This window comes from Daucus carota, chromosome 5 (assembly GCF_001625215.2).
Source record: "Daucus carota subsp. sativus chromosome 5, DH1 v3.0, whole genome shotgun sequence".
Classification (NCBI taxonomy): Eukaryota; Viridiplantae; Streptophyta; class Magnoliopsida; order Apiales; family Apiaceae; genus Daucus; species Daucus carota.
The window spans coordinates 29,129,529-29,241,535 of record NC_030385.2 but is presented as its reverse complement, the minus strand read 5'-3'; the positions used below and the strand labels follow the sequence as shown (position 1 = coordinate 29,241,535).

Genomic DNA, 112,007 nt, shown 5'->3' with positions numbered 1-112,007 from the left:
ATTAACCCGTTGTTTACGGCGTTTGCACCCAGATCCATGTAAAGTATAATTTTATAATAGAATTTTAATTATTTAATTTTGAATAAAAATTTAAACGTCGAATTTTTATTCATGAAAAATTTAGAAAAAATATTATGAAATTATATTTTATAAGAAACTCAAAATGTGTGTCAAAAATTAACATAAAGAACCCGAGGGAGTAAATGATTTAGTTTTTTATTGATTTATATAAACTCTAATAACAATTTTTATATTTATTTATATTTTTATTATAATAATATACTTAAATTAGTCGGGAGGAATATTAAGCTAAATTTTGCTTTGTAATGAAATTTTGCGTGCCTGTGCGAGTGTGGCAGCTCTATACCGGGTACTGTTGAGTGAGTGTTATTCAAGTTCCGCATTTTAAAAATAAAAAAAATTGTCTTATTTTTCAAAAAAAAAAATTGTCATCAGAAACAAATTCGTGTGGATATGATTCCGTCTATTACAATGAATAAATGAGAAATTTAGATATCCCTATCTCATAAATATCTAAGACATTTTCATATTATGTTCTTGAGTTTCGTTATCGTATGATTGTATTAATAATCGGATCCTTCCGCCGACACTTATCCTAGTTTTTTTTAATTAAAAGTACAGGAGATTAATGTATTTTTAGCGGAAAAATCACTTATTATAGATTTCTTTTTATTAAACGGTATTATTTCATTTATGATACTAACCATTACCCTTGTACTAATAGCGAAACAAGTGAATGAAACTAATAACATTTCGCTTAATTTATTTTTGTAGTTTAAAATCTATATTTGTTAGATGTAATTTGGGAAAAAAATAAATTACTAACGTATTCGCTTTAATTAGCGAAATTATAAATACAGCCGAGGTGAATATCATTAAAATATTGTTTTTCAAATGTGATGTTAATGGCAAAGTAAGTATAGTTGTTCTTTCTAGATATTGGTTTGTGGTTCTTGTGTGATGTTTGGCCGCGCAACACCCTTTAACTCCGCATTAGTATGATATTGTCCGCTCTGGGCCGTGGCCAAGCCCGCACGGATTTGTTTTCGGGCTCCTCCCAAAAAGCCTCATACTAATGGAGTTATTTGGCTGCTTATAATCAAGATAAATCTTCTTTATCTTTCCGATGTGGGACTTGGGTTGACACCCACTCAACAATCTCCCCTCAATCCAAGAACCACCAATCTTGTGACCCTTATACCGCCGCTACTCATCGGTTCCTCATCTTGCGGGACACGCCGTCCGACCACCTTAGTCGGAAAGACTTTCGACACAAGTCGTCCAAGATCTCCAATCATAGTTCCGGAGAGCCTCCCCACATCACATCACAATTGCAGCCCGCAACCCCAGGATCAACTTCTTAACCTCGCTCTGATACCACTTGTTGGGCCGCGCAACACCCGTTAACTCCGCATTAGTATGATATTGTCCGCTCTGGGCCGTGACCAAGCCCGCAAGGATTTGCTTTCGGACTCCTCCCAAAAGGCCTCATGCTAATAGAGTTTTTTGGCTGCTTATATTCAAGATAAATCTTTTTTATCTTTCCGATGTGGGACTTGGGTTGACACCCACTCAACTGTGATGTTGATGAAGTAATTTTGAATTAAGTTGATATTGGACTTGATCATGTTTTCTATTATCAAATTTAGAAAATTTTATTTTGCGTAGGTTTCTAGAAAAATTTCATTTTCATTTACAAAATGCTTAATTTCTGTGGAAACTAACAAATTAAAGAATGGCAACAATACTTCATAGCCGAATTATTCGCAGTACTATCATAACTAATAAATATTAGTCATAACTATATAGTTCGTTATGATATCACTCAAGAATAATGTATAAATCTATTTAAATAATATTTTTACAACTTGAACACATATTTAGTGGTATTTATAAGTTATAATTAATTCAAGTAACCAATTTAAAATTTTTTTGAGTTGGGTGACCAACTTGATATATCGAATCCACTTTAATGACTTACTCCACCCACAGAAAAAATATACTAGCATTTCCTCTGCATCGAAGCCTAATTAAACGTGGGGTTAAATAGCTAATTCATCACTAAATTGGCTAGAAACTTGCAACTGAGTCATGTTGTTGAAAAAACTTTCAAACGCATCACCAAGTAATTAAAAACTTTCAAAATCATCATTCTCCGTCAGTTCCGTTAAGTAATTAACGGAAAGCTCAAAAACATTTTTTTGAAAAAATGAAAAAAATCTGAAAAACACTTAAAAAATTCAGAAAAATCTGGAGAAAAAACAAAAAATTCATAATAAATTCAGAAAATCCTGAAAAAAATTCTTAAGTTCAAAAGTATTCTAAAAAAATTCAAAAATCTTAAAAGAATTTGAATTTTTTTGAAAAGAATCAGGATAAAAAAAAGGTTTAGAAAAATTGAAAAGAATAAAAAAAAGGTTTGAAACTTTTGGTTTCCATTTTTTTAATTTTTTGATTTTCTTTTATTTTATTCACATTTTTCAAAAAAATAAATCAAATTTTGTTGAAAATTTTCAGAATTTTTCATGATTTTTTTCCCAATTTTTTTGGTTTTTTTTAATTTTTTTTTTGAACTTTCCGTTAATTACTTAACGGAACTGACGGAGAATGATGATTTTGAAAGTTTTTAATTACTTGGTGATTAAATTAAAAAAATTCTTTTAAGATTTTTGAATTTTTTTAGAATACTTCTGAACTTTAGAATTTTTTTCAGAATTTTTTGAATTTATTATGAATTTTTTGTTTTTTCTCCAGATTTTTCTGAATTTTTTGAGTGTTTTTCAGATTTTTTTTCATTTTTTCAAAAAAATGTTTTTGAACTTTCTGTTAATTACTTAACGGAACTGACGGAGAATGATACTTTTGAAAGTTTTTAATTACTTGATGATGCGTTTGAAAGTTTTTTTAATAACATGACTCAGTTGCAAGTTTCTAGTTAGGTTAGTGATCAATTAGCTATTTAACCCATTAAACATGCAGCGAATTTGATACGGATATATGAAGTCAACTGTGGATTAAAGAATTGTACTTGCAGACCAAAGACTCTTCTCTTGGTAGCGATAACAAGTTTGGTATTTTAAGACTTTTTCAATCACATCCACGGTGGTTAGCTGCACCTACACCAAGCATATCCTCCACAATGCCCATTTTCCATTAGAACCAGGACAAAGCCTAAATACCAAACACTTCAACTAATCAGACCATGAAAATGACAAGTAAAGAAAAGCAATAATACAGCTTTTTAACGTCTTAGTTTTTTAAATGATTTTTAAAAAATAATATAATTTATGAATCCTAGCAATCGGATATTTAAAGATATATTAAGAGGGGTGTATTGGATTGAGATTTTAAAACATTTTTTTGCATTCATGAAATCCGAGGGTATTCGATTGGGATTGTTTGAAATCCATTAAAATCTTGAGGTATTCATTTGGCATTTTAAATTATGCTACAAAATCTGGTGGTATTCAATTGGGATTTTAAATTATGCTTTAAAATCCGATGGTATTCGATTGGGATTGTTTAAAATCCATTAAAATCTGATGGTATTCAAATGCTGATGGATTTTTTTTCATTTCATAAAATGATGGATTTTGTGGCATTCTTCAGTGTATTTTATGTTTTTTGAAATCCCACCAAAATCAATGGGATTTTGAAGCATTGTACCTAAATCCTATCAACTCTGCGACATTTTATCAAGAATCCGCACAAAATCAAAATCCCATACAATTCATTAAAATCCATATGACTAAAAACAATCCATTAAAATCCCAATCGAATACACCCCCGTAAGTTTCGTGACAACTTCAACCTTGTTCTCTAGTTAAAATTTTATTATTATTTAAAAGAAAAACTAAATACAGAGCTGAAAAGTGTGAACAGAATTAATTCAAGGAAAGTAAATAGAGTTGGCGGAGGCGGCGGAGTTATGTTGAGCTCAGGAATTGCTTAGATACTTGCTCAAATTTCTATAACTATTTGTTGTATAGTATAAAATCACGTGTGATAGGTAGATAAGTAATGTTAATCGTAATATAACTCTTCAGAGGCCAAACGGTTATATTCAATTTCTAATCCATACTTGTTTATTTTTAATTCTGGTTCCGCCACTAAATAGATTATCTATATATTCTAAAGAGAGGAGTCAAATAGACTCTTAAATTTTCAAAGTTATGATGAATCATTTTGAACACTAATTTTTCACATCTTTTCTAAATTAAGAATTAAAGCCTGGTTTAAAAAATGATATCCTAGACTATTTATTATTCCTTTAATTGATTTTTCTCGTCTATATTAATTTTCAGGATACAAACTTCTAAAAATAAATTATTGAGCATACTGGACAAGTAAAAGTGGATAATTGTGAGGACTTCTCAAACTCTGGTGTGTTTTCTATCTATCTTTAAAAAGGAGGTGCCTGATAGATTTTCGCTTGTACTCCCTCCGTTTCAAATTACATGTCCACTTTCAAAAAATCACATAGTTTAAGAAAAGTGGATTTTGAGAAAAAAGAAGTGTAATAAGTCATTAATTGAACCTAACATGTGGTATATGAGTGATCTTGGAAATATAAATTTGAAATAGGTGGAAGAGAGTTGATTTTGGAAATATAAATGTACATTCAAAGTTGAAGTGGACAAGTATTTTGAAACAAATTTTTTTTCCTAAAGTGGACATGTATTTTGAAACGGAGGGAGTATAAATTTAAATAAAGTTAAAGCTAGTAAACTTTTTTCGCACTTTTATCTTTATACAATACGGCCTTCGGTAACTAGATTGTGTACCATATAAGCGTGCAAAGTACGTTGCACAAATTTCAACGACGTTGCCTCCGTCAGCCGTAAATGCCTAGATTCAATGCAGCGTATTATGGAATCATACAAGTTTTCATGCAAATTCTTTAGCTAAATCATAAGACTGTTTGACTCGTCTTAAAAAAACCGACTCATTGTTTAAAATAAAAAAATTGGATTAAAAATAAAAATTTGGTTGAGACTTACAACAATACTAGCATAAAAGCCCGTGCGAGGCACGGGCTTCTAGTTTCTGTTGTGTTTTAAATAATATCTATGTGTCATCATATTATTTCGAGCATAATTATTACGTTTTATTTTTTGACAAAATATGTAAATATGAAATGTAATGTTTGCAACAAAATAGTATTAATAGTAATAAGTATTATATTTTTTTAAAAAAAATATGAATCAAAAACTATATTTGGCCTGATTTTTCTATATTCAAATTCGTTAAGATAACGAAACCACTACCATATTATCAACATGTTCAAAATTATATTTGAAATTAATACTGAAACTTTTAGATTTTAAATATACTAGTATATCGCCCGTGCTTCGCACACGGGTAATTACGTTGTTTTCATATTCTTTTAATTGATAACTTGTATGTACACATTCAATAATCGATTTTTTATTGCATATTGATAACTTGTCTGTACACATTCAATACTCGATTTTTCATATTGTTACGTGTCCTTTTCCTAGCAATTTTGTTTTTATATAATCATATTCAATTTGTTTATTAAATTCTTAAATTTTATTAATTATTTGTTTTTGTGTTTTTTTTTAAAATTTTATAATGTATCCTTGTTCCATCTAAATTAGTTATGTATCGAAACATTGTATCTTCGATCGTATAAATAAATCTAATAAAGATTTATTTTTAAAATAATAGTTATTTTTCTTATAGATGGTTGTTAAGTATATGGTCTTATATTGTATTGATATTGTTACATAATTATCGTTTTATTACACTATAATAAAATTTTGATATACATAAAATAAAAGATATTTAGGAATAATATAATTTTTCTAATATAAAAGAAAAGATGTTTGTGGTGAAATGTGTTCTGTGATTATGTTTATAATAATAATTATGACATCAATTCTAGATCAATCAACTGCTGTTTCAAAAAAAGAAAAATGATAACCAATCAAGTGATATTCTCTGAGAGCAACAACATTCATCCTGTTTACCTAATTAGCTATGCAGATCTTACTTTCATCAGAAAGCAGCTTGGCAAAGCATCAGAATTAGCACATTCTCCGACCACAGGCTCAAATGCTCTCGTATCAATATTCACCTACAAACTTCTCCAGCAGCTTACTTCCCATGTCAGCGAGTGCCTCCATACTTGTTGTGGTTGCTACATCAACTGATGTTGTATTCCCTGTATGATTATCATCCTGAATACACAGATAATTTTTCTCAGCTCCAAAGCTTGAAACAGTGATGAAACTTGAATGTCGACCATGTCAGTGCTTGAAGCACTATAAACATCGATCAAAGGGGTAGCACCCTTATCAAAAATCCAATTGATCGGACTCCATTCAGCAACCATGGTGGCATTGTACTCCGCCTCAAACTTAGCTGTACCAGTGCCAAGTGTCACAATTTGGTTGAAAATATGGGTTATAGCCACCTGAGTCAGCAGCAAAGAAATTTTTTATTAGCGTTAGTTTGATATATTTTAGAACTATAATCAAGTTGCACTAAAGTACAGTAATATTACGAGCAGCAACCCCCCCCCCCCCAATCAATGAGATTGAAGCTGCGTGTCTTCCCATCTTCATGTTTAGTCTCAAAGTACTGTGCTGGTAAAAAGGTCGGAGCTGCAGAAGTGGCCACACAAACATCTGCTAGTAATGCATTCTTTGATGTTTCTATTTTCGCCTGCATCAGAAGTTAAAATTTAAACAGTGCACAATTTATTTATTGTAAGCCAAGCATATATCAGAATTCAAAAATGGCTGGTATCATAAGAAATCTGCATACGTCACTTGTAGAAAACACCATAGGTTGAATCAGTTTAATGTCAAAAGTCGGAATGATCACATCTGCAAGAGTCTGGTTCATGGTCTTGGTGTCTAATTAATCCTTTATTATCGATCTTAGGTACTTTCCATCATACTTTGGCCCGGTAGCGGAGGCACTATAAGGTACAACATAAAATAAGTTCCTTCAGTACATTAATAAAGCTTGAGGATCAGCTCGTTTACTTATGTTTTCCCTCTGATGATACATAGATATAATGCAATTTTTTTAGTAATGAGAAGCAATGTGTTAAATATGTACCTGTCCTGCAAGAATATTTTGGGTCCATGTTCAAAAAGTAGAACCTTTAGAATCATTGTTAGTCCTTGGGTAACATTTGCACTCACCTCAACAGCCAATTGCTAAATTGATGGATGATTCTAAATGCTATTACATAATTACAGTATAAAAAAAGGTTTTTATATTATATTTATCCATTTGTACTGCTAATTCCTAATCTTTTCTTTGGTTAGCACTTAGCATCTTTGCCAGGACAGTAGAATAAACAGAACTAATCTGTTAGGATATTAACTAAAGTTCCTAATTTTCTACTCCACAAACTTTGTTCTCATTTTGTCCATTTTCTAAACACTCTTTAGCCATTTATACCGATTACCTCTTATTCACTACCTCTCATTCGATCTCCTAGCAAAAATCAGCATATTCATAATAAAGACATAGTAATTTCACCTGCCAGCCAGGCTCCCCGGGGTCATCAACAACAGAGGATAAATTGTGTGAGGAACGTCTTCGTTGTCCTGACAACATATAATGAGTAATGACAGTCTTTGGCTAACTCATAACCTGTAAAGTTAGCTGCAACTAATTTTTTTCAAAATCCAGTGAGCTGTCTATAAAATCTATAAAATTCAAGAACAAACAAAACCTATTAAATCAAACTATACCTGCAAAAGACATTCAATATGTATAAAATACAATTTAATATTAAAAACCTTTAAAATCAAATTACATACTTTTTTGCCCAAAATAACACAGAAATATTATGTTTATGTGTGCGAAGTACTATCCATGCTGTGACGTTGAATTAGATGTATTGTCCTTGAAGTTGATTTATGCATACCTGGACCACAAAGAATTTAACAAATTTCATATTGCAGTCATCAGACATGTCAGTCATGTCTTTAAACCAATCTTAACAACTGTCTTGTTCTCGTGATGCCTGCATAATTTCCCATTGTACATTTTATGTTAGCATGATAACGGCGATCATGAGGGAATGCACATCATTTAGGAAAGAATCAATTTCAAACCAAGTGTACAGAGGTAGAACACTGACCACTCGGAGTTGCAAACACAGGATTTTCACCACGTGCTGTGCTATGACTGCTCTTACATGTATTTTTCATTTCTGCGTATTTGGTGCAAAGACGGAGCACAACCAACAATGTCTCAGTATGTACAGATTTTATAATTAATCACTTATGTATACAGCGTTGTCACTGTCATAGGTAACCATGCCAAGAGAAGTACTTCATACCATTTGGTTTTCCAACAGAATGTGGTATGCTACCTATGCCGCGTTGCTGGCTATCAACTTTCATCTTGCCTGAAACTTTGTAAACAGGTCACATAAGAACAACAAATAAGGTATGAATAACATTAGATAAGACCTGAGTAATTAGTATATTGACCACATGTTTTCCCATGAGAAGGGCGTGATCCTCTGACATAGTTTTGTCAGTTTTCTGCCGCGAGAACGCTTTCTACCATAAATTGTAAAAGCAAGATTAATTAGAAAGGAAATTTAACCACAGTCACTCAATAAGGACATGTAACAGAACATATACCCGCTGTGCTTGCAACAGAACACTGGGAGGAAGCCTTGAGACTGCCTGTCTCGACCTTACCTGAATAGATGTTTCAAAGTCACGATTTTCGATTGTTCAAAATAAAATATGATAACGCTAGTACGCTACTCTGGACACAGGGGCTGTCTTCCTGACTGAACAGGGGTTGGACCATGATATAACCAAAACTAAACATCTCAGACTAAACCAGTGGCGGAACCAGGATTAATTTCGACCCCAGGCTAAATTATTATTAAAATTTCAGAAAAAAAATTAAAAGTAAATATGCATACTGCCTTTTTTTGGGGAAGGAATGGATGACAACTGAATTCTATGATTTTTCATATTTTGATAGTGTTGTATGATAACTCCATCACCTATGTCTTTAAATATGGCCTTCTCAATATAAACCACCATGTTAAGTGGACTATTTTTTTTATATAATCATTTTTAAATTTGTCCCCGGGCTAAAAAATTAAAAATAAATAAATTATACTTATTATTTTTTAATGCGTTCCTAGAAGTATCATTTATACTAAAATAAGCCCATGAAAGCCAATTTATGAACATGTAACCAGACTACTGCCAAATTATGAATGTGCACATTATTATGTCCTCTAATGAAGATCAAAGCTAAAAAAATTAGAGCAAAAAAGGGACTTGCTACTGACCTTCATCAGTGAGCTATGCAAATCCTGCATATCTTGAACACATGATGGTTATATTAGTACCCAACTTATCAATTGTTGATAATTAAAAGAGAAAATCGAAAAGAAAAAGTAACTAAAATTCGGAATTAAGCAAGACATGTATAAAAAAAATCAATTTTTCTAATTCTGAAAAAGAAACAGAGGATATGCAATAAATAATATCAAAAATCATTATATGATGGAAGAGCTTAAGAACTCAATCAGAAAAACAGATCGAATAATTTTATGATGTAAATTTCACATACAAATCATAAGGAGGCTGCGAGATATGGTGATAGCATCCGTATTTATTTTGTTGTTCACTGCAAGAATTGAGATTATATCCATTCCAAGACCTGTAAAATCATTTTGATAAACCAGAGATTAAAATCTAGAATCTCGACATAAATGATAAGAAAATACAAAATCTAGAATTGAATTGAATTCTCAGAACACTTGACACTAACAAAATTGAGCACATTAGATCCTTGATGCAAAATATGGACATTTTGTGACTAAGATTCATACCATTCCAAACCATGTATTAGGACGCGGACTGAATGGAGCTGAATGCACTATTGGAGATCAATCTATGCATAGAGACACTATGTATAATGTACAGAATATTCTTTCCGCAACCAACTCAAGAAAACTAAAGAATGACACTTGTGAACTACTATAAAAATCATGCTACAGGGTGTATACGATAGCAAGTAAATCATAGTTATAAGCATTTTGTGTTGAAGAGGGGCGAGACGGGGACATAGAGGAGCTTGTTTGGACATATCTAACATTACAATTAGCCATAACTAACTAATTTACGTAATTCTAAATTAAAATGGCAAAGATAATTAATCTAAGGCTGATTGATTCATAATGTAAAAAAAACACTTACAAACTACTAACCAGATAAATCTTCTGTGATGCATTGCCCGAAACTTCACTAATAGCCAATGAGGAATCCTGGAATCCTGTATATGATTTTACAATCTTAAATCCGGTTTGGTACTTGAATTAACGATTATGATAGTATACATGTCATGACTCCGCACTTGGAATCTGAAAAAAATAAAATCAAAGATATACCAAGAGCCTAAATATCTAAATTAAAATGGTAAAGATAAATAATCTAAAGCTGATTGATTCATAATGTAAAACTTATAAACTACTAACCTGATAAATCTTCTATGGTGCATTGCTCGAAACTTCACTAATAGCCAAAGCAGAATCCTTGAATCTTGTATATGATTTTACAATCTGAATCCAGTTTGGTAATTGAACTAAGGATTATGATAGTACACATGTCATAACGCCGCATTTGGAATCTGAAAAAAAAAATCAAAAATATATCATGAGCCTAAATATGTATTGAGATAAATTATTAGGGCAAAGGCATAGGTCTAAATTTAAGAATAAGATCACGATTCACGACTGATTTACAGTGTCAAGAATTGAAAACGCAGTACTATCGATTACTAAAAATACAGGTTATGCAAATACTAAACTAAGATCTCAATACATATTTCATATATTCATATATACACACCCACAGAAAAAAGTTGTAATCCCGGTCCATACATAATTCTACCAAAAACCAACAAAGCACGTACCTTCGTTTTTACCTATAAGAAGCGTGTAAAGAAAGCGCCGACACCGGAAAAACCTCTTTTATGATCTATTTTAGATTGTACTGAGTCGATCAATCAAATACACAATGTGTAATTGTCGATTATGAAAGGACAACTACTAACATGCTTGATCCATATCGCTGAAATAACAGAAAAGAACTGGATAAACTAATATTCAAAATCACGCAGAAGTGGTACTGACCGGTGATAGTTTCATCCTCTGCAACATTCTCTATTATCGGCAACACATGAGGATCAGTGTTAATGGGTAGAAATTATGATGCGATGGAAAAGAGGTACTGACCGGTGTATTTGGGAGGCGTACATCATGAAACATCAGAGAGAAGTAGCAAACTGACCATTATCCATCGCTGAAGAGAAATAAATTCAGAGGCCAGCAATGCACGTACTGGGAAATTTTGATCAAAATTCGAAGGAGAAGAAAGCAACATCACTGCTGTACTGAAATTTGAAATTGAAGGAGGAAAGGAGATGAATTACCAAAAAGGTACCTTACTCAAAATCGTGAATCCATGATACTAACCTGCAAAGAAAAGGAATCAAATTAGATCCACTGTGATAGCATAACCAGAGTAAAACAATTGAATAGGATGTAATAAAACCCATTGAAGAACATGTAGCATAACCAGAGTAAAACAATTGAATAGGATGTAATAAAACCCATGGAAGAACACGAACCCGATAGTAGCACCTCCTGAGACCCTCTTTAAAATTTGAATTGAAGAAGAAGAAACGCTATAGATGGAAAAGAGTTAATGCACGCCAGAATCGTGGGTGGTTTGCTATCAAATTCAAACTATCTCCGGGTATAACCCATTTAAGCCTGGGTTATACATGAAACAACGTACTCCCTCCATCCCAAATTAGATGCCCCGTTGACTTTGGGCACACAATTTAAGGTTCATTGACCGCATAGATACGTGACTTATTTTTAAAATTTTATTTTTGCAAATAAAAATTAAAATATAAAATTTTCATTTATAAAAGAAAAAACAAAAAAATAAATTTCGAAAGTTACGTGCCCAAAGTCAATGGGGACATCTAATTTGGGACGGAGGTAGTATAAAACAAATGAAACTGGGTGCGGGTAAGATCCGGATCCAATGGATCTACCTGGTCTATTAAGAAAAAGACAGCTTTGTCCCTAAATTGTATTCTGCTGTTAAAAAGGAAAAGGGTATATCTTGTCTTTTGTCAAATCCTTTATATTCAGGAATTAGGATTATATAGATTATACCTCATTAAAAGTATCTGTAATTTATTGTTAAAAATTATTAAATAATTTTATCAAATATAACCATGATTTTGATGAAAACTTGTTCGTGATATTTGAATTATGATATCCTATATCATGATTAGATGAAGACGTGTGGTCCGCGTTATTTTACATTTAAATCTTCTTTTTTGAATGTACGTGTGTGTAATAGTTAAGTGATACATGATGGAGCAGATCATTAACACATTGTTTTTAGCATATGTTGCACACACTTTGTATAAATAAAAATTGAAGCATATGTTGTAGGTAAAAAAACCCGTACCTTATTTTATTATAAAAGCATCAATTGAATTGCTAACCTTATAATTGTACTCAGAAAAATTCTGCCGCCTTTGATGTGGTTTACCCTTTTAATTTTCATATCAATTATATAGTATTTCAATGTATTAGATTTTTATTGTTAATGTATAATATTAGATGATTATTACCTTGATACAATATGCTATAATGTTCTCTCGTTTTAAAATTTTAATCTTTTATCATTAGTTTTCTAAGCTTGTTGATTAACACTTCTAATGATTTTTCATGTAATTGTTATAAACCAGATCTCAAAATGATTTTCAGGAATTTCAGATAGCAAAAAGAGAGAATAGATATGAGTTAGGCCCCATGAAACTCATAAAAGCATGAAATATTTAGTTTAATTGGTCGTGTGATTACTTTCTTAGCTTTGTGCAAACACACATTTTTAAATATATATTTTTATGCTCGTATTTCCTAGGGATGAGCAATGTAGCATATCATGTTCAATTGTTAAAGATCAAATCAGGTGTTCGATATTCTAGATTATGGAAAAACTATTATTGATCTAGTCTCGTTTAGTCAGATATTATTTTTCACCATATCGCGTAGAATTATCCGGTTCAGAATTAATTATATTTTTCAGTTTAATTTGTGAATGATAATTAATTTAATTGTAGTCTGAATCATTTTATTTAATCGGTATGTTATATATTGATTGATGACATATTAAAATTATAGTTTTAAGACCTTAATATATATAACTTATTTCTCTGTGTTATTTTATTTTAACCAAGTAAAATTTATAACTCAATTCTTTTTAGTAGGTCACATAAACATTTTTTTTATTATTTGGTTGACTTTTGATTAACAATATAGAGTTTAATTTGTGAATGATAATTAATTTAATTGTAGTCTGAATCATTTTATTTAATCGGTATGTTATATATTGATTGATGACATATTAAAATTATAGTTTTAAGACCTTAATATATATAACTTATTTCTTTGTGTTATTTTATTTTAACCAAATAAAATTTATAACTCAATTCTTTTTAGTAGGTCACATAAACGTTTTTTTATTATTATTTGGTTGACTTTTGATTAACAATATAAAATTTCCCTAAATTCACCTTTATATCACAAGTTATAATATTTCAAATTCACATATCATAAAAAATTACATCATTTAGATATATTTTCTAACACCAAATTTGATGTCTTTGTCACTATTCTTATATCTATAATTTTTTTTAAAAAGATTTATTTACAGAACTCTAAATTCATAAATAAGAATGTTCTTTCAGTTACCTTATTTCATGTTCTCCAAAATATTGTAATCTCTTTATAAATCACTTTTATAATTAAAAAAAATTTAATATGACATAGTCCATGTTGAAAGTCTATCAATTTTTTCTTTCAAAGATGTTCACCAAAATCTTAATTTTTGTGATTATTCCTCACATTCATGACCGAAAGCTTCTATACTATTGTTAGGAATCAATAATTTTTGATGATAACATAAACATTTTTGTAACATGTCTTACTTAGAATCTTTATCAAATTTCAGTTGTAATTGTTACATTTCTTGTCTTTGGGAATTATCAACGGATGGGTAGAATAGGATGGCTAATTGTAAATATCCAATGCCATGTAATTTTATCTAAGTGAAGGATATTCAACTGATGAGATGTAACTGTTCAACTGATAAAGACTGGATGATGTTTCAACTGATGAAAATCAAGCATTCAACTGAAGACAAAGTGTTCAACGGATAATGCTGAGGAATTCAACTGATGAGACTGGAACAGCATTCAACTGATGGAGTTTGTAATTCATTCAACTGATGAGCCAGGCATTCAACTGATAAAGTCAATAGCAGTTGAAAGCAACCAGAACCTTCAACTGATGAAGCAAAGAGCAGTTGAAAGTGACTAGAGCTTAAGTCTGACAAATCACATGGATCGAATTACACTAAAATAGACATGGAAGCCTAATTAGGAAAATAAAGAAGAAGCAGAAACATACTTATCTCATGCAGTGCAATCTGGATCAAATTCAGATGATGGTCAAAGATGAAGACATCTCAGAAAGCATGCATAAGACAAAGTTGTGCAGCATTGTTTTTAGATTAGAGTGCATTTTGTAATCTAGCTAAAAGCTTTGTAAAACTTGGAGTATATAACCAAGTTAGTAGCATCAGTTGAACTTGTTCAAATTACTTGAGAGAAAAATCTGAGAGTTAGAACTTGTTTTGAGTGATGAACCAGCAGCTGTGCGAATTGTAAAACAATCCACAGATTCTTCTATATAAAATCTCACGGGTGGATCATTCAATCCACCCGTATTTTTAATACTTGGTGTTTTTCTGTTTATTGTGTTCTTAGTGTATTGTTCTTGAATCTTTTAAATTTGTAAAAGATTGTATTCAACCCCCCCCCCCTTCTACAATCTTTCTCATAGTTGGTGTAAAATAACAATTGGTATCAGAGCGAGGTTCCCAACAAACAGGGAAAAAGATCAACACTGCTAGAGAAAGATGGGAAAGAAGGATGATGGAGTGAAGATTCCTGTTCTTGACAAAGACAACTATTTTCACTGGAAAGTGAGAATGCATCTGCATCTGTTGTCCATTGATGAAAGCTATATGAACTGTATTGAAAAAGGACCTCATGTCCCCATGAAGGTCTGCACAAGTATGGGAGCTGATGGTGAAGACATGGTAGGTAAGATGATTCCAAAACCTATCCATGAATATTCTCAAGAAGATACTGAAGAAGTGCACAAGGACAAGAAAACCATGAATCTTCTGTTCAATGGTTTGGATCAAGAAATGATTGATAGTGTTATTAGCTGCACAAGTGCCAAAGAAGTTTGGGACACCATCAGGACCATCTGTGAAGGGAATGAGCAAGTGAGAGAGAACAAGATGCAGCTTCTGATTCAACAATATGAGTCATTCCATTTCAAGGCTGGTGAAAGTTTGAGTGATACATTTAACAGATTTCAAAAACTGTTAAATGGTCTAAAGCTCTTTGGAAGAGTATATCAAGTTAAGGATTCAAACTTGAAATTCTTAAGAGCTCTTCCTAAAGAATGGAAGCCCATGACAGTCTCTCTCAGAAATACACAAGAGTTTAAAGACTATACTCTAGAGAGACTGTATGGAACCTTAAAAACTTATGAGCTTGAAATGGAGCAAGATGAAGAAATTGAGAAAAGCCAAAAGAAAGGGCATTCATCTGTGGCTCTAGTTGCATCTCTGGAGGATACTGTCAAGGACAAGGGAAAGTCTCAAGTTGAAGAAACTGAGAAGTTGGTCAAAGAGGAGAGCTCAGAGTCAAGCAAAGGAAGAAGAAAGGAGAAAGAAGTAGCTGATTCTGGTGAAGAAAGTGATGGAATTGATGAACATCTAGCCTTCCTGTCAAGAAGATTCTCCAAACTGAAATTCAAAAAGAATTTTAATTCTGCAAAATCTTTTAAAGGCAATCCCAAGTCTGATAGAAGCATGGTAGACAGATCAAAATTCAAGTGCTTCAACTGTGGGAATGCAGGTCACTTTGCAAATGAGTGCAGAAAGCCTAAAGTTGAGAAAAAGCCAAGTGAAAACATTGACTACAAAAAGAAATATTATGAACTTCTCAAACAAAAGGAAAGAGCATTCATCACAAAGGATGATTGGGCAGCTGGAGATGATTCTGATGAAGAGGAGGAATTTGTCAATCTAGCTCTAATGGCCAACTCCACAGATCAAGAAGAAAACACTGGAAGCAGTAGTCAGGTATTCACTACAAACTTAGTTGAGTTAACTAAAGATGAATGCAATGCTACTATTAATGAAATGTCTACAGAATTATATCATTTGCATGTTTCTTTAAAATCTCTTACTAAGGAAAATAGTAGAATTAAGGAAGCTAACACCTTTCTAAGTGATAGAAACAGTGCCTTAGAAGCTCAATTTATTGAGTTTGAGAAGCTGAAAATTGAGTGTCAGACAGCCAAGGATGATCTCTTGGTTGTTCTGAAAAGAGAAGAGATCATAAGAAAGCAGCTTGATAAGGAACAAGAGATTATTGCCAAATGGAAATCTGGTAGGGATGTTTCCACCAATATCATCAACATGCAAGGTAGAGAGACCTTTGTAGAGAATGAGTGGAAGAGGAATAAGAAAGTGCTTGAGATATCTGGGAACAGTTCAGGTGATGAGAATACTGATGATGATCATCAGTTGAAGAACAAAGTCTCAACTGATGAGAGTCATCAGTTGAACAAAAACTCATCAGTTGACAAGAGTGTTCTCAAGAAGCTTAACAAGAAATATGGTCCTGTTAAAAAGAATTTTGTTAAAGGTGAGAATAGTTCTTCTGAGACCAGTGATAGTGTTAATAACACTCTTCATTCCAGTAACAAGAACAAGAAGAAGTTGGATACTAGTGAGCATAAATCTGAGGAGACTAAAAAGAAGAAAGGAAATAGAAATGGCAAAATAGGAGTTAACAAGCACACCAATTACACTCCCAATGCTAGTGCTCTTAGGAAAACCTGCAGTAAGTGTGGTAGTGTAAATCATTTATCTGCTAATTGTAAAACTGTGGTTGCTCCTAATTTATCCTTGCCTATTCCTATGACATCTGTTCCTCACATGAATTTATCTGCTATGAATATGATGCCTGGTTTATTGCCTCACAATCCTTATTCTCAGCCTAACATGCCATATATGTTCAATCCTTATTTCAATGCCTTTAGCATGCCTCAATTTCATTCAAACTTGCATGGAATGAACAATTTATGCATGTCTCAAAGGCCTGTGTTTGAAAACAGAGTTGATGTTCCAATTTCTCAACCAAAACCAAAGATTGAACCAATTCAATCCAAGGAAAAGGTTGAGAAAGTGGAAAAGGCTGCTAAGACTAACAAATCTGGACCCAAAGCAATTTGGGTACCAAAATCAACTTGATCTGTTTGTAAAATGTGTGCAGGGAAACCACAAGAAGAATTTGTGGTACTTGGATAGTGGATGCTCCAGGCACATGACTGGTGATTCCTCCCTGCTCACAAAGTTTGTGGAGAAAGCTGGCCCTAGCATTACCTTTGGAGATGACAGCAAAGGATATACTATGGGATATGGCTTGATTGCAAAAGAGAATGTCATCATTGATGAAGTTGCATTGGTGTCTGGTCTTAAGCACAACTTGCTTAGCATCAGTCAGCTCTGTGACAAAGGTTACAAAGTCAATTTCACTCCTGCAGCCTGTGTTGTCACCAAAGGAGATGACAACAATGTGGTTCTGATTGGACAAAGAAAAGGAAATGTGTATGTAGCTGACTTCAATTCTGTCAAGTCTGAATCTATCACTTGCCTTCTCAGCAAAGCAAGCTCAGATGACAGTTGGCTATGGCATAAGAGATTGTCTCATCTAAATTTCAAAACCTTGAATGAGTTAGTAAAGAAGGACTTGGTAAGAGGTCTACCAAAGCTGGAATTCTCAAAAGATGGACTTTGTGGAGCCTGTCAGCTAGGAAAGCAAAAGAGAAGCTCTTTCAAAAGCAAGACTCTTTCATCAATTGTGAAGCCCCTTCAGCTCTTGCATATGGATTTATTTGGACCAGTCAACATAATGTCCATTTCAAAGAAGAAATATTGCTTAGTGATTGTTGATGATTTTTCAAAATTTACTTGGACTTTCTTCCTACATTCTAAGGATGAAGCTGGGAAAATCATCATCAATCATATCAAGGCATTAAACAACAATCCAGATGTCAAAGTTGGAAGGATAAGAAGTGACAATGGAACAGAATTCAAGAACTCTGTGATGAAAGAATTTTGTGAAGAAGAGGGAATTATTCATGAGTTCTCTGCACCAAGAACTCCACAACAAAATGGTGTTGTTGAAAGGAAGAATAGAACTCTTATTGAGGCTGCAAGAACCATGATTAATGAAGCTCAACTTCCAACCTATTTTTGGGCTGAAGCTGTGAACACTGCTTGTTTCACTCAAAACATCTCACTAATTACCAAACCTCATAATCTAACTCCCTTTCAACTCTTCAAAGGAAAGAAGCCAACAATTAGCTTTCTTCATGTATTTGGATGCAAGTGTTATGTTCTAAGAAATCAAGGTGAAAATCTTGGAAAATTTGAGGCCAAGGCAGATGAAGCTATTTTTGTTGGATACTCTGATGGAAAATCATTTAGAGTATATAATCTGAGAACCAACATTGTTATGGAATCAATCCATGTAGTTTTTGATGATAAAAAGATTCAAGGATTCTCAGATGAAGGATTTCATGATAATCTCAGATTTGAGAATGAAGGTGAAGGTGATCTGTATGACAGTGATGATGATGATGACATTATTCAAAATGTTGGAATTAATCCTGGAATTAATATTCCAACTGATGACTCTCTGGTGCAAGAAACAACTGCTATTGGAAACTCAACTGAAGCATCAGTTGAAACTACATTGGAAGGATCAGTTGAAACATCTCAAGGATCATCAGTTGAAAGAATGTCTCAAAGTTTCAATCAGTCTAGAAATAATGAGATGTCAAATTTAGGGGGAGCTTTCCAACATGGAAACCTGAACTTCAATAATGAAGCCACATCATCAAGACAATCACTTCCACCACAAAGAAAGTGGACAAGGGATCATCCTTTTGAGCTAATTATTGGAGATGCAAATGCATCTGTACAAACAAGAAGAGCAACTCAAGATGAGTGTTTGTATAGTGCATTCCTTTCACAGGATGAACCTAAAGTCATAGAAGATGCTCTCAAAGATGCTGATTGGGTTCTTGCTATGCAAGAAGAATTAAATCAATTTGAGAGAAACAATGTATGGAAGCTGGTACCCAAACCTAAAAACAGAACAATTGTAGGAACAAGGTGGGTATTCAGAAACAAGGTGGATGAGAATGGAGTTGTCACCAGAAACAAGGCAAGGCTTGTTGCTAAAGGATACTCTCAATCTGAAGGAATTGATTTTGATGAGACCTTTGCACCAGTTGCAAGACTGGAAGCAATAAGAATCTTCCTGGCCTATGCTGCTCATGCAAACTTTAAAGTTTATCAAATGGATGTCAAGAGTGCTTTTCTAAATGGTGAACTGGAAGAGGAGGTATATGTCAGTCAGCCGCCTGGTTTTGAAGATCCAGAATTTCCAGAGTATGTTTACTTTTTATTAAAAGCTCTCTATGGACTAAAGCAAGCACCTAGGGCATGGTATGACACTCTGTCTCAATTCTTGTTAGATAATCATTTTTCCAGAGGAACTGTGGATAAAACACTATTTTACAGAAATGTAAATGGTGCCTTTATTCTGGTTCAAATTTATGTAGATGATATAATCTTTGGTTCTACAGATGAGAAACTTTGCAAGAAGTTTGCTAATCTAATGAAAAGTCAGTATGAGATGAGCATGATGGGAGAGCTCACCTACTTTCTTGGTTTACAAGTTAAACAAGTAAAGGAAGGTATATTCATAAATCAAACTAAGTACATTTATGATCTACTTAAAAAGTTTGATTTATTGGATTGCAAATAAGCTAAGACTCCCATGCCAACAGCCACTAAATTAGAATTAAGTCCTAATGAGAAATCTGTGGACATCTCTAATTATAGAGGCATGGTTGGTTCTCTTTTATATTTGACAGCTAGTAGACCAGATATTATGTTTTCTACATGTCTCTGTGCTAGATTTCAATCTGATCCTAAAGAATCACATCTTATTGCTATAAAAAGAATATTCAGATATCTTAAGGGAACACCAAATCTTGGTATTTGGTACCCTAAAGACTCTGGATTTGATCTAATTGGATATTCAGATGCTGATTTTGCAGGATGCAAAATTGATAGAAAAAGTACAACAGGCACCTGTCAATTTCTTGGTGACAGATTGATTTCTTGGTTTAGCAAAAAGCAAAATTCTGTATCAACCTCTACAGCTGAGGCTGAGTACATTGCAGCTGGAAGCTGTTGTGCACAATTATTGTGGATGAGAAATCAATTACTTGATTATGGATTAAATCTCTCAAAAATCCCAATATTTTGTGACAACACCAGTGCTATTGCTATAACTGAAAATCCAGTACAACACTCAAGAACCAAGCACATTGACATCAAATACCACTTCATAAGAGAACATGTGATGGCTGGTACTGTTGAAATGCATTTTGTTCCAAGTGAAGAACAGATTGCAGATATTTTCACAAAGCCTCTTGATGAATCCACATTCACAAGGTTGGTAAGTAAATTAGGTATGTTAAATTTCTCCTAATTTAGAGTGAATTTTTCTGTAATTTGGCAGCCAGAATTTGATTAATTTTGATTTATCAAAATTGAATTAATTATAATTCTGGATGAAGTCTATAATATTTCAACTGATGAACTAGTGAAATTGTTTCAACTGATGCTTGAAACAATATCCTCTTGCGTTGTTTTTCATTCAACTGATGACACCAGTTGAAGACGCCTTCAACTGATCTTCATCAGTTGAATAGGAAGTTTAAAGAGGCGCTTAATTCATCCGTTGAAAGTATTATCAGATCTGAGCCGTTGAAATTTCTTTTGTCTCTCACCTACTTTATACACACGATCGTGTGTGTAATTTTTGTAGAGATAAATAAGAGTAATTTCTTCTCAACGGTAATTTCTCAGCCAATCACAGCAATTTTCTGAGAAAGTATTTAAGTGTTTTAATTTATTTTCATTTCTTTTCATCTCACTCTTTCGAATTCTTCAAGTTCTCTTCTCTCTCTGTGCAAAAGCAAACTCTAATTTTTCCTCAAGCTTTCTCTGTAACTACAATGGCACCAATGAAGAAGTATACTGCACCAAGTGGGTTTATTTATGAGAAGAACAACTTCGCGTCATTTGTGGATATCAAGGCTGTGGAGGAGAAGGAGTATCACAGGATGATGGAGTTCATCAAGTCAAGCCAGCTCTCTTATGCTATGCTTGAAGCTCCTACCATCTACCATGAAATAGTGGAGGAGATGTGGACCTCTGCAGAGTTTAATAGTGAGCATGAAACTCTAACTTTCTCTGTCAATAATGAAATTCATTCTGTCAATGCTGATGTTATGAAAGCATGCTTTAAGATTCCTGAAGATACTGTTTTATCTTTGCCTAGTGATAATCAGTTGGTTAATTTACTTTATGCCATGAATTATGTTTTGCCAACTGATGCCTTAGGTAAAATAAAAAGAAGGGGTCTTAGGAGAGAATGGAGTTATTTATGTGATGCTTTTATTAAGGCATTTTCTGGTAAGATTAGTAATTTCAATGCTCTCACTTCCCAGATTTTACAAATGCTTTACATGTACCTGACTAATGAATATTTCAACTTTGGTGGTTTGATGATCCAAGAAATTGGGGAGAAACTAGGTGATAAAATTGGTAGACCTAGGAATATTTATTATGTCAGATTTCTCATGATGCTAGCTAATCATCTCAACAAAAAGCTAGTTATTACTAACAAGGAAGCCAAGCTTCCCAGTTTTGTGCAGGAAAAGAGAGTCTTTAAAGACCTCTTTAGGATGAATTTATATCCCTCCTTGGAGGTGGTGTACCTGCCAACAATGGAGGCTGGAAAGCACAAAGAGGTACATGGCTTTCCTACTACTCTTTCTCAACCCTCACCTTCTTTGCTTTCTGCCATCAGGGCTGTTGAAGAGGCCCATCAACAGTCCACACAAGTGGCAAAACCTTCTAAAAACAAGTCTTCTAAACCAACCTCAGATGCCTCCCAAAAGACATCTGTTGTAAAATCCAAGAAACACAAACCTGAGGGGAGTGTGATTGGAGGTTGTGAGGGGGAGGGAAAGGGTGAACATAAAAGAAGCCCTAAGAATAAGGATGGAGAGATGTGTGTTAACCAGCCAAGCCACTCTGCAGTCTCCCAAAAGACTGTAGATGTTAGTATGGAATTAAACTCATCCCTAGCAGCATCCTCCCAAAAGGATGTTGCTATTGAAAATAGTCCTCAACCAGGGACACAGTTAAAAAGGGGGAGGGACACCACTTCTTCACCAGTAAAAGCTTATGGGAGAAAGAAGCTAAGAAGTGAAAAACTGAAGCACTCTGCACACACACAGGCATCCATTCTGGATTTTATGCTTTTAACTTCTCAAAGTCAGATTGATGTGACTCCAATAAATGTGGAGTCACAGCCCCCTTCTTCATCTCAACCAATCACCCATATTTATGATCTTACCATCTCTACAACTCAAACACAATCTCCAACCTCTTCTGTGGATGTGGAATTAATTCACACCACACTTGTAAATTCTCCATCTTTGGATTTCATGGAGAAGCCCCCATCTGAGATTGATCATCATCATTTTGATGATTTGTTGGATCTTTCTCTTCCATTTCCTTCTTCTGTGACAATGTGTTCTGTGGATTTTCCTTTAAAATCAATCACCACAGACTCAACTGTCACAGCCTCTAAACCTATTTCTTCATTTTCTTCAACTGATCTCCCTCATCAGTTGACAAGTGTTTGTCCTTCAACTGATCTGCTTAACAGCTCTCATCAGTTGAATGCCTCTTCTACTCATGTTTCAACTGATGTCTCTCATCAGTTGACAACTGCTGCTACTTCAATTAATTTACCTCTTTCTACAGCAGTTGATCACATGGTAGCACAAACACTTCTAGGATTGAGTGGAGTGAGCTATGGAGTGGAGAGGCAGCCTAGTGAGCTGGCAAAAGGAGAGGGTGTGGAGAGTCTGGCATTTTCTTCTAGCCAGGAAAAAGGAGAGGATAAGAGTGACCCTTTAGTAAGGGTAAGTGAGGGAGAGGTGAGTGGTGTGGTGAGCCAAGGGGAGCCCTTGATGCAAGAACAGAGAGAAATTGAGAGAAATGCAGGTGTCAATGAAGGGTTTAGTGAACAAGAGTTTCAAGCTGAATACAGATCCATATTGGATGGTGTTTCACTAGACCCTGAGACTTTTACTCATGGGATGTCCTCCATTCAAGACTTTGCCAGATTGGACAATCAAGCAGCTGAGAGGCACCTCAATCTGATTCACACTACATCTTCAATGCTTAGAGCAAAGGAGGCATTTACAGCTCTGCCTGCCAATGCTGGAGATGATTTTCATTATGATGATAGTGATGAAGACCTCAATGATGCTCTTGAGGAATCCCTTGTTGAACAACCTACAACTTCTCTACCTGCATGGCTCTCCATGCAGTCTGCCAATGCAACTGTTGTTAGCATGGAGCTGGAAAGGCAAGCCTCCACCATTCTTCAATCACAACCTGGAAGCTCATCCTCTTCTCCAGTCATCTCTGCCACCATTGCCAGTCAAGCACTAGACAATCTCAAGCTTCACAAGTTTCAATCTCTCCATTTTCAGCATGAGATAGAGCATCTCAATTCTCTTATTGCCTCTGTTAAGACTGATCTGACCAAGCAAATTGATGAAAAGCTTCCAGCTCAGGTCAAATCAGCTCTTTCTGCATCTGAGCAAAAACAACTACAATTGGAGAAGCAAGTGGAAGCTCTGGAAGGAAATGTCTACACCTTAAACTCTAGAATGGATGAGATGTTGCAGCATCAAAGAATTCAGACTGGACTGCTTCAACATCTTCTTCTTGCCTCTGGTGTTTCACTTCCCAGTTCATCCCCTACACTTGCTGCTAACAAAAAGGGGGAGAAAGAATTACCAACTCCTGCAGAATTGATCAGTCAAATTCCTCCCCCTTTCCACACTGAAAGGGAAAAGCAGAAGATTGCAAGGATGAAAGAATTGGACTCCATTGCAAAGAGAGTGGCTTAACTGGGCAAGAAATCATCTACATCTTCTACAGCCACCACAGCTCAAATCTCTTTTCCAACCACAACCACAATTCTCAGGGTAATTACACCTGAGATTGTTATTCCCTCCAAGACAGAAAAGGGTGAGCCATCATTTCTGAATGAGTTCAAGCCAATTCTGTTTCCAAACAATTGTGGTTACTCCAGGCCTGGAAAAGACTCAAGCTCAATCTACTTTCCACTAGCCAGGCCTGACAAAAATGAATACAAGCTTTTGGGCCAAGAAATCAAAAGTTATAAAGATTGTGCAGATGTGGCCTTAAAGGCTCATTTTGCCATCATCTACAGAGAAGGCCAGAAGCTGTTTATTGGAACTGGCCATCCTCATTACTCATTTGCAAAAGCTGAAGAGGTGGCCAGAGAATGTGAAAAAGAGGAGTTTGAATCCCAACTCTCTTTGAACCAAATAGAGGTGGATGAAAGGTATGCTATTGAGCTGGAAGAGGAGTTGGCAGCTGAGCTTTTAAATGAGAAAGGATTGCCTCTTGAATCTTCTCCAAAGAAAAAGAGAGTCAAATCTAAAACTAAGATGCCTGAGGCAGCCAAGAGAAGAGAAGAAGTGCCAGAAAAGCCTATCTCAAAGCCTTCTTCTCCAATCAAGGATACCACAGTAGTACATCCAGATGTCAACTTCCATGATGAGCCAATAATGCCAAAGGAGGAGCCAATTGACTTGGAAGATATTCCAATTCCAGCTTTTCTTGTCCAAGAATCTTCCAAGCCAAAGAAGAAAGTCAAGTCTGTGGCTAAGAGGATAGCTAACCCTCCTAAACCTCCAAAAGAACCTGAGAACCCTGATGACTATCTCATCATTGCTAACATTGAAGAAATTTCTGAGTTGGATCTGGAGCTGGATGATCTTCAAGAAGTAAGAGGAATAGAAGCAACTTCAAAGTTACCTGAAAGATTGGTATTCTCTTACAAAAACAAGGGTGATGTCATCTGGCCTCTTCACAGAGTTCTGAATTCTGAGGGATTCAGTTCTCTAACAAAAATATATGGATCTATGAAGAGGACTGGAGGATTTACACCACCTGCAAAGAAAATGGTACTAAAGAGAATCCTTGAGATCAGGAAGGAATGGAACTCAGATGCTAGTCTACAAAGAAGGCTGAAAATTCCCTACACTGGAAAGAAAATTCATCATGAACCTACTCCAGTCATGGAATTTAGGGATAATCAAGGTGTTAGGAGATTTTTCAGACCTAAAGATCAACTCAAGGTTGCTAGCTTGAATACTCTGAAGACTCTCCAATCCAAGCTCAACAGACAAGACAGTGATGAAGAATGGTTCTACAGGATCTTTCAGAAACAGATCAATATTCTTGAAGAAAAACTTAAGTCCAGAAGAAGAAGATCTTCTAGGAACAAGTAACTGCTCAGTCTAGAGGAGCATAATCATCTGTAATCTTTTCTAACTCTAGTATTTAAATTCTGCATTTTATTTTATTAATGTTTTGTTATCATCAAGTGTAGAATTTATGTCTGCATCTTCTCCAGTCATAAATTGGGGGAGATTGTTAGGAATCAATAATTTTTGATGATAACATAAACATTTTTGTAACATGTCTTACTTAGAATCTTTATCAAATTTCAGTTGTAATTGTTACATTTCTTGTCTTTGGGAATTATCAACGGATGGGTAGAATAGGATGGCTAATTGTAAATATCCAATGCCATGTAATTTTATCTAAGTGAAGGATATTCAACTGATGAGATGTAACTGTTCAACTGATAAAGACTGGATGATGTTTCAACTGATGAAAATCAAGCATTCAACTGAAGACAAAGTGTTCAACGGATAATGCTGAGGAATTCAACTGATGAGACTGAAACAGCATTCAACTGATGGAGTTTGTAATTCATTCAACTGATGAGCCAGGCATTCAACTGATAAAGTCAATAGCAGTTGAAAGCAACCAGAACCTTCAACTGATGAAGCAAAGAGCAGTTGAAAGTGACTAGAGCTTAAGTCTGACAAATCACATGGATCGAATTACATTAAAATAGACATGGAAGCCTAATTAGGAAAATAAAGAAGAAGCAGAAACATACTTATCTCATGCAGTGCAATCTGGATCAAATTCAGATGATGGTCAAAGATGAAGACATCTCAGAAAGCATGCATAAGACAAAGTTGTGCAGCATTGTTTTTAGATTAGAGTGCATTTTGTAATCTAGCTAAAAGCTTTGTAAAACTTGGAGTATATAACCAAGTTAGTAGCATCAGTTGAACTTGTTCAAATTACTTGAGAGAAAAATCTGAGAGTTAGAACTTGTTTTGAGTGATGAACCAGCAGCTGTGCGAATTGTAAAACAATCCACAGATTCTTCTATATAAAATCTCACGGGTGGATCATTCAATCCACCCGTATTTTTAATACTTGGTGTTTTTCTGTTTATTGTGTTCTTAGTGTATTGTTCTTGAATCTTTTAAATTTGTAAAAGATTGTATTCAACCCCCCCCTTCTACAATCTTTCTCATAGTTGGTGTAAAATAACAACTATTGTATTACTACTCATTTAGACTATTAAGTTAGATTCAAATTTGTTCATTTTTATTCAAATATGAATTTTATATATATATATATATATATATATATATATATATATAAATACAATTGTCTTAATGTATGTGTTTAATGCATTTTAGTAAAAGACTAAATGTTTGTGCAACTCAACTGGTTTGAGTGGTGTACTTGTATCCGAGAGGTCTTGGGTTCTAGTCTCAAGAATAACACTTTCTTAATATATATGTGGAAGAGTTAGGTTCGGAGTTAGGCTCGGTTCAGAGTTAGGTAATTTATTTGCTCAGGACAGGTTAAAAAAAAAGAGAAAAGATCCCAGATAACCTGTAAAGTTTTTTATGGAAATTTATCATATAATACACATCTTTTTTAATAGTTTAATCTCTAAAATTAGTTTATAAATACATGCAAACTGTTTAAGTAAGTACTTGTCGATTATTTTGAGTATTTATTACTGATAAGATTATCGAGTCAAATTAAAATTCACTTTTTAGAACATTAGTTAGCATTTAATGACTTGCCACTCGGGCGCCAGAGTTTCATTTGAACACCATCACTCTGATGATAATATTTGAATCACACGATATACGTAGTATTTTTTTTGTACTCCCACTTTTTCAATACACCAAGTAACAAATCTATGATTTGTTTTAAAATTTCGTTATTACAAATTAAGATAAAATTTCAACTTAATAAATATGGTTGTACCATTACATATATGAAAACATATAAGTACGTACATACATATTATATGTACATAAATACATACATACATGTAATTAAAAATAAGATTCGTAAACAAAATCACTCTACAAAATGTATAAGAGCTAATTAATTACTATATTAGAACTAACATTAAGTTAAACCATAAATAATTTAAGATAATCGCACATGTAAAAAATTTATATATTTTTTTAATAAAATGGGAATTAAGATATCTTAATTTATCAATTATGATTGTAGAGAGTTTACATGAGAATTTAATCATATATCTAAACTCCAACTCACATAAATTTTTATTGTGTAAAGTAAATAGCTACATTAATATTTATTATTTCAATTCGTTTATAATGAGTGGTCATAAATAAAGGACAACTGTAATTAAAATGGATATTTATTATGTAAATGTGTTAATTACTGACACTTAATGTTTTAATACAATAAATGACCCACCACTTGGTAATCTTGTAATTACATGTAACACAAGGGTATAATGGAGATTTCACCACCATTTTATTGGCTCATTTTGCCCTTGGTTGCCATTTAATATATAGAAGTAGATTTGGATAGACTTGTAAAATTTTCAAGTTTGTGGATAACTTAACTTACGAGTTTGTATTGTTTCGTAATTTTGTAATATAATAATTTGTTTTTTTAAAATAATAAATTATAAATATATAAGACCTTTTATTATTAATACAAGAAATATTTTATAAATATATAATTTTAAATTATGCATTAATAGAAAAATTTAATAACTAAATAATGTTATAATAAATTTGAGATTTATTATGCATCTCTGAGTTATGAAATTAGCTTCTTTTTGAGATTCTCTCTCGTATATGGTCACATGCGTTCATTTATTTCAGATTGAAAAGAAGCCGAGTCTTAGAAAAAAAAAGTTAGGTCGGCTTTTTTCACAATAATTAAATACTTTAAACAATTTGTCAAACGGGTATAAAAAAAGTGGAAGTGGGCTTATGCCACTTTTAAGCCCAGAAGTACTACACCCAAACACGCACATACTTCTTCCGTCTCCCTCAATTGTTTACATTGAGGGACGGAGACTCAACACATATTCAAATACTCTCATAAAATATAGTTTGATAAATTATTTTGTACCTTTTTCTTTTGAATAAAAATTTATTATCTAAACTTTTATAAAAAAAGAAAAATTTCAAAATAAATTATCGAACTATGTTTTATATGCGCCTTAAAATGCGTGTCGAGTAATGAAAAAAATGTAAAAAAATGAGAGGGACAGAGAAAGTACTTAATATTTTTGGGATTTTTATTATTTTTTATAATAAATTGGTGGTCCCGAGTATCTCCAAGATGATTAAGTAAATTGCTTGGCTATGTTAAAATAAATTAATGATTCTTAAAAATTTGTTGAGATTAAGATGTTAGGGTCTAGCACAGTTATCATGAAAATGGTCAACGTAGCAAGACTCTTTAAAATTATGTCGATGATGTTGAAAATTAAATGCAGTGTTCGTCCTCAGATGTCCTTCGTGTTGTGTTCTTTAAAGTTATGTCGATGATGTTGAAAATTAAATGCCAGTGTTCGTCCTCAGATGTCCTTCGTGTTGTGTTCTTTTGTTATGTATTTTTTGTTGAAAATATATCCCATTATTTACTATCCTATCTTTTTTTTTTACTCCAAAAAAGCGCTTAATTCATTGACAAATTAAATAAGATACAGTTCATAACTTCCCTGGGAACATCCCTCCCAATCAAAGACCGATCCGGAAAAGAATATAATGCCTTAGTTAAGCTATGCGCCACCATATTAGCTGATCGTTTAACAAAGAACAAAACAACATTGTTCAGATTAAGGAGCATCTCCCTGCACTCCTCGACAATACGTCTCACTGGAGAAACCATAGGCACACGGCTCCAAATTGACTGGATTATACCCAGACAATCAGATTCAACTTCTATGCTCTGGCCATGCTGCATCATGCACCAACTTAGAGCTTCTTTTATTGCTAAACCCTCCGCGAATTCTGGCGTCGTCCTTCCCCAATAACGCCAAGTCTGAGCATGAACAACCTCCTCATCAGAGTTTTTAGCAACCAACCCAATACCGTATGCATCATTTTCCGAGAACGTAGCTGCATCAACTGATACTTTGATTGTATTCACCTCTGGCTTGGCCCAGCTAGTAGCTCCATCGGTTGTCCCACATCGGTTGTGGGAAAGGCAGAAAACTAGAATATAAGCAGCCAGAACAACTCCAATTAGAACGAGGCCTTTTGGGAGGTGCCCAAAAACAAAGTCGTGCGGGCTAGGCCCAAATCGAACAATATCGTACTATTGTGGAGTTAGGCTCACTTAGCTAACCCAACAAGTGGTATCAGAGCCAGGTTGGAACGGTCCATGACAATCTAAAGATGGGCTCTAGAATGGGCCTTGGAAAAGGCAGATGGGCTACGCAGATTGGGCTTTAGGATAAGGCAGGTGGGCCTTCCAGTTTGGGCCTAAGGGGAGCCAGATGGCCAGACGGACTTCCAGTATGGGTTTAAGGGGGAGCCCGATCGCACACCAAGAGGCGGAATTCGACAGGTATCGAGCCCGATGTGTGTGATAAGTGGATTTTATATCCACTTGGAAGCCTTCGTTTTGACTTAAATGGATGATCTGGCCTCAAGTTTTTGATATTTTTGATATGTTTGAGTGTGATGTTGTGTAGGTTTCTGTGGAGGAGAACGAAGAGGAGATTCATAGCTTTGAAAAAAACGGTGAAGCAATGCGTGAGTCAAAAGTTAGGGACAAAGAAGTGGGCTGCTGAATTGGGGTACCCGCCCCAAATCTGGCGCACCTGCCCCACTGGCGCACCTGCCCCAAATCTGGCGCACCCGCACCAAACCGTCAGCGAATTTAGGCCCGTTTTGCCCGTTTCTGATCCGTTTGAAGGCCCGATCGCTGGGGAAGTTAAAGGAAGGCTTGGGGGGACTAAAAACATAACCTAGAAACATTCTAAGGAGCACGTGATGGCTACGGAGAAGATCAAGATCGAATTTCATAGCTTTTTACTTTTGTAATTCTTCGAAGTAGGCGTAACTTTGGATGCTCGTTTCGGATTTGTTTCTTAACTCTTATTCTAGTACTTTGAGTTTGTTTTTCCTATTCCGTACCATGTTTACTCTTATTCCCATGATGATGAGAAGTTCGATTATGAACTAATCATTATCGTGGGATTCTAGCGGATTTATATATGGATTTCAGTAGTTGATTTGCCTTAATTATTTATGTGATGAATGTTTGATTTCTTCGTATTGGTTGTGCTTATTCTTCTTAGATGCGTAGCTAACATCTAAGTTGTGGGTTAATCTTTATTGAAGCGACAGTGGATATATTGATTTAGAACTTGCCATGCGAACATAGGATTATGTATTCGATATACATGATTAGTGGTGTGATTTTAACCATCTTGCATCGCCCTATGTAATCTTGATAGATAACTTGTTCTTCAACCATTATGTTTTCAAATTCTATAGACATATAGGGTCTAAGCATAATTGGTGTCTGTTTACCTTCTATCTTAATTGTGGATGTGTAGCAGTATAGTGCACGTATAACGACAGTTAGCGTGTATCAGTATCGTGTTATCTGATTAGTTATCAACCATCACATATCGATAAGGCATAATTCGAATGAAGTATATGATGAAGTTAGAATCCCATGTTTTATTCTCATAAGTAATTCGATTTTAATTCTCCTAGCTATAATTCGATTAAATTAGTTAATTTAGATAAAACCAACCAAATTGTTATTTGTCCGAGCATTGAATAATAATCATACATTGGTGCATAAGTGCATATTTATGAATACACCAATCTCTGCGGGAACGAACTGAATTTGATTCTTTACTACTTGTGACCACGTACGCTTGCGTGATTTTGTGCGAACAAGTTTTTGGCGCCGCTGCCGGGGACTCGGTGTTTACTTTAGTTTATGTGCTTGTCATTAGTGTTCGTTAAACTTCAGTGACTTGGATTCTTTTCTCACTTTAGTTCGTTGTGTGTGTTTCAGGTACTTGAGTGACGTGTATGCGAACACGTTCTCAGGCTCGTAAGGAAGCATTGGTTAAGGAAAAAACGATAGTGAACACTACAATGGGTGATCGACCACCAGCGAATGATACTAAGGCTCTTAAGGCTTTCTCTGAGCCTAAAATCAATGATATTCAGTCGAGCATTGTCAGGCCAGCGATCGAGGCCAACACTTTTGAGATCAAACCGAGCACTATTCAGATGGTACAAAACTCAGTGCAGTTTGGGGGTTCTCCGACAGAGGATCCTAATATGCATATTCGGGATTTCATTGAGATCTGCGACACTTTCAAGTTCAATGGGGTTACTGATGAGGCCATCAAATTGAGGCTATTCCCATTTTCTCTGAGGGATAAAGCTAAAGGATGGTTGCATTCTCTTCCTGCAGGATCTATTACGACATGGGAGGATCTGGCTCAGAAATTTCTCACTAAGTTCTTCCCTATGGCTAAAACAGCTGCAATCAGGAATGCTATCACTCAATTCTCTCAGCTGTCTGGTGAAACTTTATGTGAAGCTTGGGAACGCTACAAGGAGATGCTTCGAAAGTGCCCACATCATGGGATGCCTGATTGGATGGTTATTAATTGCTTTTATAATGGGTTGGGTCCTCAATCGAGGCCAATGCTCGATGCTTCATCAGGTGGAGCTCTATGGGCTAAGAGCTATGATGAGGCTTATGAGTTGATCGAGATGATGGCTGCGAATGAATATCAGAATCCTACTCAGCGTCTTAATCAGGGCAAAACGGGCCTAAATTCGCTGACGGTTTGGTGCGGGTGCGCCAGATTTGGGGCAGGTGCGCCAGATTTGGGGCGGGTGCCCCAATTCAGCAGCCCACTTCTTTGTCCCTAACTTTTGACTCGCGCATCCGATTGCTTCGCCGTTTTTTTCCAATGAAAGCTATGAATCTCCTCTTCGTTCTCCTCCACGAAAACCTACACAACATCACACTCAAACATATCAAAAACATCAAAAGCTTGAGGCCAGATCATCCATTTAAGTCAAAACGAAGGCTTCCAAGTGGATATAAAATCCACTTATCACACCCCCAAACTTAAACCGATGCTTGTCCTCAAGCATAGACACACACACAAATACTAATAATGGATTGCATGATTGCAACTAAATGCCTACATCTAAGCGAATCATGAAGTGTAATCCTTGTTAACATAGCATCCTCAGAACACGCAACATTCTCGGCATTCATCTCTTTCACATATTAGTCATGTTCTCTTCCACTACAAGTGTGAGTGCATCGTGTGTGCTAGCATGCTCTCTAGTGAAACAAAACAAAGACTATCAAACTTCAACAGAGTCCTCACTACGAGCCGTTAATCAGAATCAGGTTTAAACACTTCTTTACTAAAGAGTAAACTACAATTTTGGGTCACTAAAGAATTCCTACGCCTCTCCTATTTTTTTTCTATTTCCCACTTCTTTGTCCCTAACTTTTGACTCGCGCATCCGATTGCTTCGCCGTTTTTTTTCAATGAAAGCTATGAATATCCTCTTCATCTTCCTCCAAAGAAACCTACACAACATCACACTAAAACATATCAAAAACATCAAAAGCGTGAGGCCAGATCATCCATTTAAGTCAAAACGAAGGCTTCCAAGTGGATATAAAATCCACTTATCACACCCCCAAACTTAAACCGATGCTTGTCCTCAAGCATAGACACACACACAAATACTAATAATGCAATGCATGAATGCAACTAAATGCCTACATCTAAGCGAATCATGAAGTGTAATCAACGAGGAAGCAAGCAAGGATTCAGCCGAAAAGTCTAGCCCGAAAACTGATACTGGGGTCAAGCAAGTATATCCTCCTCCACCTTTTCCGAAGAGAATTCAAAAGCATAAGCTCGACAAACAATTCGCAAAATTTCTAGAGGTCTTCAAGAAATTACAAATCAACATACCTTTTGCGGAGGCTCTAGAACAAATGCCGAGTTATGCTAAATTCATGAAAGGTATTCTATATCGAAAACTCAAACTTGAGGAATTGGAAACTATGGCTTTGACCAAGGAGTGTAGTGCTGTTTTGCAACAGAAATTGCCCCCGAAGCTGAAAGATCCGGGAAGCTTCACAATCCCGTGTACTATTGGGCAACTGTCATTCGACAAGTGTTTATGTGATTTGGGAGCTAGCATCAATCTGATGCCCTTGTCTATTTTCTTGCAACTTGGTCTTCCGGAGCTGAAACCTACTAATATGTCTTTACAACTGGCTGATCGTTCGATTACATACCCAAGGGGGATAGTTGAAGATGTGTTGGTAAAGGTAGATAAGCTAATCTTCCCGGCTGATTTTGTCATTCTCGACTTTGAGGAAGATAAGAAGATTCCCATCATCTTGGGGAGACCATTCCTTGCAACAGGGCGGACTTTGATTGATGTTTAAAAGGGTGAACTCACAATGAGAGTTCAAGATCAGATGGTCACTTTCAACGTGTTCAATGCCATAAAACTTCCATCAGATGAGGAGGAATGCTTTAAAGTGGATGTGCTCGAAGCTGCAGCTCATTCGGAAATTGACAACTTGCTGAAAACTGACATCTTGGAAAGGGTTCTATCAGGTGACTCAGAATTCGATGGTGAGGAAGAAGAAGAACACCTTCAATACTTGAATGCTTCTCCTTGGAGAAGAAGGCTGGAACCTCCAATTGAATCTCTCGGGTTATCGGAATTGAAGGATTCTCATGAACGACTGAAGCCCTCGATTGTTGAAGTTCCTAAACTTGAGCTTAAGCAACTTTCCGAATACCTAAGGTATGCCTTTCTTGGTGAATTTTCTACATTACCTGTAATTATTGCATCTAACCTTTCAGGTATCGAGGAAGAAAAGCTTTTGAGAATTCTTAGGGAGTTCAAATCAGCCATTGGATGGACTATTGCAGATATCAAGGGAATCAGCCCTTCTTATTGTCAACATAAAATTCTGATCGAGGAGGGTAGTAAACCCACTGTTGAGCATCAAAGAAGACTCAATCCAATAATGAAAGAAGTAGTGAAGAAGGAGATTCTTAAGTGGCTTGATGCCGGCATTATTTATCCAATCTCGGATAGTTCTTGGGTGAGCCCTGTTCAATGTGTGCCTAAGAAAGGAGGCATGACCGTGGTAGCTAATGAAAAGAATGAGCTCATTCCAACTCGTACAGTCACAGGTTGGAGAATATGCATGGATTATCGGAAGCTCAATAAAGCCACCAGAAAAGATCACTTTCCATTGCCTTTCATTGATCAGATGCTTGATAGGTTGGCCGGTCATGAGTACTATTGTCTTCTTGATGGGTATTCAGGGTACAATCAGATTTGTATCGCACCAGAGGATCAGGAGAAGACCACTTTCACTTGCCCTTTTGGCACATTTGCTTTCCGTCGTCTTTCTTTTTGACTTTGTGGTGCACCAGCAACTTTTCAGAGATGCATGATGGCTATTTTCTCCGAGATGATTGGTACCAATGTTGAGGTGTTCATGGATGACTTCTCTGTGTTCGGTACTTCTTATGATGAATGCTTGAGCAACTTGACGATGGTGCTAAAAAGATGTGTGGAAACTAATCTCGTTCTTAATTGGGAAAAATGTCACTTCATGGTTCAAGAAGGCATAATTCTTGGGCATAAAGTTTCGAACAAGGGGCTCGAGGTAGACAAAGCTAAGGTGGAGACAATTGAAAATCTTCCTCCACCAATCTCAGTAAAAGGGATTCGGAGTTTTCTTGGTCACGCGGGGTTCTATCGACGGTTCATCAAGGACTTCTCTAAAATCACCAAACCCTTGTGCAACTTGTTAGAGAAGGATGTGCCTTTCAAATTTGATGGAGAGTGCTTGGCTGCGTTCGAAACTCTCAAGAAGAAATTAACTACAGCACCTGTTATTACTGCACCTGATTGGAATGAGCCTTTTGAGATGATGCGTGACGCTAGTGACTATGCGGTGGGAGCTGTGCTTGGGCAGAGAAAGAATAACATCTTTCATGTGATTTACTATGCTAGCAAGACTCTCAATGGTGCTCAGCTGAATTACACTACTACAGAGAAGGAGCTGCTGGCTATTGTTTATGGATTCGAGAAATTCAGGTCTTATTTGCTTGGGACAAAGGTGTTGGTTTACACCGATCATGCTGCCATTCGGTATCTAGTATCAAAGAAAGACTCGAAGCTTCGATTGATTCGATGGGTTCTCTTACTTCAGGAATTCGAGTTAGAGATCAAGGATAGAAAGGGTACTGAAAATCAGGTGGCTGATCATCTCTCTCGGTTGGAAGATCAAGCACGAGCATCCAAAGACACCACTTTGATCAATGAGTCTTTTCCTGATGAACAATTATTTGGGGTCCAAGAGGAAGAACCATGGTTTGCGGACATAGTGAATTATCTGGTGAGTAATGTCATTCCTCCGGATTTGTCTTATGCTCAAAAGAAAAAGTTCCTTCATGAGGCGAAGCGGTATCGTTGGGATGAGCCATTCTTGTTTCGTCAAGGTTCCGATCAAATTATCAGAAGGTGTATTCCATACAGTGAGATTGAAGGAATCTTGCAAGCTTACCATGACTCTACTTATGGAGGACACTATGGAGGACAGAAGACAGCTGCTCGTATTCTGCAGGCGGGTTTCTTTTGGCCTACGCTCTTTAAGGACACTCATCAGTTTGTGTTGAAGTGTGATCGTTGTCAAAGGGTTGGTAGTATCTCTAGAAGGGACGAAATGCCCCTCAATGTACTCCTTGAGGTTGAAATCTTTGATGTGTGGGGTATTGACTTCATGGGACCCTTTATCTCGTCTTGCAGTAATCTTTACATTCTTCTCGCTGTGGATTACGTGTCTAAATGGGTTGAAGTTAAAGCTTTACCAACCAACACCGCGGCGGTAGTCATCAGTTTTCTTCAGAAGAACATATTCACTCGTTTTGGCACTCCTCGAGTTATAATCAGTGATGAGGGATCACATTTTTGCAATCGCAAGTTCACAGCACTTATGGAACGGTTTGGTATCAATCATAGAGTTGCTACGGCCTATCATCCTCAAACGAACGGGCAGGCTGAGGTATCTAATCGTGAAATCAAGCGAATATTAGAGAAAGTTGTGAGTCCTTCGAGGAAAGATTGGGCGTTGAAGCTTGATGAGGCCGTTTGGGCCTATAGAACGGCTTATAAGACTCCATTGGGGATGTCACCTTTTCAGTTGGTCTATGGAAAAGCATGTCATTTGCCCGCGGAGTTAGAGCACAAAGCATATTGGGCCTTGAAAAAATTGAACTTTGATATGACAGCTGCTGGTGAGAAAAGAATGCTTCAAATTAATGAACTCGATGAGTTTAGGCTACAGGCGTATGAGAACAATAAACTCTACAAGGAAAAAGTAAAGAGATGGCATGATAGGAAGTTGGTGCAAAAGGATTTCTTCATTGGCCAACAAGGGTTACTTTTTAATTCTCGCCTAAGACTATTTCCGGGAAAGTTGAAATCTAGATGGTCGGGTCCTTTCACAATAAAGACGGTGTTTCCACATGGAGCAATTGAAATATATGAAACAACACAGGAGGAATCATTTAAATTGAATGGACAAAGATTGAAGCCATATTTCGGAGGACCGGTGAATCGCGAGTCGGTAAGCACCATCCTCACTATTATTTAATTCTTGGGACTTCACGTCAAGCTAATGACGTTAAACAAGCGCTTCGTGGGAGGCAACCCACGCGTTTTAGTGTTTTACTTTTTAGTAGTTAAAAAAAAAATTTGGAGTTAGAAAAATTTTGGGGTGTTAAACCACTGGCGGAACGGGGCAGGTGCGCCAAAACGCGCGGCACCCGCGCCGAACCACCAGTGGCGCATCAAAAACAGTCGCGATTCCCTGTGATTCTCGCGCACCCGCGCCACGCGCAGCGCCTGCGCCGTGGTGGGGCACGCGCGCGAATCTGGCAGTGCAGTATTTAAAAAAAAAAATTAGCTGCTCGTTTTTGGTGATCTCCCAGCTCATTTTTTTAATTCTTTCCAGCCTTATACTCCTTTTCTAGCCCTAGATTCAACCCCCAACATCACCCAACAACAAACCCATCTCATCTTCTTCCAATTACATATATTACATACATATACTTACAATTCCATACACACCCACAAGCACAATCTCATCTCCTCCTTCAAACACACTTCTTCCTAATCCTATTCAAATACTACATCCATATACATTCACCTATATACACAATCCTACACCACTTCCTCTCTTTTCACTAAATCTTCCAAAAATCTCTACACCCACTACACACCTTCAAACCCATGGCACCCAAGAGAGCTAGGAGAGCCGAAAGTAGTAGTGTACGTGCCACATCCACGGATTCATCGAGTTTGGGGGTTGAGGTTGTTAAGTTCACGACTCCGGAGGCTCGAGAGGAGTTTAATGGGCTTATGGGTAAGCCGATTGCTAAAGAGAGGGGATTCTTGCCTTCACCGGGTGATGGTGAGTTGGTGCAGATGATTCGGAATAGGGGGTGGGAGTCGTTTTGTGAGGCACCGGCACCGGTGCCGATGAGTATTGTGCGGGAGTTTTATGCTAATGCCCGAGCAGATCAAAACGGGTATTCGGTTGTTAGGGGGTTGACTGTGGATTACACCTTGGAGACAATCCAAGCGCTTATTGGGGGTACCGAGATGGGGACCACTCAGGATGATTGGGGTGAGAAAGGACAATAGGAACATTGATTTAGATCAAATTGTCTATGAGTTGTGCATTCCGGCTACTACGTGGAAGCGCAATCCGTCCACTAATGTGAGAGTCTCTTTTCCTGCATCTACTATGAACAGGTATGCTCGAGCTTGGAACCTGTTTATTTGCCATAGTATTATGCCATCGGGACACCACCACGATGTCACTATCGATCGGGCTATATTGTTGTTTGGGATTCTGAGAAGGGAGTATATGGACATTGCATACATCATCCATCAGAACATTATGAGATTTTTGAGGAGTCGCACTGGAGTGGCTATACCTCACGCGACGATAGTGACCAAGTTATGTACTGCAGTGTTCGTTGGTCAGCAGATGAGCAGTTGCAGATGCCGGGTGCCGCTATTGATCATGCTATTATAGAGCGGCTACCTGAGTGGCATGGTGGTTACGCCAGCCTTCGAGGATTGGGTTATAGAGATGCCAATGGTAGACGGATGAGAGCACCACCTCCAGTTTCACCAGTTCGAGAGATCGCTGGGCCTTCTGAGCCCGTGGAGAGCTCTGGTACGGGGCGCCGTGGTTTCAGTGATTCACAGTTTAGGCGGCTCGCGAGGCGTATGGATACTATGCATGATATGCATAGCCGTTTTGCGAGGGATTTGACACAGGCGTTGGGGACTGCTTTTCGTGCTACGGGCGTAGACGTGGAGTGGCCTGTGTTCGGTGCAGACATGATTTATCCTCCAGCCGACTCTTCACCCGATGAGGGTGAGGAGAGTGATCGTTCTGACTCCTTATAGGTACATTCGATCCTTTTTATCACCTTCAATGAGGACATTGAAGATTTTAAGTTTGGGGGTGGTAATCTAAGGACTAGTATAGAGTATATAGTGTGTGCATATAGGTTACATGTTGCATATAGTTTAGAATATTATCTCATATTGTTTGCATATTAGTTCATTTTCGTTTTCATTTTTTATGCTTATATGCTTGTGTTTCGTATGTGTTAGTAGTTTCATATAGTTGCATTTGCATGAATCTTGAAGTTGTTTCCCAAGTTGATGTCCTATGATGAGTTTATGTGCATAAGTTCTTGGCTAGTAATCTTGATTATATGTGATGCCTTGTAATTGGAAACTAGTTGTGTGGAAATGGTAATTACACTTATGCTCTAGAGATAAGACTTAGACTAACTTATTTCTTGAGTCCTTGCGTTGAGTCGAGCGTAGAGTTTGGATTATTCCCTTGTTGAACTTAGAGTTTGTAAATCTTAAGTTTGGGGGAGTTAAGGGATGAATGTGTCTCTCTAAAAAAAAGAATAAAAATTATCAGGTACTCCTTTGAGATCAATGGGTAAAATGCAATGTCATGTGAAGGGGACGATCCATGTACTTGTGCTGGTATTAAGTGCAAATGTATTAGAATAAGCAAATTCTTGGTGACCTTGCACAACCTTTGATTACTGGAGAATTACTTGATTAAAAAAAAGAGAGAGAAAAAAAAGAGAAGCGAAGTCGAATGGCGGTCGTGACTCACTTACACTGAGAAGCGTCCCAACCTTAGACTTAGCAAGAAAAAAAAACAAAAAACAAATAGAAAAAAATTAGGAGAGGCATAGGAATTCTTTAGTGACCCTAAATTGTAGTTTACTCTTTAGTAAAGAAGTGTTTAAACCTGATTCTGATTAACGGCTCGTAGTGAGGACTCTGTTGAAGTTTGATAGTCTTTGTTTTGTTTCACTAGAGAGCATGCTAGCACACACGATGCACTCACACTTGTAGTGGAAGAGAACATGGCTAATATGTGAAAGAGATGAATGCCGAGAATGTTGCGTGTTCTGAGGATGCTATGTTAACAAGGATTACACTTCATGATTCGCTTAGATGTAAGCATTTAGTTGCATTCATGCAATCCATTATTAGTATTTGTGTGTGTGTCTATGCTTGAGGACAAGCATCGGTTTAAATTTGGGGGTGTGATAAGTGGATTTTATATCCACTTGGAAGCCTTCGTTTTGACTTAAATGGATGATCTGGCCTCAAACTTTTAATGTTTTTGATATGTTTGAGTGTGATGTTGTGTAGGTTTCTGTGGAGGAGAACGAAGAGGAGATTCATAGCTTTCATTGAAAAAAAACGGCGAAGCAATCGGATGCGCGAGTCAAAAGTTAGGGACAAAGAAGTGGGCTGCTGAATTGGGGCACCCGCCCCAAATCGCCAGCACCTACCCCACTGGCGCACCTGCCCCAAATCTGGCGCACGTCAGCAAATTTAGGCCCGTTTTGCCCGTTTCTGATCCGTTTGAAGGCCCGATCGCTGGGGAAGGTAAAGGAAGGCTTGGGGGGGGGGACTAAAAACATAACCTAGAAACATTCTAAGGAGCACGTGACGGCTACGGAGAAGATCAAGATCGAATTTCATAGCTTTTTACTTTTGTAATTCTTCGAAGTAGGCGTAATTTTGGATGCTCGTTTCAGATTTGTTTCTTAACTCTTATTCTAGTACTTTGAGTTTGTTTTTCCTATTCCGTACCATGTTTACTCTTATTCCCATGATGATGAGAAGTTCGATTATGAACTAATCATTATCGTGGGATTCTAGCGGATTTATATATGGATTTCAGTAGTTGATTTGCCTTAATTATTTATGTGATGAATGTTTGATTTCTTCGTATTGGTTGTGCTTATTCTTCTTAGATGCGTAGCTAACATCTAAGTTGTGGGTTAATCTTTATTGAAGCGACAATGGATATATTGATTTAGAACTTGCCATGCGAACATAGGATTATGTATTCGATATACATGATTAGTGGTGTGATTTTAACCATCTTGCATCGCCCTATGTAATCTTGATAGATAACTTGTTCTTCAACCATTATGTTTTCAAATTCTACAGACATATAGGGTCTAAGCATAATTGGTGTCTGTTTACCTTCTATCTTAATTGTGGATGTGTAGCAGTATGGTGCACGTATAACGACAGTTAGCGTGTATCAGTATCGTGTTATCTGATTAATTATCAACCATCACATATCGATAAGGCATAATTCCGAATGAAGTATATGATGAAGTTAGAATCCCATGTTTTATTCTCATAAGTAATTCGATTTTAATTCTCCTAGCTATAATTCGATTAAATTAGTTAATTTAGATAGAACCAACCAAATTGTTATTTGTTCGAGCATTGAATAATAATCATACATTGGTGCATAAGTGCATATTTCTGAATACACCAGTCTCTGTGGGAACGAACTGAATTTGATTCTTTACTACTTGTGACCACGTACGCTTGCGTGATTTTGTGCGAACAGTGTGAAGGGGGAGATTGTTAGGAGTTGTCCCACATCGGTTGTGGGAAAGGTAGAAAGCTAAAATATAAGCAGCCAGAACAACTCCAATTAGAACGAGGCCTTTTGGGAGGTGCCCAAAAACAAAATCGTGCGGGTTAGGCCCAAAGCGAACAATATCGTACTATTGTGGAGTTAGGCTCGCTTAGCTGGCCCAACATGTTTTTTTACTATCCTATCTTAGTATGATGAATCACAGGTTTTTTTGGTTCATTCATCTGCTAATTACAATATGAAACACATCATAAGTGGGGTCCTTCAATTCCCGTTACGCATTCTTTACACGTTTTTTTATATGTATAATCGTATGAAAGTACATATTTCATTATTTTCTGGTTGAGTCGTACATAAATTGGTAGTTTAATTGTCTACAACATGGAACATGTATATGGATGTACGAGGCACACAGAGTGAGCATGGATGAAAGTATCATGTATAATTGAGCAATTGCCGAGGTCACTGCTAAAAATTGTACTGAGTTTGTAATATAATCACTATTATACTTTCAACATGCATGTAAGGCTTGCTAAAAAACATGCATGTAAGGCTTTCATGCATCTTATTTTATTAGTGAAAAGTGAACATATGTGATATATAACCTTGATATCATTACATATTAAATCTTTGACGAGTTTTTGGTTCAAACTGTTTTTTTTTGCTACTAATTATGTTCAATGGCCCATGTAGATAAAGAATCTATATCAGATCAATGCATAAATTTTAACATTTATTAAGGTAATTCTTTTTCATATAATTTGTATTGGTTTTCATATTCACTATATTCAATTTTTAAATTAAAATTTTTTGTTATAATTTCAAATTAATGTAGCACTTTTTGACTCCACTAAGGCAAGGTTGCATTGAAAGATTCAAACATCTTATAACTAGTCTAACATCTTCAAATTTCTTTCTAAGCATTATACTTAACACCCACAATATTGAAAAATTTAATTACTTTTTCACACACAGAAAAATATATACTAATTTATGACTGATGCGATGCACATGTGATTTTTAATAGTTAATGATTTTGTTATATGTATTTGAATCAATAATTTTTTGACGGAATTTGAATTTTAGATCTTTAATAACATAAATATCAAAAATTTAATAAAACAGTTATAATTAATTTGATTTTTGTATGTTTAGTTATAATAATATCCAAATATTTCCTAAAAAAATAAAAAAAATATCCAAATATTTAGTTATAATGATATAGTTAGGATATGTATAATCTCTTCTCTATAAGATATGATTCGAATGATGGTAACAGGGCTGCATTTTATATATTTTACTTGTAATAATCTTGCTCTTGCTGATGTTCGTATTACTCAAATAATTAATAAATACACAACTTATGCTAATTAACTTTGATTTAAAAAAACTTTGTTCGAAAAAATTTAGAAAATTTAGAATTAAACAATACTTTTTCTTATATTTAAATTCAATGGTGTTGGCCCCGACTATCACCTATTCATTATTAATGCTCTAAATATCAAGATCCAGAGAAATGACCTCCAAATACCATTTAGTAACGTTACATCGTGTAGCGTTTGGTTATTTACCAAAAATGCTACATCGTTTAACATTCTTTTAGGTTATCCTAACACATAACCCAACTAATAACCTAAGAGAACGCTACATCGTAAAATGGCGTCTACTTAGATTAACTCTAACAGAACGCTACATGGTGTAGCGTTTGATTAGGTTAACTCTAATAGAACGCTACATGGTTTAGCGTTTTGCTGTGTTAAAACAGCAAAACGCTACACGATCTAGCGTTTTCATTTTTTTTCATTTTAAATTGAACATGTTAGATTATCAGGCGTCACTAAGTGAGATTTGGGGCCATTTTCCAAACTCTGTTATTGTGGGCATTACTTCCAGAATATATGAGATCTGGGGCCATTTTTCTAAATTCAACCACGTCAAAACTGTTTTATTTATACAAAAACAAGAAAAAAACAATAATATATACAAGTATAATTAGTATGCTATAAGCCTAAAAAATTATATAATTATTTATCCTTAAAATTAAATTTATATTATTTTGTCTGAGGAAAGTCATAAATATTTATTTAAAATAACGGTTTTTCTATGGTGTGCCCATGTGCACATTCTAAACGCGGAAAATTTTGTGCTTGAGAGATTTTGATTGGCTCATCTCTCTTGATAATGGTGGACCCCTTGCAAATACACCAACCACACCAATCAAAATCTCTCAAATACAAAATTTTCCGCGCTTAGCATGTGCCGGCATACTAGACAAACTGTTAAAATAAATATAACGGGGATGCAACCCAGGAACGGCCAGTAGGCAGTAGCGTAGCGATATATTTTTCACCGCTAAACCCCCGGATTTCCAAATTCTTTACCGTTGCGCCCGTAGTGAAGTTAAAAAGGGGCAATGGCCGCCTGTGAGCAAGAGCAACAACTGAAAATAAACTCGGAGACAAACACCGCCTAGGGCTTTACTTTCCCGCCTTGCTCATTTACATAAATTTCGCCCAATTCTAGGGTTTGTTTGTTTGATTAACAATGGTGTCCCCAAAAGAGTTGCTCTCTGAAATTGAATCGTCTCTCCTAGGCCCTAATCCTCCTTCTCCTACTCAGAAGATTCAGCTCATTCACGCTCTTCGTCGCTCTCGCTCCTCTCTCCAATCTCTCCTCAAATTTCCGGTATTATCCCCCCCCCTCTCTCTCTCTCTCTCTCCCTCCCTCTCCCCTCTCTCTGTCTGTCTGTACTCGTCCCTTTCCTAGTTCATACAAGTTAAACCTCAATTGATAAATAATTTTATTAGATTTATACTTATCCCGGTCCCAAGATGATAGAGACATTGCATTTTCAACCTCGATAAGTTAACAAAATTGACATTATTAATTTATAGAGATTTTACTGTTTTTGTATGTGCACAAATGTATATGTATAGTGTACTTGAATAAGTATGGCAGACGGCCGTACTCTCTAGTTATGTGTTACACACACATACGCATTTGTATGTGTAGTGTACTGCTTGATAAAATTTGTGTGCTCTACCTATGTGTATTATACACTTGAGAAACTATGCTAATATTCTCTATCTAATAATTATGTATTCGTGGTGTACTGCTTGATAAATTACGGTGACTAAAATTGAAGATTTTTTTTTCATATTGATATCTAGGCTCCCAAGGTGTCAGATCGAGTTCAAGTAGAGTCCCGAGAAGTCAGGCTACCGGACTCTGGCCCAATTTCTCTAGATGAACAGGATGTTCAGATTGTAAGTTTAATTGTCAAATCGTTTATGTTCTGGATTACAGTGTGGTATCTGATATTGTATTAATATTTACGATTTATGGCATGTGATACTATTTTTGTAAATAGCAGCTGGTTCATCTAATATTTAGACCTAGTTTGGAGCCTATGCCTTACTAATGCTTCATCTTCCAGTATGATTTATTATAAACACACCTGGGGATTTTTTTTTATATATTCGTATATTTGTTTCTTGCAAGGGAATACTCTACTCTGAGTTAATTTATGTTCCTTTTCTTAGCCTTGTATAGCCATGAACGGGACAAGTAGCATCCTTAAGAAATGAAAAGGAGGTACATAGTAAGTGGAGTAGAGCTTAATATTCATGTGTAGATATATTCATTGTAGGACTGATACTTCTCATCATACTGCAGCCTATCTGTTGAACATGGACCAGGAAGCTAATTGGAATTTTTTCAGATTTATTAGATTTAGCTAGCATCTCGACTTTGGTTGTTTTTCCAATGTTTTGTTATCTAGCTTTTATCTACTAGATACTTGACTGTCTTGCTGTTTGATTAATACCTTAATTTACGTAAATTCTCAGCCTTACAAAGTTGCAATACTCTAATTGTTATATATATCATAATATATTTCATTTTAATGGAACTGTAGGCTCTCAAATTGAGTGATGATCTCCATCTTAATGAGATAGACTGCGTCCAACTGCTTGTTTCTGCAAATCAAGAAGTTAGTATTACTCTATTTCTTATAAATCATTAACCCTAATATATCATGTTATTGCTCCTAAACCTTTTTTTTGCTGTTTTTCATTATCATTATTCAGTGGGGCTTCTTGGGCCGAGAGCCTTTAGATATTTTGCGCCTTACAGCAGGGATATGGTACACAGGGAGAAGAGATTTACTAACAGCACTATACTCACTTTTGAGGGTATTGATTATTATCTCCACTGTCTTTCGAAATTAAAAATTGTGCATGTTTTGGTGTAAATATTAGCATTCATCTAGTTACTCGTATCATCATTTTCTAATGTCAGCTTGTCCATGTTTCATTAAATTGCAGGCTGTTGTGCTTGATCCTGGGCTTGACGATGATCTTATCTCAGACGTTCAGAAATACTTAGAAGATCTTTTAAATTCTGGCCTTCGACAACGTTTATTATCTCTCATTAAGGTAAACATACTTATTATGCTATCAATTATCAGTGTATTTCTGTATGAGGGTACTTTTACATGCAGTAATTATTATTTTGTGGTGATAGTTTGCTTTGAGTATTGATTTCAAAGAAGTCGGGTTTTCCAGGAATATTATTCTGCTTACGACGTCTTTAGAAAATTAGATTCTGAAGTTCTGCACCTGTTATGTGGTGGATTGCCTTTTAAAACTGCAACTTTTGTCTCAATGATTTTATTATTGTTCTCCCATTCGTTACCAGTATAACTTTTAATATCCCATTTGATGTATATCTACCCCACCTGTGATTAGGCACAACACTTAGTATCAAGGAATATATAATTTGTATCAAGTAAGATATGATTTTTTCTTCCATTTTCGTCATTGGCAATTGATTATTGACCAAGTAGTCAATCACTTAGCTGAGACTGTTTCTGTGCACACCTGATTGATAAAAATGCATTCTCCTGTAACATAGTTAGGATTTCTTCATGCTTTATTATAGGAACTGAATCGAGAAGAACCAGCTGGTTTGGGTGGCCCTAACTCAGAGCCCTATGTTATTGATTCAAGAGGTGCTCTTGTGGAAAGGCGAGCTGTTGTTTGCAGGGAAAGGCTCCTCCTTGGCCATTGTCTTATATTATCTGTTCTGGTTGTCCGGGCAAGTAAGATACAGATTATCATTCCTTTGTGTTTGATTTACTATACTTTTACTAGTTAGGCACATGATCGAAGTCCTCTGTCTCACGTTAAATACTTGTCAAGACTCAAGTCCTACAGATAATCTATAAAATTCTAAAAAAGCCAAATCAATAGTGAGATTTGAGAACATATATGAAAGGTGCATGAACCTAAACACTTTAATGTTCCCTTTGAAGGAATGATGTTGCTGATATAGCACAAAGTCGATACAAGGTGCAAGAGAACTTTCTGATGTTCAAATTTCTCTTTTCACACAATGTTGGTTTATCCTGTAATTCGACTACTGTGTTGATGATATAATTAGGGTTCGTATCAGAAATATTGATATTCTTCATTAGGAATCAGATTGTACAGTCCAAGTCTTACTTGGGTATGCCAAAATCCAGATTATCAAAAATTATTATTTTCAAGGATTCTTTATTATGGTAACTTAAATTTGGCACATTGAGTTCCTTCAAAGTTATTTAAATTAGGGAAAATGTTTACAATTGTGAGTCCTTATACCACATTAGATATAGTAATATCTGGTGGACTCGTGGTCTGAATAGTTGTTGCCATTAAATCAGGCTATATGTTGTGCCTGTCTTGTACCATTGACCCCTCAGATTCTGTAAGGGTAAAGTTAGGAACTTGTACTTGAGGTTCTCGTTTACATTTTTGCAAAGCACTATTGCAGAAGAACTTCATGCGAATATTTCAGTTCATTCTCTCGTATTGTTGTAAGTAATCTAATGGCAGGTTGGCTACTTCTGCCAGGTTCAAAAGATATAAAGGAGTTGCTTGCTGTTTTGAAAGATACGGCAGCAGAGCTTAATGGTAGCAATGATGTATTGAAGTATCAGGTCCTAATTTCATTTTGTTTATAAAATTCTGATGGTTTCTATAGGTTGTTAAATAAATGGATTTTATTGAACATTGACTAAGATATAACTGGATGGATGAACTATACAAGTGTTTGATGCGAAAGTATCTTGCATATAATGTTTCTAGTCAAGTGTTTATCACAATGATTATTTAAGATAAAGTAGTTAGCAGAAACACGTCAACCTCTTGTAATTCTAAAATATGTTCTTTCTGGTAAATCTGTATCTTTTTCGGTTAGGTTAGTTTTGATTAATGCTAATATGTGCATATCTTTGCAGATTACGTATAGCATTCTATTTTCTCTAATTATTGCTTTCATATCGGATGCTTTAAGTGGGAGTCCCGATAAATCCTCTCTCCTGTCTAGTGATGCTTCTTTTAGGCATGAATGTCAGGAAAATGTAAGATGATAAGGTTAACCTTTTTTAAAGAGATTTCCGTGTTTGTAGGATTTTCCTTTTTCTTTAGCTAAGAACTTGTTTGTCCATTATTTTTTGTTAGTTATTTATTGTCGGAAATGATCCAAGTGTGGAGGGCTTCATTGGTTCTGTTAGACTTGCCTGGACCGTACATTTGATGACAACACAAGATGTAAATGATTCGAGGGACACAATATCAAGTGCTTCTAGTGATATGAAAGATATTTGTTCCTGCTTGGAAACCATCTTTACGAGTAATGTTTTCCAGTTTCTCTTAGACAAGGTTCTCCGAACTGCAGCTTATCAGGTTTGTATATGATATATTCTTCTCATTTAGAAGAAAAGCACATCGTGCTTTGAAGTTTCCATAACTACTGCAAAAATCTTTGGCTAAAATATTATACGAGTATTCTGAAATTTAATGTACAGAGATGAACAATACTTTACACTAAAGTTTTAATTTAAAGTTCTTAAACATTTTGGCTTATGATATATTCTTATTTCAGTCATACTAGCTAATTGCCTAGTGCTATTACATTTCACTTTCTAGATTGTCTGCATTATGTTTTTTATTGCTGTTGTTTATGTATTGCTTCTCACTTCATTGGTTATTAGATATTTTGTTTGCTTTTCAATTAGTTTTTGTAGTTTATAAACATTCTAGTTGATGTATACTTTATTTAGACATACCTATTGCCTGAATGCTATTAGTTCTCAGTTCTCACTTTTCGGATTGTCTGCATTCTGTACATTTCTCATTCCTCAGTTTAAAATGCTATTTATTTATATCTTCTCAAGTCCTTTATTTAACATTTTGTTGTAATTTCAAATATTTCTTGTATTCTGTTTTTATATAGAATTGAAATTAGTGAATAATGAAATTAATAAACAGAAATTTTTTGGATTGTCTTCTACTCGTGCACCTTCATTTTGGGCTACAATTTCTCTTAATCTGCGGCTATGTACAATTGTTAAGGAGGAAGGTCGAGTAGTTTGTAGGTAGCCACCCCTCATGCTTAAGCCAACCAACAAAACATACCCCGTGCTTCCTGCTCTTTGATCGCGGGAAGGGTATGATGTACACAGACCTTGCCTTCATTTTAGGAATCACTAATGCTTTTATGATATTTAATTAGATTTAATATGGTTTCTAAGATTGTTTTGTTGTGTTGCTGTAGTATAAAAATTGATGTTTTGCTCATTATGTAGAACGACGACGAGGATATGGTCTACATGTACAATGCTTATCTACATAAGTTGATATCATGCTTCCTTTCACATCCACTTGCTAGGGACAAGGTCAGTTAATTCATTCTGTTCGTGTGTTGCAGACTCTTACATATATAATGCTTTTCTGCAGAAGTTGATAATATGTTATCCACACACATTTACGTGCTAAGGATACAAGCAGTTGTAATATTCTTATGTCCTGTGAACTATTGCCGCATGCACTTATAGATCAATAAAAAACCCACACCCTGTCACCCACACCTATAGTAGGTTGTGCCTGGTGTAACCACAAAGTTGTAGGGGTGATTTACTACTCTTGTAAGCGTATTTATTTTTACGTTATTCGTGATAAGATGCAAACCATTATTTCCTATCCTAGGCACTATGCTTAGGTACATGTTGAATATTCATTTTCCCCATTAAATATTGTTGTAAATTTTGGTGCTCTTGATTTATGTCTAAAAGCACATTCGGAATATGTTACTTGTTCATTATTTACCTAGCTTACAACCTTGGGGTACTTGCTTTTGTGCATAGATAACATATTTTGCATGTACAAGTATGTATGCATATATGTAGGAGGTCTTTTATAGCTAAGCTAATGTAAGTGTGATTGCGTCTAGCAAATATATGATCAATATTTATCTCAAACACCTTATTATTGATTAATCTAAGAGACAACATATACAGTGTTGAAACTAGGGGGTGCAATTTCTGGTTACGGGTCGGGTTAGCTGAGTTTTATTTTTGGGTTGAGCCTAATTCAAACTGAAGACTAGATGGGTCAGAATCTTAAACCTAAACACGACCCGCTAGATATGTGTCTGAACAATATGACCCTAAATTGCCCGTAGTACAGACATGTGTAAAGTCCAAACTGTTAGCACTAAAAACACAATCATCAAGCTAATTCCGTCTTTATATTCCACATATATGTATGCACACATACGTACAAATCAGGAGTTTTTGATGGGACTAAAGTCTAAACAAAGTAAAAGTAGCGTATTCAAAGAATTGAAATTAGGAGTGTTAATAGTATATGTAATCTGAATTATGAGCATGCATGCATAGAATATGACCAATATGTATATAGCTACGGTTCTGCATCAAAACAGTCAATTTGATTTGTGGTTAAACTAATCAAATTGATTTTCTCAAGAAATATTGTGTTATTTTCAACAAAATTCGAGAACAACTATATAACGACGTGGGAGGAGAGAGAAAGGGAAAAAGTGGCAGTGGGTTAAGTTTGTTGGGTGATGAAGTGAAATGAAATATACATTTGTTGTATTATTTATGTAGTTTGTCTGTTCTATTATTACTGGACTTAAAATAGTATTACTAGACTCGTACTCGGCTGTTAACAATGTATTTAGTGAGTCATATGTGTATATATAGGTAGGCTGTGTTAGTCCTACTCAGGTATGAAGTGTCGGACACGAAACATATCTGAGTGCTGGACTCTAAAACTTAAAAAATTTGGGACACAGATATTCTCCTATTCCGGGAAACTGGCACGGGGACACATCATAATATATTAATAAGCAAGCATTGTAAATAGATACCTTAACAAAAACTGTCGATTAAACTTCATATTTTAAAGAACTTTGCAACTTGGGGATCTTCTTTGCATGTTTCTTATTTATGCTTTGTTCTTCCTCGTCTGTTTTTTGGGCTTGCATTGTAAATTAAGCTCATATGTGGTTGTTAAGTTGGTTGGTCAAAGTGTCCGCATATTAGTCAAAGGATTCGGCACGGAGTAAGTGTCATGTCTGAGTGCCTGGCACGGGTAAGGCGACTTGAACAGAAAATTTGGAGGAACATTGTAGGTAGTTATGTGTACGTAGTTCAAGGAAATCATGTATCCCAAAATCGGGTTATTTTGGGTTGACCAAAACTTGACCTAAACTTTAAAATCCTTGACCCTAATTCATATTTTTTCGGGTTAAATTCATGTAGGGTTGTCGGGCTGGGTCGGATCTTGTAGCCCCTAGTACAAATTTTCAGAATGCCTTTACTTATGGTGGATGGTGTTCTCCTATGCATGGAAGGGGATGGTAGTAAATAATCCTAAGCTGCTATACCATAATGCATTGGAGTATTACGTTGTAGGGTAGTTTATAGCTGATTTAAATTTTCACTGTCAATAGGTTAGCTTTTTCTGAAATCTGACTTCACCGTATTTTTCTTCATCTCCCAATGATCAATTTGCATACCATATGTGCTATATTTTGATGTGATTTAGATTTTTTTTATTTTACTAAGTAGTTTTTATTTTAAGAAGGTTTGTATTGGAGTAGGACCCTATGTATTATATATATATATATATATATGATAGTGTTTTCTTCTCCTTTATTTCTTTTAAACAGGTAAAAGAAATAAAGGATAAAGCCATGGCTGAGTTGAGTCCTTACAGAGTGTCTGGATCAACTGCTCATGTGCATGATGTTAGCATGCAAGGTCAACAAGCTGCTGAAGCAGCTCCTCAACCATATATCTCTCTCCTGGAGTTTGTGAGTGAAATCTATCAGGTTAGTATATGCTGGAATCATAAATTAAAATGTCTTAGTGGCCGAGTTTGTTGCACATGTGTTACTAGATTACTTAATTCCTGTCAGCTTGGGAACATCATGTACCATTTGTATGATGAATGATGTGAAAAATATCTCTTATTAATGACAATATATGTAAACTGTAATCGAAATGTTGTTATATGCGTTCGTATAGGGTTTAAAAGATTACAGTAATGGTCTGATGGAGATGTATTGCTTTTATGTTGATCTGTAATTGGTACTTCTGTACTGGTTACACTGGTTAAGTTACTTGGGTTGAATAACATCACTTTTTGCAGACAAGAGTAAGGCCAGAGTCATATAAGTAATTTGTATAGAAATGCAGCTACTTTGCAATAGTGTAATGTTTTTTTTTTCCCATTTGAGATCTGCATCCTTTTCTTCTTCTTCTTCTTCTTCCTACAGAAGGAACCTGAGCTGTTGTCTGGAAATGATGTTCTATGGACATTTGTAAATTTTGCTGGAGAGGATCATAATAACTTCCAAACACTTGTGGCATTCTTGAAATTGCTGAGTACCTTGGTACGTAATTCTTCTAATCAGTTGCAGTCCCACTGGGTTGGATCATATCAATCAACATTTGAAATTACATTCTAACAGGCGTCTACTGAGGAGGGCGCTTCAAAGGTTTTTGATTTACTTCAAAGCAAAACTTTCCGCTCTGTTGGATGGAGCACGTTGTTTGATTGTATATCAATATATGAGGATAAGTTCAAACAGTCTCTTCAAAGTGCTGGAGCAATATTGCCTGAGTTCCAGGAGGGGGATGCAAAAGCACTTGTTGCATATCTGAGTGTTCTTCAAAAGGTACTAAGCCCCCCCCCCCCCCCCCCCCCCCCCTCTCCTCTCTTCTTGATTTTGAGTTTTGTGATCAGAACATTCTAAAATGTTGGCGTCGTCGTTTTGAACTCTGTATCTTCTATGCCAAAGTGTGCTTTGCATAAGTTTCGTGTGTATACTTTGCTCAAACTGAAGAACAACACAGTTTTATCAAAAGCTTTGTGAACTATGTTAGTTAAAGTACTTTTTAGTTTTTGACAATAAAATAAGTTTTCTTGTATTTTTTCCTCTGTGCAAGTTGTTTTGTTGTTATCTGTCAACCAACATTTTTGATTTTCCCTTCATTATTCTTTGCATGTCCTTTCTGGTAGATCGTTTTTTCTCTTTAGGTTTGGGATGGATCTGTTTTCTGTTAGTCACCCTTTTTGTTATGTTTTATATACAAACCTCAATATTAAATAGAGAGTTCCTTTGCTTCTTTCTTGTATCTAAAGGATGCATCCTGTAAGCTAGTCAAAAAATGTTAATGCAGCTTTTATGACAAATATTGTTTACCTTCTGAGCAGTACTTTCATATGTTAATGTTTTATGAATTCTGCAATAATCTAGGCACTGACCTTGTAACATAATCTTATGAAATCTAGTGTTTTTATTGGTTGTAGGTTATTGAGAACGGGAATCCCATTGAAAGAAAGAACTGGTTTCCTGACATTGAGCCACTCTTTAAACTGCTTAGTTATGAAAACGTGCCTCCCTATTTGAAGGTAAGTTAAATTTGCTTCTGCTTTTGGCTATGAATACTACCTCGTTATCATTTTTACCTATTTGGTATTAGAGTTTTTAGCATCTCAGGCTGTTCACTTGTCATTAATATATTTCCCCTGTACTTTAGGGTGCTTTTCGTAATGCTATATCTACTTTCATTCAAGTTTCTCCAAATATAAAAGGGACCATTTGGAATTTTCTCGAGCAATATGATCTGCCAGTTGTTGTGGGACCTAATGTTGGGAATAATTCACAACCATTTACCACACAGGTTAGTTTTGTATCTTTTGTCTTCTTTTCTCTGTTCCCGAAATTGTGTTGTATACCTCAGATTTTGCTTGTTGATTGATTTGTGTGGAAGTTGGGTGATACATAGTATACTTTTGTTTTTTTTCCGCCAGGCACGGAATTGCAATAATTATGCATTAATTTGGGCACTGTTTGTGTGTAGTTAATGCATCCGGTGTATGTTAGTGTATATTAGTTGATGCTTTCTAGTACTGCTAGATTTTTTTCTGAAATTGTACACTATGCTTTGGCAGGTGTATGACATGAGATTTGAATTAAATGAAATAGAAGCCAGGAGAGAACAGTACCCTTCGACAATATCATTCCTGAACCTTTTAAATGCGCTTACTGCTGAAGAAAGGGACGTAGGGGATAGAGGACGAAGGCATGTCTCCATATGATGATATATTTTTTTTTAAATTTTTAGTTTTAGTTTTTTCTTCCATTATGCATGCCTGTTCTTCTCACTGTTCTTCATGGCTCTGTTGCACAGATTCATTGGTATATTCAGATTTGTATATGATCATGTTTTTGGCCCATTTCCTCAAAGAGCCTATGCTGATGCTTCTGAAAAATGGCAATTGGCTATTTCTTGTCTTCAGCATTTCCGAATGTGAGTTCATAATTTCATTTCTGTTATCCTCATTTCCCTACTATTTGTATATGTTCATATTGATCTGTTGAAGAAAAATGTATTTTTGTTCAGGATCCTGAAAATGTACGATACAACAGATGAAGACATAGACAGTGGTGCTGATCAATCATCAGGGTCACAATCAACCCCACTTCAGATGCAAATCCCTATCATTGAGTTGTTAAAAGTATTTTGTTTTGCCTTTTCATAACTTACTAACAAATGCTATAATTATTTTCAACCATTTTTCTGCTACTATCTATGTATTGAGCATAAACATGCTAGAGAGTATTAGTAATTTTTTTCCATCTTACTGATGCCTCAAAAGAAATTACTCAATAGACTTTTTTAACTGAGCTATCCTTGAACATTACCTAGGGATAAGTGTAATGACATGATTGAACACAGCCATACTGTTCACTCGACCTAATCTTCATATGGACTGTCATATCTTTTAATTGTTTAATGTATGGCATTAAATGAGCAAACTGCAGTAGTCAATATGGTCTGAAAATTTTCCTGCAATCTATGGTGGTTAAATAAATGTAAAAAGTGGTTTTTCTTGTCAAATTTTAATTACTTTTATATTAAGAAGTGGTATATTTAAATTGCATTGATTTTATGTTATATCATCTATATATGTGGGTCCTATTTTCTTTTGAGATATGGCAATTTCACCTTCTAGGTCTAGTGAGTGGGCAGGCTTTCTTTATTTAATGGTACAAAGAAATTATGTTTTCCTCTGCTCTGCCTAAACAGTGATAATGGTTATCTTTTCCAATTAGGTCTTAATTTTATGACCAGCACGTATTGCCATAGGTTCAATGATGTTATTAACTACCATTTTGCAGGATTTTATGAGTGGAAAAACCATATTCAGGAATATCATGGGCATTCTTTTGCCCGGAGTGAATTCCATCATTACACAGCGTTCAACCAAAACTTATGGCCTACTTTTAGAGAAGGCTGTGCTGTTGTCCTTGGAAATTTTAATACTGGTTTTGGAGAAGGATTTGATTGTTTCTGACTATTGGCGCCCTCTGTACCAGGTACTGTTTCTATGTCTTGACATTGTACTGTACCTCCCTATATTGCGGCCAGATTTATTTAGAACTTCTATAACACACTTAATGAACTTCTTTAAGTAAATTTATTGTTTTGGTCACCCTTTTGGCTATATGGATACGAGGCGTTCATAATTGTTTAATCACAGGTATATCAGATCTTAATTTTTAATCTTATGTTTGAATAAATAAATTGCTGATGCATGTATCTTCTTATTATTTGGAACGAAAGAGATTATAATTGGTATTACATTATATGAAGGCATGAAGCTAAGCATTAAGAAAACAACTGATGAGTATTTGTAAAGAATATTTCTGTATCCAATAATTTCTCTTATTAGTCATATTACAGCAATGTCTTGCCTTGAATAAATTATAGTAATATATTAAAACAATACAGAGTATTATTAGTGATTTTAATTTGGTAAGATTGTATATTAGTGTCTTGTCTGTCGTGTGATTGGTCAAGATTGTTTATGAGAATCTTGTCTGTTGTGTGATTGGTCCTGCCTGTACATGCACTCGCACAAAATCCTGGGAGGGGGTCAATTCAGGAATATTTTTGTGCTTCTCCTGGCGGTGCATTTGAGATATGATCATGTTAGCCCGCCCTAACTATTATGGTAGAGAAGCATTGCTATGCTTCCAAATGTTCAATATTGGTTCATTTGATTACTCCTGCATACTTCCAAAAGCTTATTCTTGACCAAGTAATTCTCCAAATGTCTTAGTGGATGCATATAGGAAGATGTTGCCAAGCTCTTTGGTTGCCTTGAAATGTAAATTGACAGTCTTGTAGAAAAGGAAATGTCACCACAGAATTTAAGGCAGACGGGGTTAGGCAAATCTTCATATGCTTGGCTGATGACCTATAATGTTTGAATATCGTGTATGTAAATTTTGTGCCTATGTTTGTGGCTATTACATAGCACTTCTTCATATTCTTCCTTCATCATGCAGCCTTTGGATGTCATACTTGCTCAAGACCATAATCAAATTTTAGCTATACTGGAATATGTCAGATATGATTTTCGACCGGAGATTCAACAATGCTCTATCAAGATTATGAGTATCTTAAGGCATCCTCTATCTCTCATCTTGCTATATAATTAGCTGATAATGTATGTGTTTTCTTGCATTAAAAAGATCTTATGATGACCATGTAATGTCTTCAATTCCGTCATTGTGCTTTTGACAGTAATCGCATGGTAGGCCTTGTGCCATTGCTATTAAAAAATAACGCAGCAAACTCTTTGGTTGAAGACTATGCTGCTTGTCTAGAACTAAGATCTGAAGAATGCCAAGTCGTAGAAAACAGCAGTGATGACCCCGGCGTTCTCATCATGCAGGTTATTGAAAACATTTTTTAAACTCGTCTTTTTTTTTTTTTTTCGTGGTCTGTTAAGGACATTAAACTCTAGGTACTGACATGTTTATTTCAGCTTCTTATTGAAAACGTTTCTCGTCCAGCCCCAAATGTTACACATTTGTTGCTCAAGTTTGATCTTGATACCTCAATTGAAAGAACAATTTTGCAACCCAAGTTCCATTACAGGTAGTACATGTTAAAGACTATCTTTGTGATCTTGATTCTTGTGTGTGTATTTGGATGTTGACATGTATGTATGCCATGTCATACTCAGCTGCTTGAAGGTTATTCTCGATATTTTGGAAAAGCTTTCTAAACCCGATGTCAATTCTTTGCTTCACGAATTTGGTTTTCAGGTATAAACTCCTACCTATCAAAAGCGTTAAACCTCGCCTTCCTTATCTTAATCATTAGTTTCTTTTGGGCAGCTTCTATATGAATTATGCTCGGATACCCTAACATGTGGCCCTACTATGGATCTTTTGAGTAAAAAGAAGTATCAGTTCTTTGTAAAAGTAAGTCAACTTATGACGTTATGAACTCTTGAGTCGTACATGCTGCTATTTGTTTGCTGATATTCACAGTTGCTTTTAGTTGTTAATATCATTACCTTGTTATTACAGCACTTAGATACAGTGGGTGTTGAACCACTTCCAAAGAGGAATAGCAGCCAAGCTTTTCGTATTAGCTCCCTCCATCTGGTTAGTTTTTCTTTTTAATTTATGAAAATTAACAAACCCATTATTCCTTCTGGTTTGCAGTCCTATGTCACTGTGTCTTTGTAGCATTAGATTTTTATGGTTTGTTCAAACTTTACTTAACTCTTTTTTCTGCCTTTTCTCAGAGGGCTTGGTTGTTGAAGCTTCTAGCTATAGGACTGCATGCTGGGGATATGACAAATACCAACTATCGTGAAACATGTCAAAGCATTCTTGCTCACTTGTTCGGGCAACAGTCAACTGAATATAATCTTGATCATAGTATTTCCCCATCTGTTACTCGTAATCACCCTGAAGGTGTTGGAAATAGAGTAGTCGCCAGGAGTAAGGTAATGTTACTCATTATTGATCGTATGTTGCTTATATGAATATTATTCCTTTGTGGACACTGAAATTGCTTTAAATTCACAACCCAGTTTGACGAAAAATACTTCTTAATAAAAAATAACTGCTTATAAGTCCAGGACTCTTATATTAATGGGAATACTCATCAGTATTGATCTAATTGTTTCATGTACTTTTTTGTTTGTTTCTATGTAGGTGTTGGAATTGCTTGAGATTGTTCAGTTTAGATCTCCTGATACTACTGTAAAGTACTCACAAGCACTATCCAATATGAAATATGGCTATATTGTAAGCTTTAAAATTCCTGTTAAAAAAGCTGATTCTATAATTTACTTTTTACCTTTTGTATATGATATAATATGTTTTGTAGGCTGAAGATGTACTTGGAAGTCCTGCAGCTTCCGAAAAGGGTGGTGTCTATTACTATTCAGAGCGTGGTGATCGTTTGATTGATCTGGCTGCATTACGTGACCAACTATGGCAGGTAGAATATGTTGCTCTACGTATCAGCAGTGATTGAGCACTTTCTTTTCTTATATATTAACTAATTGAACACACACACACACACATGATCCTTTGACAAGGCTTGACCCTCAACCTTTCTTTAAGGGGTTAAGGATTTAAAAAGGGATAAGGGTATTACCACCGGGGCAACAACCCTTTAAGATTTAGAGATATTTCACTTTTGATTCTTTTGAATGTAGTAGAAGTTATTTCTGAAATTTCTCTATATGCTGTTTGTTCATGTTGCTTTCTTTCTTTGTATTGTTTTTAGAAATGCAAATTTGATACCCCCCAAATGAGCTCATATGGTAGTGAAATTGAGATCATAGAAGTCAGAGATACTGTTCAGCAGCTCTTGCGATGGGCATGGAAGTACAATAAGAACCTTGAAGAACAAGCTGCACAGCTACATATGTTAAATGGCTGGTCCCAACTTGTCGAGGTTGCTCTAGATAATTTGTCCGTCTTTCTGATATTAATTACTCGTATTATTTGCTTTTTAAGTTTTTTCAAGCCCGGTAATTCAGTAATTGTATATTGGACTCCGTTAATGTGATTTGTATTGTACACTCTGCCTTGAAATTGATTTTTTTGTTTTGATCATAGGTATCCGCATCCAGACGAATATCATTTCTTGAAGCTCGCTCTGAAATAATGTTCCAGTATGGCATCTTAACTTTTCGCTACGAATTTTCTCATTTATCCGACAATAAAGTAATACATCTCCTATTTTATAGGTTGCTTGATGCTTCATTGACTGCTTCTGGTTCTCGAGATTGTTCACTTAAGATGGCATTTATTTTGAGCCAGGTGAAGAACCTATATGCAAAACTACTATTACTATATTGCTTTAGAACTGTCCATTGATTTTATTGTAGTCTTACTTTCCATAAATGTATGAAGGTTGCACTGACATGCATGGCAAAACTGCGTGATGAAAGGTTTCAAAGCCCCGGGCCCTTATCCACTGATACTGTTTCATATCTTGATATTGTAACGCTTAAGCAATTATCGAATGGGGCTTGCCACTCTATCTTGTTCAAACTTATCATCGCAATTCTAAGGAATGAGTCATCAGAAGCATTAAGGAGACGGTACAGTTTGTTATGCAATAAACACTTTTATACTTTTGAAAACTAATGCAATTTCTAACCATGCTAAATATTCTGAATTCAGCCAGTATGCGCTATTACTTAGTTACTTCCAGTATTGTCAGCACATGCTAGATCCAGATGTTCCAACAACTGTGTTGCAAGGTTTACTAGTCAATGAGGAGGATAGTGAAGATGTTGATCTTCAGAAGGTATATTATCTGTGCTAGTTTTTAAATTATAATAGTCATTTGTACATATGTAGATGTTACAAATTAATCCGATCCCTGTTTTTCAGATCGACAAAGATCAGGCTGAATTAGCTCGGGCAAACTTTTCGATCTTGAAGAAAGAAGCTCAAGGCATCCTAGATATGGTATGTGCATTTTGAGTTTTGAGGTCTTTAGATAATTTTTTTTTCATCAGTTGCATTTCCATAAGTGCTATATAAGATCATGGTTGTCATGTTGGTAAGTCGAGTTGAGTTGACAGGTTCAGCTCATCAACTAGTGGACTAATCATAAGCTAGTTTATAAATAATAATAATAAAAGTGTAACATCAATTAATAATAATAAAAGTCTGCCATTAATTAATTTGTATTTCATATATTTGATTTCTCACATCAAAAGTTTAACATTCCCTCGTGCCTGTTTACATGGGCTTAAAATAATTATTTAGGGAAAGTCCAATGGTGCAATATATCTTGTTCAAAACCTATAATATAGAACAAAATTTAATATACCAGTCCAATGGTGTGCTAAACATTTTGCTTAAATAGCACAATGCTATAATTTGTGGTATATATTGAACAAAATATAGATGGAGATGTAATTGCAAATCATCAAAAAGTGGAAAAAAGGGAGGAAAACGGATAAATAAGGTAGTTGAAAGTGCGGGTACTTGAAAGTTAGTTAAATTTGAAACAAGATTTGGAACAATGCACCGCAGACATGGTGCTATACAGCACCAAAAATCACTTTTTGGTGCTGAATTAGCAATAGCTCCATTTATTTTAGTACAACCATTAGACTTGCTATTATGACTAGTGACTAAATGTGATAAGTTAAAAGTGTAAATGTTAAGTTAGGACTTGTTTGGATAATTATATATCATAGATGATTATAATTTATTTAATTATGTAGTAATAATAATAATATATTTGATATATTGTCCATTTGAATGATCATATAAACTTTTATCATTCAAAATCATGAAAATTAAAAATAAGTTGTTCAAAAGAGAGCTCCACAGGTTAGCTCAATTTGTAAGAGCAAGTGGCAGACCAAGGTTCGATTCCCTCGGGAGACGCTTGTCACGTTTGCCTTTAGTAGTTGATTCTGGATTTACCCGGCTATGGGTGGGGCCTGGGGGCAATCATAACCTGAGGTTTAAAACCCACATTAATGTGGGGTAGTTCCTCGTGCAAACAAGGTTCAAAAGAGTACCTCTTACCAACTTCTGTTTTTTTTTACTTTTTAAGTCTCTTTCTAACTAACTATGCAAACATTCATTTTTCAACATAAAAGTCAAAAATTACCTTAAACCATGGGGCTTAAAGTGTTCCCATACAGATTCTCGAACATCTCTCTTTTTTCTTTTTTGGTTTTTTGCTAGTATAACTTCATTTTATATGTTGTTCATAAATATAGTGGTAATTTCAAATATGTTCTTCTAACAAATTTTTCATCGAAATAATATTAGAAATCACTTTCACACTTACAAACTGAAATCAATTGAAATTATGAAATAAATATAATACAAATATAATACAATGTTTACAAATGCAATACTCTATGTCTAAATTTGACAATAAGTCATATTAAAATAAGTTAATTGGACATATTTATAAATTACATTTAGAATAGGACATAACATTAAACCAACTCATCAATTCAGGGACATATTATGTAAATTCTCCTTTTTCTTTTTGTTCCATTCCTTGTACATACATACATCTATGTATGCCGGATCTACTTATGTATGCACGTCCTAGAAACCAGTTAAACCAAAACTAAATAGAAACAAATGCTATAAAGAGAATGAGAAGGGTTGTGGAACCCGGGGCTGGGGCCTAATGGGCATGTCTGGAGCTAGGAGTGAGCATTTCTGTCCTCGTTTCTTTCAGGTTCGGGTTGAGTTGGACCTGTTGCTCACCCCTATCGGGAGCCTTGATGAGGCTTTCGTGGGCCCGGGGTGGATTGAGTGGGTCCCGGGCGTGATGTTATATGGGGGGGTGAGTGATGTTATCGGGGGATCTATTTGGGGTCTATTTAGTTTCTATTTGATCATTTGTTTATATATATTAGTCGTTTTCAATCTATACATCCATAAACATATTCATACAGACAACTAAACATATAATTTTTGATTTAGTGGAGAATAAAATTGAAAGGGGAAAAAATGAGATTAGTATGTCATGTAGGATGTCTAGTATTGTAGGAAATATATTCTTTTTACATTTTATTTAGTTTGAATAATTTTTTTATCAAGTTGACCCAACTAGTCAACAAGTTGACCGCCTAGTTGCCCAATTCGACCGACTTTTCAACAATTCACAAGTTGACCTCTCTAGTCGACCCTCTGAAAACACGCCATGACAACAATGGGTTAGGTAGGAAGCATAACAATATATATTCTCATCAACTTTTGGATTTTTGTTACGACCACTTCTAATTGATTGGCAATTGTGTAGGTGTCTTAAGATCAGTTTAATTGATGAAACTTTTTTTTTGGGTCTCATGTGGTTTGTTGTATTAAGTAAAGGAATATTCTATGCAGTAATATATCGGAAGTGCAGGATTGATGATGCTTAATTAATTAATTTATTTTAAATTTAAGAAACACCAGCCTTTGTGAATATTTTAGCTTAGTTATTTGTTCGTTGTTCCCATTTGTTTTTCTGACTCATACTGTATAACTTAGGTCACTAAAGATGCTACTCAAGCCAGTGAATCTGGAAAGACAATGGCACTCTACGTTTTAGATGCATTGGTTTGCATTGATCATGAGAAATTCTTCTTGAGCCAGCTCCAAAGCAGAGGCTTTTTGAGATCATGCCTCATGAGCATCAGTAATAGTTCTTATCAGGTTTGATTCTATTGATCTTGTGAGAAAAGTCAACATGCACATTCTGTGTTATAATTTGTGGTCGCATGAGTCATGAAATTTCAGTTTATTGTTACTTCTGAGTTTAAAATGTACTTGAAAGAAAGGTGTGAGTAATCAGTGTTAAGAGTTTTTATTTGTTGAATAGATCAGATTTGTCCAAAGTATCTTAATGTCTTATCTACATAGTGATAACACATATTACCATGTTCCCCTTAGCATTTTGTTGTTTCCTTTTCAGGATGGTGGGCATTCAATAGATCCACTGCAGAAACTGTATACTCTTGAGGCTGTACTTGCTTTATTGCTGAGAATAAGCCACCATTATGGGAAATCAGGGGCACAAGTTCTGTTTACCATGGGCGCAATGGAACATATTTCATCATGCAAGGCAATCAACTTGCAGCTGAAGGTATTTCTGCACCTATACAGTCATGCTACACAATCAAGGTAATATAACTTATATAACTTATTTTTAACTTTTAATCAGGGAAGTCTAAAGCGTGTTAATAATAAGTTTGGTGGAGACCAATCTGTTGTTGGTCACAAACGGATGGCCATCACTCCGTTGCTGAGGCTAGTGTTCTGCCTAACTTCAGTGGTGAATACATCTGAATTTTTTGAGGTTAGCATCCCCCACAGTATATTGATTCTTTGTTTTTCTTATGAATTTTGATGCATCCTCATTTGAATGGTTACAAGGCCTTTATAGGGCTGGATTGTTGATGGGATTTATTTATTTATTTATTTTGTGTGGGTGGGGAGCGGGGGGGTTAAAATGAGTTGGAAATTCCATGGGGGGATATGGTATGCGTTATACCTGATTAATTCTATTCCAACGCATTAATTTTCCCGAGCAAACACCAATGCATGGAAATAAGATTCATTTCGGTAAGTAGGTCCTCTGAAGTACATGAGGTTAATTTTATCCCACCACTATATGTGATCAGCATTTAGTAAATTTGTAGTGCTCAAGTCCATCTTGAAGTTCAGTACAATGAATCAAGGCACCTACTGTTGCCTTGGCAATAATTGCCATATACTGTAAATATTCTATGAAAAATTGAAAATCATGAAGAGTTGTCAGATGCACTTTCCCAGACAAATTTAATCTCATATTTGTGAAGGTTTGTTATTATTTTACGAGCTAAATTGAATGAATATATATTTAAAAAGGGGAACAGCTTAAACAAGATGATTTTGTAGCTATTTTTTTTTGTTTTGCCTTGTTTCCTGAGAGGATCAGTGCATCTTTCAATGTACTTTATCCCACTTGATTCTCATCACTCTAGTTTGTTTATAGGTGAAGAATAAGGTCGTTCGCGAGGTCATTGATTTTATAAGTCATCAGTTGCTCTTCGATCGAATTCTTCGTGAAGATGTTTCTCATGCTGATGAGCTAACAATGGAGCAGATGAATCTTGTTGTTGGTATACTAAGCAAGGTATAAGTCCACAAGTAGCTTACTGTTGTTGAAAATATGCAGTTGGCTTATTATTTGTGTTAATTTTACTGCTGTAGAAGAATCATATGATAAAATTTTATTTGATTACCTAATAAATGTTTATATAAGAAGGTATCTTGGTTGTAGTACCTTACCTATACCAGTTTCCACTTATGCCCCTCCATTTTCCCCTAGGCCCGTTTAGTTGCCCACCTGCGCTCTTACTGTATGCTAGTAAATTTTGTTATTCAATTTCTTTGTATGTACTGTTGGCTGACAGGTGTGGCCATATGAAGAGAGTGATGAGCATGGTATTGTTCAAGGCCTTTTTGGTATGATGCGTTCTCTGTTTGCACGCAATACAGAATTTCTTACATTAGGCAAATCATCTCTCTCTGTGGAGGTAAACTTCTGTGCCAGTTCGAATTTTCCACACACTGATTGAGTTTGACATTTTTATCTTATCTTCTATTCTGAAATGCTTTGGGTTTGAATTTGTAGAATGGATGGAAATCAGAACTGAACATGTTTCGCCTTTGCTTCAGCCTGAACTCTTATCTTTACTTTTTGGTCACAAGGAAATCCATTAGACTACAGGTATGTATATAATTTTGTTTGTTTTGAAACAATTCCCAAATGGTGCTTAAAAACTTCAAAGACACTTTTATATCAATTCCAACCACTATAGTGTGGCTTAACGAAGTAAATAGGGCTCTCCTCTTCTGTTTAGATGATCATATATATGTTTATATATTTGTCCACAAGTAATGACTCGGAAATTGGAAAGGAATGTTACTTCCTAAATACAATACTCATCTCGACTTTTAAGTGTAATTTATTATAGGTTTTTTTTCCAAAATAAATATTCGGATATGAATTATGATGTTAAGTCCCAATAAACACTGTAGGTGCATTGTGATCCTCCCTTCTGTTCAGATGATAATGTACAAGTTTACTTTTATTCAAAAGTAATGACCCAAAATTTGGAAAGGGCTTGGACCATAGACTTGCTAAACACATATTTCACCTCAAATCAAAATGTATTTTTTTCTAGGTGTTAGTCCAAAATATATATAGTAATAAATTTTATATATGGATGATCAGTATCAAGTATCAATGAAATTATAACTAAAGAATTAAATTTTTATTAACACGAGAGGATAAAGAAATACGGATTCTGAATGTAAAGCGTTGTTTGGAATTAATTACTAACTACAGCATCTGAACCAGGTGTCGGAGGGTTCAGTTAATTATTCAGCTCATGCTGAACAGCAACAACCAACATTGAGCTTACTCAGCTCATTTCTTGACTCTGTCACAAGTGCTCTTGAAAGAGCAGCTGAGGAAAAATATCTTTTGCTTAGCAAGGTGAGAGATTCTTCAGTTGTGCATTTTTCTGCAGCTTTAACTTATTACTTGACTCTATACCTTTACGAATTTCTAGATTCAGGACATCAATGAGTTATCAAGACAAGAAGTGGATGAAATCATTAATATGTATTCTTGTGGAGACTCTGATCCTCCGTCAGACAATATTCAGAAAAGGTAGCATTGTTAATCATTTTTCTGTTTACTGTGCTGTTATGTAATTATTGCTTTAAGCTATATGTCGCTTATTAATTATTGTACTGAAAGCTGTTATGTAACTATTGCTTTAAGCTATACGTCGCTTATTGAAATTTATTAGATACTGTTGTCTGTTGAACTAATCAGAGTAATGGTTTTCCAACTATGTTATATCTCAACTTACAATGGTGATCAGTGTTTTCAATCCTAGAGTAAAAATAATGAAATGTTCTGGACTGTTTAGAGTATAGAGAAATAATGACGGCCTACTCTACAATTCATGATCGTTTAGATTAGAGAGAAATAGTTAAATGTATTTTTTGTGTTTTGTTGCAAATCAGGCTCCCTCATAGCTATAAAAGAATAAATCCTATATGCGAGTATACAGTAATTATGAGACTGTACACTACTGCATAAACATGTAACTTAGCACCCTGTCCAAGTTGGTGCATATATTTCACGCATACGGCATACTTAGCTTGCTGACAAGTGAATTTAGTATTTTTTGAACTAAATTATTACTTGACACGTAATCTACTGATATTCATCATTGACGATCTTCACCTCTAATACGGTATCGATTAGTTTTATCTGGTGAACTTTATTAATGTCAGTGAGAGGCTTATTATCATAATACAACTTTATAGAATAGGCAAAGATTGGTTTATGCAAATCCTGCTAGCAATCTAGTCCGTAATATTCAAAGCATGATTAATACTATATGATTCCATAGTAAGCAGTAGTAGATCCCTGCCCCAACAATAAGAAACTAATCTTAATAATTGCAGGAATCTGTTAACGGATAATCGTTACCATATATATTATTATTTTTGATATTCCAACAGATAATGCTCACACTCATGTACAAGTACACTTATATAATTCTAGGACTACATATTCAGTGACTACTTCAATTTTTTTTTTTTGTGTGTGTGCCACATCATTCTTACTTCATATAATTCAGATTCAACCTCAAGTTACGTGAATTGCAATATTGAAGTCTCTAGCAGGACTATATATGAATAGATAAGCATAAGAGCATGGCCTCGGATGCATAAACTTGATTTCACTGAAGCATTATGGAATAACAACATGAAAGTAGGTTAGAGTCTAACCGTTAGTCCATTTGACATCTTTAAGAGGAGAACTGGACTTTACATTCATGCTACCAACATATCTTCAACTTGCTCCTCTTTGCGTATTGGAAGAACCAGACTCACTTTGTAAAGAAACATGTTATTTATTATCTACTTATTCGCTTCAAGGTTGGAGAGGATCATGTATGTATTATCCACAGTAACAGTATATGGAAGGAAGCATATAATATAAAATAACTGGAAAAAGCTATTGATCAAGAAAACCGTATCTTATTGCAAACCTGAACTTGTTTTTTGCTGGTTTTTATTATTGTATCTTTTTCAATTTTTGCTTTGTTTCATTTGAATCAGGCGGTATACTGCAATGGTCCAAATGTGCCAGATTGTTGGTTACAGAGACCAGCTTGTTACACTGTTACTGCTGCTTGCTGAGAATGTACTCAATATCATCCTTGTGCATTTCCAGGATGGGTATGCCCTTACTACTTGTTTTAGTTTTGATCTTACTTTTGATGCATGCGTGGCAGTTGTCCCTGACTTGTTGGTCACCTGTCTTCTTACAGATCTTCTACATATGATTCCAATCGAGCTACGAATGTATTAACATATGGTACAGAGTCTGACTCTGATGAGCCCTTGAGTGCTCTATGTACAAAGCTGATGCCAACGTTAGAAAGACTTGAATTGTTAACTGAGGTATGCTGTTCTCTTGCCTTTGGGTACAAGTATATTTTTACTCAATTGGCTGCTATTATGCAAACTTTAAATTTGCGGGGGTGATTATCTGGATATGGTATGAACTTGTCACTATTAATTTTGTAGCTCCTGTCTGTATGTAGACAGTTGAGCTACATGCTTACTTTAATTGTTTAGCTATCCAAGAAGACTTGCTGAACACTAGCTGGCCTAATCTTTGAATCATTCTTTATATATATTAATATATTTTTTTGATGATCATCTTATCTGGCATGCTGCAGAGGAAAACAGGTCATAGCCTCAAGGTATTCCAGAGACTGGTGAATTCACTGAAGGAAATGGCATGTCAGAAGTTATCTTTATAAGATAGAAGAAACAATTTTGAGCTACTGAATATCCACACATCATGTTTAGTTACATCCACAAAGTCAGATTTATGTGCCGCATTCGGTATAATACTTCTTATGATAGGATAGGCACTTAGGCAGTTGTAATTCTGTTATTGTATCTTTGTTGTAATTGATGTTTATGGGCTACTTTGTATAGGTGAAAAGACAATGAAATTGAAAGTTGGTGCACTGGTTTAATAGATGTAAAAATGTTAAGTTGAAAGTTTGTTTACTCTGATTTACTATTGAAATTTGAAAATGTCCGTTCAGAATTTGATGCTTGAAAGTTGAAACTGAGAATAAATAGACATTTTCAAATTGTTACCCTAATAAGCTGTGATCCTATATAATAAGCTTATTAGGGTAAGTTTAAGAAGGTTTCAAAAGTGATGTTATGTATAATGTATAATGTATATAGGATCACGCTTAAAAGAGAACTAATCGTTAAAATTGTCATCTATTCTGTCGATGTTATGTATAATGTATATAGGATCACGCTTAAAAGAAAACTAATCGTTAAAATTGTCATCTATTCTGCCAGCTGTCACTCTGTCAGTCATTTCTGTCATATGTACTGCCAATGTGCGCATATGATTCTGTTAGCCAAGTTAACGACGGTGATGTTTTTGATACCCAATAAAATTTGATTGAGCACTAATTTTTACTTTTCTACACTGGTCGAAGAAAATCCGCTAAACCCAAAGAGCGGCATGTTAGGCAGCTGATGATTGCCGCTGGATATGCATCCAACGGCTCAAAACCTATGTGTTACTTAACTGCTCCACAGCCATTAATGGCCGTGGACCGCTACCTATTATAACAAATTTTGAAATATGAAAAAGTTTTCAGGCAAACAATGGCAGTGAAGAATAGCATTGAACCAAAAACCATTTTTAATAATTTAAGATAAATTAGGTAATATTATAATATATATCTAAATAATATGTGTATGTGTAAATATAATTTGAATTTAATCAATTATAATTTTGATTATATATAATTTATAATACACATTTAGTAGGAGCCAAATGAAATAAAAGAACATATTTTCACAAAATTGAAAACGCAGTTCAAATAAATCTCTCACACGACCTTAATTAGTTCAAAATAAATCTCTTCCTCCCTCTCCTCCCTGTCTCTAACTCCCCTAACTCTTTCTCCTTTCCTCTCTATAAATCGCCTGAAATATACTCTTTTCAAAATTGCCGTCTTCATAAAATGATAATAAAAGATTCTTATGAAGAACTCTACAAATTTTTGCGACGCAACGATCAGCAAGATCAGTTCGTCAAATTATGACATTTGTGAAGTTAGGTGGACTCAATGATCTTGTTCAGACCTACCACTACAATCACGACGTGAAACTGATATGTTTATTATCAGCAAGATCAGTTCGTCAAATTATGACATTTGTGAAGTTAGGTGGACTCAATGATCTTGTTCAGACCTACCACTACAATCACGACGTGAAACTGATATGTTTATTTTTGGTTGGTTAGAGAATTACGCCCATCAAGAAAATTGTGTGTTAGGATTCAGGATCTTCCTTGTTGGAATTTGAAGATTTGGACCCAATATTTTTTAAATTGGTTCATTATTTTACTACCATTCTTTGTCAAATCATTGTTAGTTGAACTCTATGAAAATCTTGTAACCCCATTAGATACGGCTGATCTAAACAACACTCTTGTGACAAATTTAATTTGGCTATAAACACATCCAAGCTTTTGCAAAATAAGTTATATCATTCTTTATTCCTTTTAGGGCAATTTCCCTTATCTATTTGATATCACTATAGCGAATAGATTCATAAATGTCTTGAAGTTCTTGCACCTCTTGCCAAAGAATGATGACACATTCGAGTTCCGAAGGAAAAGATCTTACGGCCCGAGGAGCTCACGAATGGAGTTAAAATTATATTCTATGAACAAGATGGTAGAGGAGATGGAGTATTGAGGAAGTCAGAGGCGGATAATAGGGGCAAGTGGGTCAGTCGATCCCTTTAAATTTTTGTTCTTGATTTTATATATTTACATAATGTCGTGCAACAGTAAAAAATCACATAATTTACAACTGCCTATTGAAAAGTTTGATATTAAAACAAAACATCAGTTATGTGAGTTTTGCTTGCAGTTCCTCATGACAAACAATATAGTCAGTTATATCAGCTAACTGCCTTTGCTGTGAAATTAAACCTGTTGCTTGAGATTGGAAGTTGGAGAATTATTCTGGTGCGTTGTTAAACTTAAACTTGTTGATTTCAACAATGTTGGTCAGCAACAAACGATTATGTATTGTACTCATTTGATCAAGTTTTATTCTCATATTTAAGACGCGACTGCAATATTAAATGTCGAAAGATAATTAAGTAGGAAAAAAATCATAAGAATTTTTAAAGATTAAATATGTTTAGTTTATGGTTAGTAAAAGAAAAGTGAGTACTGAATCGTCTTTTTCTGCAAATTTGGAGTGGGAGGAGGAAGATAAATTTCATATCTTACGGCAATTGCCGAGAAATGGCAGCTCTCCGATCATGTAAGTTCCTTGAGGAACTACAAAATCCTCCGATAACAATTCCAGAAGCTCATCACAAAGCTCATCGGTAGCTTTAATTGAGGAGTAAGGTATCAGTGTAAGTTTATCAGCTTTCGGATTCTCAAAAACATCTTGGGTTTCTTGATTATCGATATCCATTCCTAACCACTGGCAGATCCTAATAGGGGCAGGAGGTTAGTCAACCCCTTAAATTTTTGTTCATAATTTTATATAATTACATAATGTCGTGCAACGGTAAAAAATTACATAATCTGAATATTAAAATTTTGTTTCCAATGTTATCATTCCGGTATCCACCATTCTAATCAAGATGGAGATGATTTATTTATGTTGTGCAACGACAAAGAATTACATAATATGAATATTAATTATTTTTATGTTCATTCCGATTAATTATCGTTACAAAATATTAAATATGACATCCCTCTTGGTTTATTGGTAAAAGAAATGATTAAAGTGTCTGATGGTATTGCTACACTCAGAAAAATTGTAAGACCATTATTTATAGTGGAATACTTAAAGACGAAGTCGATCTTTTCAGAATTTTACCGTATCCGGGTGTGATTTTTATTTGTACTAGTTAAATATGGTTGTTTTGTATTTAACTATTTTTGGTGTTCATGGCAGAGGTTTTGTTAGTGTTTGCTCTTTTTTTCATTATTGTAATACTATCAAAATTTGTTATCTTTACTTTCTGCATGATTTTTTTTGTTGCTTATAGAACAAGTTGTACAATGACTCATGGGGCATGGATGATTTGATCTGATGCAAATATAATTTGTGGGCCTTTAAAAGATTTTCATTTAATGTAATTAAAGTCACAAGCAATCTCTAGTAATTTGTGTAGCATATGATAATCGACTAGCAGCTAAGGCTTTTGGCAGGACCAAAACTTTTGAAATATAAACCAAACCTGACCCATGTCTTTGCACTTGGTGAATTGCTTGCAAATTTTTTTGAGGAACTAAAAAAGAACAGAAGTCATATAGGTTTGGCAGTCTGCAGAACATCATATGCTGCATAATTTATATGTGTTGCCACCAAAACATACTATCACCATGCTTGCTGCATATATTATACCTTTTTGTAGGCTTCTCTTATATGAAAAAAAGTTACGTATGGAGTCTTAGTTTTTATACTTACACATGGTAGGTGAAGGTAAAATTTATTTTTTGGCAGGTTACCTATGTTGGAATTTAAATTAGCAAAAAAATTTCAAAAATGGAAAACAGTTGCTCATCTTCTATATAATGTATATTAATATATAAAGAGATATGTTCTGTTGTCTATATATGTTGTCTATAAGACAAGCAATCTGGTATATGATTCATAATGAAAGCACTTTTTTGGATAGAAACATTCAAAGTTAGTGTGATTCAGGGGATTGTGATTGCCGGTTTTATAAAATCTGCTTAGTTTGTATAATTAAATTTATGGGGATTATTTGTTTAAGGTATGTGATACGCTGGTTCATGGGAAACTTTATTGTTGAAAAATGCATACGCTAGACTCTTTTACAAATGTAAGTTTAAAGAGTGGCTATTGCTAATTCTCTCTTTTCTAGTAAAACTTTATTTATATCTTGGATACGATGGCATTTGTTCATATAGTTGTATATTATACAATATATTCGGGGTTCAATGACTTTGGCTATAACGTTGAAACGCAGACGTTGTTAAGCATACAATTTGCTTGATTGTCTTACAACATACTAATCCTGTTGTACTTAAAATTTCAAGTGGATCGAATTTGTTATTGTTAGTGGTTAGCCGTCACTTGGTGATTTCTTGTTTCTTTACTGTAATGGATTTATTTAGTATTTTACATTTTTGTCTCTTCGAGATTCTGCCACCAAGTTTCAACGAACTTTATCATCCAAACTTGTTGGATTCTGTTAGTGTGTATGTATATCTATGGATTTGAGTTGACTGAGTCTGTCCTTCCTGGTTTTATTTGCATGTTCTCACCCTTGCAGGTTTTGTGCTTAAGGAGTCGGAGCTTCACCCTCGGTTTTTTAGGTGTTTTGGATGAGTAATTGCTTTAGCCATTCTTAACAGGGTCCAAGTAGGGTTGACGTGTGACACTGTATTATTTCGACAGTTGGATGGGCTGAATGTTGAGTTGGAGCATATTAGATATACATCGCCTGCGAATTACAGAAGTTACAACTATATACTACAGAGGCCTGCCAATTTTGATTTTGAAGACTCGGGTCTTGGATTTCCCGTTAAGTTTGGGGGGTGTGGATGACAAGAAGGGCTTGTTAAATGTTGAAAACAAAAAAGACTTTGTTCGCCATATGCTGCATTTAGAATTTGAAGAAAGCATAAAGGATGCATTTTCGAATATAGCTGATGGATTTGATGATGTGCTTACTTATTCTTTGATGAGGCTGTTTTTCCAGATTATCAGATTGGATGATTTGGACTTGATATTGCGCGGGATATCGAATTTGGACGTGCAACAGTGGAGGAGTCACACTGTATATGCAGGCTATACCGGGAATGATCTCTGGATTGAGTGGTTCTGGTAGGTAAATATTATATTGTATTCTATATGCAAATTTGTGACGAACTGATTATATATGAAATCAATATTGTGAAATGAAGGTTAAACAAGAAAAGAGTTGCAGAAAGTGTAGTATGATCAAGTTGTAATGTTCCATGTGTTTTAATTTTAATAACAGTGTGTTGGCGATATGTCTGACGAGGAGAAGTTGGAGCTTTTCAGCTTCTGGACGAGTACGAGATGGCTTCCGGCTGGTGGATTTGGAGAGCTGGAGCATGCTCCTACTATAGGAATGGTGACAACAACTGCTGAAGATAAGTTAGACCAGCGTCCTCCGGTGGCTCGCACTTGTTTCAACTTGCTCAGCTTCCCTCCTTACCAGTCTCTTGAGATGATGCGGCAGCTTTTGTATGAGATCACCCATATATATTCGAACGCTCCCTTTTACCTTTCCTGATTGATTTCAATGGAACACTTTGACATTTATTCTATGGAATTGTATTGTTGATCTTGTCAGAGATACTAAATACGCTTGAAATTGTACATCGTATGTAGAGTTATCACCAAATGTGCTTACTAGATAGGGATAGTAACAGTGGATCGAATTTTGGAAAATCCAGATTTGAACTAATTTTGAGATGTTTGATACCACTTGAAGATAAAAAGCTTTGACGCTTATTCTTTGTGTAACTTTTTTTGGAGTTGTGATGTTGATGTGGATGTTGTCCAACTACTTTGAAATTAAAGCTAGAGATTGGTCCCTCCCAACTTTCTTGTTTACAAATGCACAATCTTTTTCTTCGACTTTCTTGATTTCAGAAGTTAGCTGAAGTGTTCAAAAATACTACCTTTAAAAAAGGTCCCATGGCTTTGTAATGTTATTGTATGAATGACTTTATAGTTTATATATACCATTTTAGAGCTCGTATCCAAGATAATGTCAAAAATTTAGTTTTTCATAATACTCCCGGCTGTTTCCAAATACTTGACGTTTGATTTTTTGGCACACAATTTTAAGAGTTTTGACTGCATACTTAAAATTATTATATTTAATTTTTTTTTCTAAATAAAAATATTAATCTTATACTTTAATTCACAAAATGAAAATTTTAAAAATATTAATTTTAGCTATGCAGTCAATGCACTTAAAAGTGTGCATAAAAATCAAACGTCAAGAATTTGAAAACGGAGGGAGTATATGATAATATGTTGACATGAATGGTGATTATCTTATTTTAGAAATTTATACTCCCTCTGTTCTTGTGATTGTTTACGCTCATTATTTAAATGTATTTTGAGATTTTTATAAAATATAGTTTCATAATTTTTTTTTAAATTTTTAATTTTTTTTAGAAAAGTTGAAACGTCAAATAAGAAAAAAGAAAGTAAAAAAGTTTTATAAAACTATACTTTATAAGAAGTTCGAAATGCGTGACAAAAAATAATGTAAAAAACATGTTGGGAGAGATGGAGTATGAATTTATTTTATTTTTATTGCACCAATCAAAATGTCCCAAACATTAAAAAAAAAAAAAAAAAATTCGCTCTTATGCCACGATCCCTTGAATAATTAGAAAAAGGAGCAACTGAAGTCATCAACTAAACTCAAACCCCAAGAACTCAAGATCCAATCTTTTCTACCATCTTCACCAAATCTTTCAAGAAAATCCCTAGATTGACCTTGTACATCAATGGCAAATTCATCTTGGAGGAAAGAAAGACCCACTAAGCTCTTAGCAGCAGCCCCCAAGACCCTGTTTTTATTATTCTCCACTTTGCTTCTTTTCCTCACCTACCTCTCATTCCAAACATCAAACTCTAACTCTAGCTCACTCTCTCTTAAAACCCCTTTTTTTCATTCTTCAGTTCACCCCTTTGATTGCTACAATTCACCTCAATCTCACCCTGTCATTGCTTCTGTAGTTGAAGGCCTACAATACCCTTTTCTTTATTCTCTTTCTGATTTCGGGACATTGCCCGAAAAGCCTCACAAGAACATTGTTAGAGTGCTGAAAGGGAAGCCGTTTAGGAGGCCTGACATTTCGGTTACGGTTCAGGAATTGTTGGGGAGGATGAGGGGGGAGGGGAAAATGGGGTTGTTTGTTGATGTTGGGGCTAATGTGGGTATGGCTTCTTTCGCTGCTGCGGTGATGGGGTTTCGGGTTTTGGCATTTGAGCCTGTGTTTGAGAATTTGCAGAGGATTTGTGAAGGGATTTATTTTAATCGGTTGGGTGATTTGGTTACTGTTTTTGAGGCTGCTGCTTCTGATCGAGTTGGCAATATAACATTTCATAAGGTATTTATGTGATCAGAGTTAAGCTTGCAATTATGTTTATGTCTTAAATAGTCGAACTTTATCTGTTTCATGTACCCTCTTATAGTTCATGTTTGATATATGTTAGTTTCTATAGGTTACTAAATTAAGCATGTTAATTTTACAAGTGATTAAACTGTTGGCACTTGGCAGTCATTGTTAAAATTAGTTTCAGTATGGCAAGTAACTTAATACGAACTTATGTTATGGTACTTATAGAGGAACTTAATGCATATTATATCAATACATACTGCATAGAGCAAAACTTTCACATCATATATCTGAATTAAGCTGCTGGGGAAAAGTAAAATAATTGTGCTATTGATTGGTTGGTCTCTGTTGAAAGTTTTATGAGCTTATATCAGTAAATATTATTCATTCTTCATGCACGAAGCAAAATTCAACTTTAGTCGTGAAATTTATAATTGCTTATCAGTTATCACCTATCGGAGTCCATGAATATGGACCCTCTGTGGAATAATAACTAGTCCAAATACTCCACTCCTGTCACATTTTCTAAGATCATGCAAGTGTTTTTAACACGTTAAGGAAGCATAGGAAAAACAAGCGTTAATCATAGAAGGATTCTTACACGAGAAATCCTTAATACCTTGAATTCACCAGAGTTTTGTTGAATCAGCAAGAAAAGGTAAAGAAAAAACTCTTTGAGGTTCTTAATTCAATGAAAGATTTTTAACTAACATAATCACCATGTTGTTTATACTTTATATAGGGTAATAAAACTCCAGAATAAAATAAAAACAAGTCCTAATTAAAACCAAATATTAATAAAAACAGGCGTGATCATGCAGCTTCAAGCATGTTCATGCACCATATTTAGTCCTCAATATTTCGCTACTGTGATGTGTTCCTGTTTCGGCATGCTCATTTGGTCCTCATCGGAATGCTCATGCAACCATGCAAAAGTTTTTATTGCTATTCATTACGGTCTCGATATGCGCCTAAAACTCTCCTACATCAGTTTTGTAGTAGTAAATAAAAGTTTTGTTGCTCCACTCCTGTTACATAATTAAGATAATTACACAGGTATGTTGAAGCAGTAATTGAAGGTTAATCATTGACATTTGACGGTACTAGATGAAGATAAATGATGTATTTCTGAGTAGTCATCTTGTTGTAGAATTACGTTACTGATATCAAATACAATAATTTAGCCAGCCACTGCAAATCATAGGTACGTTACCCGAACTCGGGTATGGGTGTCGGACACGGGTACAGATCCAAGTGTCAGACCCTTAATTTCTTAAATTTAGGATTCATGGATATGGATCCGAAATGGGCACGGGTACAGGGCTTCGGCATATAATCTTTACATATGTGATATTATATATTTATATTTATACGTACATTTTATATATTATAAATATAATAGGGTCTTCTACTAATATAAAGACATACAAATTGTTTATTTTAAACTTACAGCATAAATCAAAAGAATAGCATGGAAATAGTAATTTATAGGCATCCCTCGCTAAAAACAAGTTGTTGTGAGGCTTTGTAAATCATTTTGAACTATTTTGCTGGAAATCGAAGTGTCTAGTTTTCAACTGAAGGATCCGACCCAGATCCTATGCCCACACCCATGTCATGTCCGATCGACACGGGTATGAGGGCAAAATTGAAGAGTCCGGGTAACATAGAATCATAGTGCGTGAAGTGTACAAATCAGAAGGTTACTTTGGAAACTGCTTTTAAATAGCTAAGCAGTGCAGTTTATCAAGATGCCTAGCTGAGTAATCTCTACTCATGCTAGAATATAACTGTTCCCCAAAAATGGCATAGTGATAAAATTATGTAGCCACGTAAGTTTACATGATATTGAAGTCCCCAAACGCTCTTTTGAAAACCTGTGTGCTTGAGGTATGAAGACATGTATGGTGACCATTGGTAATGATTCTGATATCTTTTCTGTTTGCTCTATTTTAATAAGAAATTTGTTAGATGTTTTAGTGGATCATATTAATACTTTATTTAATTGTTTCACTTCTACAGAGCATGTATATTTTTTTTCCTCTGTTTCTGCAGTAATTCCTAATCTGTTCCTTTTTCTTTTGCTATCTAAACAATTTTATTTTGCTTGACTGATCTTATTTTCCCCTCGAACATGTCACTCTAGTTGGTAGGCCGTCTCGATAACAGTGCAGTTTCTGCCAGTGGAGCAAAGCTGGCATTTAAATCCAATGAAGAGGTCGCTCTTCAAGTGAGGACAATCCCACTTGATGAACTGATTTCGGAGTCTGAACCTGTTCTTCTGATTAAAATTGATGTTCAAGGTTGGGAGTATCATGTATTAAAGGGAGCTAAAAAGTTATTATCAAGAAAGGAAAAGGATGCCCCATACTTGATATATGAGGAAGATGAGCGGCTTTTGCAAGCGAGTAACAGTAGTGCCAGAGAGATTCGAGAATTCCTCCATTCTGTTGGTTACCACCATTGTACAAGGCATGATACTGATGCGCACTGCACCAAAAGAAAGGAATAGTATATACTTAAACCGACACTGCACAGTGCACACAAACCATATCCTTTTAGAGCGTCAAACATCTTGGCAGTAATTAGTACTTGTTAAATGTTAATAGTGTGCTGAAAGGGTTCTGCAGGTTAACTGGCAGCCTGTTCTTTGATCCTACAGTAAAAAATATTGTATCTCACCAATGATGTCAGCTTTAGTGAAAATTAAAAAACGTAGCTCTGGTTGATCTTTTGTGCACTTCTGTTGAAAGCAAGCCAGTGGTGGAATTTCAAGAAAATCCGACTGGGAGCTGAATAGGTGTGCCCCGATGCATCAAGGTTGGAATAGTTTATTCAAGTTGTATATGTATTGAACATCATTTTGGTAATCGGCAAGAAATAGGCATTCTTTGTTGTTTTCATGTGTTACTTTGGTTTAGTTACGTCTTGAATACTATTCTAGTTGCTGAGTCTTTACTGTCAGAAGTAAAAATTGCAGACTCTTTCATAACTTGTATTCTGAAGCCAAAAAAACCTGTAATATGTTATGCTGATTGCCTTGAGAATACTTTTATTAAGGTTTCAGATGCTAAATATTATATTAGGCTTTAGCAAAGTTGCTGTCTGTTAAGTCTTTGCTGATCAAATATTGGTGAATTTCCGGAAAGGGGGTAAGCTGAGATAGTATTGTAATTTGTAATACCAGAGAAGGGTTGATTTGGGAAGTTCAATCCCCATTTTGATACCAGCTCTGAAAAGACAACTTGCTTTGGAATCTAGAAAATTGTATGGAGCCTGTAATGCCTCTTCAGATCTCATCTCTGAAATAAAAAAAATTGGATGGTGTTTATATTGTCCCAATCTAGCTTGATATCTCATCTCCAAAATGGAAAGTTGCCTTGGTATTTTTTATGTTGTCGTGATCTAGCTTGATATATCATTTACAAAATGAAAAATTCGGATGGTATTTATATTACCCTGATTAGGCATGAGCTTGAGGCGGTTTTGGTTAAAAACCGCACCGTAACTATATTAATTCGGTTTTCAAAATCAAAAACCAAAACCATACCATTTATACATGGCGCGGTTCGGTTTTTTGAATTCGGTATCGATTTTAAATGGTGCGGTTTCGGTTTTAAAACCAAATACATAATTTTTTTTGGATTTATTTATTAAAATGCGATATGAATATATAAATAGGGACCCAGGGTGATACTTGTCTAAATTTTTTCTTAATTATTCTAGCCTTCTATTTCTTCGATTAACGACTATCTTGTTTAAATCACTAATGACATACGATTGATACTGCACCCAGTATACCATCTTTTCTTCCAGAGCTTATTTGGGGCGTGACAACCCGCTCCCATATACAAACAGGTCATCCCCTGCTCGTAAAATTTTAGTGTGACTTGTTACATGGTATCAGAACCCGGTGTAGGGAGAAACTCGGGTTTGAGGCTCCCACCCTACTTATTTAATTTAAATATTTGTAAGGTTTTAGTGCGACGGATTATTTAACATGATAAACGATTCAAATTTTCATAGCCATTGATATCTCAAAACTTGTCTACTGTATTTCGTCATCTATAATTTGTAATGCCTTATGGCTTATGACTTGTTAGGATAATAATCAATTGTCCAGGAAGTCATGGCATGGCTACAAGATCCTAGAATTCCGCAATGATATGCAGGGCAACTGTGCTTAAACAACTAAATTAACCTAACTCATGTTTATGTATATTCCTCATCTCTTACATTGAACATAACTGAGCTGAATTTAATATATATACTCCTTGATATAACTTGTTTGGCAAAGCAACTTGATCAGTTGACTTGAGAACTGTGTGCAAAATCAGGTACTAATAATTCTCAAACTTAGACTTTTAAGTTTCTCCTAGTACTTGTTACAAATTAGTATATAAGTATACTTGTTTTGCTCAAATAGTGTTGTGTTTACTTAGAGATCTAGACAAATAGTACGGCCAAGAAAGTATAAGAAAAATTGAGAAAAACCTCAAATGGAGTATGGAGAGAGATATTGGGAGTGGATTCGAAGTGTTGATGCGAGGTTAAGTGTACTGAGGAGCAGAGGGAGTACTTGTAGGGTTCCCAGTAAACTCCTAGCAGTAAAACCAGAAGCATACACGCCTCAAATAGTAGCCATTGGTCCTTTTCATCGGAACAAGCCTGAGTTGCAAGCTATGGAGGAACTCAAATGGAGGTACATGTTAGGTTTTATTGATCGTGTAGTAAAATCAAATAAGGAATTGATTGATATTACCAAGTTGGATGGCGTCTCTGGTGAAAACTACCATCAAATTTCAGCATTAAATAAGTGTAGCAAAGTCGTAGCAGAACTGGAAAAAGAGGCCCGGGCATGGTTTGCTGAAGATATCAATTTAGACAAGCCTCAACTTGTGGAGGTATTACTCCTTGATGGTTGTTTTATACTTGAACTCTGCTTTAGGTGCATAAGGATTTTAGTAAAACAAGGTATGAGCGATTCAGATACTACTTCATCTGTTATTTCACCCGTATTTTTGGAAGACAATTTCCTATTAGGACCACTAGATGATGATAATTTCGCAATGGTGAATATTCTAAGAAATGATTTGATGCTAATCGAGAACCAGATTCCATATGTCATTCTGCAACAGCTTTTTGACATAATACCAAGTTCAGACAAACCATCTAGCGAAATGTCTTCAAAAAAGCTTCAAGATTATATTTTCTTGCTGTTTAGTTCTGTTTCTATGTTTAATTATGAAATTATTAAATTTAATGTAAAGAACATGGATGGGGAATACTATCATTTACTGGATATGTTGTACCAAGTTTCTGGCTATCCAAAGAAATTACCGACAAGTTACAGCAATCGTGTTTGGGGATTCACAAGATGTGCAAAAGAGCTCTTTACATCCGGCTTCCAAATTGTATGTGGCAATAGGAGGTCCATAGCCGACATAAAATTCAAGGAAGGAGAGATATCTATCCCGCAAGTCACTCTAGATAAATCATGCGATATTGTACTTAGGAATCTCATTGCTTTAGAGCATACCGGGACTGGCAGGCATACTATTACCTCATATGTCAAGCTTATGAGCACTTTAATCCGTTCTAAGGAAGACGCCTATTTACTTGAGTGGATAGGCATCATTAAAAAATCAAATGAGATTGAAGATGTTTCTGAATTCTTTAAAAGTTTATGCAGAGGAGTTGATTACGTAGAATTCTATTTTGCTGATGTGTGCCAGAAGGTTGAAGATTATCAAGTCCCTATGTGGAGTTGGCGCAGAGCAAAAGGATATTCGATTATCAAGTATGTTGAATGGAAAGAATCTATTGAGTACTTAAACCGAGATTATTTTCATGACAGATGGAGTTTTATAGCATTCTTAGCTGCATCTTTAGTCATCCTTTTAACTTTCTTGCAGACTTTCTATACTATCCGTGCATATTATCCTCCATACCACTGAAACTGAAGTTTCAGCCAATTGCTTATGATATCAGTTTGTTGTTAAATGAAAATTTAGAATGTTTGCAAAATTTGCTTGAGGACTATGGTTATTCTCTCTTGTTAGCTAAGATAATTTTTTGGATTTCATCTTCTAAACAGGTCCAACACACACACACACACATTGATGTTTGTATGTTACACATGTCCAAGCAGTCGAGCAAATCAAGAACCATGATACCATATTGATTTAAAGAGTAGTAAAAGTCACTTGATATTAATTTAAATATTATTAAGAAAAATGGTACAACTTATACACAATACCACTGATTTCATCTAGGACCTCAAAATGTAGCTGATCAGGGTTAAAAAAGATTTGATTTGATATTATCTTCCTCCCAAGTTAGACTGCAAAAAAAAGAGAAGAAGAACAAGGCATCGATATCACAAGGACACGAAAATAAACACTTACAGATATTGATGAAGCAAGTTAAAGGGCAGCACTAAAATTTTAGTCGTCAAGATAATATTAAACTCAAGATATCCCCGGAGTACTTGAATGATTTTTCAGTTTCTTCCAGACAATGGTTTTTCTCCTCCCTAGTCCAGCTCTGCACAAAAGCAACACGAATACTCTGTTAGGTTCTGGAGTTACAGTAGCTACTAACACTTAAAACAAGAATATATTGGGGAAACTTAAATAAAGTCCAGCTAAGAACATTACTTTAGCAACTTTGTTCAAATTATCCCTAACATTCTGCAACAGTTGGGACAAGTCTCCCTCCCACTTATAGAATTCCAGCTCTTTTCCATCGAGTATCATCTCGGCTACCTGAATAGATATGAACATTACCACTCATTTTACGCTTAGAAAATTGTTTATACATATACGTCTTATGGTTATGTCTAGCCATAGATAATTGCTGATTGTCATAAGAATGCTAATAAGAAGCATACTTAAATCATCAATCACCTGTACACCAATAATTCCAAACAGCAGGACATGGTATAGTAAAACTCTTAAGTTGGAAGGTTACCTTTCTTCCAATCATTCGACCACCAGCCGAGTGAGCAAAATAGGTGTTGTAAAAATGGCAGATGAATGCGTGAGGATCGTTCTTGGACAATTCTTCAAGTTTTTGGGCATAAGTAAGACCTGGTGGAGATGGTTGAGGAATGACATGACCCTGCTCTTTGAACCATTCTAAATCTTTTGCCAGGCTTTCTGATCTTTCTAGGCCGGTGTTTCTGAATACGGCATCTGTGCCAAAAATACAAAAGTGCATACTTGTTAGCTGAGCAGATTGCTGATACAGTAATCTACTTTACCAAAAAAAGTGATAATTTAGTTGTTAAAATCATTGGCAGACAAAAAAAACTTGCATATTGAACATGTTGCCAAAAATTTTCATATTGAACATGTTTCTCCTGGTGAAGAAATAAAAGGATCGAGTCCATAGAAATATATAAAACAACACAGTTTCATTGCTTGACTTGACTAACATATATACTTAACCGAGATGTGCTATAGGTAGTCCCTAGAACAAAATTCTGTAAAATATCCGCAAAAGACAAAGAAAACCAAGTACTGTAATTCATATACGGCAGATCTAACAAGTTATAGACAGACCTATTGACACAATACATAGATTAACTGCAATATTGTGGATCAATATCTAACAGATCATCTAATGGAAATTTATCAGAGAACACTCAGAGAGAGAGGAATAACATAGCTGTCCCATGGCCCTCTTGGTTCTTTTCAAATGGTTTTACCAAGATGAAATAATTTGTAACACATATATTACAAATTATCTACATTCATACTCATTACTCACTATGAATATTATTATATTAATTCTCTACCATTTTAATTAAATTTTAAGCGATTGTTGGTAGAATGATAAGGATATAGGATGAAGATGGCCCCTACCCCCGTGACAAAGTCATGGGCTCCCTTCCTCATTCTCTATTCCCCACTTCCCTTGTAATATAAACAAATAATGTATACAAAATATATTCCCGTAGGTTCTAATTCTAAAAACTACTGCAATGGTATTGCTTACAAAAGCTAATTTCTAGACTTTCTCAAGTTAAAGTAACCTACAATCAAAAAATATAATCAGTTGATCATATAGCTCTCTATAATATGAAAAAATTTAGATACCTTATAAATAAATTGCCATGCATGTGACGGAACCAGGATTCTGAGTGAAAATAAAACACAACACACACACATAACTAATGAAACAAATTTAAGTAATAAACTTACATTCAGGATAATCAGCCTTAGCAATAATACCCTCAAGAGTATCATAAACCAACTTACTATCAACCAAGAACTTCAAGTAACCTTCAACAGTAGGCTCCCACTGAGCCACAGGCTTGCCCTGAGGCTCCTTTTCTCCTTCCTTAGCCTGATCTCTAGAATGCAATTTCATGGCCACGAATCTCATTTCCTCCACAAAGCCTTTAGCCTCACCAGGATACCTTTTGTTGGGCTTCTGCTCAGCAGCTGCTGCTGACACTACACTTGTTTTCTTCAAAGTCAGAGACTTTTTGCATGAACTCCAAGAATCATAACTATGGTTCTTGATTGATGGAGATAAGAAAGTGGTCTTGATGTTTTTGGGTGAAAAGATGTGAGGCTTGTTAGAAATGAGATGGGATTGGTAGAGTGAAGCCATTGGAGATGTTGAGTTTCTTGGAGGAATGTGATGGATGTTTCAAGACAATGCCCCGCGTGTTATGTGTCTGTGTTTTTTTTGTGCGTGTGTATGGGCCACTTGACTCTTCTAAGTTCGAACTATTGATTTGTAGACGAGGCCAACGGTCAGGATGGATACTCTGGTTTTAAACTTAACGGCTCAGATTGCATATGTATTTGTATATTAAATTATTTCATAAGAGCATCTCCAACGGCGTTGACTATAATGGTCGGCTAAATTGGACCTGTAAGACATTAAGTAAAATTTGCTGACCTGTAAGACATTTTGCTTCGATGCTATTGATTATATTGATTGGCTATAATTTAAAAATAGTATGTTATTAATATTTTGAATTGTTATAAATAGGATATATCACTTTAATATAGTAATAAGTGATGTGTAATCTTCCTACAGATTTTCTTACAGACCTGTAGCGGATCGACAAATACAGCCATCCATACGAGGTTGGCTATAATATTAAATAACAGGTGGAAATGGTTGGAGCGTGAATTTTTGAAGCCACTAAATATAATTTTTATTTTTGGTATGACAACTAAAATTTTAGCTAAGGGATCTTCATGGTTGGAGATGCTCGGTCAAATTTGAATCGGGTTAATAAAAAAATAAACTGCGGCCACTATTATACTATTTTTAAAGTTCAACCACTATTTTTCAACTTCTGAAAAACAGAGCTACATTAACGATGCTTAACCTTGACGGGCCGCCACCTTATTAAAAAACAGAAATAAACTCTAACCACTATTCTGCTATTTTTTAAAAGTTCAGCCATTTTCTTACGGATTTTGAAAAATTTCGGATCACCTCTTTGTCATTTACTAAATTTTGAAGCATCAGGAGTATTACTGTTTATTGCTCGACTGATTTTCACACATGTCCTATCGATCTTACATACTGCTCCGTTATAATTCTGGTCATGATATATTAATCATCCCATTAGTAATTGAATCTTGAGCAAATTTGTCTAATCTCCCCTTCAGTTCCAGTTTTAACCTCAATGCCACTCATTTTGATCATAGCTTTCTTGAACTCATGAGCAAACCTCACACCTAGTAATCCTCTGAAGTTTCCTGCATAATTATTTACTATCTTTTGTGTCACAGAGTCACCCCAAAGCCTTTGATCAGACTCTAATACTGCATTTCCATCCCGCACATTTTTGAAGAAGCTCACATCGAATTTTAGTTGCGAATCTATGTCTAAATCCACTGGCCTTGATCCATCGCCATTGACGGGGCAGATATTTTGAAATCTTTGTAAAAAAGACGGGCTTATTGTTGGATCTGCATTTCCAGTTTTTGTGAAATTGTAGAGCCTGTAGCTTGAAAATCGACAGTGTGTTTGGCCTATGGTATGTGCACCTGCACTCACGCCAGCTTTGTAGATTAAAAAACCGAAAAATTAGTATCTAGAGATATAAAGTTGAGGTTAAGTTACCAACTAATGTGACAAGGTCTTGATCATCGAGGCCTTTGTCTGCAAATTTCTGTCTCTGGACCGCGACAGAGTCCAAAGGAGAAGGCAGGTTTACGTGAGATGCTAAAGAGATTCTGCCATCTCTTCTTCCCAAAGGAACGTTCCAACTAGGCCCATTACTCTTGTAAATGACCAAAAAAATTAAAAATTCAAGATATGCACTATGCACACATATCTTATGTTCGCTTATTATAGTTTAGTATAGATGGGTTCGTGAAACATACCAAGTCAACAGAGTCGCGGGCAGCCAAGGCTAGTATATCAGCACATGAAACCACCCTGGGGCAAGAGGCCTCTATTTGTGACTTTGCATATTCAATTACTTCAAATCCTCTTGCCCCGCGGTTTGCTAAGGCATTTCTCTCTGCGGATGATCCTTCAATCAATACAGAACCGTCACAGCCCTGAAAATGAGCTCAAATTATTACTTGCAACAGCAGGATGGCATGTACTTATTCACCATATGTAGAGTATATATAATCTCACCTCCACAAAACAATCATGGAAAAATAGTCGTAACACTCCAGCAGCGATGGTAGGATCGTTGTCATAATAATACTTGACAGTAGACCGCACTATGGCCTCAGCGTTTGGACATGAAGAAGAATAAAACCCGAGTTTTAAGCCTCCTTGACCTTCTGCAGTTTGCAAAAGCATCATGATCGTCACCATTAAGATTGATAAATAACCAAAGCAGACTTTGGTATGAGTTTCCATTGCCCTTAATTGATATATTTAATTGATGATTCTTCGAGCCTATGCACCTTCAATATATATACTACCTAGAGAGTTGTCGTTCCAGATGATCAATGAAACATTACCAAGCACGTTGCTAATTTAAAACGCCCGTTGTTTTTTTTTCTATTTAGAGTGGAGGTATACGCATAGTACCATTAGTATGTAGTGGAGTGGATTATTACTGTCAAGCACTGTTATTAAACCTAATGCTGGTGATTAATTAGTGCTGTAGTGGATTTTTCATATATACTTCTTTGTGGGTTCACAATTTTTTTCTGATCTTTTGAGTGTTTAGTACTAACTAGCTTGTATTGCGGGACTTCCTACTAACTTGTTGAATTTCACTCGAGCCCATTTTGCGACAGATGTGAAATAGCACAGCAATTCTCTGTTCAGACATCACCCCCGAGATCAACAACCTATGTATGGATTATGATATGACTGCTGGGTACTATTTGACCCATTTTAATCAGAAAAGTGAGCTGAAGGGTCTTGACAAAACAACAATTTGCACCTTATCATAGTGGATAACTCAACAGGTAATGGTAAATTAAGAGCTTAGATATATGATCCTGATATTCAGATCTTTATTGTAGCCTAGTGGGTTGATAAACTAACCTCAGTGAACAGGTTCAGGTCTTACTGTTGAAGATTCAGACAACTAGTGCAGGCCACGCAAGGAGGTTCTGTAAAAGGACTTCTTTTGTAATAAAATTAAGGTAAGTAGAAGCATATGTTTCCTGCACTAACAATGTTAAACTCTTAAATAGCACGTGAAACTAATGTCCGAATACAGCCATGACTACGTGGATAGGATCTCTGCAGTTAAAAGGCTTTCGACGATAGTTTTGGTAATTCTCACAGTTCTCCATTTTCCAGATGAATTATTTTTCCCCCTTCTCAAGATGGAGATTCAATTTATTTGAACAGGGGTCTATTGACACAGGTCTTAACTACATTTATATTAGCAAAGAAGAAACTTACAAGAAGGAGAAGCATCCCACCAAACAAGAGTAGGCACTCGCGCATCACAGCTGAATTTTACAACTCTACTACGTAGCAAAGAAGTAAGAAAAAACAAGAAATAGATGCTAAACTAAGATATCTAAGAAGTCCTTCAGTACAAGTCTAATTTGTTTTTCTGACAGCATTTTTTAAGTTATACTCCCTCCGTCCCGGCCAATTCTTTACGTTTGGTTTGGGCACGGAGGTTAAGAAATATGTATAAAATAGTGGAAAAGAGGAAGAAAAGTGGGTGAAGTGGTGGGACCCGTCAATTTTTAATGAATAAAAGAGAGATAGTGGAGTAAAAGTAGTGTGAAAAGGGAGTAAAAGTAGTGTGAAAAGGGAGGAAAAGTTGGGAAGTGGTGGGATCCATTGACTATTTTTGGTAAGTTTTGAATGTAAAGAATTGGATGGGACATCCCAAAAAGGAAACTGTAAAGAATCTGGTGGGACGGAGGGAGTATCACGGAAAGATCTCATTCTATACCTTGTTCAATAAAACTTCAAAGTTATTACCGAAACTTGGTTGCCGCAATGGTGGAAAACTGGTAAGGTGCCAAGTAACCAAGGGAGGCTAACCGGGGCTGAAGTTCTGGTTGAGTCAAGAAAACTTAATGAATTTTTTATTCTCAGACATACTCTTTTATTAAAAATAGCAAATTTCTTCGTATAAGTCCCCATTGTTATAATCAGTTAAGAATTTATTATTTTAGAAGGCCACCACAGGTAAGGTGCCAAGTAACTAGGGGTGGAACTAGGAGAAACTAACCCGGGTAAGGTACCAAGTAACTAGGGGTGGAATTAGGAGAGGCTAACCCGGGCTGAAGTTTTGATTAAGTCAAGAAAACTCAATGAATTTTGTATTCTCTAACATACTCTTTTCTTAAAAATCAGCAAATTTCTTCGTATAAGTCCATGTTGATTATTTATTATTTTGTGACGACCACAGTCATTTCAAATTCTGGTTCCGCCGCTACTTGTAACTCTCAGTGCTCTGCCCATTTTTTACATTTTTTTGGACGAAATTTGTTACATTTTAACCAAGCACAATATTGATCACACTTGCTTATTCTCTGCCAAGACCAATCCCCAAACACATAGTCTCAACTCAAATTTAACATAATAATAGATATATCGCTGCGGAGAATCATGTAGACAACATATAGTTCGTCTACTGGAAACTCTATAAAATTACAAATTTACTAATTTTTCGTGTATTAGTATCTAACTCCATACATTGTAGATGTGCAAGGGAAAAAAGACCAACAAGTATGGCAAAAAATCGAACTCTAAATGATGTGGCAGGGCAATTCAAAGACTAAAAACGTTACTTAACTATTTGGCTTCTTGTTGGAGAATCGGAGTTTGAATCCAAGCATCCTCCATTCCACTAATTTGCAGGGGTGGCAATGAAAAAGCACTAACAGTGGAGCTCCCGCTTCTAATTTCTTTTAAAGCTCGTAATGCTGATATGGTGCTCTTCATATACAGACTCTTCACATACTCGATATCAGAAACTCCTTTGGCACTTCTGACCAAATCATCATTTTTGGCAGGTCCAGAGGTGGATAAATTATCCTTGTCAGGTACCTCAGAGGAAGGTGCTCGTTCAGCCATAGGGAAAAGACGGTCTAGCATTGCCTCGCACTCTTTTACAAGCTTGTAAAGCAAGTCGGTGGTGAAGAAGGGTTGTTGTAGGACCTTCTGAATAAAGGGCAAGCGAAGGAGTGCACCAGTTCGTTTATCATATTTTTTCAGTATCTTAACCAAACCTGTTGATAGGGAAAGTTAATCAATTTGTACCAAGAAAATTTGCAATATTAGAAAATTAAATCCTCAGTCCTGTAGTGAGCTAGTTAAAATTACACAATACCAACGCAAAACATCTTGCTGGTACAACTAAAACTAAAGTGAGCTCTGGAATCTACTGTAAAATAACATCAACAAAAGAATGCCAGTTAGCTAAAGTGAGCTCTGGAATCTACTTTAATATAACATCAACAGAAGGATAATGGTCTGAAGATTTTTAAGAAAAATATGATCATGATATTATAATTATGCAACTGACTTGTGAACAGCAAACAAGTGATCTCTACAATTGTCTAAAATCTAACACCAATAAAAAATGATCTATTTTTTCTTTAAAGTTAAGTGACTTTCATGATATAAGGTATGTGACCAAGTTGTGAGCAATAATCAGAAATTAAAATAGAAATTACCTGTATAGTTAAGGGAGCTATAATTCTCCAACAGAACCATCTCACCATGAAAATCAACAATCTCCTTTCGAATGTCTATCATCTCCTCGCTCCAATCTTCAGCGCTTGCTACTCTGTCGCGCAAATCCTGTTACCCACACAAGAATAAGAAAAAAGTCCATACTGCATAATGATGCAAAACCACAACCTCTTCAAATTTAAATCCTGATCATTCCCGAAAATATATAAATCTTCATCACAACCTCAATGGACCAACCATTCCACATTTTAAGAATAAACACTCCGGCAGATAATTAGTAACTTGTAATAGTCTAAAATGAATTAATCATTCTTCCGGTTTAACTGCGACCAACCATCCAAGCGCAAAAACTGATAATCAACATACTACTACAGTAAGCTATGAATGATGAACGGTGACACATTAGTTCATGCCAGTTGGCAGAGCCACAAAGAACAAATAGAATAAGGTATTGACAAAATCACTGGCGTGTGTGGAGACATATCATTCATTAGTCTGTGGATAAATATGTATATAATTCTCCAGCCATTCAATGATTCGAATACACCCTTTCGATTATTGTCAAGGTCGATTTTAGCAAACAGCTATTAAAAGTAATATACTTTGTCACTGTACAGTTATTCTTTACATTAAGATAAGCCCAAAATAACTGACAGCACAAAACATACCTTTACATTACACGCCAACTCTACAGATCTTCCTTTTGAATAAAATATAATTAAATCAATTTAACTCTTCTACTAAAAAGATGGATTTTCAATTATATCGAAATTTTGAAATTATATGTTTAGTTACTATTAATAACCAGAGACATCAGACATGTACCTATACATGATCTCGGGTTCAAATAAGCATAACGAAATTTGGTGTATCTAGCATTACTCGAAACACACTGTTGATAACATTATATAAATGTTACCTTAAGTCTGATGATGTATTCTTCTTCCTTTTCAACGAAGAAAGAGTTGAATTTCTCGAGCTCATCCTCCAGCAAGTTAAGAAAATCAATCTCCTCATCCGACATGCGTTCCCCATCGGAGAATCTCCGACGTTTCTCGGGCCTGGTTGTTTCATCGGCAACAACAGGAGGGTTGATGAGCTTCAGACGTTTTTTAAGTTCCTTGTAAGACAAAAACTTGTCACGCCATTCAGGCAATGTTCCCTCTATCTGGTTGCTCAGGCTCTTACCGAACTTCATGCTTATATTGTTGTTGTTCTTCACAAGAATGTAAGAAGAAACAGAGAGTTGTATACAAAAACAGGGTAGGGGGAGTGTTAGAAATGTATTAATGCAGAAAGTGTATTTATAGTGTGAGGAATATGCTGAGGCATTGTATCGGGTATATTCTTCTTCGGCTCGGCTCGGCTCGGCTGGGCTTCTAAGCGAGTTGGATCAATTTTTTGGAGATTTTTTTTAAGAAGTGATAACTATTTCATTTTTGGAGAGTTTTTCTTCAAAAATAGCTATAAAAAACATGTTATGTGATTAAAAGAGATCCAAATTAATCTCCTTTTTTAATTAAAAAACTAGCTGTATTTCTTTTTGTTTTTGTAACTTAATGATTGCATTTTTGGAGTATATTTTCAATGAATAATATTTTTATAATTTGAAATTTTTGAATAATATTTAAAATCTGTGCATTGAAAAATCTCCAAGCGTAAAAGAGTTTAGAGAGGCCTGGCTCTGGTTGGTCGAAGCCGCCAACTGGGCAAAGATCTTTTTTTGATACCGAACATAACTATCAGACTAGGATAATCCAAAGGCATGTAGAATATCCCTTCCTTTACTCGATCACAATATTGAAAAATGATTATATTTTAGTTTAGATAAATCTTGAAAATTCTTAGATTACAGAATTGACTCGTTGCCACTTAGCCCCCAGTGACAGCTCTTTACTTGTTATGTCTTATTATGTAATGTCTCTAAAATTTAGTAGGGGTGGCTATTGTGTCATGGCCCATGCTCTAATTTCCTCTTTTAATTCACACGTATTTTTTAAAATTAATTACGTGTTTGGTATTTTATACTCCCTCCGTCCCGTTGGATTGTTAACATCACTTTTTGGCACGCTTTTTAAGACCTCTATAAAATATAGTTGCATGAGGTTTTTTTTATAAAAAAAATTCTGAATAAAAGTTTGATGTTTAAACTTTTATTCAGAAAAAAAATAAATTACAAAAACATTATAGAACTATACTTTATAAGAGCCTCAAAATGCGTGCAAACAGTGAACGTTAACAACCCGATGGGACGGAGGGAGTATGAAACTAGTGAAAAAAGCCGCGCTTCGCGGTGGCATGATGAATTTTGATATGAATAGCATAAAAATTATATTGAGTCATCTTCCCGTTAAACATATCACTAATAAAAAAATATTATAATTAGTATAAAAATTTGTATAAGTGGCCATCATGTCAAACACAATACTAATAATAAAATTAGTTCGAACTTCCCTCCCGTCAAAGACAATATTAATCCATAATTATTATTTTTAAGATAAAATTAAATATTATAATTTAGATCAAAATTAATTTGAGCCGCTCTCTTGTCAAACACAATACTAATAACAAAACATTATAATTTAGATATTAGTTTGAGTCGCTTTACTGTCAAACACAATACTAATAAAATTATTCTAATTATGATAAAATTAAAGATTATAACTGGATAAAAATTAATTTGAACCGCGGTACCGTTTTAACAAAATAAATATATTATAACATGAACAAAAAATTATTTTAGCCACTTTCCCGTCAAACATAATACTAATAGAAAATTTATTATTATTTAGATAAAAATTAGTTTGGGCCGCCTCCCGTGCCCGTCAAACACAATACTAATCAAGAATCATTTACATTATTATAGAATCAATATATGATTCCTATTTTATATATCCTATTTTATTTTGTAATTATTTTGAACCGTCGTTTTAACAAAAAAAAACTATAACATAGATAAAAATTATATTAGCCACTTTCCCGTCAAACATAATACTAATAGAAAAATTATTATTATTTAGATAAAAATTAGTTTGGGCCGCCTCCCGTGCCTGTCAAACACAATACTAATCAAGAATCATTTACATTATTATAAAATCAATATATGATTCTTATTTTATATATCCTATATTACTATAAAATCAATATATGATTCTTATTTTATATATCCTATTTTTTTGTTAATTATTTTTATTTTATGATTCCTATTTATTGGTTAAAACCTGATTTTTTAAAAATAATTCTATTTCTTTTAGGATTACTGAATAAGAAAAAAATTGTATCATCTTTAGAATTCAATAAGAAATACTAAATAAAAAGGAAAAGAGTTGTATCATCTTTAGATATCAATAAGAAAAGAGTTGTATTATTTTTAGAATTCTTGAACCTTATTTTTTGAATTATAATTATATTTTCTTTCCAAAATTTAAGAAAAATCAGAAGACGAATAAGGGTTTATATGGAGTGATCGGGCTTGTCTAGGGTTTAATTAAATATTACACAATCAATAAAATGACACTGTCAGGTTCACTTCTTAGGACGGAGTTTGGTCGCCAAAAATTGAATTATAAATAAATATTCGAAAGAGATGAGAAGATTGCAATCGCTACTTTTTGAAAAAGATTTATAAAATTTATTTATAAATTTATAACTTTTGAGAATAAGAATGGTACCTTTTAGTTTCAAAAAAAAAAGAAAAAGAATGGTACCTTTTTAATAATTTTTATATTAATATATAATTAACAATAAGAATTGTATTACCCTTATGATTCCTAAAATAGTAAAAAGAATTGTATTACATTTGGAATCCAATAATAAGAAAAGAATTGTATTACCTTTAGAATTCTTAAACATGAATTTTTGAATTATAACTATATTTTCTACCCGAAATTAAAGAAAAATCAGAAGACTGAATCGAACAATTCTAGAGACGCCCGCATCCTCCTTTATATATATATATTGAAGGTAAAAATATATCTATATTAAAATAACAGAATATATATATATATATATATATATATATATATATATATATATATATATATATATATAATTTAATATGTAATTTCTTTCTTCTATCTAATCAAAATTTCCAACTCATTATATAAACCGTTAGATATAATATAATATCATATAAATATATAAAATTTTATTATCACCATTCATATCAACATATTATTAAATATTAAAAATAAAGTATTTTGATGTTAACTTGGACACGGACTCTTAAAAATCTTCTATATATAAAGTCATTCATACAAAAGGCATTGGCACGGTCTAACGTAACTTAAAAAGTATTAATGATTTATAGATGAGAAGTAGTTTTTATTTATAATGTGTGTGGATAAATTTTTGGATTCAAATATTATTAATGTAGTAATATATAATATAGATTATCTTTTAAAATGGTCATTTGTATTTTCTTTCAAATTTCAAAAATAAAAATAAATTACTAAAAAAAATTAGTTATTTCAACTTGTCAAATTCCAGAGTATCTTTTTCTATTTGATCCCTTTGAATTCCACATTCGAAGTTGCGATCTGATTCCATTCATTAAAAAGAATCAATTCAATACATTTAGGTTGTTGCTAGCAAATACCATTTTTTTTTTGGTTTTTGATCTTCCAAATCATTTCCGCAGGAGATCCGGACCCATTTTTTTATGATCCTTCGATAAAAAGATTCATTCTCTTCATAAAAAAAAGGAGGTAGAGCCAATAAAGATTTTTTTTTTCGATTCATCCCTGGAGTTGAATATCTCATTCAAGAATTGTTTTTGATCCAATCCATAGGAATCAATAGAAAAGGCAAATCCCTTATGATACACCAGATCCGGCTCGGTTATTGATCAAGAATTTCGATTTTTGGGAAGTATCATGATCATCCAATAAGAAGGGTTTCAATTTTTTCAAATGAACGATTTGAAGACCTATTGATTCTAAGAACTGATTGCAAAGTTGATCATTCGAACCTTTCAATTCATAGATGTAGATCTCAGACCTATGAATGGGGATATTCCCGAAACTCACAAAGAAAAAAGGAAGTGAGTCGAACACTACTCGAAAACGTCTCTTCCGCTCAGAAACGAAATGGTCCAAATGTTTCTGGAAATTATTGCTCCCATTGGACCATTTGTATCTATATGCATCAAGATAGTCGGCGGATTAGTTCGAGTGGAGATAAAAAAAAAAATTGAACTAAAAATATTTTGAAGATATCCATTTTCCTGGAGAGACAAATAAGATATCTCGACATAGTGGTGTCTTGATACCACCAGGAACGGGAAAGACAAATTCGAAAGAATCCAAAAAAGAGAAAAATTGGATCTATGTCCAACGGATCACACCTACCAAATAAGTCAGAAATTGACTTGTAAGTTGGTTATACAAATGATACAAATAAGGTACTTCTGATTTATAAACTAGAAGCTAGACATATATTTCTAGCCAAACATATATTTAAAATTTGAAAAATATCTTTAAAAGGCTATAACAATTTTTAAATAGTGATTAAGCTATTCAACCTCCATTCTGACTTAACTTATTTTTTTATCGGGATCTAACAATTGGTATCAGAGTTGTGCTTTTCAACGTGTTTGTTTAAGTAATTTACAGATCTACGGGCACAACGGAAAGTGATCCTATAATACCTTATCGAAATATCATCGGTTGTGGCGAAGGTTTATCTAGCTCTCGATTACCTCTGTTTGATGGCACCAATTTTGTAACATCGAAAACGAGATTCTGCATCTATGCTTGATCATCAAAGATTAAATTTTGATCATCAAAAATTCTGGGAATGTAATTGATAGCGTGCATAGTGCTCAAATATTGGAGGAGAAGAACAAGCAGGTCTGGAACAAAGATAAAATGATCTTTGGAAAAAAAGATTACTTAATAGATAGTGATCATTTGTTGACCGATAATCCATTAACAAATGAGAGAATCCGTTGAAAAATCAAGTAACAATTGAAAAGAAAAAACTAAAAAGGCTCAACAAAAAATTTAGGCCCATCAATAAATTTTTATAGGTGAAAGTAGCAAAACCAAGACAACAGAAAGAGGACATTGGACATTTGTCCGACAAGTAATTGAAAAGCAAATTAGAAAAAATAGAGCTTGTGAATAAAAAGAAAATGGGGACCATGAATGACAAAGTTGACATTAACAAGAAAAATTCTTACACTCCTGATAGAAATCCTCCCAGCAAGACATGTTCTAAATGTGGTAGTGGAAATTATCTTGTTGCTAATTGCAAAATTGTTACATCTGCATGCCGGTGATGTTTCACAATACATCATCTCAATTTACTTTGCTGCATTCATCATGCCAAATATTAACGGTCTTTATTTTAACAAACTATTCTTTGTTGGAAATTTTAATATACGTGACAAAACTTCTCTCTCAGGTGCTGACAATACGAAGGAGCGAAGGGAATATACTTTAATATTTTCTTAATATACTTTTAAATATTTTGATGGCGTAGTTTAACATATAATTTTAAAATTTTCTTTCATATAAATTAAAATATCAAATTTTAATTTATAAAAAAAGTTAACTTTATATTATAATATTAATTTACTATCATCAATTCATCAGAAGATTTGTCAAAAACGTGATATAAGAAAATAAAAGTATGACATAGAAATCACTGTTTCACATTACGTAAAACGGTAAAGGATATGCTATACATGGCCGCCCTACATATAACAGCGTTTCGGCAGGGGCCATTTAAAAGGATCGGTCATCGGTAGTAGAAGCGCGGGGGCATATCCAATAGTATTTGGCTCTCCCAATGTGGAGGAGATTCGTATATATACGAGAGAATATACCCTTATACTTAAAACTTTGGAGAAATCTTGTCCCCAATTTCCTCCAGTATTATTGGGTAACACTCAACGTGGAGAAGCAGGTGGGAACTAATAGGCATAGCAACTTTGTTGATCATTTACTTGCAGGACTCGAGACTTGAGTACGGAGAAATATGGAGTTGGTCAAGGTTGATTGTTGATACTTTGTTTTAGGGCTGTTTAACGAACCGACCTGTTCGCGAACAAGCTCGAGCTCGGCTCGTTAAGAGCTCGTTCGGCTCGGCTCGTTAAGTTAACGAGCTCGAGCTCGAACACAAAAAATTGTTCGTTAAGTAAACAAGCTCGAGCCGAGCTTTTAGTATGTTCGGCTCGAGCTCGCTCGGCTCGAGCTCGAGCTCGACTCGAGCTCGACTCGAGCTCGCTCGGCTCGAGCTCGGCTCGTTAAAGCTCGAAAAAATGTAATATTTTTGGGGTTTTTTTTTTATAATTTATATATGTTATTGAACTCAGAATTCAACATATAATTTATATATATATATATATTTTAGTGATGTAACCAAAATTTCGGAAAATAATAATTTTATATGGTTTGCTATTTTGACAGTCAAGTAGAAGGTTAACTAGTACCGCTAACTAGTGTTTAATCCTAAATTAGTTTCAATTTTTTAAAAAAATATTTCTTACCGATCCAACCTCATGGATGTTAACATATATACATTTTAGTGATATAAACAAAGTTTCAAAAAAATTAAAATTATTTGGTTAGCTATTTTAAGAGTCAACTAGCGGTTTGTTTTTATTTTTTTTCTGGCTCGGCTCGACTCGACTCGGCTTGTATTTGTTCGCGAACAAGCTCGTGTTCGGCTCGTTAGTTAACGAGCCGATCTTGAACACAATTTTTGTTCGATAAAAAAGCTCGGCTCGGCTCGGCTCGTCAGAAAAAAAATTAAAGCTCGGCTCGGTTCGGTCAAAACTCGGCTCGGCTCGGTTCGTGAACAGCCCTACTTTGTTTGTCCTCCAAACTATTACACTTATTTTAAATTGTTTACATATTTACAGGGGTGTATTCGATTGGGATTTTAATGCATTGTTTTTAGTCTATGGATTTTAATGGATTGTATGGGATTTTGATTTTTTGCGGATTCTTATGAAATGTCGCAGAGTTGATAGGGTTTAGCTACAATGCTTCAAAATCCCATTGATTTTGGTGGGATTTCAAAAAACTTAAAATACACTGAAGAATGCCACAAAATCCATCATTTTATGAAATGAAAAAAAATCCATCAGCATTTGAATACCATCAGATTTTAATGGATTTTAAACAATCCCAATTGAATACCATTGGATTTTAGAACATAATTTAAAATCCCAATTGAATACCACTAGATTTTGTAGCATAGTTTAAAATCCCAATTGAATACCTTAAGATTTTAATGGATTTCAAACAATCTCAATCGAATACCCTCGGATTTCATAAATGCAAAAAAATACTTTAAAATCCCAATCCAATACACCCCTTTTAGTGTAGAAAATGTTTATTATAATTTTTATGATATTGATACGGAATTTGAGAGTATATTCATTCCTCCCTCTGATAACATCCTCGATTAATATTTTAATCGATATGATCAATCATCTCAGTATCATTATCTCTTTATATTATGTAAAAGAAAATCTCGAGTTCTCTCAAATAATCTGAATTATATTTATCCTTTTCTCTAAAAATCCTCTAATGTAAATATTGAATATAACTTTTTCTAGTGATATAATTTTTAGAAAAAGAAATAATTAATAACATATTAGAAATAACTTTTTTTTATTTTATAATGAAAGAGAGAATTCAAATTTATATAATTTCTTTTTTAACCCAATGACCTCATTTCTAGAAAAATATGATTAATAACAATGTGGAAATATAGGGTTAAATGGCGTTTTGGTCATTCAACTGACCGTCAACTTGCAATTGGATCATCCAACTCAAAAAGCTTTCAAACACATCATTATACTCTTAAAAGTTTTCATTCAGGTCACCTTCCGTTAAACTCTGTTAAAAATTTGACGAAAAGCTGAATAAGCAGTCGTGAATTGGCTTAAATAAATCCACCGTGGCATGTACGGTCAGCAGAATCGGCATTTTAGTCACTCAACTGAGTACAAACTTGCAATCGGGTCATCAAACTCAAAAAAAACTTTCATTTAGGTCACTTATCGTAATATCCGTTAAAAAATGAAAAAAGAAATAATTAAAAGTTATCATGCAGCACCTTCTTTTCTTTCTTAATAATTTTGAAACTTATTAACAAATGAAACAAATACACACACACACACAAAATCAGCAGTTTCACCCAGAAACACTTAATCTTTGTTTGTCTTTTATCGTTTTACATATCTTATAAGGCCATTTGGAAAAACTCTTTAATATTTTCATTTTCATTTTTTAGGAGAGAAAAAATTTTCAAAATAAGTTTGTTAATAAGTTTCAAAATTTTTCAAAATTTGTTAATACGTTTCAAAATTTTTAGGAGAGAAAAAAAGGTGTTAGATGATAACTTTTAATTTTTTCTTTTTTCATTTTTTAACGGATATTACGATAAGTGACCTAAATGAAAGTTTTTTTTAGTTTGATGACCCGATTGCAAGTTTGTACTGAGTTGAGTGACCAAAATGCCAATTCTGCTGACTATACATGCCACGGTGGATTTATTTAAGCCAAGTCACGACTGCTTAGTCAGCTTTCCGTCAAATTTTTAACGGAGTTTAACGGCCAGTGTCCTGAATGAAAACTTTTAAGAGTATAATGATGTGTCTGAAAGCTTTTTGAGTTGGATGACCCAATTGCAAGTTGGTGGTCAGTTGAGTAACTAAAACACCATTTAACCCTGGAAATATATAAGGGTTTCGAATTTATAGTAAATGTGAATTCGAATGTCAATAAATTTTCTATTAAAAAATGAGGGGCGTTGATGCTTCTAATCAATTTCTCTAATTTTCTGAAATTTTTGAATATAATTATCTTAGTATCAAATCCTTGCACTTTTAAACTAATAAATTCACGCCTGAGTGAAAAAAATATAAATACCTCAATATTAAATTTAACATCTTTTCAGGCGAGGGAGGGCGAACATTCAGGACTCATGCTTTTTAGAGGATCCAAAATTTAACCATGCATATTACGCATTCAAGTTTAATATACGTTTTGATCAATTACTCACGAGTCTGTGTTATTATGATGTACTACTATATTACTTTTGAAATTTAACAAAATTAGGCCCATCACACTTTCGACTAATCCATTTCTCAAGATTTAAAAATTAAAAGGTTACTATATATAAGTTTCTTACCTTCATTTCATTATAATCTACTATGTATTAACATAAGTTAAGTCAGCATCACAAATAGTACTTTATAAAAAAAATTATTACAAAGACCCAAAAATTTTATTTCTGAACCTCATATGGCATGGAAGGCCGTGCGTGGACCTCACTTAGTAGTGAAAGAAAGCGCCATTGTTGCCTCCCTAATCAGTCTGCATGTTTGGGCGTAACAGACCACTAAAAAAAAAAGAAGGGCAATCCACATTCCACAATCCACACGAATAAGTGAAAGCCCAGTTTCAAGAGTGTTGAAAACATACCATATATCGTATGTTTTGTATCAGTGGATTCGTGATATCAACTTTCAACAATAAAACTGATTAATTTAAGAATTTTGTTTACCGTCGAGGCGATACCCGACCAGGAGCGGATCTAGTAAGAGGCACGGAAGACACGTGCCCCCTTAATTTTTTTTTTAATATTTTTTCATCATTCTAAATTTTATAAAATTACAGAAGTGCCCCCCTTAAATTTAAAAATATATAGGTGTTTTCCGAAAATTTGTTTGGTGCCCCCTAAATTCCGTCTCTAGATCTGCCTTGTAACCCGACTCAAAAGTTTTACTAGGGTAGGGTGAGTCCTCCCATTCTATCCGTCGTTAGCAAGTCAACTAACTACAGGCAATTTTTTTTGGTGTAGAAGTGCCGTAAATAAGCATTAACTTTAAAAATATTATTGAATGCATGATCATGAAGTATGAATAGAAATAATTTTTTGACTTAAATTAAAAATAATCGGTCCGTTGTCAAACCTGCACGGATTTATTTTAGGACACCCCTAAAAGGCTTTATGCTAATAGAATTATTTGGCTGCGACTTGGATCGACACCCACTCAACAAACTCCACCCCAGAACAAAATGCCATCCTCTTCCAATGTGTCGAGAAAACCTAAAGGAAAAAAACAAAAAAAATCAAATGTCCTTTATGTTGGGACAGCTAGAGTATTTACTTCGGACATTGATGATAAACCAACCCCTTAGAAAAGTGGGGGACTTAGAGGTGCATGGATCTACGATCTACTATCTCGTTTTGCATTAAGATGAAAGTTAAGGTCACATTATTGTCAATATGAAGTGCCTTGCACCTCTTAAAAAACCTTCCACGAATGTACCTACCATTCATCAACTTACATTACACTTGACCAGGGCCGGATTCATTCGGGGCTTAAGCATCCCTGACTCACAAAAATAAAATTTAGTCGTGTTTAGTAATAGGCCTGTTATGTATGATCTTATATTTGACATCGAGAACTATCAACTTTAAGCTCTCCGTTTAACAAATTCTAGATCCGTCATTGCAGAACGAGAAACATTTGTGCATAACTAAACTTTTGGAGGGCTAGTGTGTATAGTGAAAAAAGACAGGAGGCCTGACACAATTTCGATTCGATCTTCTGCAAACACAATAAATTCTTATTCTCGTAACTCTATATATGTTAACTCCTGTACCCTCAATTCTCACAAGTACAATAATATATGGTATATCTGTAGCATACAAAGTATACATAGAAATCTTATACTGAAGTCCATGTAGATATCTAGTAAAAATTTATTACTGATCTTAATTTCTTGATTGCTAGTTCAAAAGTTCTTCAATCATTTGCAAAGCGATTCTGTCTTCTTCGTCTCCGGTTTCTCTTTTAATGCTAGAATTCTGACACTTAGTGAAATCGGGATTGTTGTGTAGATCAAACTTGCTGATCCAATCCGAATGCGAACAGATAGCTCCTGCCCTTTTTTGCCAGACACCAATATGAGAATTTTTAGTATCAAGCATCAAACATATGAGTGATGGCGCAACTCTTCTTTCACTCCACTTTTTAAGTTTTTCTTTTATAATTGTTTCCGCCCTGTTACTCTTTGTAGCTGATCCAGAATCTTCATAGCCGCGATCAGGAGTCGTTGGGATGGCTCCATTTCCGTAACTATTGTCATTGGCCTCATTGGAATCTTGGCCAGGAACAGCGACGGGGAAGTTGGTTTTTGCAGTCCTGCCACTCATCAATGTAGCAGCATGATCATAGGCTTTGGCTGCTTCTTCGGGTGTGTCGAATGTACCTAGCCACACCCTTTTCTTCCTGTGCACGGATGTCACAATATTAGACTATAAAATCATACATCAGTTTCTCACCAAAATATTAATCAGTTACAGATAAGTACTTGTCTTACATAATTGGGTGGCGGATCTCAGAGACCCAAGAGCCCCAATGACGTTGCCTTACGCCTCTGTATTTCTTCGATGGAACCATGAATCCTGGATCATATAGTTCGACTGGTGTCAGAAGAGTATGTGTTGGACTTGACACATTATATAAATGGTCTGTGACAAATTCTACAACCAGCTGTCCCACAAAGTTTGCATTTCGCAGGGCACTTGGGACTGGCATTAATGTCTGCACCTAAGCAAGGTCCCAGAATATAATTACGAAAAGATCAAGTCAAAATTTATAGTTGAAATTTTTTTAATAAGTTTGATTGCGCCAATAAAATTCATTAACAATTTTTAATCATCGCGAGCAGAAGAATTAACCTCTCATTCCGTAAGCAAATAGTGAAATAGTACAATTTAATCACAAAGCAGAAAGAGGGGTTGGCACCAAATTAACTACTACAAAAACATAGTAGTAAAATATATGCTATAGAGATTAGTGAAAATGAGCAACAATGAAAAAAATGTGATGTTCTTTGCAGAAGAACTTAATTCTTTTAGTACCATATATCAGCATTATGAACTTTGTTTTCTTGGCACCTAACATTTTAGACTATGCATTTTGCCATTAGAATAGTGATACTAATTGGTAGGCAGGCTAAATTGTTCACAATACGCGTACTAAGTAAGAATCCCTTAATATTCTTCGTAAGGTGGTGGACTTATACTGAAATCACCCTGATAGGGGGATTAGAGGGCTATAAAGGCGTGAGAATCCTGCATTTTGTTTGCTGAACAGGATGAAGGGAAGACATGGGGAGGACCAAAAATTTACTTCCAGAATGCTAAAGTCATCTGTGTTCAGTGGTTGATGAATCCAAGTGATTACAGGACTTGGTGACGTCTACCATTTCTACTCATGAATCATGACAGAGATTGTTGTTTGACAGTAAAATGCCTAATGACGATGGCGGGAAGAGGATTATCAGTTCTAAAGGTAGCATTAGTGATTGTGATGTGAATTTGATAATCCTTTCCACAGGAAATATCAGACAGACTTCAGGAACCATAAGATTTCCACAGTCCAGTTTTTCTGGTAATTCTATTAAAAGGTTGTGCCAAGGGAGGCACGGATGATATTCACTGCCAGCTTAATAGGTCAATCGCTTGGGAAGTGCTAGTTCAGTTGAGATTACTCGAAAATGTCCTTATTACCACAGTCTACATTTATATTGCAAAACAAGACACTGAATGAGCAATTGTTTGGACCCTTTGATGGCTGAATTATCTTTCAGGCACCATATTCTCCAAAATGCATCAGAGCTTGTGTGATTAGTGGCAATGATGATATTATCGTCCGAACCATTCAGGATATAGCCATGTTACTCTTAAAGCCAAAATAACCTTCATATTAATTAATACTCATTATTTCATTTGACATCGGGAGTTCTTTCTCGCGGGACAACTTCAACGGTGACCTAAAAGTCCAAATTCAGGCCATTATTCTTAAAAAAAATAATTAAAATCACAGTAATTAACACTCGGTATTTCACTGGACTTTGCGAGTTCTATCTCTCAGTACTTAATGGACAGTAAAAAAAAGGTAGAGGTGCTTTTGCACTTGGTCCCGAGAGAAATTATATTTAAGGATTGTTAGTAAAATCGAGAAAGGGAGATGTTCAGAAGACCTCCGACCAAAGGTCTTCAGACAATGCTGCTATAATCTATGAAGTAGATTAATTTGAAGCTCAGCAAGCGAGGAGATTCATGATCTATAGCTACATCATTGTAAGATGATGCTAATAGATTAATAGGCAACTTGTTTATTATAAATTTATAATTGACAACTCAAAGCCATTTTTAAAGTACAAATTATTTAATTTTACAAAAAATATTTTATCCTGATACTCGTAGTTGCTTCAAATGAAATATTATTCGGTGGTTCTCGAAATACAATAAATTTTATTTCCTGGATAAATGAAGTTAAATTCACAAAACTCTCAATTTCGAGTACATTATTGATTATTACATCATTGCACGAGTAATCAAACTGCTCCTATATACATGTAGCCGTGCTTTATTCGTATTCAACCAGAACAATACACGTAACGTGGATGGTGTTTAGTTTCACATTATGCAAGTGATGGAGCCAATCTTTGTGAGATCCGTGTGAGAAATGAGCAGACCAACAGACCACGCTTTGGCAAATGGCAAGGCCTCCATACGTTTACTCACTTTCTCTATATCTTCCGTGATTGCATTCAAAGACGTCCACAAATACGTTAATGACCACAATCACTAACATCAGCACCTATACAAAACCCTCATAAAACAGAATATATTCATTCTTTGGAACTGAAAAATTTTAAAAATATTTTACAACCAAATTTGAAAAAGAATACTAATTTTATACGGAAATTTGAATAATCAACTTGATTCAAATAATTACTATCACTTTTTAACCGGATGATGATTTTTTATCGATTCATTCATCAATTTTTATCCGTGAGACAGTTATCAGTAATGAACGACGGTCAAATAAAAAATTTTATGGTGCGGGTGAGGTGAGTGAGAAAGAGGGGGCCACGTATGCGTCATGTATCACGAGTAACACAAATATATAAAATTTCAAAAAAGAAGCACTCTGTTATAAAATAATATATTAAGTGATTGTCAAAAGCTTAGTCAAGAAGACTCGCAAATCTTATCAAGTAAGTTTGGTGAAACTTACTAAGGAAGACTCGCAAAGCTTATCAAGGAAGTCTGGCGATACTTACTCGAGAAGAATCGCATAGCTTATCGAGGAAGACTTACGATACTTACTCGAGAAGAATCGTAATACTTAACCTAGAAGTATTGCAAATCTTAGTTAGGAAGATTCATCAACCAACCTCTATAAATAGCTAGTTCAGTTGAAATGAATTCTATTCTGAAATATTCTGAAATACAACTACTTTCTCTCTCCATCTCCTATTCTCTTTATACTTTCCAGAATAGTTTCCTTTTCTTATTTTTGTATAGTTTAATAGTATATATTACAAGATTTACAACACGTTATCAGCACGAGACTCTGCCGAACTGAGATATGCCAAAGAAGGACTCTGCCAAACTGAGATAAGTCAAACAAGGTACATCATAAACAGGTACAATCTAACCTACTCTAAATACTGCGACTTTCACAGAAATAAGGTACGATCTATCTCTACTCATTTTACAATTATTACTATCGGTATTGCTTATGAATTTACTATTGCTTGATTTGTTAATGGCGGCAATGCCGTTAAAACCTTTTAGTTATATCATACTGTATAAATATTATATTGTTTGTGTATTAACTTGAAATATTGATATGTCATATTTTATATATTTGTTTTACATTCAGAATGACGAGCCTTGTAAAATTAGAGTTTGTTGCCTTAGATGTTTCCTGGAATAATTATCTATCATGGTTCCTTGAAATGATTTTACACATTAGTGCTAACAGTCTAAAAGACACTATTGACTTAGAAAATAACCCCCTCACCCATTGAAATAATCTCAAGGATAGATTTGATCACCAGAAACCTATTCACTTACCATCTGCCCGTTCTGACTGTTTGATTTGAGGTTACAAGATTTCAAATCTGTAGTTGAACATAATTCTGCTTTTTTCAAGATAAGCTCAAATATTAATTTTGTATGGTGAAAATATTATTGATGCCGAAATAATTGAAAAGACCCTATCAACTTTTTCACCCAAATACTATGATTTTGGCACAACGATATAGAGAGCGGAGTTTCCAAAAATATGGCGCGATGGTATATCTCCTTCTTGTGGTTGAAAAGAATAATGAGTTGCTATTGACAAACCATCAGATTCGTCCCATAGGCTCTGCCCAGGTACCTGAAGTACATAACACGTCATTCCTGAAGAATGAACGTGGGAAAGGGCATAGAGGAGGACGAGGTTATGGACGAAACTGTGGACGTTGAAATTTCCATAGTCGGTTTCGAAATCAATATCATTCTGGCCACCTGAAGGGGCAACGTGATGGTTAAAACTCAGGCCACTAGAAATGGCAACATGAAGTGCCAAAATAAAGGCACCCCAAAAAGGAGAGAACCGAGGCATATGTCATTGGTGCGGATCTGAGGGACATTAGCAATGTACCTATCACACACCTAAACATCTTGTTGATCTCTATGGGTTATCCAAAAGGAATAATGGGAAGAGAGTAGAAACAAACTTTGTTAATTATAATCTAGTCAATGAACCAGTCAATAAGGCCTCAAATGAAATATATACTGGTGCTAACCTTTATTATGGTTGAGACGACTAGACTTTATATTTATTGTCTTGCTTTACTTATTTCCTTTATGTTTTACATTTTTTCTTTATCTGCTTGTTTCATGTTGTTGTTTAATATACACGGTGTGTTTTTTTAAATATGTTTTTCATTAATATATGTATAGCGATGGAAGATATATGCATTATTGATTCCACAACCACACACACTAATTTACAAAGTTAGAAATACTTTCACAGTTGACTAATAAAACCAACTTACATGTCTGGACGGTATCGGGTACATCATACATAATAGAGGTTTCTGAGAAGCTAGTTTTATTCTGCCAAATAAGACGCACATAAGATGCTCTATACTCTAGAAAGGCAACTAGAAACCTACTAAGGTTTAAAGATACTCGTTTGTAATGGTTTCACGTTGAAACTACTGATGAGAATGAAAAAGAATATCTTTTCATCACCTCAAACACTGTTGACAATAAAAAGGTCTTTGAAAAATTTCACTCAATTTCTTCAGGATTATATGTTACAAGAATAAGAGCTATTGAATCTCATAGTGTCAACATTCCCAAAGTCACAAACCTAAAACTACTTTTCCCTTGGCATGAAAGGCTTGATCATCTAGGAATATCTATGATGCGTCATATTATTAAAGAATCTAGAGGACATCCTTTTATAACTCAAAAGGTAATGCCCAAGGTGAACTTCCTTGTTCAGTATGTTCCTTAAAAAGTTTTGATTGTCTGATCATTCCTAGTTAAGCTTCAAACTGAATCCCCGAAATTCTTAGAAAGAATTCAAGGTGACATTTGTGGTCCTATTCATCCATCTTCCGGCACATTTAGGTACTTTATTGATGCGTCAACTCGATGGTCCCTTATATGCCTTTACCAAATTACTTGCCTTAATAATCAATAGAGTAAAGAGCTATGTGAGCTACAATTATTTAGTATCTTGTCAAATAGTAGTTCACAAATAAATCGAATCATATGATTGTCATAGACAATCTTTTGGTTAACTGGTCATTAAAAAGATTTTAGAGATACTAGTGGGGGACTTTTGATAATTGAAGAATGTGCCCTTATTGCATTGTCACAAAGAACTACACTGAGGAACAATAGTATATATGCTGGTTTTGATTCTTCGTTTAATATAAGGTATCTAGAGTCATTAACTGGTGATATTTTTTCTGCACAGTATGCTGATTTTCATTTTGGTGAATCTATATTCCCTAAATCAGGGGGAGAAAATATTTTGCATAAATTATGTGATATCTTCGAATGCATCAGTTTTGAATTATATTGATCTACTAATAATATGGGTCATAACTTCAAAGAGTTATTTATATGCAAAATATTGATAATCAATGCCGAATTCTTTTAGTGATTTTTAGACATATTATCACACATACATGCTATTAATGCTTTGGTAAGGATTGAAATCCTGATTTATAAAGCAATTTTTGAAGAATTGGTTAGAATATAATAAGCACGCCGGAAGCGTGGGAAATCTATTCGTACATATGATATTGTACTGTGAAATTACAAATTGATTATACTTGCCCCAGAAGTGGCAAGCTTTTTGATATATACCCTAAAAGCGGTATTACCCCTTGTAGAGGTTATTCTTTTATGAAACGGAAATTAATTAGACTTGCCAAGAAGTGGCAACAATTCCATAAAATACCCCAGAAGTGGTATTACCTCCTGAAGAGGTTTGAGCCCCTGAAGTGGCTGAAACAAAATTCCTAGAAATGGGATTATCTCTGAAAGATGATATTGTCCCAGAAGTGACAAATACATACCCCAGAAGTGGTATTGCCTCCTGAAGAGGTTCAAGCCCCTGAAGTGGCTGTGACAAATCCTCCTGAAGAGGAAATTGCCCCAGAAGTGGCACATGCCCTAGAAGTGGCAAATGCCCCAGAAGTGGCAAATGCTTCCATGGAAGCAAAGGTACCTGAAAGTTATGAGATCTCTATAATTTATGTACATAAAGGGAAATTATTGGATCGTGAGAGTACTAAGATTGATGATATGTATGTGATATTATTATAAACTCCGATCCTAAACCACAAAGTGTGGAGAAGTGTCGACAATGAGATAATTGGATCGTGGGAGTATTGAGATTGCGATATGTATGCAATATTATTATGAACTCCGATCTTGAACCACAAAGTGTGGAAGAGTGTCGACAATGATATGATTGGCCAAAATGAAAAATTGCAATCTAGGAAGAATTGCAATTCTTGCGCAAGGTAAATGTATATGGACCTATAGTTTAAACACCAGCTGGTGAAGTCCCCGTTGAGGATAGATGAGTATTTGTATGAAAATGAAATGAGAGATGAAATTGTGAGATATAAAGCTTGGTTGATAGCCCAAGGATTCTCTCAGAGACCTGGATTTGATTATTAGGAAACATACTCTCCTATAAGGGATAGAGTTACTTTTATTTCCTAATGGGTATAATTTTAATCACCAGGAAATATACTCTCCTGTAATGGATGGAGTTACCTCTCATTTTATAATGAGTATGGCTTTGGAAACACGTCTGATGGACGTTGTGATAGCATACTTTTATATATCACTTGATAGTGATATTTTTATGAAAATCCCTGAAGGATTAGAGATAGAGGACACTAAGCCTTGACATTTATATTATGTTATATCCCAACGATTATTATATGGTTTGAAACAATTTGGTCGTATGTAGTACAAAATGCTTGGTAAATAATTATTGAATGATGGATATGTTAATCATCAGGTATGTCTTTGCATTTTTATTCAACGTTCACCAACCGTTTTTGTTATAATTGTTGATATGTGGATGATTTGAATATTATTGGTACTTTTGAAGATATTACTAATGCTATTAACCATTTGAAAAATGAGTTTTGAAATGAAAGATCTTCGAAAGACAAGATTTTGTTTAGGTATACAGGTGGAACACTTATCTTCAGGCATATTTGTTTATCAATCAAACTACATTGAAAAGGTCCTTGATCGGTTCTAAGTGGACAAAGTTCATCCACTAACCACGTCAATGGTTTGTCAATCACTTGAGGTTGAAAAGGATCCCTTCCGTCCTAGAGAACAGGATGAATAAGCACTCGAATCTGAAGTTTCCTACCTTCGTGCAATTGGAGCCCTTATATTGCATTTGTTGTGAACCTGTTGACGAGATTCAATTCTGGCCCAACTAAAAGATGCTGGATACATGTCAGATCTTCACTTTGGGCGATTACAAACAAAGTTACTGGAAATTCATGAAGCAAGCAAATGATGTATTTGGTTAAGACAACTCAAGAAAAGACATGTCTAAGGAGATCGAACAAAACACATATTGTCAGAATTCTTCTATACTCAGGAGTTTTCAGAAAAATGGTGATATTGATGTACAACAAGTTCGTTCATCCAATAACCTGGTGGATAAACCTGCAAAGTCATTACCGACATCAACATTTGAGAAGTTACGAAGTTATATGGGTATACGAAGATTAAGAGGTCTACTGGATCAAGATGTCGAAATGTGAGTAATTTAATTCAGGGGGAGACTGTACTCTTTTTCCTTCGACAAGGTTTTTATCCCACTGGGTTTTTCCTTGCAAGGTTTTAACGAGGCAGTCAATCTCTATGATAACTCGCATTTGACAATCAAGGGGGAGTGTTATAAAATAATATATTAAGTGATTGTCAAAAGCTTAGTCAAGAAGACTCGCAAATCTTATCAAGTAAGTTTGGTGAAACTTACTAAGGAAGACTCGCAAAGCTTATCAAGGAAGTCTGGCGATACTTACTCGAGAAGAATCGCATAGCTTATCGAGGAAGACTTACGATACTTACTCGAGAAGAATCGTAATACTTAACCTAGAAGTATTGCAAATCTTAGTTAGGAAGATTCATCAACCAACCTCTATAAATAGCTAGTTCAGTTGAAATGAATTCTATTCTGAAATATTCTGAAATACAACTACTTTCTCTCTCCATCTCCTATTCTCTTTATACTTTCCAGAATAGTTTCCTTTTCTTATTTTTGTATAGTTTAATAGTATATATTACAAGATTTACAACACACTCCTTTTTTTGGTTCCAAGGGCTGGCAGACTCACAAGTCCACCCTTCTCTTCCATCATACAAAAAGCCATCTCTCCACACAACAAAATCCTATAATAATGCAATTTGATTCCATGTATAAATAATGTAACTGTTGTTCCCTTCATTCATCACACACCAAACACTTTTTCTTCAGGGACCAACTAGTTGTTGTGACAATGGCTTCTTCTATATTGAACACGAATTCTAGTACTAGCACGGTCATGTTGGCCACTGCCATGGCCGCCGTCTCCGGCACCGTCATTGTCCTTGCTTTAGGCCTCCACAAATTTCACCTACCAACATCCTCATCCCTCATCTCTGCTTCAGGTACCGTCTAATTTGTTTATTGAACCTTCTTATATGTCTAACGTATTTTTCTCGAGAGTCGAACTCAAGTGTCCTGGGATAACAGTGGATATACCCGCCACCCAGGCTATTTAAATCACGCTTTGTATGCCAGCGTATTTTAAATAAATATAGAAAATAGTTAAATTGATAATTTTACGATCTCTGTACTAAATGTTTGTGCAAATTATTTGTTAGATGCGAGCAAGAGGGAGAAAAAGAAGAAGAGAGTGCAGTTTGCAGAAGACGTGGTTGATCCGGTTGGAAACAGCGAAGAATTTAGACGACGACAACGGAATAGAGGCAGTAATAACGGTAACAGTAGTACTAGTAGAAAGGGAAGAGAATTGCAGGCTAACAGAATGGCTCTCTACAACGGAATTCTCCAAGACCGTGTTCTTCACCGCACTGCATATTCCTCGTATTGATGATTCTTGCACAACAGTCAACACCTACATCTTCTGATTGTAAATAATCATCAGCCCCTCGTGTATGTAAACTTAAGAATTGTTAGTATTAGTGTTATGAAAGGTCAAGTAATGAAGGGTTCAATTTTTAACAACAGTGATTAATTTCCGAGTTTGGTTTTAATTATTTTCTTTGTAATTGGATGAAGATCATCATCAGCATGGCCACGGCCACGGCTGTTTTTCGAAAGTTTTCTTAGTATCTCTTAAGAACATATTTCTAGATCCAACCCGAGCATGGCCAGCCTAATTGACTTCAAATTTTTGTTGTTATGAAAAATTATGTCAACTATGGCGAATCTATTTCGAAAAATATAAAAAATATGATTTTAACAATTATTTATCATCCGCTCGAATTGATAGTATTTTCTTATTGAATATCCATGTGGGCTCAATTGGGCACCCCTATGAGGACCAGTAAAGCGGTTCAATAAGACCCAATCGTTTGTGCAATTTGTTTATAAGATGTGCAGGCATGCACATGTCGTCAGACGCATGTTTACATGTACTTTTCTAGAATCAACCATTCAGCTGTTAGTTGTTTATTTGGTTTGTTGGTTACTCAAACCTACCCATGCCCCATTATGCTGGAGCCTTCCATGAGGTTGCTTCGGAAAATGCCGGATAATTTCTTGTTGTTACTCGTTACGCCCACGCACAATGTCAAAAATATGATATACTGTGGGATTGTGTTTGTTCATGATCAGCGCCCTACCCAAAAATTCACTTCAATTGATCGGAGAAGGAATCAGTTGCCAAAATTCAGCCAGCACAACGATTTTTATTCATAAGTTTCTAGTCTTGGGTAGTGTCATGAGCGGATTTAGACCTAAAATCTTAGAGGGATAACAAGCAAATTTTCGAAAAACACATATATATCTTTGAATTTTGAGGGAACACTTCTATAATTTTGCAAAATTTAGAATGGTGAAAAAATGTAAAAAAGAAAATTTGGGGAAACACGTGTGCCCGTGCCTCTTCCTAGATCCGCCTCTAGGTGTGTGTGTAAATTCCGACCTGAATTTGATGTCACATGAATAGAAAATAATATCTAACATTTAGCTAAAATTTATTTACTATGGTTTCATACAATTTTTTGCAATTTTGGGTTCGGTTACAAATTTTTATTCAATTTTTCTCATCTCCAATGATCGATGTCAACTCAACACCCCTCACTCCTACTTAGTATATGTAGGGACGTATCCAGGAATTCAAATTCGTGGGGGCAAAGATTAAAGCAGGGAAATTTTTTTTCGT

The 112,007-nt window shown here is 35.0% G+C and overlaps 8 protein-coding genes and 1 non-coding gene across 9 annotated transcripts; 4 read left to right on the top strand and 5 right to left on the bottom strand.

Moving 5' to 3' along the window:
• Positions 1–32,104: 32,104 nt before the first annotated feature.
• LOC135146931 (small nucleolar RNA R71) lies at positions 32,105–32,211 on the bottom strand. Its single transcript, XR_010284024.1, has one exon. It is a non-coding gene; the product is annotated as a small nucleolar RNA R71 (small nucleolar RNA).
• Positions 32,212–44,066: 11,855 nt separating this feature from the next.
• Positions 44,067–67,964, top strand: LOC108223095 (nuclear pore complex protein NUP205). The gene is made up of 45 exons (XM_064093283.1): positions 44,067–44,345; positions 44,831–44,926; positions 45,577–45,651; positions 45,749–45,853; positions 45,986–46,096; positions 46,602–46,761; positions 47,555–47,640; positions 47,941–48,063; positions 48,164–48,388; positions 49,291–49,380; positions 51,681–51,842; positions 52,290–52,406; positions 52,485–52,691; positions 53,327–53,428; positions 53,557–53,700; positions 53,972–54,102; positions 54,211–54,330; positions 54,424–54,538; positions 55,203–55,400; positions 56,376–56,494; positions 56,614–56,764; positions 56,858–56,970; positions 57,059–57,140; positions 57,213–57,299; positions 57,408–57,485; positions 57,629–57,832; positions 58,044–58,136; positions 58,219–58,332; positions 58,624–58,794; positions 58,959–59,014; positions 59,090–59,162; positions 59,256–59,446; positions 59,529–59,655; positions 59,742–59,819; positions 62,367–62,531; positions 62,791–62,961; positions 63,040–63,174; positions 63,853–63,993; positions 64,274–64,396; positions 64,495–64,590; positions 65,224–65,361; positions 65,438–65,538; positions 67,008–67,127; positions 67,220–67,352; positions 67,634–67,964. Exons 1-45 carry the CDS (start codon positions 44,205–44,207, stop codon positions 67,715–67,717), a joined length of 5,652 nt encoding a protein of 1,883 aa, XP_063949353.1. The 5' UTR covers positions 44,067–44,204; the 3' UTR covers positions 67,718–67,964.
• A 6,419-nt stretch (positions 67,965–74,383) lies between these two features.
• Positions 74,384–78,170, top strand: LOC108220192 (uncharacterized). The gene is made up of 2 exons (XM_017393886.2): positions 74,384–75,102; positions 77,258–78,170. Exons 1-2 carry the CDS (start codon positions 74,497–74,499, stop codon positions 77,621–77,623), a joined length of 972 nt encoding a protein of 323 aa, XP_017249375.1. The 5' UTR covers positions 74,384–74,496; the 3' UTR covers positions 77,624–78,170.
• Positions 78,171–79,144: 974 nt separating this feature from the next.
• On the top strand, positions 79,145–81,143 carry LOC108221527 (UPF0481 protein At3g47200). Its single transcript, XM_017395400.2, has one exon. The coding sequence runs from the start codon at positions 79,611–79,613 to the stop codon at positions 81,066–81,068; it is 1,458 nt and encodes a 485-aa protein (XP_017250889.1). The 5' UTR covers positions 79,145–79,610; the 3' UTR covers positions 81,069–81,143.
• Positions 81,144–81,317: 174 nt separating this feature from the next.
• Positions 81,318–83,948, bottom strand: LOC108222208 (heme oxygenase 1, chloroplastic). Its single transcript, XM_017396114.2, has 4 exons — positions 83,319–83,948; positions 82,084–82,307; positions 81,771–81,878; positions 81,318–81,657 (listed from the first exon to the last, which is right to left on the bottom strand). The coding sequence occupies exons 1-4, from the start codon at positions 83,731–83,733 to the stop codon at positions 81,565–81,567; spliced, it is 840 nt and encodes a 279-aa protein (XP_017251603.1). The 5' UTR covers positions 83,734–83,948; the 3' UTR covers positions 81,318–81,564.
• Positions 83,949–84,555: 607 nt separating this feature from the next.
• LOC108220719 (peroxidase 25) lies at positions 84,556–86,018 on the bottom strand. Its single transcript, XM_017394570.2, has 4 exons — positions 85,735–86,018; positions 85,473–85,652; positions 85,210–85,369; positions 84,556–85,133 (listed from the first exon to the last, which is right to left on the bottom strand). The coding sequence occupies exons 1-4, from the start codon at positions 85,963–85,965 to the stop codon at positions 84,709–84,711; spliced, it is 996 nt and encodes a 331-aa protein (XP_017250059.1). The 5' UTR covers positions 85,966–86,018; the 3' UTR covers positions 84,556–84,708.
• A 2,070-nt stretch (positions 86,019–88,088) lies between these two features.
• Positions 88,089–90,517, bottom strand: LOC108220720 (SPX domain-containing protein 1). The gene is made up of 3 exons (XM_017394571.2): positions 90,149–90,517; positions 89,211–89,337; positions 88,089–88,763 (listed from the first exon to the last, which is right to left on the bottom strand). Exons 1-3 carry the CDS (start codon positions 90,425–90,427, stop codon positions 88,327–88,329), a joined length of 843 nt encoding a protein of 280 aa, XP_017250060.1. The 5' UTR covers positions 90,428–90,517; the 3' UTR covers positions 88,089–88,326.
• Positions 90,518–100,759: 10,242 nt separating this feature from the next.
• On the bottom strand, positions 100,760–101,812 carry LOC108192446 (ethylene-responsive transcription factor WIN1). Its single transcript, XM_017372711.2, has 2 exons — positions 101,580–101,812; positions 100,760–101,488 (listed from the first exon to the last, which is right to left on the bottom strand). The coding sequence occupies exons 1-2, from the start codon at positions 101,795–101,797 to the stop codon at positions 100,987–100,989; spliced, it is 720 nt and encodes a 239-aa protein (XP_017228200.1). The 5' UTR covers positions 101,798–101,812; the 3' UTR covers positions 100,760–100,986.
• An 8,156-nt stretch (positions 101,813–109,968) lies between these two features.
• Positions 109,969–110,847, top strand: LOC108220540 (uncharacterized). Its single transcript, XM_017394338.2, has 2 exons — positions 109,969–110,265; positions 110,482–110,847. Exons 1-2 carry the CDS (start codon positions 110,115–110,117, stop codon positions 110,709–110,711), a joined length of 381 nt encoding a protein of 126 aa, XP_017249827.1. The 5' UTR covers positions 109,969–110,114; the 3' UTR covers positions 110,712–110,847.
• Positions 110,848–112,007: the final 1,160 nt, after the last annotated feature.

Excerpts from the sequence above, each read along its gene's own strand:
- LOC108223095 (XM_064093283.1), top strand. The coding sequence starts at position 44,205 with ATGGTGTCCCCAAAAGAGTTGCTCTCTGAAATTGAATCGTCTCTCCTA. Across the intron at positions 55,401-56,375 it reads ATTGGCGCCCTCTGTACCAG|CCTTTGGATGTCATACTTGC; the intron begins GTACTGTTTCTA and ends TTCATCATGCAG. Across the intron at positions 56,495-56,613 it reads AAGATTATGAGTATCTTAAG|TAATCGCATGGTAGGCCTTG; the intron begins GCATCCTCTATC and ends TGCTTTTGACAG.
- LOC108220192 (XM_017393886.2), top strand. The coding sequence starts at position 74,497 with ATGGCAAATTCATCTTGGAGGAAAGAAAGACCCACTAAGCTCTTAGCA. Across the intron at positions 75,103-77,257 it reads GCAATATAACATTTCATAAG|TTGGTAGGCCGTCTCGATAA; the intron begins GTATTTATGTGA and ends ATGTCACTCTAG.
- LOC108221527 (XM_017395400.2), top strand. The coding sequence starts at position 79,611 with ATGGAGTATGGAGAGAGATATTGGGAGTGGATTCGAAGTGTTGATGCG.
- LOC108222208 (XM_017396114.2), bottom strand. The coding sequence starts at position 83,733 with ATGGCTTCACTCTACCAATCCCATCTCATTTCTAACAAGCCTCACATC. Across the intron at positions 81,879-82,083 it reads GTCGAATGATTGGAAGAAAG|GTAGCCGAGATGATACTCGA; the intron begins GTAACCTTCCAA and ends ATATCTATTCAG. Across the intron at positions 81,658-81,770 it reads ATTTGAACAAAGTTGCTAAA|AGCTGGACTAGGGAGGAGAA; the intron begins GTAATGTTCTTA and ends GCTTTTGTGCAG.
- LOC108220719 (XM_017394570.2), bottom strand. The coding sequence starts at position 85,965 with ATGGAAACTCATACCAAAGTCTGCTTTGGTTATTTATCAATCTTAATG. Across the intron at positions 85,653-85,734 it reads TCCATGATTGTTTTGTGGAG|GGCTGTGACGGTTCTGTATT; the intron begins GTGAGATTATAT and ends GCTCATTTTCAG. Across the intron at positions 85,134-85,209 it reads AGACCTTGTCACATTAGTTG|GTGCACATACCATAGGCCAA; the intron begins GTAACTTAACCT and ends GCGTGAGTGCAG.
- LOC108220720 (XM_017394571.2), bottom strand. The coding sequence starts at position 90,427 with ATGAAGTTCGGTAAGAGCCTGAGCAACCAGATAGAGGGAACATTGCCT. Across the intron at positions 89,338-90,148 it reads AATACATCATCAGACTTAAG|GATTTGCGCGACAGAGTAGC; the intron begins GTAACATTTATA and ends TGTGGGTAACAG. Across the intron at positions 88,764-89,210 it reads TAGCTCCCTTAACTATACAG|GTTTGGTTAAGATACTGAAA; the intron begins GTAATTTCTATT and ends CCCTATCAACAG.
- LOC108192446 (XM_017372711.2), bottom strand. The coding sequence starts at position 101,797 with ATGCCAGTCCCAAGTGCCCTGCGAAATGCAAACTTTGTGGGACAGCTG. Across the intron at positions 101,489-101,579 it reads GAGATCCGCCACCCAATTAT|GAAGAAAAGGGTGTGGCTAG; the intron begins GTAAGACAAGTA and ends ATCCGTGCACAG.
- LOC108220540 (XM_017394338.2), top strand. The coding sequence starts at position 110,115 with ATGGCTTCTTCTATATTGAACACGAATTCTAGTACTAGCACGGTCATG. Across the intron at positions 110,266-110,481 it reads ATCCCTCATCTCTGCTTCAG|ATGCGAGCAAGAGGGAGAAA; the intron begins GTACCGTCTAAT and ends ATTATTTGTTAG.